The 144,179-nt window shown below is 35.0% G+C and overlaps 2 protein-coding genes and 2 long non-coding RNA genes across 5 annotated transcripts; all 4 read left to right on the top strand.

Annotated features, from left to right (window-relative positions):
* The first annotated feature begins 38,167 nt into the window (after nucleotides 1–38,167).
* LOC142233410 (MOXD1 homolog 2-like) lies at nucleotides 38,168–58,537 on the top strand. 2 transcript variants are annotated; one of them, XM_075304310.1, is made up of 11 exons: nucleotides 38,168–38,770; nucleotides 50,608–51,557; nucleotides 51,636–51,791; nucleotides 51,851–52,129; nucleotides 52,204–52,389; nucleotides 52,470–52,665; nucleotides 52,798–52,967; nucleotides 53,594–53,756; nucleotides 54,085–54,220; nucleotides 54,387–54,555; nucleotides 54,986–58,537. In XM_075304310.1, the coding sequence occupies exons 2-11, from the start codon at nucleotides 51,189–51,191 to the stop codon at nucleotides 55,283–55,285; spliced, it is 2,124 nt and encodes a 707-aa protein (XP_075160425.1). In that variant the 5' UTR covers nucleotides 38,168–38,770; nucleotides 50,608–51,188; the 3' UTR covers nucleotides 55,286–58,537. The 2 variants fall into 2 exon arrangements, with proteins under 2 accessions (XP_075160425.1, XP_075160424.1); XM_075304309.1 differs by having other exon boundaries at nucleotides 50,485–51,557.
* A 10,370-nt stretch (nucleotides 58,538–68,907) lies between these two features.
* On the top strand, nucleotides 68,908–69,409 carry LOC142236711 (uncharacterized). The gene is made up of 2 exons (XR_012722166.1): nucleotides 68,908–69,138; nucleotides 69,196–69,409. It is a non-coding gene; the product is annotated as an uncharacterized LOC142236711 (long non-coding RNA).
* Nucleotides 69,410–69,999: 590 nt separating this feature from the next.
* On the top strand, nucleotides 70,000–74,292 carry LOC142235445 (uncharacterized). Its single transcript, XM_075306700.1, has 4 exons — nucleotides 70,000–70,074; nucleotides 70,560–72,806; nucleotides 73,890–74,181; nucleotides 74,228–74,292. The coding sequence occupies exons 1-4, from the start codon at nucleotides 70,000–70,002 to the stop codon at nucleotides 74,290–74,292; spliced, it is 2,679 nt and encodes an 892-aa protein (XP_075162815.1).
* Nucleotides 74,293–74,879: 587 nt separating this feature from the next.
* On the top strand, nucleotides 74,880–75,755 carry LOC142236379 (uncharacterized). Its single transcript, XR_012722006.1, has 2 exons — nucleotides 74,880–75,088; nucleotides 75,381–75,755. It is a non-coding gene; the product is annotated as an uncharacterized LOC142236379 (long non-coding RNA).
* The last annotated feature ends 68,424 nt before the right edge of the window (nucleotides 75,756–144,179 follow it).

The following is a 144,179-nucleotide window of genomic DNA, read 5'->3' as shown; positions in this document are numbered from 1 at the left end:
AGTATTCCATATAAATCAAGAATTCCATATAAATTGGGATAATATGTTTATAAGAATCACATAAAAAGTTCTGGAGCCACCATACACAGGGTCGTGGGTTCAAACCCTGTTTTCACCAAACATCAAAAATTTTTCAGCGGTGGATTGTCGCACCTCTGTTGCTGGTGACATTTCTGAGTGTTTCTAAGCTTCTCTAAGTGGTTTCAATGCAATGTGGAACGCCGTTCGGACTCGGCTATAGAAAGGAGGTCCCTTGTCATTGAGCTTAACATAGAATCGGGCAGCACTCAGTGATGAGAGAGAAGTTCACCGCAATAGACTGAATAGTCTAAGAGAGTCTGAAATATCGGGCTGCCTAACCTATATAAAATGTTTCAAAAAGAAACTCGGACAATAATAGGAAGTTCTAGGCGATCAAATATAAAATCTGAATTAATAGGGACCAACATCACTTCATCACTGTGGTATCACAATGGATTGAATAGTCTAAGTGAGCCTGAAATATCGGGCTGCCACTATACCTAAACTAACCTGACGTTAGTACATCGAGTTGTGATAAAAATCATATTAATTTATAAATCTTTTTGACAGTGGTGCTTACAAGGTTCTAAATAAAATAAATACAGATCCGGATACAAATTTCACTATGGATACAAATTTCAATATGGATACAAATTTCAAAAGTTTGTCAGACTTTTCAAATAGATTTAGCACATATGTTAATAAGTCTGCATAAACGCAGATTATGCAAATGGCAAATCGTATATACGGCCGTAAGTTCGGCTAGGCCGAATCTTATGTACCCTCCACCATGGATTGCGTAGAAATTTCTACTAAAGAGGTCATCCACAATGGAATTACTTGGGTTGCGGCCGATGCCAAGGCATCCTAAAACTTCTTAACATCATCTTCTAAATTGTAAGTTAGTCCATGCGGGATATATATTAGAGGTGTGCACGTGAGTAATATTTTACTCACGCACACTCACGACGGAGAAATCTTATTCACGCAAACTCACGCACGATATTTTTTGGTAGGACTCACGCTCACGAAAAGAAAATTTGTATTCACGCACGAAAATCTTTCAAATGTCGTGAATCACGAAAAACCTCGTGACTCACGAATAATTTTATGAGTGATTTACCTTTAGAACCTGACTGAAAACACGAGTATGGTTAAAATCGGGTGCGTTATAAGAATCTTACCACCTAGGATGTCACTAAAATTATAAATGAATTCAACTCGTAAGGATTTTACTTTCGTGAGCGTTTTTCCGAAATTCGTTACTCACGCACACTCACGAAGATATTATTTTCGTGACTCACGCACGACATTTGTATGGTTAATCACGCTCACGCACACTCATGCCGTTGCCGTCAGCGTGGCTCACGCGTGAGTCACTGCAATTTCGTGTCACGTGCACACCTCTAATATATATTTGACAAAATAAAGGTCGATTAAATACATATAAAGGGTGATTCTTTTGAGGTTAGGATTTTCATGCATTAGTATTTGACAGATCACGTGGGATTTCAGACATGGTGTCAAAGAGAAAGATGCTCAGTATGCTTTGACATTTCATCATGAATAGACTTACTAACGAGCAACGCTTGCAAATCATTGAATTTTATTACCAAAATCAGTGTTCGGTTCGAAATGTGTTTCGCGCTTTACGTCCGATTTATGGTCTACATAATCGACTGGTTGAATGGCTACGTAAATAAGCAAAATTGCCGCATTTGGAGTGAAGAGCAACCAGAAGCCGTTCAAGAACTGCCCATGCATCCCGAAAAATGCACTGTTTGGTGTGGTTTGTACGCTGGTGGAATCATTGGACCGTATTTTTTCAAAGATGCTGTTGGACGCAACGTTACGGTGAATGGCGATCGCTATCGTTCGATGCTAACAAACTTTTTGTTGCCAAAAATGGAAGAACTGAACTTGGTTGACATGTGGTTTCAACAAGATGGCGCTACATGCCACACAGCTCGCGATTCTATGGCCATTTTGAGGGAAAACTTCGGAGAACAATTCATCTCAAGAAATGGACCGGTAAGTTGGCCACCAAGATCATGCGATTTGACGCCTTTAGACTATTTTTTGTGGGGCTACGTCAAGTCTAAAGTCTACAGAAATAAGCCAGCAACTATTCCAGCTTTGGAAGACAACATTTCCGAAGAAATTCGGGCTATTCCGGCCGAAATGCTCGAAAAAGTTGCCCAAAATTGGACTTTCCGAATGGACCACCTAAGACGCAGCCGCGGTCAACATTTAAATGAAATTATCTTCAAAAAGTAAATGTCATGGACCAATCTAACGTTTCAAATAAAGAACCGATGAGATTTTGCAAATTTTATGCGTTTTTTTTTAAAAAAAAGTTATCAAGCTCTTAACAAATCACCCTTTATATTCTCTTGACCTGACGAAAGACATAATTACGATCCGATATGAACTTTTGTGCGGCAATTATAGAGCCAGAATTGAAATATAGGGGTCGCTTTATATGTTCAATTATGAACTCGTGTTCATAAAATGGCTGATTTTTTACTGTTTGGTAGAATTCTTGATGTTTTGGAGGTCAAATCTGGGGATCGGTTTATATGGGGGCTATATATAATTATGAACCGATATGGACCAATTTTTGCATGGTTATTAGATACCATATACTAACACCATGTACACTAATAGAAAAAATTACGTTCCACAGTCGTGAACAGACGGTGACAAAATGAAACGGAAACGTTCACAAAAAATCAAAACGGAATATTCACAATCTCGTCCACGGGCGTTCACGATTTCATGAACGGCATTCGTTTTTCTTTGGTCATGAAAAGTCTTAAAATAATCGTTAGACGTTGTTATGGCAACTCTCTCGGTGGTGCTAAGGCGACTGTTAACGCGTATGGTTCAGAAAACACAGGTTCGAGTCACAGTAGCGGAAATCTTTTTTCTAATTCTGTTTATAAATTCGTAACCATAACGTTTTCAGATCGTGAACGCTGGTTGTTATTTTGACAACGCATGGTGTCATTTTATCGTTGTCAGATTGACACCGCCTGTTCTCGTTCGACCCCACATGTGTGTTGATTCACTTTCATGAACGAATCGTTTTGAAATGAGCACGCCGTGCATGATTTTTTTATGAGCGTACCAATTTTCAGCCAGATTGGATGAAATTTGCTTCTCTTAGAGGCTCCGCAAGCCAAATCTGGGGGTCCGTTTATATGGGCGCTATACGTAAAAGTGAACCGATATGGCCCATTTGCAATACCACCCGACCTACATCAATTACAACTACTTGTGCCAAGTTTCATGTCGATACCTTGTTTCGGACGGACGGACATGCTTAGATCGACTCAGAATTTCATCACGACCCAGAATATATATACTTTATGGGGTTTGAGAGCAATATTTCGATGTGTTACAAATGGAATGACAAAGTTAATATACAAAGTTAATATATATGGGTGTATGTGATTTTATATCAGACTTAAATGAAGATATGCCTATGAACTTTAGAAAACAGTTCATTACTATTCTGCAAAAGTATAGTAATGAAAAATCTGATTAAAAATCTAACTGACGGCGGAATTGTGTGTTTTCTAAACGAAACTGGTATATCCTTAAAGGTTGGTACTACACGCAAACAAAATTTCATTAAAATTGAGCAAACGAAAAATGTTCTTTGACATAACGAAATATGTTCATTGAGACAATGGAAATATTCATTAATAGTACGAAACCGTTCGTTGATTAACAGAAAATTAGGGAGTTCAAGTAACTGGTCATGTACTGGGTGAAGTACAAAATCAAGTATCGCTGTATTTTATGTGAACATAATCCACTGTGATTCATTGAGGATATTTACATTCACTCATTCATGGATCATTCTACAAGTCAAGTGGCTGTGTGGCGTCTTCTTGAGTGAGTGGTGAGTTAGTGAAGAGTAAATTGTTGACAACGATTTGTTGCATGCGCCCCACAGTTTCAAGTTACTCTGCAATATTTGATGGCATTCTTGTTGCTTGCATTCAGGGAAAAGCAGACGACCATCCATTCCTTCCCTTGTCCCTTTCAGATCCCAACAACGGTTTGTCTTTAGCTGGCATACACAACAACGTATCGTTCACTCGCCGTTTGTAACACCCATAAATTCTTGGTTGTAATGCGACACCGCTAAATGAATTTGAATTTACGATTGGACTCTAAACGAGCTCCCAGAAGTTTATATTAATTGTTATTTTTGTTTCGTTAATGTTTTATACGACGTATCCATATACAAACACACACGCTACAACCACTGCAAACTCCTTCGAACCCAACCGGTAGACGGACGGTAAGGCAATGCGAGATCCACTAGATCGTTTGTAAACAAACGAAGCTATTTGAGAATGACAAATGTCAACACATCGACTGAAATACGAACCAATTTAAATTTTACACCCTATCTGGGGAGATCATCATCTGATCAGATGCGAGAATCGGACAGCTCGTATTTTTCTAATATGTAATTTTGGAAAATATTTCTTAGCTGAAGGGCTGAGAGTGAGTAAGAAAACAAAAACAACAACATCAACTTACTTGGGACCAGTCTTTGTCTGGTTTATTAAAATCAAAAATAAATTAATACACATAATAATATGTATATGACCCGTGAAACAATGGGAAAATATTACCAATAAAATGAAATAAATCCAACGCGGCACAGTGGATCAGAATGAAATAAATAAAATTCTAGTTATTTTTATGGTATAATTAAATTAGCTGGTTGCGGTCCGTGTGACTTGCTCCAAATTTTTCATTTCATTTTGAACTGCCTCGCGAAAAAATAGAAATTAGAGTTTTCGTTATTTAGAAAGAACGTTTTATTTAAAGATCGAAATTAGATACACACGCACAGAAAAACCATGTTTAGACATGGTTGCAGCATCCATTTTATGCTTATCTAGAGCATGTAATTGCCGCGAAAACCATGTATTTTGTCTTTGTAAAAATAGTTTTCGAGCGGAGAAAAATGTATGGTGGCAATAAGCATTTGAATGGTTCTCAAATACCGCAAACATGTGCTATCATTTAAATGATAGAATTTGAGACCATTAAATGGTCGGGAAAATCATGTATCTGACCATTCAATTTTTTTTACTTTTTTACAGGGAAAAAAGTATTTTTATAGGTTAAGTATAGACATGTCTAGAACCATTACATGGCCATAAAGACCATTTACATTTTTTCGTGACCATTTAATTTTTTAACTTGTTTGCAGCGAAAAGAATTTTATAAAAACATTGAGCAGGTACACACGATTTTCATTTTGCGCGTTAGTCGTGTGTTGATTGTTTCTTGAAATGGACGGAGAATACGGATTTACTGTGTTTTGTGTTAATTTATTTATTCAGAAGTGGCACGTGGTTTTATGTGAACACATAAAAGGAAAGTGTAATTGAAAAAAATGTACCTGTTTTTGTTCTGCATTTTGCTATATGGTATAATTTATTTTTATTTGCAGTTACATGATGCCTGCATTTTTAAATTTGATGGGCACGAAGTAAATATGGAATGATTACTTATTGTTGAAATTGAACCAAAATAGAGTGTGTAAAAATATGTGATGGTTGCTTGCACGACATTATAAATACAAATAAACAATGAATTAGTTTATAAATAAATAAAAACAAACAAATAAAGTTAATTTTGTGTTTTCTTTTCTTAAGTGGCGTCCTTTTTTCGACGATGAAAAAAGTTTTTTCATAAAGATCAAAACATTTTAGGTTGTGACCATGTTCCTTTAAGTAGGAGAAAAACATTTTTAATGAATACCATAACATTTTAAATCGTGACCATTGTCTTTTCATTCAAACAAAATTCTTTTTATCAACATAATAACATTTTAGATGAGGACAATTACATTTTTCTTAGAACCATGTTCACTGAGCCAACATGGTTGCAGGTTAAAATGTTACATGGTCGCCGCAAAAATACCTCCTATCATATTATTTTGTTCTTCGAATATGAGTGTGACAATCATGTTTCTTCTCTGCGTGCAGTTTACGTTTTTTTTTCATATTGATGGTATTGTAAAAAACTTATTTTTTTATAATTATAAATTACAATTTACACACTGATGATACAGTCGGAGGCATTTCAAAGTTTGATTTTTCATATTCTCCCGAATCACGGATCTGTACCAAAGACAATACACTTTAGAAGATGGGAAATTGGCTCACGTCAGACCAAACGTTGCATTGACGGCGCTAGGTCCATACATGTTTGTAATTTTTTTTATTTGCATTTTTTTTTAAGAAAAACACAATTTTTTGAATTGAACAATGTTATATTTTGAGCAATAAATTAAAAATTATATTATTCCGTTTGTTCCAAGATATTTCCAACTCTTAATTTCTTTTTATTTGCATTTTAATGTGTCGAACCAAACACATAAACGACAAGTAGGGACCTAGCGCCGTCAATGGTTTGATGCATGGCTGAACAAGAAGGTTAAATCATGGGCCCATAGATTACAATTTTTTTATTTCGACAAAATTTTAAGACGTCAAAATCATCATGAACTCTTTTTGTTAATAGCTGGCGAAGAGCAATTTGATTGACTTCCATTCTTAACTTTGGTGGGTATTATAGTCTTATTTGTCTCATACCGGCGTATCTCGGATGAATTATCCACTTCACAATCACTCATAGGTGACTCAATTAAATTTGAACCTTCACTTTTCTCTGGATTTGAATTATTTTTTTAGGACAATTGAGAAAATAAATAATTGCCACTTTTACCAATGCCATACGATTCTTTTATCAGCTGATTTTGACTTTTTAAGATTGTAAACAACATATTGAATTTTTTGTTTTTGTAATCGTGAATCAACCTCTTTATTCAGCCATGGTTTGATGTTCTCAGCAGCCAATTTCCCATCTTCTAAAGTGCATTGTCTTTGATCTGTACGCTTAGTGATTCATGCCAAAGATTATTTAAGAGGAAGATGGGAGATTGGCTACTGAGCACATCAAACCATTTACCACATTAGTTTAATACTCGAACCAAACGCGTTAACGAGAAGTATTGACATAGCATTAAAATGCAAATAAAAAGAAATTAAGAGCACGAAATAAATTTCCATAAAGGGGAAAATGTAATTTTTTATGTTGTTGTATATTGTCTACCATTAATAACTTACACACCCTGAAAAAAAAGCATACTCGGTTCCAAAGATTTTGTCTTTACTTTAAAACATTTGGTATTGATTCCGAGCCAAAGAAGCGGAGAATACAAGTAAGGATACTTTTAAGACACAATTCTCTTTTAAATTTAGGTTTTGTGTACTTGCTTCTAGGAAGCAAATTTTAATTTTTCGTTTTCTCAGCTTTTTTTTCTTCATATGCTATCAAAGTCCTTTAAAAACGAGTTAACGGCAACTTTATTTTCCAAATTAGGACTCGACTTCCAGTAGAAATTATGCTATGTTTGAAGTAAAAAACTTCTTTAAAATAAAGTTTTGAAAAACATGTCCTATATTTGAACGATTTTTTGCTTTGTAGTCAAGATGCAAAAAGACAACAAATTTAAAGACAATTTCATTAAATTTAAAGAATTTTTCTGAATTATTAAAGTCAAGTTGACCTTAGCCTATAAATTTTTTCTTTCATGTTAAGATACCCATTTTTAAGTCAAATCACTTAATTATAAGGACAATACGACTTCATTGAAAAGTTTATCGACTTTTGGACAAGGAAAATAACTTTATTTTAGAGAAATGCGTCTTCTATGCTAAGCAAAATTTGTATTCGTATTTTAAAGACATGAAATCTTTGACCTCACGACAATATTTTTTTTCAGTGCAGAAAGAACGTCCGTAATGAAACTAATGCTAAATTTGACTTATTTTTATTGCCAAAAATATTTGTTTGTAGTAAAATTTTATTATTTTTTTTCAAAATATTTCACAGCCCAATGGAAATTTTCTTTTTTAACGTATGTCTCAAACGTTTTATGAACTAAACGCGGATATAAATGTTAATGACCGTAAATATAAATTCAATATGAACTAAAGCAGAAGAAAATGTTCGTACGATTCCATTATTTGGTGTCAATAATTTTTTCTTTACTTTTAGTTCATGTTTTCTTATTTTAACAACGTTTTGTGGAAATCTCAAAATGGGGAGAAAATTTTAAATTTTCGCAAGATTTACTTCATTCTTCCTAACAGTTTACCTTTTTTTAGAGCAATATTTTTTTTTTTAATTTACCAGTAGTTGGGATCGTCATTATACCCACCACCATAGGATGGGGGGTATATTAACTTTGTCATTCCGTTTGTAACACATCGAAATATTGCTCTAAGACCCCATAAAGTATATATATTCTGGGTCGTGGTGAAATTCTGAGTCGATCTGAGCATGTCCGTCCGTCTGTTGAAATCACGCTAACTTCCGAACGAAACAAGCTTTCGACTTGAAACTTGGCACAAGTAGTTGTTATTGATGTAGGTCGGATGGTATTGCAAATGGGCCATATCGGTCCACTTTTATGTATAGCCCCCATATAAACGGACCCCAAAATTTGGCTTGCGAGGCCTCTAAGAGAAGCAAATTTCATCCGATCCGGCTGAATTTTGGTACATGGTGTTAGTATATGGTCTCTAACAACCATGCAAAAATTGGTCCACATCGGTTCATAATTATATATAGACCCCATATAAACCGATCTCCAGATTTTGTTTGCGAAGCCTCAAAGAGAAGCAAATTGCATCCGATCCGGCTGAAATTTGTTACATGGTATTGGTATATGGTCTCTAACAACTGTGCAAAAATTGTTCCACATCGGTCCATAATTATATATAGCGCCCATATAAACCGATCCCCAGATTTGGGTTGCGGAGCCTCAAAGAGAAGCAAATTTCATCCGATCCGCCTGAAATTTGGTACATGATATTGTTATATGGTCTCTAATAACCATGCAAAAATTGGTCCACATCGGTTCATAATTATATATAGCCCCCATATAAGCCGATCCCCAGATTTGGCTTGCGAAGTCTCCAAGAGAAGCAAATTTCATCCAATCCGGTTGTAATTTTGAACATGGTGTTAGTATATGATCTTTAACAACCGTGCCAGAATTGGTCCACATCGGTTCATAATTATATATAGACCCCATATAAACCGATCTCCAGATTTTGTTTGCGAAGCCTCAAAGAGAAGCAAATTGCATCCGATCCGGCTGAAATTTGTTACATGGTATTGGTATATGGTCTCTAACAACCGTGCAAAAATTGGTTCAAATCGATCCATAGTTATATATAGCCCCCATATAAACCGATCCCCCGATTTGGCTTGCGAGGCCTTTAAGAGAAGCAAATTGCATCCGATCAGGCTGAAATTTGGTACATGGTGTTAGTATATGGTCTCTAACAACCATGCAAAAATTGGTCCACATCGGTCCATAATTATATATAGCCCCCATATAAACCGATCCTCCGATTTGGCTTGCGAGGCCTCTAAGAGAAGCAAATTTCGGTTGGAACATTCGGTTGGAATTTGGTACGTGATGTTGGTATATGGTATCCAACAACCATGCAGGAATTGGTTCATATCAGTCCATAATTATATATAGCTCCCATATAAACCGATCCCCAGATTTGACCTCCGGTGCCTTTTGGAGAAGCAAAATTCATCCGATCTGCTTGAAATTTGGTACGTGGTGGTAGTATTATATGATATTTAACAACCATGCCAAAAATGATCCATATCAGTCCATAATCGTGCATAGCCCCATATAAACCGATCCCGAGATTTGGTTTTGGAACCTCTTGGAGGAGCAAATTTAATCCGAGTGAGTTGAAATTTGGTACATTGTGCTAGTATATAGTCGTTAACAACCATGCCTAACTACACTGAAAAAACAGTGAACCCACCAGGAAGAAAACTTTCGGTTAATTTTAGAAAATTTTGAATATTTTTAGAAAATTTTAACTAACAGTATTACAAACGTTGGCATCACGACGATGTCATAAAAATAAGTAAATATTTTTCCACAAATTCAAGAAAATTTATTAGACATAACTAAGTTTTTTCACTTGTTAAAGAAAATTTTGTAGTTTGAAGGAAAAACTTGGAGTTCAAAATTGCAAGAATGTCTTTAGTGACATACGAAGTTCATGATGGACGCATTTTTGGTAAAATTTACAAATTTAAAGAAATTCTGAACTATTTTGTGGAAGACACGAATTTAATTCATCTCTATGCTTCATTTGAGTATATTTTTTTCCTCGGTTTTAGTCAATTTAACTTACGTGCACAAAAAATTATTAGAGTAAAGGACACTTTCTCCAAACATAATAATGCCATGAACTAAAATAAAGTTAAATTGGCTTTAGTGAAATAGAGAGTTCATTTTTTTTGAGTGTAGGTCCATATCGGTCTATAGTTATATATGGCCCTCAGATAAATCGATCCCCAATCACACAAAAATTGGTCCATATCAAGTTCATAATTGTATATAGCCCCCATATAAGCGACCCCCATATTTCAATTCTGGCTCTCTACGTACAAAAAGTCCATATCGATTCGTAATTATTTGTAGACTTAACTATACATAACTTTTTTGTCTAATATATACCATGTATGGACTAAATCACAATTTAGAAAACGATGTTAAGACGTTTTAAGATACCACAACCCAAGTAATTCGATTGTGGATGATAGTCTTTCGTAGAAGTTTCTACGCAATCCATGGTGGTGGCTACATAAGATTCGGCCTGGCCGAACTTGCGGCCTTATATACTTGTTTTTAATTAAAATGGTACACAGGAAACAATAAACTGTGCGAAAATTGAACTAAATTGTACTGCACATTTTGATATGTCCACAGAACGTTGTTTAAACCAGGAAAAATTAATGCCCTGGTGCACTTTTTAACTGCTATTTATGAAATTACACCCTCTCATAGAAGAAAAAAATTAAATAAAATTAAAAACAAAATCATTGGCGCCAAATCATTTTCACCATAAAGTAGTTCATTCTTACTATTTTTCTGAATCGTACGAAAAAGTTTTTCTGCTTTGAACTTACTGAGGGTAAAACTGTCTTAAGGGCCAAATTATGGTCATCTTAACTACCATTTAAGAAAAAATATCATTAAGTTTTATAAAATTGAACTAACTGGTATAAAAAAATTGTAATACGTGTAAGTAAAACTTTCGTTACTGGCACGAAAAACTGACTAAATCTTTGTAATTTCAAACTATGTCAGAGTACACCACATTAAGTAAAATTTTTAACTAATTTTAAAGAGTCGCATGAACTGAAAAGAGTTGAAAGTAATAATTATTACGAGATTTTCATAAAATTTTTGATATTTTAACTATCTGGGTAGAAGTGCGATTAACTAAATTTAAGTTCAAAAATTGTCATAAATTACCAGCTAATTTTGTTTCTGTGTAGGGTGTCCAATGCCGACCCCGGTTAATTGCATTCAATTACACAAACCGAAACCGGATAGTGAAAAAAATTGCATTTTCTGTTAATCCGAAAACCGGGGATTGACCATCGGTATTACAATGGAATTCGTCGTAGTTTTACTCAGAAAGCAGAAAATTTTGTAAAAAAGTATTTAAATGGAGAAACATGTGACTAACTACGTAAAATACATTTTCACTAAGTAGCACCAAAGAGAAAGCAATGTATAGACGTCTCAAATCCATTTAGAGCACTGCAGTTTGTCTGCATACCGTACACAGAAAAAAAAGTGTCTTGTAAATTTAAGGACCATTGTAACTTTCACATAGTTCAACAAATTTACTGCAATATAGTTCATTTTTCGTAACCACAACGAAAATTAACTTAGCTAAAAAAAAAATCAGTAAATGTTTTTTAGTTCACCAACTAAGAAATGGGAAGGATTTTTCCTTAAATAAATTTCCAACACAGTAGTTAATGCATCGTTGATTCTATTATAAAAATACATGGACAATATAAAAATCTTACTACGAAATGTGGACAATTTACTAAGAAAAAATTTTGTATGGAAAAAAAATTTTGTAGTAAAAATTAACTTAACGACATTACCGATTCGTATGATGGCTTCCTACAGATTATTTCCCTTTTTATTATAAGTTGGAGTGTTTTTCCTCACATTGAACATTTTAGATGAAGTAGAATAAAAAGTAGTTAATAGAATCCTTGACGGGTGTATAAATATAATTTTTTATAGATTCCTCATAGATTTGGTATATATTTTACCTTAACTTATAGATAGAATTCCAACTAATCAATAAACGTGCTACTGGAAAATGTGAGTGCATCATGTGAGGGAGTTTTTAGAGACATTTTGTGTATATCTCGTATGATTGTTTGTGTTTGTTATTGCGTCATTTATGCTGTTGTTGGTTGTTTTGATTCTAGAGACAATGGAATGTTCCTTGTGTGTTGTTTGTATCTTTTGTGGTGAGAGTTGTTTTCTTGCAATAGCGAGATCAGAAAGGGATCGTGTGTGTGTGTGTGGAGTTGTTTTTCTTTACGGTATGTATCCTTTATGACTATTTGTGTCTTTGAGTTTTATTGCTGCATTCAGTTCTGTTGATGCATTTATGAAGTGCACACGTGGATTTAATTTTGCAAAATTGTACGTGCGGTATTGGTGTTTATTAATGAAAATATATTTTAGAAACTGAGAAGTGAATGATGTGATGTTAGAGTAATCAAAAACGCTTTTTATTGATAAAAAACAAATAACAGATTAAGGAACTGTATATTTCTGTTAATAGTTTAAAATTAGTGCGGATTTTTAATTGATTTACATAAAAAATATACAACATGAGTGGTAATAGGATGATTTATATTTATTCTACATCTGGATCACAGGTTGGAGATGTAACAATTGTTTTTGAATCTATATTTTTTATGTTACAGCAATTCCTACAGGTGAGTACTAAGTTCGAGTTTAGCCGCTAAAATTAAAAAAAAAAAAAAATCACTAAGAAAAGTATAAAACTATACGTCTTCGATACAAATTTACATAAAACTTGATGGAGAATAGCCCAAACCAAGTTTTTTATAAAGATTATTTTTTTATAATGGATTATTAAAGAAAACTTATCATCAAAATTTCGATTTTAGCCGCTAAACTCGAAATTAATATCCACCTTAAATATTAAATGCTATACTGAAAAGTGGAAATTATGTCTAATTTTATAATATTTTTTATTTCAAATATATTCTGAGAATAATTTCAATAACGCCCCATTAGTCCATGGATGTGATTCTAATAATGTACCTACTGGATGGATTTTTCAATGTGGTAAGTTTTTCTATAAACGGTATTTTGTCCGTTTTTAATAAAACCAAAATTTCAATTTATTAAAAATATTTATTTTTATTTGCAGGTAGACAGGCCTTGTAATGGTAATTTTTTGGAGTATTCTTACTGTTTAATGCTAACTAAGCTGACATCTTTATTGGCTCTAGAACACGCTCACAAAAAATCGCTTCTGTAACATATACTCCCAAACATATTTTGCTTCAAGCAGATACATTTTTGGCTATTGCCCAAACATTTATATGTTTGATCTCTTCCAATATATAATATGTTTGAAAGCAAATTGGTCTAAACAATATATGTTTGGGTAGTCTAAGTTCCAAACATTTTGTATTTTTGCATCCAAATTCAATAATGTTGTCTTCCAAAAAACAATATGTTATTATGTGATATGTTATATTATATAATATGTTTCGAAGCATTTTGCACCCAAAAATATTATATGCTTAAAAAAAATTCTCCCAAACAATATTGTACTCAAAATTTTATTTATTTATTTATATATTTACAATCATAATGAATTATGAAAATAAACAGGTAATATAGGTGCTAACAACATAGGTTTTCGACCTGAATGCTCAAAATTTTGTTTCTGCCCAATTGTATATTCCCCCACATCTTTCTCACTTCCACGAGATTTTTTAGTTCTTAGCACCTTTTTCTGTAATACAAACATTGTAGAAGAAATTATTCAATTGTATAATTTTTTTTATTTTAATTTTACCTTTTGCCGGACGGGGATTCGAACAGCGGACCACACAGTTTGTAAGGATCAAAGAAGTAGCTGATCAATTGCCCAAGGAAAAATAAAATGTTAATTTTGTAATAACAAGCAACAACCACCAACTTAATTCAATATCGCTCCCTGTTAAATAGCGCTCCAAGCTACTAAACACATATATGTTTATAGGCTATTTCTAAATTAATATATGTTTGCATCCAAGCATATTATATTTACAAACATTTTATGTCCCAAACATAATATGTTCTAACATATTAACATATATGTCCCAAACATGTTATGCTAGTTTATGAACATTATATGCTTGCACTCAAAAATATTGTGTTTAAAAATTTGTGTTCCAAACATATAATGTTTATAGCCAAACATATGAAAAACAGTCAGCATTGCTCTAAACAGTTGTTTAGACCAATATGCTTTCAAACATATTATATATTGGAAGAGATCAAACATATAAATGTTTGGGCAATACCCAAAAATATATATGCTTGAAGCAAAATATGTTTGGGAGTATATGTTGCAGAAGCGATTTTTTGTGAGCGTGTACCGACAAGTAACTGCATCCAACGTACGAATAAAAATATTTCCTTTATTGTATATCATAAGCCATAGTTTTGTGTAATATAATAATAATTTTTTGAAATAAAATACTGGTGGTTATAGAAAATTGACTTGTTTTGTACGAAAATTTTCTTAGTTGTATACAGGCTTGTTGTACCTTTGATTCCTCAATTTCTCTACTTTTTTGAAAATTATACCGACAAACAGTTTATTTCAAACCAATTTCTTAATACAAGTTTCCCAAAAAATTGTTCATTTTTCCGGATAGCAGGAATATTTTGAATTAGTTTAACTATATTCTTCCCACAGCATAGTAATAATGAACAAAAATACGATGCAATACATGAACTAATTTATAAGAAAATCATGAACTTATCTAGATGAAAAAAATCTTTGGCGCCAAATCATGGTCATTCTTACTATGGACTAGTTCATTTTTCATAAAAAATAGTAAACTTTTTTTTCGGTGTAGATGGCATTTTACGTCTGCGAATGAGTGATTTTTTAATTTGTCTTTAATTTATTTTCTTTCCCTTTTACGTTTGATGAAAAACCAAATATTGTAAAAGCATATAAAATTCTGTACATCCACACATTTTTTTTAATGCAAATTGACTGATTTGTACGGTAATTCTCGTGTTTCAAACAGAAATTTAGTCACTTGACTACGCAATTGATTGCGATAACTGCGACTTCCACGCGCTCAAAAATTCGGTTTAGTAGTCTTACAACACTGCAAAAATATTGACCGAATATGAAGATTATGAAACCTAAATTTTTAGTCACACATTTTACACAATGTTAAGGACAACATTTTCTAAAATAGTGAAATAATAATTAAAAAGTTTATAATCTTTTCTTCAAAAATCCTTTTCATTAAATTTAGGATACAAATCTTGGAAATTTGCGACTTCCGTTGAAGTCGTATGTCTTTGAACTAAAACAAAAAGAATACGGCTTTAAATTTGAATCTTTAGATTTAAGAAACACTTAAAATATATACTCAAAAAAAGTGAACCCTATATTTCACTAAAGCTGATTTAATTCTCTTTTAGTTCATGGAATTATTACGTTTTAAGAAAGTTTCCATGCCATTAACAATTTCTTTGCGTACGTAAGTTAACTTAACTAAAGCAGAAGAAAACATTATACACAATTTAAGTATAAAGATGAACTAAATTCGTGTCTCCCACAAAATATTTCAGAATTCGTTAATATTTGTAAATTTTACCAATAATGCGTCCATCATGAATTTCGTATGGCACTAAAGACATTTTTGCAATTTTGAACTCCAATTTTTTTCCTTCAAACTAACATAATAAATCTTCTTAAATCTGTTTTTGCGAAATCGGCGCGACATCTGCGTTTATAATACAGTTTAGTTAAAATTTTCTACAATTAATCAAATTTTTCTACAATTAACTAACATTTTCTTTCCTGGTGGATTGACTCTTTTTTCAGTGTAGGCTAAGAGTCATTTTGGGGATTTTGCATGTTTTTTATTATTTTTAATTAAGCAATTTTTATTTAGTAGCCGAGAAAAATGTACCCAGCAAAAACTCCTATTACCAGGTACGAGTGCAAGTATGCCTGCCTATCAGTAGTAATAATTTTACACGGGCATGACATTGGAGGAAAGTGCACGCATCCATTTTATGCTTATCTAGAGTACGTAATTGTCGCGAAAACCATGTATTTTGTCTTTGTAAAAATAATTTTCGAGCGGAGAAAAATATATGTTGACAATAAGCATTTAAATGGTTCTCAAATGCCGCAAACATGTTCTATTATTTAAATGATAGAATTTGAGACCATTACATGGTCAGGAAAATCATGTACCCGACCACTCAATTTTTTTACTCTTTTGCAGGGAAAAAATTATGTTTATAGGTTACGTATGGACATGTCTAGAACCATTACATGGTCATAAAGACCATGTACGTTGCTTTCGTGACCATTTATTTTTTTTGCAGCGAAAAGAAAACATTGAGCAGGTACACGATTTTCATTTTGCGCGTCAGTCGTGTGTTGATTGTTTCTTGGAATGGACGGAGAATACGGAATTACTGTGTTTTGTTTTAATTTATTTATTCAGAAGTGGCACGTGGTTTTATGTGAACACAAAAAAGGAAAGTGTAATTTAAAAAAATGTACCTGTGTTTTGTTCTACATTTTGATATATCCCAGTCAGAAATTTACGATGGTTATAAATATTGAGCGTTGTAACAGCGTTGGAACCCAACGTTGAAACAACGCTTGCTAAACAAATTAATTGACGGTTTTTAAATAGTAAATTTTCCATAAAATTATCGTTGAAAATGCATGTTCCATCAAAGTCCAATGGTTTTTAATGAGTAATGGAGGTATTATTGTTGATAGGAATTGATTTATAATAGGATAATGTTCCTTTATCATATAAAGTGAATATGTACATTAACAGTGAAACCACTAGGAACAACAATTTGGGTAATTTTACAAATGAGTAGAAAGTTTTAACTAAACTAAACGCTGACATCACGCCAAAACCCAAATATAAGTACTTATTTATCGACTAATTGAAGAAATTTTGTTAGACATAATTACTTTTTTTTCACATGTTAAGGTGAGTATTAACTTCGAGTTTAGCCGCTTAAATCGCTAAAGTGAAAACTAAATGAGTAAGAAAAATTCACAAAATCATACATATTTGTTGCAAATTTTATTATAACTTGATGGGGAAAAGCCCAAAGCAAATTTTCACAAAGTTTGTATTCCTTAAAATGGATTATTAAAGAAAAGTAATCGTGAAAAAATGACGTTTTTATCGCCTAAACTCGAACTTAATACCCACCTTTAAAGAAAATTTCATTGTTTGAAGGAAAAAATTGGAGTTCAGTATTGCAAGAATGTTCTTTTGGTGCATTTGGGGTAAAATGTACAAATCTTTTGGCGCATTTGGGGTAAAATGTACATATCTTAAGAAATTCTGAAGTGTTTTGTGTGAAATACGCACATTTGTGTATAACTTTTTCCCTTTGTTAAGTTCATTTTATTGTCGTAGAGGATTCTCTTTTTAATGTACCTTAAAATTTTTCCAAGAGTGAATTTTGAACTATTACCTATAGGAAATAATAAAGACATATGACTAGCCCCTAAAATCACAAAATTTTCAAGACTACTTTTCTTTAATAATTCATTTTAAGGAATACAAACTTTATGAAAATTTGCTTTTTGTCAATCTTAATCTTAGTTATGTATTTTTCCTATTAACGGCCATTTTCATGTAGCTCCGTTAGGCTTTAACTGCCAAATAACAGAAAGTAAATTGCAAATATCTTCTCTCCAGTTAACTTTAAGTGAAAAATGTTCGTCAGTTGTGTTCCTAACTGGCTATGGAATATATATGCAAGATGATAATTTCGTCCATAATACGGTTCAAAAGTTGGTTAGTTAACGGAACACTAACGGAGCTTTATGAAAATGGGGTAATTGTTAATTGTTAAGTTTTCTGATGTTCCTTTGTAAAGTGTAAAACACTAATTTTGTTTTGTTTCAATAGCGGTTTTAAGGTACTGTAAAATTATAATTCTAACCCTCCTAAAGCATTCTAGAAACAATTGGAAAGACGTATGAAATTTTGTTTTTCAGTGCTTTTTAATGGTTGTAAAAACCATCGATACACCGTATAACGATGTTATCATTTTGGGGTTGTCAAAGCGTTCGTTAAACCATCGGAAAAGCGTATAAAATATTGTTTTCATGACGCTTTGAAAACGTTGTTAAATACAATCGATACACCGTGGAATGATGTTATCATTTTGGGGTTGTAACAACGCTTTTTCCCACCGTGTATCAACCGTTCACAACGCTTTTACAACGCTTTTCCGATGGTTTTTTTCTGACTGGGATGGTGTAATTTATTTTTATTTGCAGTTACATGATGTCTGCGTTGGTACAATTGATGAGCACGAAGTAAATATGGAATGATTACTTATTGTTGAATTTGAACCAAAATAGAGTGTTTAAAAATATATGATTTTTGCTTGCACGACATTATAAATACAAACAAGTAAGGAAAGTCTAAAGTCGGGCGGGGCCGACTATATTATACCCTGCACCACTTTGTAGATCTAAATATTCGATACCATATCACATCCGTCAAATGTGTTCACTCGATTTGGACAGAATTTGATAGACTTTTTCAAAATCTATAGACTCAAAATTTAAGTTGGCTAATGCACTAGGGTGGAACACACTGTGGAACAGGGTATTATAAGTTAGTGCATATGTTTGTAACACCCAGAAGGAGACGAGATAGACACATGGTGTCTTTGGCAAAAATGCTCAGGGTTGGTCCCTGAGTCGATATAACCATGTCCGTCTGTCCGTCCGTCCGTCTGTCTGTGAACACATTTTTGTGATCAAAGTCTAGGTCGCAATTAAAGTCCAATCGCCTTCAAATTTGGCACATGTTCCTAATTTGGGTCAATAGAACCCTATTGATTTTGGAAGAAATCGGTTCAGATTTAGATATAGCTCCAATATATTTCGCCCGATGTGCACTAATATGAACTCAGCAGCCAGAGTTTTATACCGATTTGCTGATTTGAAATTTTGTACAAACATAACACTTAGTTGTATAGTCAAGTGTGCAAAATTTGATTGAAATCGGTTCAGATTTAGATATATCTTTCGCCCGATATGGACTTATATGGCCCCAGAAGCCAAATTTTTTGCCGAATTTGGTTGAAATTTTGCACTAGGAGTACAATTAGTAGTATAGTCAAGTGTGCAAAATTTGATTGAAATTGGTTCAGATTTAGATATAGCTCCCATATATATCTTTCGCCCGATATGGACTAATATGGTCCTAAAAGCCAGAGTTCTGGTCCAATTTGGTTGAAATTTTGCACAGAGAGTAGATTCAGCATTGTAGCTATGCGTGCCAAATTTGGTTGAAATCGATTCAGATTAAATATAGCTCCCATATATATCTTTCGCCCGATATACACTTATATGGACCCAGAAGCCAGAGATTTATCCAGATTAGCTTGAAATTTTGCACAAGGAGTACAATTGGTAGTATAGTAATGTGTGCCGAATTTGATTGAAATCGGTTCAGATTTAGATATATATATATATATATATATATATATATATATATATATATATATATATATATATATATATATATATATATATATATATATATATATATATATATATATATATATATATATATATATATATATATATATATATATATATATATATATATACGTTTTTCTGATTTCGACAAAAATGGTCAAAATACCAACATTTTCCTTGTTAAATCGCCACTGCTTAGTCGAAAAGTTGTAAAAATGACTCTAATTTTCTAAAACTTCTAATACACATATATCCAGCGATAAATCATAAATAAACTTTTGCGAAGTTTCCTTAAAATTGCTTCAGATTTAAATGTTTCCCATATTTTTTTACTAAAATTGTGTTCCACCCTAGTGCATTAGCCAACTTAAATTTTGAGTCTATAGATTTTGTAAAAGTCTATCAAATTCTGTCCAAATCGAGTGATATTTAAATGCATGTATTTGGGACAAACCTTTATATATACCCCCCAACACATTTGACGGATGTGATATGGTATCGAAAATTTAGATCTTCAAAGTGGTGCAGGGTATAATATAGTCGGCTTCGCCCGACTTTAGACTTTCCTTACTTGTTTTTATTTGAAGTTACATGATGTCTGCGTTTGTATGTTACATTTGATGGGCACGGCGTAAATATTACGTATTGTTGAAATTAAACCAAAATAGAGTGTATAAAAATATGTGATGTCTGCTTGTACGACATTATAAATACAATATAAAAACAATGAACTAGTTTATAAATAAAAAAAAGTTTTTTCATAAAGATCATTATATTTTAGGTTGTGACCATGTTCTTTTTACACTATAACATTTTAAATTCAAACAAACTTCTTTTTTTATCAATATAATAACATTTTAGATGAGGACAATTATATACTTCTTAGAACTGAGCCAACATTGTTGCAAGTGAAAATGTTTCATGGTTGCCACAAAAAGAGCTCCTATCATATTATTTTGCTCTTCGAATATGATCATTATGTTTCTTCTCTGCGTGATTGAAATAACGAAACCTTTAAGACACAATTCTCCTTTTATTTTGAGTTTTGCATACTTGAAACCTTTGAAACATAAATTTCCAAATGCAGACACGACTTCAAGTAGAAATTATTATGTGCTGTGCCAAGTAAATTCAATTTCGAAATTCACAAAATAAGCACGAATTTCCTTGATAAATATTTTTATAGAAATTGTACAAGGCGTATTTTTTGCTGCATGTACATCAATTTGAGGTATAGGAAAAACAGAAATTCAACATTTATAACATAAATAAATCTAATCTTGATATATCTTCATTTTGGCTATCTTCAAACAGGACATGTACGTAATAAAAATCGTATAAAAAATGAAATTAACCCAAACTTCAGCAATATTGTCCAGCACAGGAAAAAATATCACCAAAATATTTCCAATTAAAAAGTTGATTGAAGTAGAAAACCTAATCAATGAGTAACTAACTGATACAATTAACTTTTAAAAATCTAATTAGAAAATAAAATCGTACGTGTTTTTTTGTTAAAATATTAAATAAAACCATGATTGAAAATTTTGTTCGGAAATATATAATTTCTAAATATTTTTGGTTCAAATAAAATATAAAATAAAATCGTACGTTTTTTTGTTAAAATATTAAATAAAACCATGATTGAAAATTTTGTTCGGAAATATATAATTTCTAAATATTTTTGGTAAAAAAAATAAAATAAAATTTGTTTCATGTTAAGATAAAATACTTATTACCCTCCATCATAGGATGGGGGTATATTAACTTTGTCATTCCGTTTGTAACACATCGAAATATTGCTCTAAGACCCCATAAAGTATATATATTCTGGGTCGTGGTGACATTCTGAGTCGATCTAAGCATGTCCGTCCGTCCGTCCGTCTGTTGAAATCACGCTAACTTCCGAACGAAACAAGCTATCGACTTGAAACTTGGCACAAGTAGTTGTTATCGATGTAGGTCAGACGGTATTGAAAATGGGCCATATCGGTCCACTTTTACGTATAGCCCCCATATAAAGGGACCCTCAGATTTGGCTTGTGGAGCCTCTAACAGAAGCATATTTCATCCGATCCAGCTGAAATTTGGTACATCGTGTTGGTATATGGTCTCTAACAACCATGCAAAAATTGGTCCACATCGGTCCATAATCATATATAGCCCCCATATAAACCGATCCCCAGGTTTGGCTTGCGGAGCCTAAAACAGAAGCAAATTTCATCCGATCCGGCTGAAATTTGGTACATGGTGTTGGTATATGGTCTCTAACAACCATGCAAAAATTTGTCCATATCGGTCCATAATTATATATAGCCGCCATATAAACCGATCCCCAGATTTGGATTCCGGAGCCTCTAAGAGAAGCAAATTTCATCCGATCCGGCTGAAATTTGGTACATGGTGTTGGTATATGGTCTCTAACAATCATGCAAAAATTGGTCCACATCGGTCCATAATTATATATAACCCCCATATAAAACGATCCCCAGATTTGGCTTGCGGAGCCTCAAAGAGAAGCAAATTTCATCCGATCCGGCTGAAATTTGGTACATGATGTTGGTATATGGTCTCTAACAACCATGCAAAAATTGGTCCACATCGGTTAATAATTATATATAGCCCCCATATAAACCGATCCCCAGATTTGGCTTGCGAAGTCTCCAAGAGAAGCAAATTTCATCCAAACCGGTTGTAATTTGGAACATGGTGTTAGTATATGATCTTTAACAACCGTGCCAGAATTGGTCCATATCGGTCCATAATTATATATAGCCCCCATATAAAACGTTCTCCAGATTTGACCTCCGGAGCCTCTTGGAGGAGCAAAATTCATCCGATCCGGTTCAAATTAGGAACGTGGTGTTAGTATATGGTCGCTAACAACCATACCAAAATTGGTCCAATCACACAAAAATTGGTCCATATCGGTTCATAATCATGGTTGCCACTAGAGCCAAAAATAATCTACCAAAAATTTATTTCTATAGAAAATTTTGTCAAAATTTTATTTCTATAGAAAATTTTGTCAAAATTTTATTTCTATAGAAAATTTTGTCAAAGTTTTATTTGTATAGAAAATTTTGTTCAAATTTTATTCGGTTCATAATCATGGTTGCCACTCGAGCCACAAATAATCTACCAAGATTTTATTTCTATAGAAAATTTTGTCAAAAGTTTATTTCTATAGAAAATTTTGTTAAAATTTTATTTCTGTAGAAAATTTTGTCAAAATTGTATGTCTACTTTGTCAAACTGAATTATATAAGTATTGGATCGATCTTTTTTGATTTAATATATACCACGTATGGACTTACATACAATTTAGAAGATGGTGTAAGGAGGTTTAAAGATACCTTGCCATCGGCAAGCGTTACCGCAACTTAAGTAATTCGATTGTGGATGGCAGTGTTTAGAAGAAGTTTCTACGCAATCCATGATGGAGGGTACATAAGCTTCGGCCTGGCCGAACTTACGGCCGTATATACTTGTTAATAAATAAATATGTGACTACCGGACTCAATAGATTTAATTGAGTGTTGTGGCAAAAACCAATTACATTGCATCATTGATCCAATTAAATAAATAATTGAAAGAATCAAAGAAATTGATTAATTTTTTAATCAAGCTTAATATTTAGTTCTAATTAATTTTGTGATTTATACTATCATTTTCGTGATTGAAGCAATTTCAATGAAAAAATTTATTTGATCATTTAAGTTCATGATTAATTCAGAAAAAAAATTCCTGTGCGCTTTTGAAGAATGTAGAATGAATGATTGGATTAGACATGACGTATCTATTGAGGGAATACTGAGAGGCAGACAGAGTCTCAAAGAGCAAACAGATATCGTCAGAAAATCATAGAATTTTTGTATAGTTGGCATGTGGTATTTCCATAATATGCATTGATGGCCGATTTATAGATTGTTTGTCATGATTACGGTCTACTCCAAATCTAAAGAATGTGCAAAAGTGATTAAGAAAATGATAACGCAACAACATGACCTTGAAAAAGTTTCAATGCTGTAAATCGAATTTTAAAACACAATGTCATTCCTTTCATGCCAGAGCTTAGTGCCTTAATCCTTATGTATTTCTTTTCAATGCAGACTTTACGTTAACAATAGCCAAACTCTGCGCCAATGAATATATTTGTTTTTTCTTGGCCACTTGCATTTTAGGAAATATCGCATAAATGGAAAAACAGAAGGTGTCAAAAGTATCATAAACTGCGACACAATTCAATGGAATATTCAGCATAAATAGAGCAAACTGTGAAAAGGTCTCAAAGGGCGTAGGATTATTACATGGATTATCCAGACAGCTCAACATGCCAAAAATGTCTCTTTTTAGCAACCCAAAAATGTAAAAATCTTTTTGTCCACATTTGTTTGTAGTTTCATTTAATTTTGTGTATTTAGATTGCATAGATATCCTTTCTTCCCCTGAATCAATCGGCTACCTGTGAAGAATCCATTTTCGCTTCTCCTTTGTTAGACAGACATTCTTTTGAAATACCCTGGGTGAGAAGGAACAAAGCAGAGAGGTTCGACAGTGTGAAATATAGAGATCAGGATGCAGATGTTCTTTTTTTAAGGCTTATTCTATATGAAGCCATTGTCCTTTGGCATTGTTTTCGATAGAGGAGGTTTGTTAAGATATCACTTAAATTTCATGTAATGCTGCCGATTGCATGTAATGCAATCCTTCCCTCTCCCCACCCCATGGTTACTGCGTTTGCCTAAATACACTACCTGGTAGGGTTTCGTAATGATGTAGTACTCAGCATGTTGTAGTTGGATTTGTTTCTTACATTGTCGGCTATCTTATGGGAGAATGTAATTGAATTTCATGCCATAAACTTTGCTTCTCAACATTTCCTAATTGATGCCATTGATTAGGAGTGCAGCATACCCATGCCACAACCCACAGCATTTATGCCTGCGATCGCTTAAATGATATTTGATAAACGATGCGTTATTTATTAATGATATTTACACCTGGGGAATAGTTTTGTTTCGATGAGAATTTCCCTTCGTTCTCCGAAGCTGTCTATGATTTAGGGGCTTCAATTTATTACAGTATTTTTTTTTTGTAAACCCCACGTTTTCTTTTGAATCTGTAACTGATATCGATGGGAGAATATTCAGTATTTAATTTGTTGTCGGATATTGAATATGCTCTGTGGGCATAGAATGCTTTCGGGAATAGTTAAATGAGTCTAAGGAGGATACATAATGAGATCTTAAATTATTATGATAGGAAGATGATATGTACAAGCCCAAATTCCACATAATTGTTTTGCTTTCTTTAGGAATGTTAGACCCCGCTTTCCTAGCATTTATAAATAAATCTTGAAATGGGTTCCGCGGTCTCGGATGCATAATTTATTAATTGGATTTTTGTATGTAATAAGACAGCTATATGCATTACAAATGATTTCCGAGCAACGCCTCAGATTTGGAGAAATCTATCACAAATACCAGAAACATTAATGATGAAGGCAATGTAACTTTTCAGTTCAGCTCTGCTTTGAATTTGAATGGTAGATGAAGATTACGCGAAATTTTAGTCAGTTGGATAATTTCATGGTGATACGAATCTCATTTACCAGTACATGACGTCATTAACGATCATCGAAAACCAAAAAATTTCGCAATCTTTCACAAATCAAATCAATCATCGTGTATCTTATTTGTGATACAGAAAAATATTTCATGATTGCAATCACGAAATTAAATTAAACTTTACTAAATTAGAATTTCCCACAATTAATTTTCAATTGAAATTGCTGCAATCCCACAAATGCAGTCAAAATGGGACTCTACAGCCATTTTAACTTTATTTTATTTCTTGGATATTATTCTGTTTTATGGTGTTTTCTTTTCTGAAAAGAAATGATATGCCTTCACTTCGTCTTTACAGAGTTTACATTTTAAAGTGCTATTGGCAACCTAACTAAATGCTATAGTTTTAACAAATTTACAGACGATTTCATTAATTTAGAGGACTTTTTCAAAAGTCAAATTGACCTTATTCAAGCAACATTTTCTTTCATGTAAAAATACCCATTTTTAAGTCGAATCACCTAGCTACAAGGACAAAACGAATTCATTGACAATTTTATCGACTTTTAGTAAAAGCGAAATAACTTTATATCTTCTATACTAAGCAAAACTCGTATTTTAAGGACATGAAATCTTCGGCCTCACGACAATATTTATTTGTATTCTGCGCTTCTTTGGCTCGGAATCTATACCAACATTTTTAAATTAAAGACAAAATCGTTAGAACGGGGCATGCTTTTTTTCAGTGTGGTGTTAGCATGTGGCCGCTAACAACCATACCAAAATTGGTCCATATCGGTCTATAGTTATATATATCAGATCCCCAATCACACAAAAATTGGTCCATATCGGTTAATATTCATGGTTGCCACTCGATCCAAAAATAATCAACCAAAATTTTATTTCTATAGAAAATTTTGTCAAAATTTTATTTCTATAGAAAATTTTGTCAAAATTTTATTTCTATAGAAAATTTTGTACAAATTTTATTTCTATAGAAAATTTTGTCAAAATTTTATATCTATAGAAAATTTTATTAAAATCTTATTTCTATAGAAAATTTTGTCAAACTGAATGATATACGTATTTAATCGTTTTTTTTTTAATTTAATATATACCACGTATAGACTTACCTACAATTTAGAAGACGGTGTTAGGTAATAGGAGGGTACAAAAGCTTCCGAACTTACGGCCGTATATACTTATTTTAATTAAATTGACTAAAAATCTGAATAAACAAGTATATACGGCCGTAAGTTCGGACAGGCAGGAGCTTATATACCCTCCACCATGGATTGCGTAGAAACTTCTACTGAAGTCTGTCATCCAAAATCGAATTACTTGGGTTGCGGTAACACTTGCCGATGGCAAGGTATCTTAAAACTTCCTAACACCGTAATATATACCACATAGTCCATACGTAGTATATATTAAACTAAAAAGGCCGATTAAATACGTATATAATTAAGTTTAATGTTTCTATAGAAATAAAATTTTGACAAAATGAAATGTTGACAACATTTTCTATAGAAGTAAAATTTGGAAAAAAAATTCTATAGAAATTAAATTTTGGAAAAAATTTTCTGTACAAATAAAATTTTGACAAAATATTCTATAGAAATAAAATTTTGACAAAATTTTCTACAGAAATAAAATTTTGACAAAATTTTCTACAGAAATAAAATTTTGACAAAATTTTCTATAGAAATAAAATTTTGACAAAATTTTCTATAGAAATAAAATTTTGACAAAATGTTCTATAGAAATAAAATTTTGACAAAATTTTCTATATAAATAAAATTTTGACAAATTTTTCTATAGAAATAACATTTTGACAATGTTTTCTATAAAAATAAAATTTTGGTAGATTTTTTTTGGCTCGAGTGGCAACCATGATTATGAACCGATATGGACCAATTTTGTTGTGATTGGGGATCGGATATATATAACTATGGACCGATATGGACCAATTATGGCATGGTTATAAGCGGCCTTATACTAACACCACATTGCAAATTTCAACCGGATCGGATGAATTTTGGTCCTCCAAGAGGCTCCGGAAATCAAATCTGTGGAACGGTTTATATGGGGGGCTATATATAATTATGGACCTATATGGATCAATTCTTGCGTGTTTGTTAGAGACCACATTCTAACACCATGTTCCAAATTTCAACCGGATCGTATCAATTTAGCTCCTCCAAGAGGCTCCGGAGGACAAATCTGGGGATCGATTTGTATGGGGGTATATATAATTATGGACCGATATGGACCAATTCTTGCATGGTTGTTAGAGACCATATACTAACACCACGTACCAATTTTCAACCGGATCGGATGAATTTTGCTCCTCTAAAAGGCTACGGAGGTTAAATCTGGTGATCGGCTTATATGGGGGCTATATATAATTATGGACCGATATGGACCACTTTTGGCATGGTTGTTAGAGACAATATACTAACACCCCGTACCAAATTTCAATCGGATCGGATGACTTTTGCTCCTCTAAAAGGCTCCGGAGCTCAAATCTGGGGATCGGTTTATATGGGGGCTATATATAATTATGGGCCGATGTGGACCAATTTTTGCATGGTCATTAGAGAACATATACCAACACCATGTACCAAATTTAAGTCGGATCGGATGAAATTTGGTTCTCTTAGAGGCTCCGCAAGCCAAATCGGGGGATCGGTTTATATGGTGGCTATATGTAATTATGGATTGATATGGACCAATTTTTGCATGGTTGTTAGAGACCATATAGTAACACCATTTACCAAATTTCAGCCGGATTAGAGCAATATTTCGATGTGTTACAAACGGAATGACAAAGTTAGTATACCCTCACCCTATGGTGGAGGGTATAAAAAATAATAAAAGAGCTTTATTTATTAAACTAAACATAAATTTAGGAACTTAAATCATAAGTTCAACCACAGCTTTATTTCATAAATATCAGACTTCAAGCATTCATTTATAATAAAGAAACTAACTAACAATTTAGAAGACAATGTTAAGAAATAAAACTATATATTGCCATCGGCAACTGCTACCACAACCCAAGTAATGTTATTGTGCACGAAAGCCTTTAGCGCAACTTTGTGTATTTAACATACTTGTTTATTTTTATATAAAAAAAAATGAAAATCATAAATAGGTTTTCAAATTCAACGTTGCAAACTCACAATACTTAAGTCGTTTCATTAATGCTGCGAATTCGATGATATCAAAAATGATGATATGTGCGAAGAATTTTAAATTCTCACTAATGTTCATAAAATTATTAACGAGTTTAATTAAACTCGAGAATAGACTTATTTCAATGGGAGATTCCAAGTCAAAATTACAATGAACAATTTTTGCACGTTTGTTGGATACCATATACTAACACCATGTACCAAATTTCAGCCAGATCGAATGAAATATGCTTCTCTTAGTGGCTACGTAAGCCATATATGGGGGGCTATATGTAAAAGTGAACCGATATGGACCATTTAGAAAACCATCCGACCTACATCACTAAAAACTACTTGTGCCAAGTTTCAAGTCGATAGCTTGTTTCGTTCGGAAGTTAGCGTGATTTCAACAGACGGACGGACGGACGGACATGCTTAGATCGACTCAGAATTTCACCACGACCCAGAATATATATACTTTATGGGGTCTTAGAGCAATATTTCGATATGTTATACCCTCCTCATATGGCGGAGGGTATAACAACAATTTTACAGTCAATTTCCATACTAATTAAATTTTTTCAAAATTGTAGCTAGTCATTCGCAGATGCAACAAAAGCTTGGATGGACAATATGGACAACGCAAACCTAGAATATTTTGAAGTTGCGAATGACAGATGTAAAATTAGTAGAGTTTTCAATAAATACGATATTATTAGGGGAGCCAATTAAATGAAATTAAAAAATATTCACAATTCCACCTTTTATTTAAAATTAGGTTTTTACATTAGGTTTACGATTTTCCGACATACGCATTAATATAGTCGTAAACGTCACAACGACAGACCAACTCTAATTGTGCCAATAAAAAACTGCCATTCGAATACAAGGCTTGATATTCTAAAGGGTATTGCATTCCTACCTCTGTTAGATCTGATAAACTAAATTCTATCATAGATATAATTTTTCGATATATTGCAAAAATTCTCGTGCGATTTCGAAAGGGTAAATTTGGGGCATCGTCCTACATTACATTTGTAACTCGAAATACCCAGATGTGTCATACACAGAAAAAAATATCACCAAAATATTTCTAATTAAAAAGTTAATTGAAGTTGAAAATTTTTTCAATTCATAAATTAATTGATACAATTAACTTTTTAATCATGATAGAAACATTAAGTTAATTAAGTCAATGATTGAAAATTTTAAAATTTGTAATTAAAAAATTAATTGATACAATTAACTTTTTAATCTAATTCGGAAGACTAATTAAAATTGTATTTCAAACAATCATTTGTTAATCCAAATAAAAACTCTAAGCCAATTCAGAAAGTAATTAAAAATAGTTACCTTTTTTAATTAATAAATTAATTGAGTTTTGCAATCAACATCAATTAAATTTTTAATTGAATCAATTAAAAAATCAATTGAAATTTGCTGAAAAAATCAATTAATTTTTTAATCAAGAATTTTTTCTATGCCCAATTAAAACTGTGATTGATTCTATCATTTTCGTGATTGAAGACATTTCAATTAAAAAATTAATTGGATCAATTAATTTGGTGATTGAATCAGAAAAATTTTTTTTTGTGTGTATTCAGTGCTTGATATAAACGAACTCAATTGCGGCTTTAGAATAAAAATATTTTTATCTACGGCAAAAACAATAATTTGGTAATAACTACATGCTTTTGGTAATCACAATTTGAACTTGTAGGAGAGATACACAAAAAAACTGTAACAAACGAACAAGGTTTGCTTTGCAACACGAACGTGTGTATCTCAGATCTTCGAAATTAATCCTAACTTTAACTGAGTTATATATACTAAGAATATAATCTCAAAACATTTGCGGCCATCAATCATCATCTGAAAATAACACTTAATTTTAATGGAAATAAGCATATGTGGTTTATTAATTAGTATTTTAAGATTTTGGAACATATTGCCTACGATTATAATAAGGTTTAATGCTAAATGTTAATTGATACCGTATCCATGCGCGCCTTCTTCGCATTTAGTGGATTAAATAGTCAGTGATATCCTTTGGGTTTTTTTGCCACTTCTGTCTCTGGTCTATATAGAGATTCCCAGACTTTTTTGTAACATTTTGCTTCCAATTTCCACTTAGTTGAAACACCCAAGCTTACAGAATTTCGGAAGAAGCCTATGACAACATTACATCGGACAGAATGGGTTTGTAATCCTCTCGCATGATACCGACGATTCCATAAATCCTCTCGCATAATACCGACGATTCCTTAAATCTTGAGCTAAGATTTCCACCTTAATGTTGAGTACTATGTTCAGTTTTCAACCTGAAAACCAGCTTGTTTTCACGGTTACTTTTTTTAATTAATTAATTTACGGTCATTTTCATGTAGCTCCGTTAGGCTTTAACTGCCAGTTAACAAAAAGTAAATTGCAAATATCTTCCCTCCGGTTAACTTTAATTGGAAAATTTTCACCAGTTAAGTTCCTAACTGGCCTGTGAAATATAAAGATGACAGCTTCGTCCATAATACGGTTTAAAAGTTGGTTAGTTAACGAAACACTAACGGAGCTTTATGAAAATGGGGGTTAGAAGTATATAATTATTTGCAATCATAAATATATTTGTACTTTTAATTTTGGGTTTTGGTGAAAAAACCGAACATAGTACTCACCTTAAATTTTAATTTGACGGAAAATATGCTACATTTCCACTATTGCTCAAATTAAATCAGTTTTTGCAAATTGAAGTCAAGTTGACCTACTTTTTTCGAAATAAATGTTTTTTTATACCCTCCATCATAGGATGGGGGTATATTAACTTTGTCATTCCGTTTGTAACACATCGAAATATTGCTCTAAGACCCCATAAAGTATATATATTCTGGGTCGTGGTGAAATTCTGAGTCGATCTAAGCATGTCCGTCCGTCCGTCCGTCCGTCCGTCCGTCCGTCCGTCCGTCCGTCTGTTGAAATCACGCTAACTTCCGAACGAAACAAGCTATCGACTTGAAACTTGGCACAAGTAGTTGTTATCGATGTAGGTCGGATGGTATTGAAAATGGGCCATATCGGTCCACTTTTACGTATAGCCCCCATATAAAGGGACCCTCAGATTTGGCTTGTGGAGCCTCTAACAGAAGCATATTTCATCCGATCCGGCTGAAATTTGGTATATGGTGTTGGAATATGGTCTCTAACAACCATGCAAAAATTGGTCCACATCGGACCGTAATTATATATAGCCCCCATATAAACCGATCCCCAGATTTGGCTTGCGGAGCCTAAAACAAAAGCAAATTTCTTCCTATCCGGCTGAAATTTTGTACATGGTGTTGGTTTATGGTCTCTAACAACCATGCAAAAATTGGTCCACATCGGTCCATAATTATATATAGCCCCCATATAAACCGATCCCCAGATTTGGCTTGCGGAGCCTAAACGAGAAGCAAATTTCATCCGATCCGGCTGAAATTTGGTACATAGTGTTGGTATATGGTCTCTAATAACCATGCAAAAATTGGTCCACATCGATCCATAATTATATATAGCCCCCATATAAACCGATCCCCAGATTTGGCTTGCGGAGCCTCAAAGAGAAGCAAATTTCATCCGATCCGGCTGAAATTTGGTACATGATGTTGGTATATGGTCTCTAACAACCATGCAAAAATTGGTCGATATCGGTCCTTAATTATATATAGCCCCCATATAAACCGATCCTCAGATTTGGCTTGTGGAGCCTCTAAGAGAAGCATATTTCATCCGATCCGGCTGAAATTTGGTACATGGTGTTGGTATATGGTCTCTAACAACCATGCAAAAATTGGTCCACATCGGTCCATAATTATATATAACCCCCATATAAACCGATCCCCAGATTTGGCTTGCGGAGCCTCAAAGAGAAGCAAATTTCATCCGATCCGGCTGAAATTTGGTACATGATGTTGGTATATGGTCTCTAACAACCATGCAAAAATTGGTCCATATCGGTTCATAATTATATATAGCCCCCATATAAACCGATCCCCAGATTTGGCTTGCGAAGTCTCCAAGAGAAGCAAATTTCATCCAAGCCGGTTGTAATTTGGAACATGGTGTTAGTATATGATCTTTAACAACCGTGCCAGAATTGGTCCATATCGGTCCATAATTATATATAGCCCCCATATAAAACGTTCTCCAGATTTGACCTCCGGAGCCTCTTGGAGGAGCAAAATTCATCCGATCCGGTTCAAATTAGGAACGTGGTGTTAGTATATGGTCGCTAACAACCATACCAAAATTGGTCCAATCATACAAAAATTGTACCATATCGGTTCATAATCATGGTTGCCACTAGAGCCAAAAATAATCTACCAAAATTTTATGTCTATAGTAAACTTTGTCAAAATGTTATTTCTATAGAAAATGTTGTCAACATTTTGTTTCTAGAGAAAATATTGTTAAAATTTTATTCGGTTCATAATAAAATTTTCATCATTTTCAAAATTTTATTTCTATTGAAAATTTTGTCAAGATTTTATTTCTATAGAAAATTTTGTTAAAATTTTATTTCTGTAGAAATTTTTGTCAAAATTTTCTTTCTATAGAATATTTTGTCAAAATTTTTATTTCTATAGAAAATTTTGTGAAAATTTTATTTCTATAGAAAATTTTGTTAAAATTTTATTTCTGTAGAAAATTTTGTCAAAATTTTATGTCTACTTTGTCAAACTGAATTATATACGTATTGGATCGATCTTTTTTGATTTAATATATACCACGTATGGACTTACATACAATTTAGAAGATGGTGTTAGGAGGTTTTAAGATACCTTGCCATCGGCAAGCGTTACCGCAACTTAAGTAATTCCATTGTGGATGCCAGTGTTTAGAAGAAGTTTCTACGCAATCCATGATGGAGGGTACATAAGCTTCGGCCTGGCCGAACTTACGGCCGTATATACTTGTTTTTTTTTCATTTTGTATACTCGTTGGCCGATTATTGAGCGAATTTGAGGTAATTTTTTGAGTTTAGGCCTAACAAAAATTATGTTCCGGAGATAAGAATTGTGTATATGCCTCTGCGTGCCCGATTATTTTTGATAATTATCACAAATTTATATTGGATGTCGTTTAATGGAAAAACCTCCTTTGGAAGCCGATTTACAAATAATGTACAAAAGGTATTTCATTAACAATGAATGTAAATTGTTTTTCACATGTACCCTGTGAGCCACTGTATAGCAGGGATGGAAAATACAATTTTGAAGAAAGTACCAAAAAGGTGTTGTTTTGAGCGAAAAAGTACTTTTCCCCAAAATTAAACAAAAATTTTCATTGGAAGATTATTGTCTTGTATAGGAAATAAAATTTTGTTTGTCAACTTTTCAATTTCAAATATTTTTGTTTAGTTTTATAGCCGCTTACAAAGACTACCGTAGTATTGTAATCACGGTTGCCATAGTTGGTAGCGTTCTTCCAAAAATATTAATTTTTTACTGTTTATAAGATTGGAAGATTGGAAGATTGATTCAAGGTACTTCATAAATTTTCTATAGATAAATAAAAATACATTTTTGACAAAATTTTCTATAGAAATAACATTTTGACAAAATTTCTTACAGAAATAAAATTTTGACAAAGTGTTCTATAGAAATAAAATATTGATAAAATTTTCTACAGAAATCAAATTTTGACAAAATTTCCTACAGAGATAAAATTTTGACATAATTTTCTATAGAAATAAAATTTTAACAAACTACTCTATAGAAATAAAATTTTGACAACATTTCCTACAGAAATAAAATTTGGCAAAATTTTCTATACAAATAAAATGTTGACAAAATTTTCTATAGAACTCAAATTTTGACAAAATATTCTATAGAAATAAAATTTTGACAAAATTTTTTATAGTTTATTTTATTATTATTTTGGCTTGAGGTCCTTTTAATAAAAAATCCTTTTTACGATTTTTGATTACTTGTTAACTTTATTCTCCAATATTTCGACTAACATCGTTAGTCTTCGACGGGGATCTACATAAATAACAAATATTAGTACACAATGTACGAGTAACACAAACAATTTATATTTACATTAAAGTATTTTTTTTTGGGAAAACAAAATCAAAAGTTAAAAAGGAGGACAAATCAAATTTACACACAAAGAAAATTTCATTAAAATTGAGCCAACGAAAATTTTTCATTGATACAACGACACATTTTCATTAAGAGAATGAAAATGTTCGTTAATAGTACGAAAGGTTTCGTTGATTAACAGAAAATTCGTTATAATAACGAAAAATTTCGTTATATCAATGAATTTGTTTCATTGGCTCAATTTTAATGACACATTTCATTAATATAACGAAACTTTTTCTACCAGTGTAGTATACCAAATAAAATGTAATGGAGACGGGTCCGACATATGCCAAAAGGTATATGTTGGTACTACAGGAACTAAATTAAAGACGAGAATTTCATCCCACAAATCTGACCACAAGGCTAGAGATAAGCCATTGGATCAAAAGACGGCACTCGCAACCCACTGTACACAAACTGGACACAGCCCGAATTTTGACGATGTAGATGTATTAGTGAAAGAGAGTAATCCGTTCCGACGATATACCTTAGAGATGCTTTATATCACCGACGTTCCCAGCGAGAAGAGATTAAACTTTAAAACAGACACAGATAAATGTTCTCAAATGTATAGATACATCATAAAAAAACACGGACGCAGACATATTTAGTTGGCAATCAAATTTTCTAAAAACAGACGTAATCACTCTCTACAATTTTTTGATTATTTCCTAAAAATACTTTAATGTAAATATAAATTGTTTGTGTTACTCGTACATTGTGTACTAATATTTGTTATTTATGTAGATCCCCGTCGAAGACTAACGATGTTAGTCGAAATATTGGAGAATAAAGTTAACAAGTAATCAAAAATCGTAAAAAGGATTTTTTATTAAAAGGACCTCAAGCCAAAATAATAATAAAATAAATTAGAACAACAGGTCAACAAAAACGAAGGATATTTTGTATAGTTATAAAATTGTTGTTGTTTTTTGATTTCAGCTTAAAACAAAATTTGACAAAATTTTCTATTGAAATTAAATTGGGCAATATCTTCTATAGAAAAATAAAACTTTGACAAAATTTTTTATAGATATAAAATTTTGACAACATTTTTTATAGAAATGAAATGTGTACAAAACTTTCTGAAGAAATAAATTTTTCCAAAATAACATTTTTTGGAGTTTTTGCTAAGATTTTCTCCAAATGTTGGTACATTATTTTTGACTCAAGTTTCAAGAGTGACTGTAATGGTTCCCATTATTTTAGTACGCGATCGATAACTTCTTATCTAGAAATTGTTCACGTGGAAGCGTAATATAGAATCACATGCTTTTTTCGACCAAAACATTATTGATATTGAATAACTGCATTAACTTGTTTGTTTCCCCACACCCAGAGAAGGAATATGATCACCTCAAACATGTTTTAAGAGCAAAATGTTATTTTTGGGTGGTGACCATGTAACATGGTTTTCACAACCATGTTATTTCCTCGGAAATCATGTATCTGATTTCGGCAAGCAGGTTATATTTGACGAGAAAATAACATTTTAGTGACAAACATGTTACATGGTCACCATACAAAAATAACATTTTGCTCTTGAAACATGTTTGAGGTGATCATATTTCTTCTCTGCGTGCAATTTTGTTCAAGATCATTAACAAATCCCAGCAAAAACTCTCATTACCCGGTAATCTTGTAGGTAAGCCTATTTAAAAAATAATAACAACTTATTAATTGGCATCGCTTTGGATTACACTTACATACGCATGTGCTAGAAGGAAAGTACTTCTCCCTAGGCATACTTTCGGCTATAAAATAAGTAGTGCATTTAAAGCATATAATCTCCTAATATGTAATGATTTATTCGTAGATACACCAAAGCTTGCAAAATAGCCACTTATTGTCCCAGGCAACCAAATCTCGAAAATATTGATTTCTATCGCCGATTACAATGGATCAAAATATGGCGAGTGATGCTGTAATAGGAGAACTACTTGAATAGAAACGAATATTGTATAAATAAACAAAAAAATTAATAAATAATCTAAATAAGATGCAAATTAATTTCACACTTAAAATAGAAATAAATGTAGGTTGTTTAAGGGAGTTGGATTCGTGAATTACGTTATAATATATCCAATAGCAAATTCACATAAGGTTCAAAATTTGAAATTTAGTTTAAGCGCCTTTTGGAAGTGTAATGTGAATGAGGTATAAGAAAGCATTTATTTAAAACATAATATGATAATGTCATTAAACACAATTATTATGAAATAATAATGATAAAAATTTCTTAACGGAAAATTTTTCAGAATTACCGTTACATTACATATTCTTTTTGATTTTTTATGTAAGTGCTCGATTATGGGAATAATTATACCTAATGGTACCATCATTTATTCTATTTTATTAATTCGTTAACCACAACTGCATAAAATTTGAGAATAACAATTCGAAAATTACCGAGAAGTACTTATTTTTTTCATTACAAGTTAGTCATTGTAACTCGCCGCAATGTAATGCAACGTGTAATGACAGCTTTACTCCTGGTAATGTCAATTGTATTGATATGTGGTTACCTAGTTTTTGCTGGGATAAGTTTGTTAAAGACTTTCTCAAAATATTTTGGCAAAACTATTGTAACATAAATCTGATATCGGTTTAAGCAGTATACACAAATGGTACAATCATTCGCGGGGGTACTACGGTACTGATCAGGGTGAAAAAGTATTGAAAAAGTACTATAGTACTGCATTTTCCATCCCTGCTGTATAGACATCTTGACGATTTCCCTTTTGGTTTATGCAGATATTTGGGAAACGCAGAATTATAAATTTTATGCATGTTGTGACTTTTATTCTAATAACTCGAATGACACAATATGCGGGGAAATGTGGAAACTGCATCCGCAATATTGCTGTCGTTTGCAACGTATACACACAGTCATACGACATATACACACATACAGCCAACTCGGAGCTGCAAACAAGTGTATAGATGAAAATTAAATTGCATCACAGCCAGGTTTCAATTCTATGCAATTCCTTTCAAAGAATGTAGTAAATATTCTTCCCCCAGTTAGATGTGTAAGGTGATGACAAAGAAAAGTCAGACAAAACAAAAAATACCACTCTCTAAATACTTTTCTCACAGCCCACCAACTACTGCCATTGCAATGTTTGCAGGAATATGTATGACTGCGGATAGGTACATATAACAGAGTGAGTAAATGAACAATGGATGGCCCCGAACATTACGATGTCTCCATCTTCGTTGATTGCCACATACTAGCAGCAGGGGCACCTTGCTGGTTTCAACTCTTGTGCGGCTGGTTAAAGTCATGTTGAATTAACATCGATGTGATGTGATGCGATGCGATTATAAATGCCGCCATAATGTTCCAATGCCGAAAGAGCTACAACCAAACTCTCTTAGAAGTCGATAGACTGAGAGAGAGAGAGCACGCCATACTGAGCATGATAGATTTCCTCCGGCAATAGGGAGAGAATGACAACAAAAGTCTTTGGTAATGGGAACGAGTGAAATGAAACAACACAATGAGTATGCTGCCTTTGTGAAGCATAGTTCAGTCGTTTCGTGGATTCCGTGTTGTGCAGTTGCTAACGGATAAAGACACGCGTACCGTGGACTATGCAACTAACGTTACGTTTTCTATTTCCTCCGAACAAAAAGTAACATAGCATTTACGTTAAACCTACCTAAATACTACAACTACTATATCACATACATAAATATATTTTGTTTTTATACACATCTCGAGAAGAGTCTCTCACGCTTACACCTCAATGAAAAGTGTATCTTAATATTTACTGTTGTTAAAAAAAAAAAAAAAAAAAAAAACCTAAACGAAATAATTGTTTGTTACGCGAAAATTGTTTTTATACAAGCAGGTTTCCTTCTTCAAAAAATAAAATTAATTAAAAACACGACATAGATAAGTCGATCAAAAAATATACATATATTTTTGATAGAAAAAATAAAGTTCGTGTCGAGTGCGAATTGTAGCTTTGCTAAAGTGAAATAACCTGGGAATTAAGTGCTCCTGCTCCCTTTGAATGAATAAAATCAAACGAAGAAAGCATTCGAAAGAGGCAAATTGAAAAGCCCTACATTGTGTGGATTACATTACGTTCTAAACGGATTACTTGCCATCATCAACAAACACATAAACAAATTTCCTTTTGGGGGTAAGTTTAGCTGTTGTTTTTATTGTTATTCTTGTACTTCAAACTGTCTGTGAGTGAGCGTGCTTGGGTGGGTGGGTGGGTGGTTGGATGGTTGGAGGTGAGGCATGCGATTGTGGTGAGTGCAGACAATCTCATCGGTTGTGTTGGTATTTCACTTTTAGGGATAAAGGTGAATATATATGGCTTACGGGGCTGAACGGCGATGAACATCAACATCATTGTTGTCCGCCTGCCTGCTTGCATCTATTCAACACTTAACCATTATAAATATTCACCGTTTAGCATTTACAACATTACACTTTGAGCTCTTACCCCCCAGCCCTCCTCTTGGGCCTACAAAAAAAAAAAACAAAAACAAAGCTTGTTTGCTGTTCGACCCCATACGCTGCTTTGTGCACATACCTCACCAAGTACTTTACCATTTGGTTCATTGCATTGGTATTGGTGTTACTGAGTATTACAGAGTTTGGCTGCTGTTGATAATCAACTCTTGCTTTGCCCATCTTCTCCACATAGCTGTTCTTTCTCACAGTGAACTTAGCTTCGAGTGAAGTCGCATCTTCAGGTTATAGTTACTTTTCCAAATTAAAAAGATTTAACCTACTTTCATCGTTACTCAAACCGTCCGTCCGTCATTCCGTCCCACCAAATCAGCTTCTCGTCGACAATCATTTAAATTTAAACGAACATTAAACTTTGTACCGAGAACAACAAGCTTAGTGTAACCAACTCCAAAGCACCAGCCATAGGACGAGGCCACAGTCGCAGCAAGCTCAATCACCATCAACCGCACCGGCATCAGAGTGCCAATATTTTGCTTCACTTCATCGCATCTATGAAACGTTACCATCACTGTGTACACTCAAAATAATAATAATTCTTCCAAAAGGAAGTCAAAGATACTTCCATAGACCCAACTAAGCTTTGTTGGGGACAAACATTGTAAAGGTTATCGAAACAACTTTCACATGAAAGTGACCTAAAAATTTCATTTAAAAGGAGTACATTATTTTTTTGTGTGTATCATAGGATGAGCAATAAACAAAATAAACTGCAAAAACATCTATCCATACTCTGGGTACTGTAATCATACAATACAAAGACGACTGGAAGTTCGAAGCCGACTGCTTAGTTGTTGATGGTGCTGGCTGGTTGTTTGCTTACCTTGTGCAATGAATCGAGTGTGCTAAGCTGTAGTACTTGGCCATAGTAGTGAAACAGTGGCTCACATTGTGGTTGGAACAGCAAGTGTACAACCATAGAATAAAATATTTATGATTGTATCATCATAGTAAATAATTATTAATATTTGGCTTTATGATTCTTGAAATCCTATTAGGGTCTAGTGGTTGAAAATGGATATTTTATATTGAATCGAATTTACATAGTGAGTGACTGATAATACAACAGTAATGTAGATACACTGGTAGAAAAAGTTTCGTTATATTAATGAAATGTGTCATTAAAATTGAGCCAATGAAACAAATTCATTGATATAACGAAATTTTTCGTTATTATAACGAATTTTCTGTTAATCAACGAAACCTTTCGTACTATTAACGAACATTTTCATTCTCTTAATGAAAATGTGTCGTTGTATCAATGAAAAATTTTCGTTGGCTCAATTTTAATGAAATTTTCTTTGTGTGTAGTAGTCGCATTTTCAAAATTGATCTAAACTGATTGTGATCTGTCTACCAAATATGTTCACAATAGCAATGGTTAGTATTCTTAGAAAGGGCCTAGGGAAATTTACTGAAAATGAGAAAAAGGACGTTTTATACAAATGAAGTTCACAATTTTACTAAAATCCAAGTTAGCACAAAATTATTCATATTTTTCCATAATGAGTTAATTTTACTTAAATTGTATCTGTCTTGAACTTCGTATAGCGCTAAAGACATTTAAAAAAATGTGCTTCAAAATATGGATTTTTTTAAACAACAGAGAAAATGTATTAGTTTTAATGAATTTGTACTTAGATTTTCTTTTTATTGTGTATTATTTTTTTGTAGCTTTCCTAATAATTAATTTTCGACGCAAATGATATCTGTGTCTTAAGGGCGGTACTATGTTCGCTTTTCGTGTTTAAATTTCCGCGATTACTTTACTAAAATATAGATAATTTAACTCAATTGATACGCATTGCTTTTTCATATAGATTTGATTAAGACGTAACAGGAACATATTTGTTTTCATTTATAATTTTGATTGTATTGGAAAAAGTAATGGCGAAAATAAAGTGATTTTCAACTCGAAAACCGATATTAGTACCGACCTTTATAAACAATATAGTGAGCACTTAATAAAACAATAATACTATAGCTGTCATTTCTAGTTTGACAGAGAATTACCTTCTATATTAAGGGTTATTTTTTAAGAGGTATAGGAAAATTTGTCAAAATTCCGAAAAAATACTTGAAATCTTTATTTGAATCGATAGTACTGTCCATATAATTTAATGTACTCTTTATAACATTTCGGCCGGTATGTCACGAATAAATTCATCAATGTTGTCTTCCAATGCGTCAATTGAAGCGGGATTTTCTGTATAGACATCAACTTTAATATTGCTCTGCATAAAAGCAGTTACATCGCACGATATAAGCGGCCAATTAACTGATCTCGGAACGTAAAATAAAATGTTCACCGAAATCGCTCTCATGTAAGTCAAGCTCTTGCCGTTTGGGGAAAAAATGTTGGATATCATCGTTACGTTACGATTCGCATAATCTTAGAATGATGCCCATAAACCGCACTTACCATAATACTTCTGTCTGATCTTTACTTCAAAATCGATTATTTACGTACCCATTGAGCTAAAACTTAGCAATGAAATTTCTTAACAGAGCACGCATATTGATCATTCAATCAATAATTTGCAAGCGATATTCATTTGTACGACTATTCATGGTTAAATTATAGGCCAAACTGAAGATGTTTGACAGTGAAAATGTGTTGGCAAAACGAAAATAACTAAAACATCAACCTTTATAATACGACTTAGAATTCAATCAATTGAAACAAAATGTCGTTTTGAGCCACTGTAAGCATTATTTTTTACGATGACTCCAATCAAGTCTTCTTTGTGCAAACTCTTCAGTCTGATGGGAAAATGAAAGTATCATCTAGAGATCGCTTGGCTGGTTCGTTTTGACATAACTATGCAACTACTACAGCTAAAACCAACCAACACTGGGTACACCAACATCGACAGCTTCAACCTCTCGGTGCTGATGATGTACTGTGTAATAAGCATGTCGTTAGTTCGCATAATAGCACGACAGTTCATCCTGAACAATGTCGTTTGATATTTAAAGAAGATGATAGAGAAGTGAACATAACAACCAACAACATCAGCAAGCAAGGGGTGCTGAAAAATGGAATATTAAAATTAACCCAACATTGCAATGCTGAGTAATACAGTGAGTGAATGTGGCTGTGAATGTGATTTAGGTATTGAGTATAGTACGTCGGGGTTTTTTTTTCATGCAGGCACAGCTGCATTCAATGATACGATGGCATTTAGGCTGGAGGCTCCAAGCAGCTCAACACCAGCTAACTAACGATCAATTGCAAGCCATGAATCACACAGGTCGCGGCGACGGTGGGTGATGGAAGATGGCTATAAGGTTCACATGTTCGGCCGACTTGCAGAGAATGGCTGGAAATAATTGCACAACGGAAAGTCATTGATGTGGTTACTTACAATGAGAACTTGCGCATCCACAGTGAAATAGCGACACGATGACACTTTGGATGACGATGACAGCAACATTGGCGATGGCTTTTAGTTTTGTGTTGTGTGACATTGCGCAAATTGTACATTAACCGCTTTGGACCGCGCGAACACGACAAAACAGCTTAAATTGACTTGAACATCATCTTCATGACTGCTGCTGAGCCAGCAAATGTACAGTGACTGTTGATTTTTCTCCATTTCTTCATCATGTTTGCCTTCAGCTTCTTCTGCTTAATTTGGATTATGCGTCAGTTTGTTTGTTGTTGTTGGGCTCATAGTTGTTGTCTTCATTGAACATAGCGTGGGCTGGACAAATATTTGCTTTCTTGATTGCTTTATAAAGCGTCGACACCAGCCAAAGCCAACAACAAGATACCAACAAAAGAGTTTACATGAGTATCAACAACAAACATATGTACCCATATTGCCAAGTCAGCCCAGCATTCAAAGTAGTCAATAGCCAACAACCTCTAGGCCATAGTTTTGAGAAAATGAATGACGGGATTATTTTCGATAACAACCGAATATGATGGGGTGCAGCAATTTAGAATCATTTTTTGAGCATTTAAGGATAATTGATTCTAGAATAATGTAATAGCGTTGATTACCGTCCTTGAACGTTACGTCTTACAACTCTCTGCCATCAATTGTTTGTTATCTTCATTCAGAGTCTTATCGGTCTGAGGGATACTTTTTTTATCATTGAACTAAAAATAAAAACGCAAATCACTCAGTTCATATAAGTGAGTCTATATTAATATTCAACGATTTGAAAAAAGAGGAACACATTATATTGGTATCCAGCATAATTGGCCTCAGGGAATAGAGGCAGGTTCACTTATGCGATTCAGTCCATTGTGATAGCTTCAGGCAATAAAGTCGAATTTATTTTGCTTCCCCACAAATGTCATCACATGTAATCTAAAGTTGGCACAACGCGTGGTACTTATTTCAATTTTAATGTTGGTGGTCTCTTTTTCGCTAATACAAAAAAAAAAATTCAAAAGAACATAATCATTCCCAAATATATTATAAAATTTGATAAAACGATTTGTCCATACACGGATATCACCATACTTATATTCGAATCATTTCCTAGAAGGGCATCTGCATGTAGGTACCTCCAATTCACAAACACCACACATATTTTTATGTTTGCTGTCAAAAGATGACTGAGTTAAGGGAATGAGTAGACAAAAAAAATCAACAAACCAAAATAGATGAAACCCACCGATATCTGTCAGAAGGTAGGTGAGTGTACAATCAATACTCGAAAGCAATGGTATTAAATCTTTGGAATTCTCATCAAATATCAAATGTATGAAGAGAAATAAAAACAAAATAAGACGAGCGTACATTTGAAAAAGCTTTTACATATTCGGAACTTCAAAGAATTTTAGATTGTTTCCTAGTGTTGACATTGGAAAACACTATAACAGCGATCACCACAGTGACCAAACAATTTTTACTCCATCAATTCATGTTCCTTAGTGAGTTTTAAGAGTGGATCTGTAATGAAATTAGCAATTACGAAATTTCTTGACATACTTAACGCCTAAGCATTTACTAAAAATATGCACCACAAACATGTTTCAAGAGCACCATCTTACTTTTTCACAGGACGCATATAGCTTTTTTGTCGCAAATGTATTATTTTCTCTTCTCTCATCAAACATAACATGCTTGCCGAAATCAGATACATAATTTTCGAGAACATAAGATGGTTGCGAAATACATGCTCTTGAAACACGTTTGGGGTGATCATATTCCTTCTCTGCTCGGGGAAATCAAAGCCAATATCCCAAGCTATAGAATTACTTACTTCGCTTTCTTACGAATCGAAATAGCAAGACCCCATATTCATATCTGATTCACATCGAATCAAACTACCTAGACAAAAATCAGTGTACATAGACTTCTTATAGTTTTCCCAAGATCTATCTGTCAAAAAAAAAAAAATAATAATATTTAGACTTTTTCAATTCTGCTTTCTTCGCAGCGCTACCTTTCTACAGCATCATAAGCCCTATCTATAGATGATTTCGAGAGAACTGAAATGTTTTGCATATTTTATTTCCCACGTAAATTGGAGCTTTGTAACTCTTTTAAGACTGAAGGGTTATGCAACCTTATTTTAAGATAAACCATAGTAAGGACAATCTTTTTATAGTAACGAAATTTTAATTAAACGAAATTAAATTCCTAAACTTTGATTCCAAATCAAAGAGCATATTTTTGATTTAAAGACACAATATAAATAAATATCTCTGTATAAAATATAAATAAAGCTTCAAATATAGGCTACGATTTAATTTGAGGGAGAGAAAATGTAATCTTTAAAGGACACAAAAAATTAAAAATTGTCGAGATCTAAGATGATATCAATAATACCAATTACGATTTATCAAAGACAAGTTGCCAGTTTAATAGGATTTCCTTATATTGAAAACACCCATTTCAACAAAATGTCTGCAACGTAAAGACTTATCTCCATAACAGAGAAATGCGTCTTCTAAGCTACGAAAAAATAGAATATTTATATTTGTGCTTCAAATGGTTTTTTGTTTTCAGTGCATATACATTGATTTTCGAATACACCACCCTTAAAAACCTTAATTTTCAATTCTCAAAAGTTGTTTACGATCCTTGTTGGCATTGTACTCCACATAGCATAGATCGAAGATAAAATCATAAAAATCTAATAGAATATATGCTTTGGGAAAGTTTGTGAACAGAGGAAAAAAACAGACTGCATAGAATTTATAAGGCAGCGGCGTTTGTTATATTACGGATACCCTATCGATGAAGTATCTTGTGATTTTGTAAAGAAATTGCATTGCAAGATCGTACGTGTGAATTTTGTTTTTAATAGAAAACACACAAGGCTTTTACTTAATTATTTTGCTTTTCTCGTTTGTGTGGGAGACTCCAGGCCAGATATTGTTTTCCGGACATCTTCAAACTTATGATCATTATTGGGAATTGTAAGGAGTGCCACCAAGGTGCAACAACTGCACAAGCTGTAATAATGGAGTTTGACATAGTCGTTCGTTTATTGAGTACAATTTACCATAGCGATTTGAATACATTCTATGCAGATAACTGTATGAACGTGGGGATAGATGTAGGTGATGTGTGGCTCTTAGGGAATGAATACAGTACCTCATCAATGCACCAAACTTCCGCCACGATGTTGTGGGTACGAACATTGCAGCAGTCATATAGTTTGTTCTCCAGGTTGCCTTAGAACTTTTTATGGTCATTGAGGAAGGAATATTAAGGCTGTAATCAAAGGGGCCCATGAATGACAACCATCATATTTTTCTGAAAATATTACATCGTCGCCACAATCAAGATTCAATCATGTCATTTAGCTTTTAGAATGTGAAAGTGACAACCCTGTTTATTCTTTGCATGTATGACTTATTTTTCTTTGTTTATCGTGAGGAAGGAGTTGAGTTGAACACTTCTCATTAAAACCATTTATGCCATACACTCAGGATTACCACGTGCTTGGGAGTAATGACCATAGGACGGTTTCGGCTACTATACATTAGTTTTTCATGAGTACTACGTCCTTGCGAAAGTAACCAAGAGTTCCATTTAATAGTAATATCTTACCAATTTTGAACTATGTTACCTCCAAAATTATTTAGTAATGATAATATATGCTGGGTGCTTATTCTCTGGGTTGCTTTTTGTTTCCAAAGGTTTCTTCTCCACATTAAGTCCAAATTGACGTTGCAGCATTGATAAATGAGTCCAAAAACATAGTTATTTCTCGTAAAAAAAAAAAACAAAGAAGAGAAAAATTTAAAAGCGCTCATGGTAACGATCCTAAGGGATCTCATATTGGGCCTGCATAGCTAAGGCCCACTTGATTTATTTGCCAGGTATGTGTGTGAATGTTTTGTTCTTGCCTTTGTTTGTTGCATCATCATCAAGTCTATTGCTTGAAAAATGGCTGTACAAGGAACATGCATAAACAAAATGCCACTACGACGATGATGGTTCATTGAGTGGCATTTTGATTTTACACGAGGGGATAAAATCTATTGCAGTCTTCTATGAGATTATGTTCATCTTGTTGTTATTGTTGATATGGCCGATGTCATTATGGTTGGGGTTACTGCTACTTTGGCGTTGTGTTGCAGTGTTTCATGGAACGGTTGCTGGGTTGCCAGATTTGCAAATATTCTACTGCTACACTGTAAAAAGTTATTGACCAATGTAACCTTAATATGTTAGCAACATTTTTTTAATTATATTTTTTAGAAAACTTTAAACCTGATCTTAAAGAAATTGTTCGTTGAACTTAAGTTGTTTGTCTTTAAATTTGCACAAGAAATAATCCTCAAAGAATACGAAAACGCTGAAAATAGTATAAAATTAATTGGAGATTGTTGTTCGTAGATTTTATATAGTATTGGGCAATTGGTAGCATACTCTAATTGCTTATATGGGTCCCATCCCAGTTTTGGCGATGGAACCCTATAAAACCATGGTGGAAGCATAGCCGTTTTATATCTATTTCGGCCGCACAACAAACAATTTTTTTCAGTTGTGACTTAAATATAGAATCGAGCAACACTCATTGATTACAGAGATGTAGATCACCTGTGGCATCTATCACATACCTAACACAACATATCGTTTGCTGTATTCATTGTGCAATGGCATTTGAACAAGTAATGACATGCCACAATGGACACTTTGACATGACTGCATAATTGATAAAAATGAAATATCCTCGTTGAATACTAATATGCATTCCACAGAGTCCTTTATGCAAAATAAAAAAATAATTGGCTACCTTTACTGCTAAGATTACATTTAAATTAAAAATCGAAATGCCTTGAGCCACTAAGGATCAGAGCGTAAAAATTATCCCCATTTCCATGGAGAAGAGTGAAACGATTAAATACATTTCTTCTTCACCGACCATCGCGAAAAGTCCTGTAGGCTATCTCAATTCAAGAGTTCCCTTAATCGTGTGTAATGAAGGGAAAGTCCACAAGAGTCAATTTTAAATGAACCCATTGGATATTGTCATCACGTACAGACCTTTTTCGTGTTACTGATTTCTAATAATGCCTGTACTTGTAGTAGTTGAACGGTTGGTTCACCTACAAACACAAGTAGGACAATCACTTTGTTGTATTAATCGAGTCAAATTCAGTTTCCTTCCTTCTGTTATATAATCCTACGTTTTGAATAAATTTCCTATTTGAAACAGAACAACATTCATTGAAGCACGTAACCTACTATCCAGCAAAGACTTAAAGGACTTGTGGCAGCAAAGCAAATGTGTATGAATGTTTATGAATGCCTACAAATCAATGCATGTGTGTGTGTGTCACTTATATAATGGAAGCTTATTTGGTACCTGAAGAAAATTTATGAAAAACGGCTTGGGGAAACAACAAAAGAAAGAATGAAAACGAAATGGAAAATCAAATCCAACATAACCACACTCTAGGGATTCAATACTGTTCTGGCCTGGTGTGGCAGTGCAAATAAATGAAGCAAACAGCCAATGTGTCCCCATGCCACCACCGTCATCACTACATTGTGTCAGACCCATTTCTATAGGGATTTACGACATTCTCACGGAGATTTCAACATTCAGCATCCGCCAATTGCACCACACCACGTCACATACAACCCTTCTCACCGACTTGGTCTAGTTAACACTCCGATAACACACGCACACACACGCACTCACAAACAAAGGAACAGTTAAAAAAATACCCAAAAGACCATACCTTTTAAGGATCGTAGGGGGGTTAACACGTCCTCATTCGTATTCACCCGTACAACAGTGGCGACGTTACCCTACTACAATCTTTGAATTCAAGCACACTCCTAAATATGTCGTACGTGTGTGTGTGTGTGTTTGTGTGTGAATGGAGTGGAGTGATATAACCTCTATCGAAATGTTAACATGTAGCCGAGACTACCAGTCAAAAACAGAAGCATCACCTAAATGTAGCAAAATCCAATGGAATTACGCTCATTTATAAAGCAAACAATTGACGATGTTCGACTAGTGTGTCAAAGAGCGAAAGCCAACGACAACAGCTTCTTTCAATGGTTGAGCCAGCTACAGATGCTCCAAGTTGGTGGTTTGACTACAAGTAACTACTTGACAACATACAATTCCTCGCATCCGACATCCGAACATAATGCGACAATTGGCATATGAAATTCATAATTGATTTTATTGCTCTATGTGGTACTTTCATTTAGAGAGATAAACCCATATCGGAGATACCAGTATGAATATCACTTGCCCCCTAACTCTCAAGTGGAACTATTTTCGGATATTAGTCATGGCATAGAGAAAAAACAGCCTCATATGAGCATGGGAATCAAGCAGAAATAAATGCGTATTTGAATAGCCATTGTTTGTGGTGTTAAAGCATCATTAGAGCTAATGACACTACAGCACTTAACGAACGTATCTCGCCATTGGCGAATGTTGTTGTGGGAAAGACTGAACTCCAGAGCAGTTGTCGAAATGAAGATGTGCCACTAGAAATTACACAATAATATTTCTTGGGATATTACTCTTAACGCAACACAAGAATACCCCACCCCCACACTCCATAAACATTTCAATTCAATTACGTGAAGAGCTTAGGGTATGTGATAAATTAGAGTGTACCTGTGAATGAATGGATGAATGAGCGTCTGCAATTTTATGTACACCTTTCACATTGTTTTCGTATGATGGGAAACAAAGGAAAATATTGTTAAACTCGGACCATCACATTCCGCTTGAAAAGGTTTATCGTGCAAGGGGATAAATGGCGGGTCCGTGTAATTTTAAAAATTACACTGCAGAAATGAACATGCGTAAATCAACTAGGCCATACTGTTTCTGTTTGGTGATAGCGACGATCGCAACCATAAAGGAAACAATTTCTCATAACAATGAGAGCAGGATGATTACTTTTTTGTCTTAACGAAACGAAGTAACGTGATTATTATTCTCGTACTCCTTCTAACATTTTCGATCCTAGTTGACTAATTATGGATTCCATCAATCAATCTTAGATGATTCATTTAAGAATATCATATGAATATTCATTCTGCTGATACACTGAACAAACTATAATTTAAAAGATTATGCAGCCTAAATCGTAAGACTCATAATCTTTGGTTTAAAAACATTTTTCATTAAATTTAGGATGCGAATCCTTGAAGTAGTGCGTCTTTAAAGTAAGGTAAATTTTTCTTAAGGAAGAAAAACATTTTTGATATAAATAAATAATCTCGAAATTAACTGAGATGTTCACTCTTTAGATTAACGATGAGCTTCAAATATAGACTAACATTTATATTGAACATTTTGAACCTTTGGTTTAAGTTTTTTAATTAAGCAATAATTTTGTACATTGAAGTATCTGTTGTAATTTGGATTGTTCGTGATTTTTTTATTGATATATCGCAAAAAGAGGATGGAAAATCAATAAGTGATAGACCTCAAGTGATTTTAATTTTATAGAGCTTACATTTAAAGCTAGATATCATCCTAGATGTTCTCTTTATTTAAAATAGGCGCAACATATCCAAAACAAATTCCTAGAATTCTTCAGCTTCAAACATTCGGATCAATATTTTGATAATTTTCATAGTCTCAATGAATTGGTATTAAAAAAAACTGTTTAATATTATCACCATACATACTTGTACTTATCTAGAAAATAATAATCTTTTACCATATTAGAAAATATGAATTTATCTATGAGTGTTATTTAAAGCAGTACCTGTTTATATCATTTACATTACATTTCAGAGAAGGATTTTTGATATTGCAATTCTAGTTAGTTCATTATATAATTCACTAATTTTCCTTATATTACTTTTTCCCTTTAGCACTTTACTCCAGATAGTTTTATAAGAGTATTATGGGAAAAATATTTACAGTACTACTTCTAATTATGTTAATGTTTAATCATTTGTATAGAAATATTGGAAATTAAGCGTACTTCGTTGATGCGCCATACAAATTAGCCTCCAACTCTGGCAAATGAAAAACACTAGCTAACAAGGATTCCTACTTCATCTTCGCTTGCACTTCCCATTACAGCACAGCCCGCATACATTAATCATAAGCATTGGCGAACTGGGTGTAAAAATAGAATAGCATGTCTAAAATAACAAGGAATTGAATAGAAGAACAACATCATCAGCAGCAACAGAACAAGAAGTAATCTTTACAAAAAAACGGAAGCAACTACGCTGCATCAAGGTGTACTTGCGTGTGTATTTAAAACTGTTCACAGTGGGCAGAAAGGACATGCTAACGGATGTCGTGCAGAGAAGACGAACGTTTATGTCTTAAAGGTCGTTGTTACAGGAACATAAACAACAACAACATTAAATGTAATTAGTGCCTCTCGTACTGACGCAATCACAAGACACACATTTACTCTAGGAACGGTGTCCGTGAAGTTTGAATAAGGCAACAACTATAATCACAAAAACAAAATCAAACTAATGAATATTATACTATCGAATTCGTATAGAATATAGCTTTAAAGGAATACCAAAATTGCTCGCAAATCTAAATGTGCGTTTTATCAACAGAAACGCTAAGAAACTGTAACACATTTTAAAGAGATCATAAAACAATCGAAGAAAAATTGCCCTCCGCATTTAGCATTCACAATGGTATCTTCCGTAGGAAGGAGGCGAGGCTTGACGTCGTCATCGTTAAGCCAACAATTGAGCTTTTGCTTTGCCATAGCTTTGACCTTCCTATTGGTCACTGGCACAAATAAAAGTATGGCACAGGCGGCCGTCTTGCCATCGCTTGCGTATAGCAGTTTGGAATATGAGACAGCCCTGAATTGGGATTATTCGGTTGATTTAAACGAGGATTTTCGCGTGTATTGGACAATCGCCAACCAGGATATTACCTTCGAAATACAAGTACGGACCTTAGGCTATGTAGGTTTCGGATTCTCTAAGGATGGCAACCAGATTGGTGCTGATATGGCAGTTGGCTGGGTAGATGGAGGCCATACATTCTTCCAGGTACGCTAAACCGCAAACAATAACATTACCTAGGAGGGAAATTAATGAATTTTGTATATATTTTATTATGAATATCAGGATCGATATGTAGACGAATTAGGTACAGCTGAACCAAAAATTGATCCATCTCAGGACTATAGCCTTATGAAGGGCTATGAAAATAATACCCATACGGTGTTGCGTTTTCGCAGGAAGTTAGACACTTGTGACAATCAAAATGACATTGCCATCACTGTAAGTAGTAGAAGTGAACGTTTCTGAAAACCAAATGTGATGATCCTTATTCTCTATAGAACAACACAATGCGCATAATGTTTATGTACCACGATGAGGATCCACCCAGAGATTCCTTAACACCGTCTCCACTGCCGAACCCTATGGAGTCTTGGAGACCATATAAATCAGTTTTGCTGTTACAGAAATCCACAGTGGATCTTCCTCGTTATGAACCGTCAGCCCGTATATTGGAGTTGCGTAATCAGGATGTAGAGCTACCGTACGGTGATGATTCTCAATTTTGGTGTACAATGTTCAAGTTGGATAAACTTGATCGCAAATATCACATTATAAAGGTAGTATTAACCTTGGTAGGAGTTGAGTGGACGGTCATTTAAACCCCTTCCGTTTTTTCCCTTCTCTATATTAGTATGAACCAATTTTCGATTCTTCGTGGAGTTATCATTACCTGCAACAAATGACACTGTATGAGTGTCAAGGCAATAGTGTTCAATTGGAGGAGATGTCACGTGGAAGTGGGCAGCTATGCGCAGGGGGTCACAGTTTGCAATTGGGCTGTAATGCCATAGTGGCCTCATGGACCAGGGGATCAGAGGTAAGCGTAAATAACTGGCATCATTTTGTGCATTGGCGAGTCGACAAGTCATTGTTGTATTTGAATTGTTTTCGCTTTAGGGCTTTGCATTTCCCGCTGAAGCCGGTTATCCATTGGAATCCAAACACAACAAATACTTTCTGATGGAAACGCATTACAGCAATTTAAATGCCGACTTCGAGCCATATCAAACTCATCGTATGACAGACAGTTCCGGGATGAAAATAGTATTCACACAGGACCTGCGACCACACGATGCGGGTGTGCTTTCAATTGGTAGGTAGATACACGCAATTCCGGGCAAAGTTCAGCATTATGAGAGCGTTGTTGCCTGTTTGTGTGCACATGGTCAATACAAATTGAGTCCTACTAATTACTCTGTATGCTGTTGTTTGCTTTGTCATGTAGGCATGGATCCCAATTGGCGTCACATCATTCCACCCGGACAACAGAGGGTAGTTTCACAGGGACACTGTATGGAAGATTGCACAGGCTCGGCATTTCCCCATCAAGGTATCAATATTTTCGCTGTCATGATGCGCACCCACCAAATTGGCCGAGAAGTAAAATTACGACAGGTAAGACCAAGTGGCACCATGCTCACAAAGAAACTATGCCAATCACCTCTGCGATGGACATCACTTTGGTTAAGGGCAAAGGTTCTACAGCATAATGATAAACGCTGGGCCTACATGGCCATATTAAGCTTCGCATTTTCATCCATTCGATGATGCCAAATCGATTAAGTCGTTCCTCGTATCAAACAGTCATTCAGCCTTAACAACAGTTGACACGATTTTGCTTACCGTGCAAATTCCCTCAAAATGACATCGTTACCACCAGTTACATTGAAATCGAATAGAAGGCTACAGTGCAGCTTTGTGGCTTTGCAACACACTTTGACCTCTAGGGAGAATTCCGAAAAGGTATTTATGGCAGAAGACCATAGCAACAACCATCAACCATTATTGGTATTCGTGGTCAAGTAAGTTCGCGTAGCTATTTGGTGATGGTGGCGATAATGATGATGATGTCGTGGTTTTCAAACCTGGCACTGGCTCATTGCTGTGAGCCAGTACTGGCTTTGGTGTGCTGCTTGATTGTTTGGACGTTTAATGTTCTTAAATCGATTTGGCGTTTAAATTATTAATTGGACCCAAGTCTAATGTGAGCACAATATTCCGTTTTTAATGGCATTTTTCAGATACGACAGAACGAAGAACTCTTTCCCATAGCTCACGATAGCAATGTCGACCCTAGCTATCAAGACTACAGACGACTGTCCCATCCTGTACGTTCCATGCCAGGCGATAGATTGGTGGCGGAGTGCATTTATGATAGTTCGTCACGAAAGGCAATTACACTTGGTAAGTTGAAACGCTGAGACAGCAGCAATACGTTCCTATCTCTCTCTCCCTCTATGGCATTTGTGTGTGGCATGTTGTTCATAGGGCATACATCTGTATTTATTAGTCAATACATGGGGAAAACTCATGCACACACACACATGTATTGCCACACACATGCCTGCTGGGGCATTGGAGCTAGACTTAGCTTTTGCCGGCTCATTCACAGGCTAACACAATTTGCCACAAGGTGTTGTTAAACGTGTTCGCCCAATTTAAGTAATTACGATCATTATCCTGACATCATTTTATTTTATTCTGTTTCTTTCCATTCGTTGGTGCTGCTCAGGAGGTCTAACCATGAAGGAGGAATCGTGTACAGTGCTAACACTTTACTATCCCCGCCAGAAGGGTCTAACAACCTGCCACTCACTTCCTAGCTTGCCCACCGTCCTGCATTCACTGGGCATCGAACAATTGGCAATGTGAGTATCCCTTTGCTGGGTCTATAATTTTTTCCAATTCCCCCATCATGTGAAAATTGTATGTGTAGTCAAAGACCCATGCATACCTTCACACTAATGGTCGTATACAGGCACTGCTAATTTCTATGTGTTTTGTTGGTTCTTTTTTTCCATTCTGATTTTTTAGGACATCCAACCCGGTAGTTATTGCATCGCCTCCTGAGTTGGCCGGCATGACTTTGGAAACTCGCTTATTGTCGTACGATTGGGAACATCAGTTTGACAAATTCCAAGAGGCAACTCTCCGCGGATCCTTTAAGCCAATCTGCAGTGGTGCCCACAATGAACATTTGTCGGTAAGTTTTCATCACAAATCACTCAGCCTGTGTTTCGAAATTCTTGGAAAATCAGCGCCAGAGTGTATCGAGACTTGTGTTTCCTCTCTAATGGTTTGGGACTCATTGGGTGCATTTGCCCATTACGGGCGTGTGTGTGTGGTGTTGTGAAAATCACTTGACATTTTTTAGTGTAATTAAACTTTGCCGCAACCTCTTTGAGGCGAGTATTTCCGGCAGCATCCATTTTTCCAAAATTGCTACTTTTGGTGGAATGTTAAATTGTTATCTCATTAATCGGCCTCCAGGCACTCGCTGTCAAGCAGCAACACACACATACATACTTGATAAGTTTTTTTGCTTCTCATTATCTTTTCTTCAACGAGGGATCTAAGGATGCCATTCTTTTAATATTCCACATCGTTCTGCTTTCGCTTTGGCTTCTTTTCAGATATCTGAGCACTTAATCGGCTACAACAAGAACATAAGCAAAACGTATCGAGAGCCACGACGTTGTAAGCCAAAGCGGCTATTTGTCACCGAGACGATTCCTCAACTAGAATTACCTGTTTTGCGAGACTTGGAGACAAATCACCTCAGTGAGGCATCGGTGCGCAGCAGCCGCAGCTCCTTCATTGAAACCCTGGCGCTGAGTGGTTCAGAATCATCGTCATGCAGGAAGCCTGTCACTTGGCTTAGCATACACTTAGCTTGCCTCATGTACTTTGCCATAGTGTGGCTTGCCAGATGAAATGACCGGTTCGCCGCCAATGACTTTAGTCATTAAACTTAAAATGTTCAGTTTGACTTCATGTTATGTACCTATATTTATATCTTTCATGTCGTCTTGTGTTCCATGCAGTTTTTTGTTTGTTTCGATTTGTTTTTTCTTTGTTTGTTATTTGTGCAAGTTCGATTGACGACAACCAACCAACCTGTGTTTCTTTGAACACCAACTTAATAAGCAATATTTTGACAATGACTGTTGAAAGCAATCCCCACATTTAAGATACATACATACTTACATACCATACATACGCATGAATATATGTAGTTGCATATACATATGATGTTATACACATACTCACCACACCACCACTCTCTGCCATAGCATCAAAACTGCGATATCTCACACATCTCCATATATCTCTATCGTTTTATGTGGTCGAAGAGAAAATTTAAATATTCTGTGATGATTAATTTAATGTTAAGTGGTATTGCTCTTCTCTTCTGTTATTACCAGTGAGAATGAGATATGGCTGGCAAAGATTGGGGGAAAAAATTCTCCGAAGGCTGGATATGATAAACAATTTCATATAGATAGATATGTATGAGATATGGTAAAGGGTGCTTGGTGAAAAAGAGAGAGTGGCCACAACCAGTGTTACCAGGTTTTGAGATCATCACATAATGCAATAGCAAATAACTTATTACGTAAATTTTATTGTTGTTCTTGTGTTTTGCTTTGCTACGCTTACCAAACGGGTAAGCGTAATTATTTTGTTTGTATATGTACCTCCAAATAAAAACTCATTCGTAACACATCAATAAGAAGCCAGACGGAAAGCGCTATAGCGACAAAGTATAGTCAACAATAACGCCTTAATTTCCTGAAATTTGCGCAAAGTAATTAAAACTTTCATTATGTCATATTTACGAGTATTTAGAGCAGATATTAATACAATCTTTACAAAATTCTAAAAGGCGTACAAAGAAAATTGTTTGACTAATACAAAATGCTACGTTGAAATATTAAAGACTCCAATTAAACTCTTTATTGGTGGTAAACTAAATTATTCAGTAAAATCCAAAGTAATAAACGATGAAATAATTTTTGTTTTGTTATAACTATTTATCATAACAGCAGTTACATGAATGGAAGAAATGATTTTTTTTTTAGAATTTTTAGTATTCTTTAGCAAGAAATGAGGCATACATCTGAGTAGAGTTATATCAAAATCATGCCTAATATATATGGGAGAAAATAATTTCAGTCCATTTTTATGAAATAGAAGTGTTATTTAGCACACAATATTTGTTTTTTGTATTTATTCCAGCTGAAAGAACATACCTTAGCCAATTTCTATACGGCAACTACTTAGACTGGTACCAAACAGTATTAACTAATTTAATAAAAAATGGCATCTAAAAAATGATCTTCATTCATTCATTTTATTATTGAGGTCAAAATGATGTCCTGTATACATTACATTAACAACAATAGACAGCATTGTTGCTTTCAAATTAACATTCTTAAACAAATTTTGTATACTCTGCTACATGTAACATGTTACACTAAATTGTAAAACAATTTACATCTAGCAAACAATTAATATTCTTCTTGAAATCTCTTCTTTTTTCACACAATATATCATTTCATAAACTTTAGAGTTTATACCCCAAACTACTTATGATGGTTATATAATAACTTTGATCTTTATTGAAATGTGCCTACAAAAATACTAGCCCCGTCTGTCCGTCCACACATTTATCAGAGCTTCACGAAGTAACTCCCTAATAAGCAAGGAGTAATAAAAATAATAATGCGCTGAAACAAATTTAAAGAACAATTCATTAATTTGTGGCCTTAGTCCACAATAAAAAAAGGGATTCCTACTGTAAAAAAAAAAAACACCAAAGAAACATTTTTATTGTTGCCTATACAATCACCCTATGCTTTGTTTCAATTTATTTTAGGGTTATTATTCAATTGGAGAGTTATTTCGTGGTGCTTGACTATAGTACCCTATATAATATAAAAGCTCGCAAGCTGTATTAATATCTGTTAATTTGAGATACTCCTTAAACAAAAACTAAAGTTGGAAACAGTCATTTGAAAAGCTTACTAAAATTTTGTTTCGGTAGAGTAATTATTAACGCTTTAAAAAAAATAGTTTTGATATATAAAAATATGCCACATGCGTTCCATAGAAGGATATATTAGAGATAATGAGAAATTATGAGAGAATTATGATCAAACTTGTTATGTTCTACGGCGAGAATATTATAACTATTCTTTTTTTTTAACGAAATTTTATCAAAATTGAGAATGAGGTATTCAAAACTATTAGGCTTACCTGTCTGATGATAACAGATTTTGTATTTGTTGCTATTGCATTACATTGAAACTTTAGACTTGGTAACACGGGTTAAAACTCCCAAAATAAAATTACAAGCAAAAATTGATAATCATTAATGATAATACAAGTTCCAGTCACATTGTAGAGTTGATTGGTACTACATTTGTGAATGTTGTGTGTAGTGATTATGCGAAAAGAATGAAAAAAAAAACAAAAACAAAACAGATAAATGAAAGAAAATACACAAAAATATTATTTATGTTGTAGAATTATATTGATGTTGTGCATGTCCATACGTGTTTTAAGCAATAAATGTGTTGTATTTTAGGATTTATCAAATGTAGTAGTTAGCTGTACGTAGTTGATCAAACAAAAGAAAACAAGCAATCATGACTTAGAGGAGCAGCAAACGAATAATCACCAACTCTCCTCATCAGAGGGTGAGGTGAGTTTGAATACAGACTTATTCACATTCGTACGTAGACAGACGGAAAGACAGATACACATAGAGATATGACACCATACGATTTGCTGTTTCATCGTCCATGACGGATGAGAGAATGATGATGGTCTACCAAAGCACTGAAGCTGTTAAAAATAAAAAAAGAAGATTTTGACGCCAGTTTGAGCTGTGATATTTTTAAGCAACACTTTTCTTTAAGTGCGATAAGTGTACAAAAAAAAAAGAAAAAAAACCAACGCAGATTAAAAACAAAAACCGAAAGCATTATACATAGAAACTAAATCAGATGAAAATAACTTAATTTCATATACTAATTATACTATACATACATACATACTTACATGCATACACCTAAATTGTAGTCTTCGATATTATGTAGTTTGTAAATTTATCTATACATACAAGAATTGAATAAATTATATGTGCGACATACATAAAACCTAGAAGAAAAAAATAACAACCATGCGAAAAATATAAGAAAACCATACAATTTTAGAAAAAAACAAAATTTCTTTCATTTATAATTAACGATTCTCTCACGTAAGTAATAATATCACCTTGTTGTATACATTTGAAAGAACATACTTAATCGGAGCGAAAATTTTTTTATCTGCACTGATGAGGATGTGACAACCCGAATCCGTCGTCATCTGATCGCTTTTGACGACATTTGTATTTTTCCATGAAATCAATTGGAGATAAACTAAAAAAAATCTGTTCACTGCATGTAAGAAAGATTAGTTCACTCGTACTTATCCGTACAAATCTTGATTATAAACACAACATACGTACCAGACACCATGTAGTAAAAAATATATCACAAAACTAAATGAACTGTTTACCGAATCGATATAAAAATAGAAAATATCAACATGTTAAAGTGTCGTCAATAATTGGATATTGATATTGTTGTGCCAATGGTCTTCCAATATGAACACACATGCAATGGTTGGATCGCCACTTGCCATCTACACAACATTCATGTCATTTGTTTGAGTAACCTTTCGGAATAATTTGGCGACCGGACATATCGTCCCAAATGATTTTTGGGCGTTATGACCTCCATTGGGGCGGTCACATCGCCCAATTTTAGTTTGGGCTTTAAGTCCTCCCTCATCGCGGTCATATGTCCCAAAAAATAGGCGGTCACAACGCCCAATATTTTATGGGGAAAATGAATGTCGGAATACAAATCAAAAACTGTCATAAATGAGTAGTAGTTTTGATCCCCAATTTTGGTTAACTAAATACGTACGGTATTTAACTCAAAATGCTGTAATTGGAAAGACAGTGCAGATCCCTTGGTCTATAAGAAAATGCTAAGACAATTAAGGAGAAAATGGTGCCAAACGCTCCACAAAACCCCCCAGAACTCATAGTACTATTTGGCAAATCGGAACATATGAGTGAATTCTGAATGTGCGAAAGTATGCCGAAAAAAATATTTTAGCAAACCACTATTTGGCATAGTCTCTTTGTGTTCCACCTCAGTAACTAAAATAATAAATAATATGGATGATGGAGATGCCATTATTTTATTGATGTCCCTTTTAAGGTCGTTCCATTTTATCTTATGGGTACAAGAAATTACTAATATTTACGAAGGTTACGACGACATGTCAGTATAACTGTATTAATTTTTTTACAACAAGTTAGTAAACCGAAAGATGCAAGAACTTGAGGACGAACTGAATGTGATGAATTTAAAAAAGAATTCGCGCGCGCGAATCCTTCTTTAAATTCATCACATTCAGTTCATCCTTACATTCTTGCAACTTTCGTTTTATTATCTTGTTCTAAACATTAAAATTGGAAAGAGATGATCGATGTGCTGCTGATGTGAACTTGACATTAATCGCAAGCGATTTTTTTCACATACCCATCAGCAGCACATCGATCATCTCATCTCGTTCTAATTTTCAGTTTAAAATAACATACATAATTTTCAATTCAGCATTTTTCTGGTTTGTTCAAAAGAAAAAAATAGCATTTTCCGAATTTTCATGTTTCAATATATAAATTCAAATGTCTTTGAGATTAAACCAACCTATTTCACGAGCGAAATAGGTCTTCGTAGTGTCACTTTAGCCGCTTTTCCATTTCTGTCGTACGCTGAGAAGAAAAATGGTCAACAATTCTGATCCAGCCAAAAACAATTAAAACAAACTATGAAGCCAAGATATGCTAGTTTTACCTCTTCTTCCAGATTACGAAATAAAAACAGGATTCGATATTTATCAATAAGAGGCATATCAATCTATTAAATATTTAAAAAAATATATTTTGTTATTTTAAAATATTCGCGCGCGCGAATCCTTCTTTAAATTCATCACATTCAGTTCGTCCTCAAGTTCTTGCATCTTTCATTTTATTGTCTTGTTCTAAACATTAAAATTGGAAAGAGATGAGGTGAGCGACGTGCTGCTAATGGGCGCGCGCGCGAATCCTTGTTTAAATTCATCACATTCAGTTCATCCTTACATTCTTGCAACTTTCGTTTTATTATCTTGTTCTAAACATTAAAATTGGAAAGAGATGATCGATGTGCTGCTGATGTGAACTTGACATTAATCGCAAGCGATTTTTTTCACATACCCATCAGCAGCACATCGATCATCTCATCTCATCTCGTTCTAATTTTCAGTTTAAAATAACATACATAATTTTCAATTCAGCATTTTTCTGGTTTGTTCAAAAGAAAAAAATAGCATTTTCCGAATTTTCATGTTTCAATATATAAATTCAAATGTCTTTGAGATTAAACCAACCTATTTCACGAGCGAAATAGGTCTTCGTAGTGTCACTTTAGCCGCTTTTCCATTTCTGTCGTACGCTGAGAAGAAAAATGGTCAACAATTCTGATCCAGCCAAAAACAATTAAAACAAACTATGAAGCCAAGATATGCTAGTTTTACCTCTTCTTCCAGATTACGAAATAAAAACAGGATTCGATATTTATCAATAAGAGGCATATCAATCTATTAAATATTTAAAAAAATATATTTTGTTATTTTAAAATATTCTTTATATTAAATTATATTCAAACGGCCATAACACCCACAGTTTCAGTCTTATGCTGTCGTTGATCGCAAGCAGACGTGTTTTTATACCCTCCACCATAGGACGGGGATATATTAACTTTGTCATTCCGTTTGTAACACATTGAAATATTGCTCTAAGACCCCATAAAGTATATATATTCTGTTGTTATTTATGTAGGTCAGATGGTATTGCAAATGGGCCATATCGGTCCACTTATACTTATAGCAGTATATTGTCTCTAACAACCATGCAAAAATTGGTCCACATCGGTCCATAATTATATATAGCCCCCATATAAACCGATCCCCCGATTTGGCTTGATGAGCCTCCAAGAGAAGCAAATTTCATCCGGTCCGGCTGAAATTTGGTACATAGTGTAAGTACATGGTCTCAAACAACTATGCAAAAATTGGTCCACATCGGTCCATAATTATATATAGCCCCCATATAAACCGGTCCCCCGATTTGGCTTGCGGAGCCTCTAAGAGAAGCAAATTTCATCCGATCCGATTGAAATTTGGTACATGGTGTTAGTATATGGTATCTAATGACCATGCAAAAATTGGTCCACATCGGTCCATAATTATATATAGCCCCCATATAAACCGATCACCAGATTTGACCTTCGGAGCCTCTTGGAAGACCAAAATTCATCTGATTCAGTTGAAATTTGGAACGTGGTGTTAATATATGGCCTCAAACACCCATGCAAAAATTGGTCGAAATCGGTCAATAATTATATATAGCCCCTATATAAACCAATCCCCAGATTTGACCTCCGGAGCCCTTTGGAAGAGCAAAATCCATCCGATTCGGTTGAAATTTGGTACGTGATGTTAGTATATGGTATCCATCAACCATGCAGGAATTGGTTCATATCAGTCCATAATTGTATATAGCCCCCATATAAACCGATCCCCAGATTTGACCTCCGGTGCCTTTTGGAGAAGCAAAATTCATCTGATTCAGTTGATATTTGGTACGTGGTAGTATATGATATTTAACAACCATGCCAAAAGTGGTCCATATCAGTCCATAATCATATATAGCCCCCATATAAAGCAAAATCCATCCGAGGAGGAGCAAATTTCATCGGAGTCAGTTGAAATTTGGTACATTGTGCTAGTATATGGCTGTTAACAACCATGCCAAACTAGGTCCATATCGGTCTATAGTTATATATAGCCCTCAGATAAATCGATCCCCAATCACACAAAAATTAGTCCATATCAATAATTGTATATAGCCCCCATATAAGCGACCCCCATATTTCAATTTTGGCTCTCTACGTTTCGTGCAAAAGTCCATATCGATTCGTAATTATTTGTAGACTTACCTATACATACCTTTTTTGTCTAATATATACCACGTATGGACTAACTCACAAGAAAAAGATGTTAAGAAGTTTTAAGATACCACAACCCAAGTAATTCGATTGTGGATGACAGTCTTTCGTAGAAGTTTCTACGCAATCCATGGTGGAGGGTACATAAGATTCGGCCTGGCCGAACTTACGGCCGTATATACTTGTTTGTTTTGTTTTCTATTTGTGCGTTGGTTACCCCTTCCACCAAGTTACAGTGCTAAAACATAAACAAACATTCAAACCAGTGCGTTATCAATCGAAACATTCTTCATAACTGAACTGAACAATAACAATTGTTGTTATACCCACCACCATAGAATGGTGACGGGGGTATAATAAGTTTGTCATTCCGTTTGTAACACATCGAAATATCGATTTCCGACTGTATAAAGTATATATATTCTAGATCAGGGAGAAATTCTAAGACGATATAAGCATGTCCGTCTGTCTGTCTGCTGTACTCACGCTACAGCCTTCAATAATGGCGTTATCGTTCTGAAATTTGGCACAGATTCGTCGTTTGTTTGCAGGCAGGTCAAGTTCGAAGATGGGCTATATCGGTCCAAGTTTTGATATAGTCCCCATATAAACCGACCTCCCTATTTGGGGTATTGGGCTTATAAAAACTGCAGTTTTTATCTAATTTGCGTGAAATTGGAAATCTAGAGGTATTTTAGGACCATTACAATGTGTACCGAAAATGGTGCCTATCGGTCTATGTTTTGGTATAGCCCCCATATGGACCGATTTCCCGATTTTGCTTCTTGGGCGTCTAGAAAGTGTATTTTCTATCCCATTTGCCTAAAATTGGAAATCTACAGGTATTTTGGTGAGGTGTGCCGAAAATGGGGTGTACGGGTCCATATTTTGATATAGCCCCCATATTGACCGATCTCCCGATTTTACTTCTTGGGCTTCTAGAATCCGTACTTTTTATCCAATTTGCCTGAATTTTGGAATCTAGAGGTACTCTAGGACCCTAAAGATGTGTGTCGAAAATGGTGATTACCGGTCCATGTTTTGATATAGCTCCCATATAGACCGATCTCCAGATTTACTTCTTGGGCTCCTAGAATCCGTAGTTTTTATCCAATTTGCCTGGAATTGAAAATCTAGAGGTATTCTAGGACCATAAAGAGGTGTGCCGAATATATTGAATATCGGTACAGTTTTTGATATAGCTCCCTTATAAACCGGCCCTCCGATTTGGGGTCTAGATTCTATAACTACAATTAAATGTGCTGAATACTGTGTGTATCCTTCCATGTTTTGGTATAGCCCCCATTACACCGAACTCCCGATTTAACTCCTAGGGTTTCTAAAAATTGTAGTTTTTATCCGATTACTCACAAATTGTAAATATACTGGCCCATAACAAAGTGTATACACGCTCACAAAAAATCGCTTCTGTAACATATACTCCCAAACATATTTTGCTTCAAGCATATATATTTTTGGGTATTGCCCAAACATTTATATGTTTGATCTCTTCCAATATATAATATGTTTGAAAGCATATTGGTCTAAACAATATATGTTTGGGTAGTCTAAGTTCCAAACATTTTGTATTTTTGCATCCAAATTCAATAATGTTGTCTTCCAAAAAACAATATGTTATTATGTGAACATATAATATGTTTGGAAGCATTTTGCACCCAAAAATATTATATGCTTAAAAAAAATTATCCCAAACAATATTGTGCTCAAAATTTTATTTATTTATTTATATATTTACAATCATAATGAATTATGAAAATAAACAGGTAATATAGGTGCTAACAACATAGGTTTTCGACCTGAATGCTCAAAATTTTGTTTCTGCCCAATTGTATATTCCCCCACATCTTTCTCACTTCCACGAGATTTTTTAGTTCTTAGCATCTTTTTCTGTAATACAAACATTGTAGAAGAAATTATTCAATTGTACACTGAAAAAACAGTGAACCCACCAGGAAGAAAAATTTCGGTTTATTTTAGAAAATTTTGAATATTTTTAGAAAATTTTAACTAAACAGTATAACAAACGCTGGCATCACGCCGATGTCATAAAAATAAGTAAATATTTTTCGATAAATTCCAGAAAATTTATTAGACATAATTAAGTTTTTTTCACTTGTTAAAGAAAATTGTGTAGTTTGAAGGAAAAAATTGGAGTTCAAAATTGCAAGAATGTCTTTAGTGACATACGAAGTTCACGATGAACGCATTTGTAGTAAAATTTACAAATTTAAAGAAATATTGAACTATTTGGTGGAAGACACGAATTTAGTTAATCTTTATCCTTCATTTGTGTATATTTTTTTCCTCGGTTTTAGTTAATTTAACTAACGTACACAAAAAATTATTAGAGTAGAGGAAACTTTCTCCAAACATAATAATTCCATGAACTAAACGAAAGTCAAATTGGCTTTAGTGAAATAGAGAGTTCACTTTTTTTTGAGTGTATGATTTTTTTATTTTAATTTTACCTTTTGCCGGACGGGGATTCGAACAGCAGACCACACAGTTTGTAAGGATCAAAGAAGTAGCTGATCAATTGCCCAAGGAAAAATAAAATGTTAATTTTGTAATAACAAGCAACAACCACCAACTTAATTCAATATCGCTCCCTGTTAAATAGCGCTCCAAGCTACTAAACACATATATGTTTATAGGCTATTTCTAAATTAATATATGTTTGCATCCAAGCATATTATATTTACAAACATTTTATGTCCCAAACATAATATGTTCTAACATATTAACATATATGTCCCAAACATGTTATGCTAGTTTATGAACATTATATGCTTGCTCTCAAAAATATTGTGTTTAAAAATGTGTGTTCCAAACATATAATGTTTATAGCCAAACATATGAAAAACAGTCTTTTTCATCCGTGTATGATTTAGTTTTATCGGTCCATTTGGTAAGGCCTCCATATAGGCCGATTTCACTTATAGAGGGTATAGAAGGCGCACTGATCATGAAAGTTTCCATATTTTACTTCTCGTAATCATTTAAATAATTGGGATGAAATTCTACAGATTTTAGATTTCATATCAAGGCGTTATTTCATCATTTTCTTGCACACTTACAAGAAATGTTTATGATTCCTCTAAAACTTAAACAAAAAATGGTTCTTATAAATTCAGAATCTAATCTGGTCTTCATAGGTAAAATCTTTACATTTATCTGTGGGAAGCGTACTGGTTTAACTGATCTGCTTGGGAAAATATCTGTCATCAAACCCTCCTGAAAGTTTCAAAGGAAACCAGTATATTTGATTCATGGTGGTGGGTATTTAAGATTCGGCCCGGCCGAACTTATTGCTGTATATACTTGGTGTCAATTTAAAATAATTCAATGCATTCATTGAAGAGGAAGAAATTTTTGGGGAGAGCCCCAAAAGAAAAATATAAGAGAGAATATGAGAATATGTTTAGCATCCCAGCAAAAAAAGCGTCGCCAAAAGTAATGAAAATGTCCTTTTTGGATCCGGAAGTGGAGCAAAACTGACGCAAAAGCGATGAATTTAACATGGGCTTGTCATAGGACGGAAGTCCTCCATTTCAACAGCCGGTGCACTGAATTTGCATCACTTCTTTAGTTGTGTTTTGGGTGTAAATTAAAAAATTCTGTGATATTTTGTCAAATAAATAAATTTTATAAATTTTTATAATTTTTAATGGATTCTAACGCTTATCTGAAACGTTTGGCCTCAAATATTTTCAAAAATTCACAATTGTTTCAGATTGGATTTAGCATTTTTTTCGATAAAATTTAAACAATTTGTACCATTTTATGAATTCTTAAAATGTTTTGAACCAATTTGAAACAAAAGAAGTAAGTAAAGTCTAAAGTCGGGCGGAGCCGACTATATTATACCCTTCACCACTATGTAGACAAACATTTGTGTTACCATCTCAACTACTTAAAATTTGCTGGGAGCTATATAAAACTTTGCATTTCCAGATACAAATACTTTTAATGGAAACAATTTTTGGTATTTCTACAAAAACTCTAGAATTAAAATTTAAATCGGCTAACGCCCTGGGATGAAACACAATGTTAGTAAAAAATATGGGTAATATGAAGCGAGAGAAATTTTAATGCAATTGTACAAAATATATTTATGATTTTTCAGGCGATACATATGTATTCGAGATATAGGACAATTAGAGTAATATTTACAATTTTTGCTACTCAGCAGTGGCGAGTTTACAAGGACATTGGTTAGATCTCGCCAAGATATGAGGTTGTGATATATTATTTGGTCTAGTCGGGCGACTTGGAGCCTTATTTAAAACTCATCCGTTCTGTGGAAATTTTGGCATTGCAGTGTGTAGGATATGGCTAAGATATGGGGAAATCATCACAGAATTTTGTGTAAAGTGTGAGAATTTTGGCCATATTTGTATTCTCTGAGGAAACTATCCAGTCAATTGGAGGAAAATCCCATTGAAAATGGGTCTAAAATATAAAACAGTCTACCATATTTCCCCAACTCTGGTGTACGTATATATGGGAGCTATATACAATCTAAACCAATTTTGACTAAATTTGACATGCATAGTTAGAATAATAATTCTGCTATCTATGCGAAATTTCACGTAAATGGGAGTATAACTTTGGCCCACCTGGTCATATGTGTGCAAATCGGACGGGAGATATATGGGAGCCATATCTAAATCTGAACCGATTTCAATCAAATTTGGCACAATTACCGATACTACTAAACTTACTCCTTGTGCGAAATTTGAAGCAAATCACGGCAAAATCCTGGATTTTGAGGCCATATAAGTTCAAATCGGACGAAATATATATATCTAAATCTGAATCGATTTTGACCCTATTTGGCACATACAATAGTATCGTTAAAAGTACCGCTTGTGCAAAATTTGAAATAAGTCAGGGCAAAACTCTGGCTTTTGAGACCATATAAGTCCAAATCGGGCGTAAGATATCTATGTGAGCTCTATCTAAATCTGAACCGATTTTAACAAAATTTGACACACTTAACGATACTATTAAACGTGCCCCTTGTGCAAAATTTGAAGCAAATCACGGCAAAACTCTGGCTTTTGTGGCCATATAAGTTCAAATCGGACGAAAGATATATATGGGAGCTATATCTAAATTTGAACCGATTTCAATCAAATTTACCAAGAATTGGTAGAATGCCAATTCTACCCTCTGTGCAAAATTTCACGAAGATCGGTAGTAAACTTTGGCCTCTGTGGTCATATAAGTCTAAATCGGACGAAAGATATATATGGGAGCTATATCTAAATCTGAACCGATTTGGCTGATATTTTGCAAGATTTTCGAGATTCATAAAATATTTGGATGTACGGTATTTCAAGAAAATCGGTTGATAAACACGCTAACTATGACCACATCGGGGATAAATATATATGGCAGCTATATCTAAATCTGAACCGATTTTTTCCAAAACCAATAGCGATTGTCTCTGTCCCAAGAAACGGCCCTATGCCAAATTTGAGGACGATCGGACTTAAATTGCGAGCTGTACTTTGTGCACAAAATTACATATACAGACAGACGGACGGACGGACAGACAGACAGACAGACGGACATCGCTAAATCGACTCAGAATTTAATTCTAAGCCGATCGGTATACTAAAAGATGGGTCTAGGACCACTATTTCTTGGCGTTACATACAAATTCACAAACTTATTATACCCTGTACCACAGTAGTGGTGAAGGGTATAAAAAGTTAAAATTACCCATTAAAAATATGAAAAAAGCATGTTATAAAAAATTGAATTAAAAGAACTTCCTGTGTAGTTAAAAAAAGAACATCATTGGAAGTACATCTTCTGGAAGTGCTTTTAAAGTTGTGCCTTTGGAAGAACTTCCAAATTTTTTTGCTGGGATACTACAAACGATTGATGACGAAGACACTTTTAGTGAATCCGAAGAGGAAGAAGTGAGGGAATACAAAGTTATTGTGCCCCCCATAGTAGTTGAATCAGTGCACACATTTCATACAGTGTACCAGCTGATGGGAACAGCTTATATTTTCAAAAGAATGTCAGTGGGCACTAAAATTGTGTTCGCATCCTTAACCCTTTATGAACAAGCTAAAAAGAAACATATTGGGAATTCTATCACCTTTTTTATACATGAATATAAGGACACCAAAATATTCAAATTAGTCCTCTACGGCCTTCCCAAAACACCAACAAATAAGATACAAGAAGAACTAAAAAACACGTACAATGTCGACGTTATAAATATAAAGGAAATTGAAACATCGCGTTCATCACTTGATGATGCATTATACATGTTAGAGTTCGACAGAACCAAATACTCAAAATCGCAGATTGTAAAAATTAGACGTTTATGCAGTATTGTTGTCTACTGGAAAAAACGATAGAGCGAGATATGTTCCAAACGGAATGGCAAACTTCCCTGCCAGCATTTCAAAGTTCCATTTCAACCTCATCGTTACCACAGACTCGTAAATGTCACTTCAACCATCATGAAAAGGTACATCAAAAAGTACATGCAAGTAATTTGCCATCCCTACTGTTAAAAAAGCCATTTTTTGTGAAACGCCAAGCGCAACCAGATTGTTATATTTTAATTAAATAAAAACGAAAATAAAGTTCTGAAAACATAGATTATACGCTTAAAATTGTGAAAGGTATATTGGTGAACAATTTGGTGATTTTCCAAATGGAATAAAGTGATTGTTTTTCAGATATTTTACAGACACGCTGCCTCCATGGAATAAAAACACTGGTTGATAGACGCAGCAACATGTAACTCGCTACTTGTAACTCAACATCATCATTAATGCCAAAAATTATGTTAAATGTAATGTGATAGTGGTATAAATGTTATATTTTTAAGAATTTGTAAATGTTTAATCAAATTAATAAATATCTAAACAAACGTGTTTTACTCGACCACAATGATTCTTTTACAACTATCTTAAAATGCACTTTTTCTGATTGTTTGGAGGGTCCCTTATTGGCGTCGTTCTAAATTGATCTATAAAGGCACCTAATAATTGCACTCATGCGAAACATTTTTGTAGTAACTTGGCGTGGTACAACTTCTCAATAGTGACGGCGCTTTTCCGACGAGTTTTTGATGTCGTATATGATTGTTTTCGACGTAGTGGGGATTCTCAAAAGAGTCCCCAAATTCAAAAAATGTTGGCAGGGTTATTATACCCCCGTCACCATTCTATGGTGGTGGGTATAAAAATGGTGTTCGGTCGGAGCAGGGATTGAACCCACGACCCTTTGCATGCAAGGCAGACATGCTAACCACTGCTCCACGTGGCCAACAAATGTATGTTTCTGTTAAATAATGTTATGTTTACATGGGCTCGTGGGCGCTGCAAACTATGCTTATAATGATAATTGTCTACTGATGACTATAACAGCTACGTAGCCCAGTGGATAGTGTGTTGGCATACATACTGTATGGTCCTCGGTTCGATTCTCCGTCCAGGCGAAAGGTAAAATTAAAAAAAGAATATAAAATTGAATAGTTGATGTGTTTCCTGGACTTTACGACAGTGTGGATCACAGAATACTATGCGAAAACCTCAAGTACTATTTTGGTTTCGGTGAGTCATCTCTTACACCCATAGAAAAATTATTACCATACGGGCTCAAATCGATACCGTACGTTATTGATAGTTAGCCAACCCCGGATGGTACAATATCAATACCGAATGGTACAGCCGGTACGCAAAGCATGAAAGTACCATTTGGTATTATGAAAGTACCTTTATGGTATTGAAAATAATACGTAAGCGGTATTTTTATTTATACCATAACGGTATTGATGTAACATATAAACAGTGCGGTATTACCAAATAATAACTAAAGGGTATTGGGTTTAATAATTGGGTTTAATGTAAATAGAAATGCCAAAGACGAAATGTTTAATATGATTCGCATTATTGGGAGCCAGAAATCTGGTTTAAAAATGATTCATATAAATGCACAAAGCCTAAATAATAAGTTCGATGAATTTAAATATATTTTTATATCGTCTGGCGTTGATTTAATTTGTATTTCAGAAACATGGTTTCATTCTAATTTACAGGATGGCATATACAATCTTCCTGGGTATAAATTATTTCGTGCTGATAGAGAAACATTTGCGGGTGGCTCATGCATATATGTTAGAAATGGTTTAAAATGTCGTGTGATAAAAAAATCAGCAGTAGGTGATGCCATGGAATATATATTTTTAGAGATGTATATGAGTGGAAAACATAAGGTTCTCATTGGCAATGTGTATCGTCCAAATAATCGTATTCCTATTACCGAAGTGGTATCTGTTGTAAATGACATATCTGTACCATTCAGTGATATTATAATTTCTGGCGATTTTAATTGCAACCTATTTAATGATAACACATTATCTGAAGCATTTCAAGTGCTAGGTTTGTTTCCCACAAACACTCATGTCCCAACACATTATAATAATTCCTCAAATAGTCTGCTGGATGTAATTTTTGTTAATCAAATGTCGAAAATCAAGTTATATGATCAGTTGTCAGCACCAATGTTCTCCAGACATGATTTGCTTTACATTATATATGACTGCGATTTTACTATACAACCACAGACGATTTCTTTTCGCGATTTCAGGAATATAGATTATGACGTTCTTAAGGATTTTATTTGTAACGTATCTTGGGATACATTATACGATACTCCGGAAGTAGATGATCAGGTGGAATTTTTTGAGACGAAATTAAATGAAATTTTCGATATGTGTGCACCTTTGAAAACTAAAATTGTTACAAACAATGAGAAACCTTGGTTCAGCAATCACATAAGGAACATAATGCGAAAACGGGATGCATACTATAGTCGATGGAGACGATATAAAATTCCACAATTATACGAATCTTTTAGGTTTTGGCGTTGTGTAGTTGCCAAGGAAATTAGAATAGCAAAATCTCGTTTCTATAAGGAGAAATTTTCGAAGGCGATTAATTGTAGGGCCAAGTGGAAGGAAATACGAAAAATTGGAATTGGTTTGAAGGATAATAGCAATCCACAAGATGATATTGATCTGGACTCCTTAAATATGAAGTTTATAGGTGGAGATGTCATGAGTAACTCTCGAAACGTTTATCGAGATTATTGCTGTGTCAGGAAGGAAAATTACTTTTCATTCCGGTGTGTAAGTGAAGAAGAAGTATTGTCCGCTGTTTTATCTATAAAATCCAATTCCGAGGGAGATGATGGAATTAATCCGAAATTGTTTAAGATAGTGTTACCAGTATTACTACCTTACGTTACATACTTATACAATACAGCCTTAATGAAATCTGTTTTTCCTAGTGCATGGAAAAAGGCAAAAATTTTACCTGTACCTAAGACTGACAACGATTTTAGGCCGATCGCGATATTACCTTACTTATCAAAGGTGCTTGAGAGGCTCATGTATCAACAAATGACTAAATATATTGAAGATAATGGACTGATATTTGATAGACAGTCGGGATTTATGAAAAATAGAAGTTGTGTGACCGCTCTTATAGATGTCACGGACGACCTGAGAGCTAATATGGACGAACGGGAGCATTCCTTCCTCATTTTACTTGACCACAGTAAAGCTTTTGATACTGTTGATCATTCGATATTACTAACAAAACTTGACAGGATTTTTAATTTCTCAAGCTCTGCTTGTAGGTTATTATATTCGTATGTAGATAACCGGTCGCAGAGGGTACATTCACATGGTAAAGTATCAGAAACCTTGGTGTTGAAAAGAGGAGTTCCTCAAGGTTCGATTTTGGGACCGCTTTTGTTTTGTCTTTATATAAATGATCTCCCGGATATTCTAGATAACTCCAAGATGCACATTTACGCAGATGATGTGCAACTGTATCGCTCTTCTCATGTTAGTGAAATTAATGAGTGTGTTAGGAAAATAAATAGTGATTTAGTCAAGATTAACAACTGGGCTGAAGTAAATAAGCTATGTATAAATCCGCGTAAATCGAAGTGCATTTATATAAGAAAATCAGATGTGGATGATAACATTCAGGGTTTATATATTGATAACACATTGATCGATTATACCTCATCTACTATGAATCTTGGAATTTGTTTCAATGAAAAATTAACTTGGTCTAACCATATAGCTAAAGTCTCCGGCAAAGTTCACGCCATGCTGCGAAATCTATGGGCAGTACAACAACCAACACCTCTTGATATACGAATGTTGCTAGCTAAGACATACCTTATACCTACACTCTTATATGGATCTGAAATCTTCCATAATTGCGATATTATCGACTTGCAACGTCTCAAAATTACATTTAATAATATTGCAAGATATATTTTCAATTTAAGACGAAGAGACAGAATATCAAACTGTTCTTATCAAATTTTCAATATGGGTTTCGAAAATTACTTAAATTATAAGAGCTTGGTTTTCATGCATAAAATAGTTTATAACAAAGAACCTAAATATTTATTCAAAAGGATAACGTTCGCTCGCTCAAACCGAGGTAAAAAAATTATACAGAAACGGTTTAAAAGCTCTAAGTCAGAAAAATTCTTTTTTATACCAACAATTCGTCTTTGGAACAAACTCCCACCAGACTTACAGTTAATAAGCAATATCCTGCATTTTAAAAGGCAACTTTGCAATCATTTAAAATAAATGGAATATCTATATTAAAAACCTCTATAAAAATACATTAAGTTTAAACTTTTCCATATGAAACTAAAAAACAACATATTATACAAATTTAAATATTTTTTTCTTTTATCTATTATAGTACATAATTTATAAATGTAAAACAATATTATATACTACAAGCAAAATTGTGTTGAACCACTGACACTAACATTATAAGAATTTAATTTCTTAAGGTGTTAGACTTTACAAATAAATAAATAAATAAATAAAATAAAATAATACCAACCCGGATTTTATTATGATAATACATATTTAGTTTAATAAAACACACGTAAAACGTGTTTGTTTCATTTAATACATAATGTACATACGAACACCTAGTCATTTCTCCATGCAAAGTTTTTCTCCCAATTCAGCTCCATGTCGTTCTTTAGGCACTGCATCCCTCAAGTCGTCTGTTGTGGTATTTGGATGGTTTTTGTATGCCAATTGCGCATCTAAAGAAATGTTAAAAAATATTATACTGACCTTTACTTTGCTATATTCACAGAATTAATTTTTTTCGGTAGTGTTCTTATCCCAAAATATTGTTATTACAAGCCACATGAAACAAATAAACTACAAAGGCGACAATTCTAATTGGTCGTATACCATAGTAATACCGGATATAAATGGTTTGATATATAGTGGTATCAAAATTAAAAGGTAACGTGAACCAATTTATTAATACCAAACGTTAATGGCCACATACCGCCTTTTTTCCACCAGTGTAGTCTTATGATGAGTTACCTCTCTGATCGAGCTCAGAAGGTTGTAGTAAGTGGTCTGGAATACCGTCTTAAAGCAGTCTCTATGGGAGTTCCGCAAGGTTCGGTGCTGGGCCCACTTCTGTTTAGTATCTTTATTAATGACGTATTCTCCGTATGTAAGTATTCGAGGACACATGCCTACGCGGATGATATACTATTGTACATAACTAAGGAGGCATTGGCAATAGAAAATACCGTCAGGATGTTGAATGAGGATCTGCAGTTAGTGTGGGATTGGGCGAACTCAAATGGTTTGTCTCTCAGTCCAAACAAATGTTCGGTTTTACCTATAAGTAGATACCATATTGATACGGATAATTTCCCGATACTCAAACTTGGTTGCTCAAATCTGCAATATGTGAAGAAGGCGAAGTACTTGGGGTTTTACATTAATTCATCTTTGACGTGTAAGGATCATATAAATAGTGGGAGCCACCGTGGTGCAATGGTTAGCATGCCCGCCTTGCATACACAAGGTCGTGGGTTTGATTCCTGCTTCGACCGAACACCAAAAAGTTTTTCAGCGGTGGATTATCCCACCTCAGTAATGCTGGTGACATTTCTGAAGGTTTCAAAGCTTCTCTAAGTGGTTTCATTGCAATGTGGAACGTCGTTCGGACTCGGCTATAAAAAGGAGGTCCATTGTCATTGAGCTTAACATGGAATCGGGCAGCACTCAGTGATAAGAGAGAAGTTCACCAATGTGGTATCACAATGGACTGAATAGTCTAAGTGAGCCAGATACATCGGCTAACCTAACCTAACCTAACCATCATATAAATAGTGTCATATGTAAGGTATACTGTTCACTTCGCAACTTGCGTGTTTCATCTAAACATACACCGACAGAGCTCAGACATAAACTAGTCATTCAGTTGATTCTTCCTTTGATAATTTATTCTGCGAAGTATATAGTAAGCTTGACACTGGTTCAATGCATAAGTTACTGGGGGGTTACTCTGTATTGCGATGCGTAAGAAAAATTGTCGCGAATCGAGTAATTGGTACTCAGTAATTCGTTTTCGTATCTACCTTGCGCATCTAGTTTTCGCAAATCTGGCATCACCGCACTCTATAATGCGAAAGCGTATGTCAAACTCGTTCGTTGATCGCAAAAATCGTGCGCAAACAAAATAGCAATCGCAAAGTAACAAATATGTAAGTAAGCACAATTAAATTTTTATATTTGTATCTAAATTGTTTATTGTTTTAAGGTAGGTACTATGTTCGGTTTTCGAGTTGAAAATCACTTTATTTTCGCGATTACTTTTCCTGAAATAATCAAAATTATAAATGAAAACAGACATATTCCTGTAAGGTCTTGCCGAAATCTAGAGGAACAAGAAACTGCACACCAATTGACTTAATCTATCTGCTTTATTTTGAACTGATTTAATAAAGTAACCGCGAAAATTTCAACGCGAAAAGCGAACATAGTACTTACCTTTAGGGAAAAACCAAAAAAGTTACAGACACAGCAACGTCAGTTCCAAACTTTGGTAGACTTTATGGTCTCTTCCGCAGTTACCTCAAATTGTTTGTGCTTGGGACAAAGTATTCGTTCAATCACCTCGCAAACTTCTTTTAAGCAGCGCGACATAGATTGCTCTGATAGTCCTAAAAGATGGTCTTGGCCGATTTGGTGTAGATAACCACCTTGTCCAAGCAATTTCAAAGCAGCGGCCACTTTTATTGGAGTTGGAATGGCTGTGGATTTATTTGGAACGACGAGGTCGTCTTTAATAGCGTTTAATACATACATAAACGCATCTTTATTAAGACGAAATCTATAAAAATGAAATATTCGAAAACGTTTGTCACATAATTTGAGTTTCCATTTTCTTACCCGTGGTCACTTAGGGAGAGTATATTTGACCGATCTCGCAAAATTCTTCTTGTAATTCGTTCATGTTAATTTTCTTCAAACCATAACGCTATCGAATCCATAATTATTACTTTTTTGTTATAAACGATTAGCAAGTTTTAAAAGAACACGCACCGAACGGAAGATTGTTTAAAATGTTTTTATTTACAATTTTTTGACATTTCTTTTTATCATTTTCGTTATTGTTTACATTGTGCAGCCAGCGTTGTCATATTTTCGCTTTATTTTGCTAAAGCGTTACCATATTTTCAGTTTACTTTGCGAAAGCGTTTGCGCAAGTGATACAGAGTACCGAATTGTACTCTTAACGCATTTAACTATCGCATCGCATTTGCTTTCGTATCGCAATACAGAGTAACCCCCCTGGTATCGTATAATAATGCGACTAGATATGCATATGGTCTGAGCTTTGGTTTTCTTGTACTCTCAGAAACCTGGTTAGCTATATGAGAAAATAGTTTTCGTTTACTCAACGAAATGTGGGACTATTATAATACCAAGATTCAAGTTTACCATCACCAGCAGATTTTTTTCTCGTTACTCAATCAAATTGTGGAATTCATTACCGCAACGCTTAAAAAATTTAACAAAAAAAAAACAGTTTTAAGTTTGAAGTATTTCAATATTTTTTAAATTACTCTTACTTGCATGATATTTCTTAAACTACATAGGTTAGGTTAGGTTTTTAGTTTAGGATTTGATAATAATGACATACTAATTCATGCAACTCAATTACAATTAATGACTTTCTTTATGATGTATACATTGAACTAAAAAAGAAATACCTTCTTATTGTTCTAATGTTATAATAAATAAATAAATTAAATAAGTAATAATAAACTATTTTGTGAGAAATACGAATTTCTTCAACAGAAAAAGGTGCCACGAACTAAAAAATTTCGTAGAACTGAAAATTATTTGAGGGAATGAGCACAATCTTCTTGGGGAGAAAATTATTCCAAGCATATAATATTTTTTGGCTCAAAATGCTTCCAAACATATAATATGTTCACTAAAATAAACATATTAATGTTTCGGCAGTATCCAATAATATATGTGCTTCCTGCAAAATATGTTTGGAACATATGTTAGAGAAGCGATATTTTTTGAGGGTGCAAGTAATTCCATTGTGCATGGAAGTCTTTAGCGCAAATTTGTGTATTTACTTTTTAATTTTATATAAAAACAATGGAAAATCGTAAATAGGTTTTCAAATTCTGGGGTGGGGGGCTAAAATGTTTCTAGTAGGGTCTAAGCCCCCTCCCCAGAGGCCTTCCTACGCTTATGCATTTTAGCATCAGTTTCACAACAGACTTTTTTCTGTGTAGTGTTCATAGTAATATCTTCCTAAAATGTCCTACATACACCATTATTCTGCTGCTCCTGTCGGCGTAGATGTACTCTCAACGCTAGATTTCCGTTTCGATCGAGCACCAACAAAGTTTTTCAGTGCTAGTTTGTCCCTCTCACTAATGATATTGACATTCATAGTTTCTCTTCAGCTATAAGAAGGAGGTTTCTTGTCATTGAGCTAAATATAGAATCGTGTAGCACTCATTAATAAGAGTAAAATTCACCACCTGTCCAATAGAGGTGTGCACGTGACACGAAATTGTCGTGACTCACGAAAATTTTCGTGACTCACGCGTGAGTCGTGAGTCACGCTCATGGCAACGGCGTGAGTGTGCGTGAGCGTGATTAACAAATCAAAATGTCGTGCGTGAGCGTGAGTCACGAAAATATTATCTTCGTGAGTGTGCGTGAGTAAAGATTTACGCTCACGAAAATAATCCTGCTCACCAACATAAAACGCTTAAGAGTTAAATTCATTTACAATTTTAGTGACACCTGGGATGTTAAGAGTGTAATAACGCTCTCGATTTTAATAATGCTCATGTTTTCAGACGCGTCGCTAAGGTAAATTACTCAAAAAATTGTTCGTGAGTCACGACATTTTTCGTGAGTCACGGTATTTTTCGTGAGTCACGACATTTTCGTGCGTGAGTGTGCGTGAACACAAATTTTCTTTTCGTGAGTGTGCGTGAGCGTGAGTCCTACCAAACAATATCGTGCGTGAGTGTGCGTGAGTAAGATTTTTCCGTCGTGAGTGTGCGTGAGCGTGAGTAAAATATTACTCACGTGCACACCTATACTGTCCAACTGGCGATCCTACGAAAATTTGGTGCATATTGCTCCTAACGGACTTATCACCAGTGCTCCAGTTTGTCGCAGTTTCTCAATTTTCATATAATTTCTAAATATCTTGGGAATGAATTATTTCATTCTTCCAATAAAACAGTTTAAATTTTTTCGGTTCAAAAATGACTTACATATTTAGAAAAATTTTTGGTTTCATAAACAAAGGGTACTTGACGTGGTACCAACATTTTCTTATTTAATCGCCAAAAGGGTGGTAAGGTCCCTGTGGAGTGTTTGGTCTTTGATTGTCATTTCGGTACTGTACTAATTAGTACAGATATTCATAAACTATCATGTTTAAGATCAAATAAAATAAAATATGAAATAGAAAAAACTTCAACAAGGCCCTTTATCATCCATCGCAGGGTTTATATATAAAGCCAAAGTGAACTAAATCCTATTTGTGACTTCTCAGGTAAAGACATGGGACACTATGACGGAATTTTATAATCTTATTTCATTATATTGAGCTCTCTGAAGAAGTATCCCGATGGTAATACTACAGAATGCTAGGCTTTATGAGTTTCGTGGGGAAGATGGAATGCGTATAGACTATCCAGGTTTATTTATTGGCTTAAACACCACTAACCTCGGCCTACTAACTGTACACACAAGCCGGGATACCGAGGAGGCGGCATTTTTATAAGTACGGTTGCAGAATATATACATAGTTTTCTTGGCAAGTGTTTTTATTTTGCCTGGATGAAGTTGTTCGATTAATGACCATAGCTCAAATTCTACTACCTCCAGAAAGAGAGAGAGACCATTTGTCGCCCTTCGTTATGGTTATTCGTTTTAATTACATCCCTCCTCCAATTCAACGTGAGCAATAAACGCGGCCTATTTAAATTTTGCAATGGATATTTTGTAACCGTCATTCCCATACCCAAATACCTAAGGACCACTTTTTCAATGTCGCAGATGGCTATACATTGACCCGCTTGTGCAGCTCTAGCCATTCGTCTTAAATGAGGCGATCCCACAGCCTCCATTAGTCTCGTTTCGTCGCATTCAAATGTACGACAAACTTTCATAGTCAAAATTTATTGAACGGACGAGGTGTTAATGGAAAACATATTTAAATGCTATACAAAATGGTTGGGAAAATGCATGCAGAATATTCACGGCGGCAGTGGGTAAGCATCACGTGGATGAGACACGTGTCGCTTGCCATACGCCAGCATTTGTCGTGCAGTATTTGTTTAATGATGTGGGCGTATGCTGTTGATTATGTTTGTGTATAGCTGACGCTGTAGAGGATTTTACTGCAAAGTATTTGAGGGTAATGCGTGCTTATTGGAAATAGGCGTGAAACTAAATTAAACTAATTTGTGTTTGCTTTGTATTCTAGATGAACTACCGTTGGACGATGGTACTGAGTGAATCGGTAGTTGTCATCCGGTCCTGAAACATAAATCCCTAATGATGACCGTTTTAAATCGTGGAGAGATAGGAACATATAAATCGCATGCATATCGATATGAATATTCGAAAAGAAATGTGGTAAGTTGTCATAGCATTCCTCTGCCATTTGTAACGCATTGAATTATGGATATTAGACCCCCAAATAAAGAGAGCTTCATTATTAATATCATTATTTTCCTTTACCCCGTAGTGTTAACATTAGGAAAGTTTGCCTTGAGAAGCTTTCTTTACAATTTTCCTTTGAGATTGTTCACCTAAATGGACGACGTACACCCAAACACATTTTGCTTCAAGCATATATATTTTCAGGATTTATCCAAACAAAATATTGTTTGTATTGTTCAAGCATATTATGCTTCACCTTAGGCATACACTGGTAGAAAAGGTTAAGGTTAAAGTGGCAGCCCGATTAAGATTCAGGCTCACTTAGACTATTCAGTCCATTGTGATATACACTGGTAGAAAAAAATTTTAATGAAATTTTCATTGTGTGTATATATTTTTAAGGCTCCACTTGATTACTTCCATTGTTTTGCTTGCAGCATACTCTCTCGGTCTCTCTTTCTAAACACATAGGCAATTTCTAAATATATATGTTTGCATCCACACATATTATATTTGAACGAATGTTATGTCCCAAACATAACATTCGAACATATTAACATATATGTCGCAAAAATGTTTTGATAGTTTATGAACATTATATGATTGTACTTAAAATAAATGTGCTAAAAATTTGAGTTATAAACATATAATTTTTACTTTTTCGTCCATGTAGAAAGGTTCAGAGGTTCTCTAGTGGTTTTCCTACCACCTGCCTTGGAGGTAGTTCGCGTGGTTCGGACAGCAGGGGGTCCCACGTCTGCGGATTCTTTTGCAATCTCTCCTTTGTCTTATTCGCTTCGGTCGGATTGTAGGAGATCATCGTCTAAGAGCACTTATCTTTCTTTCTGTTAGGAGCTTATTCGCATGGGTCGCATGTAGAGAGAGATTTCTAATGATAATTAGTTGAATTAATTTACAAACAAACTGCCACTATTGGTAGAACTATAAACAGACTTGAGAGCACATCTGTGCCTAAGAGGAGCAGCACTGGATGGTGTATGTATGGCGCGTTTTGATGATGATGAAACCTTGGAACACTATTTTTGTCGCCAAAAATGTAGTGAAAATGTTTTGTTTTGGAAGTGGTGCAATATTGGCGCAGAAGCGATGAATTTAACATGGGCTTGTCATAGGACGGATGTCAACTAGTTCAATAGCTGTTGCAATGAATTTGCATCACTTCTTAAGGTGTGATTCGAATTCAGAGTTTTTGATGTGTATTAAAAAATTTTGTAATATTTTGCCAAATAAATAATTTATACAATTTTTTATGATTTTTAATGCTTGTCTGAAACTGTTGACCTCAAATATTTTCAAAAATTTGCAAATTTTCTATACTGGATTTAGCATTTTTTTCGACAAAATTTTTATAATTTGTACCATTTTATTAATTCATAATCTGTTTTTAACCCATTCCTGACTAAAAAGATAAAAAATTACTCATTGAAAATATAAAAAAAGCGTGTTATAAAAAATTGAATTAAAAGAAATTCCTGTGTAGTTAAAATATAGAACATCTTTGGGAGGACATTTTCGGAAGTGCTTTTAAAGTTGTGCCTTTGGAACAACTTCCAAATATTTTTGATGGGTAGTTATTGAATAGCTGAAGTGAGAACTGTTGCAAAGGCGCCATCCTATGGACTATTATAATCATTTAAAAAAGGGTTTAGAAGGCTGCATCATTTGTTACTCATTCAATTATCTACGAAGAAATGGAAAATAAATATTCTCCTAACTTTTTCATTTTCTCTCGCTCTATCGTTTCTAAACATATATATGTTGATACGAAATTTGCAAATTAATATATGTTTGCATCCAGAGATATTATATTGAATAACATCTGATGTTCGAAACATAATATGTTCTAACATATTAAAATATGTGTTCACAACATGTTATACTTGTTTATGAACATTTTATGCTTGCACTTAAAAATAATGTGCTAGAAATTTGAGTTCCAAACATAACATATAACACAAAGGAACTAAATTGAACTTTTTCTCTGCTGATTTGAAATTTATAGCACATTTTTATATAGGCGTTATGAGTTTGCTACCGCAACTATAAAAATAAAATAATCTGTTTTTATACCCACCACCATAGAATGGTGACGGGGGTATAATAAGTTTGTCATTCCGTTTGTAACACATCGAAATATCGATTTCCGACTGTATAAAGTATATATATTCTAGATCAGGGAGAAATTCTAAGACGATATAAGCATGCCCGTCTGTCTGTCTGTTGTAATCACGCTACACCCTTAAAGAATGGCGCTATCGTTCTGAAATTTGGCTCTGATTCGTCTTTTGTTTGCAGGCAGATCAAGTTCGAAGATGGGCTATATCGGTCCAAGTTTTGATATAGTCCCCATATAGACAGATCTCCCGAATTTACTTCTTGGGCTTCTAGAATCCGTAGTTTTTATCCAATTTGCCTGAAATTGGAAATCTAGAGGTATTCTAGGACTATAAAGAGGTGTGCCGAATATATTGTGTATCGGTACAGTTTTTGATATAACCCCCTTATAAACCGGCCCTCCGATTTGGGGTGTAGATTCTAGAACTACAATTAAATGTGCTGAATACTGTGTGTATCCTTTCATGTTTTAGTATAGCCCACATTATACCGAACTCCCGATTTAACTCCTACACTGTTAGAAAAATATGTTTTTCACATGTTCCGATATAAACAAAATGTGTTTCGGGCACAATTTTTAAACATAATATATTTAAGTGCAAACATGTAATGTTCCTAAACTAACACTAAATGTTTGGGACACATATGTTAGTATGTTAGAATATATTATGTTTGGGGCATGAATGTTTCATAAAAATAATATGTGTGAATGTAAATTTACAAATTTCGAGTAAATATATATATGTTGTGATATTTCATTCAGAGAGCGACAGAGAGAGAGTATAGAGAAAGAAACAGAGATTGAAACCGGGAGGGTTGACGAAAGAAATCAACATAACACAGCGAGAGAATCAAAAGAAAGCAAAATTCTGTGAAACCGCTTGTATGTTGTTTCGGAAAACTGTTTTATGATAAGGCCAAAAATTTGATATGCTTAAGTCTAAATATTATTTAATTTGCATAAAGGGTGATACGGTCAAAATTTGGTCAATATAAACTTGACGTATTTCTTTCAATTTTGCATTTAAAAAACCTTAACACCCCTCATTTTGAATGTGTGTGTGTAGAATGTTGGAATTCACTCTTCAGTTGTCAAAATGCCGTCCAAGCAAGAAGAGCAGCGTATCAAAATTTTGCTCGCGCATCGCGAAAATCCAAGCTACTCGCACGCAAAGCTGGCAAAATTGCTAAAAGTTGCCAAATCAACCGTTACAAATGTAATTAAAGTGTTTGGGGAACGTTTGTCGACACCCAGGAAGTCTGGATCGGGGGGAAATCGAAAACCGGAAGCCGCTGAGACGACAAAGAGAGTTGCCGGTAGTTTCAAGCGAAACCCTAACCTCTCTCTCCGAGATGCCGCAAATAAGCAACCGTGCATCGAGCCAAAAAATGAGCCGGACTATCGACTTACAAGAAGGTAGTGACTCCAAATCGCGATGATAAACAAAATACGACGGCCAAAGCGCGATCCCGGAGGCTGTACACGACGATGCTGACGAAGTTTGACTGCGTGGTAATGGACGACGAAACCTACGTCAAAGCCGACTACAAGCAGCTTCCGGGACAGGAGTTTTATACAGCAAAAGGAAGGGGAAATGTAGCAGATATTTTCAAGCACATAAAACTGTCAAAGTTCGCAAAGAAATATGTGGTTTGGCAAGCCATCTGTACCTGTGGCTTGAAAAGCAGCATTTTCATAGCTTCCGGGACTGTCAACCAAGAAATTTACGTGAAAGAGTGTTTGAATAAACGTCTGCTGCCTTTCCTGAAGAAACACGGTTGTTCCGTACTGTTTTGGCCGGATTTGGCATCTTGCCATTACGGTAAAAAGGCCATGGAGTGGTACGCCGCCAACAACGTGCAGGTGGTTCCCAAGGACAAAAACCCTCCCAACACGCCAGAGCTCCGCTCAATTGAGAAATACTGGGCTATTGTCAAGCGGAACCTAAAGAAGACCAAAAAAAAACTGCTAAGGACGAGCACAAGTTCAAGGCAAACTGGCTTTCTGCGGCGAAGAAGGTGGACAAGGTGGCTGTACAAAATCTGATGGCAGGTGTCAAGCGTGAGGCCCGGCAATTCGGATTTGGAAAAGCGAAAGCCTAACTGAATATTTTTCCTGAATTTTATACTAATTGAACTTGAAAAAGAAATTTAATTTGATTTTTTAAATAAACGATTTCACCGATTTACACGCGTTTTCCCTTGACCAAATTTTGACCGTATCACCCTTTATTAGAATCAAAGACCATTAATAAAGAAGACGTGAATTGGGCTTTGATAGTGTTAGTAATAGAAAACGGAGATTAATAAATTTCTGTGTCGGTTGCACTGTGACGGTTGCACTAAATTATTTATAAAATGTTTCACGAAGTGTTTTTGTTCGTTTAAGAGTTTAAAAAATTGCTAAAATAAGCGAATTAAGTTTTGTTACGAATGCAAAATGAAAAGAGAAACCGAAAAAAAGTTGCAATGTCTCATGGAACATGTATGATATTAATCTCTGTTTCTTCAAGAAAAAGAGGAAGAACAAGCTTATCTCACGTCTTCTTTATTAATGGTCTTTGATTAGAATGAGTATTCGGAGTAAAGAGAATAGACATTCGGAACCAAGAGAATAGAAATTTGAAAAAAAAAAACAACATGTGTTTTCGCCTTGAGAACAGCATTTTGTGTATGTGTGGACATGTATTTTGTTTATCATTTTTTTTCTTGGTTCGTTAAAAGAAATCGGAACGTACGAGGAGTAAGTCAAAATATTCAGGCAAAGGAAATTAAAACACGTATATACGGCCGTAAGTTCGGCCAGGCCGAAGCTTATGTACCCTCCATCATGGATTGGAATTACTTAAGTTACGGTAACGCTTGCCGATGGCAAGGTATCTTAAAACCTCCTAACACCATCTTCTAAACTGTATGTAAGTTCATACGTGGTATATATTAAATCAAAAAAGATCGATCCAATACGTATGTAATTCAGTTTGACAAAGTAGACATAAAATTTTGACAAAATTTTCTACAGAAATAAAATTTAACAAAATTTTCTATAGAAATAATATTTTCAAAAATTTTCTATAGAAATAAAAAATTTGACAAAATTTTCTATAGAAAGAAAATTTTAACAAAAATGTCTACAGAAATAAAATTTTAACAAAATTTTCTATAGAAATAAACTTTTGACAAAATTTTCTATAGAAATAAAATCTTGGTAGATTATTTTTGGCTCGAGTGGCAACCATGATTATGAACCGAATAACATTTGAACAAAATTTTCTATAGAAATAAAATTTTGACAAAATTTTCTATAGAAATAAAATTTTGACAAAATTTTCTATAGAAATAAAATTTTGGTAGATTATTTTTGGCTCTAGTGGCAACCATGATTATGAACCGATATGGACCAATTTTTGTGTGATTGGACCAATTTTGCTATGGTTGTTAGCGACCATATACTAACACCACGTGCCTAATTTGAACCGGATCGGATGAATTTTGCTCCTCCAAGAGGCTCCGGAGGTCAAATCTGGAGAATGTTTTGTATGGGGGCTATATATAATTATGGACCGATATGGACCAATTCTGGCACGGTTGTTAAAGATCATATACTAACACCATGTTCCAAATTACAACCGGATTGGATGAAATTTGCTTCTCTTTGAGGCTCCGCAACCTAAATCTGGGGATCGGTTTATATGAGCGCATATATAATTATGGACCGATGTGGACCAATTTTTGCACGGTTGTTAGAGACCATATACCAATACCATGTACTAAATTTCAGCCGGATCGGATGAAATTTGCTTCTCTTTGAGGCTAAGCAAGCCAAATCTGGGGATCGGTTTATATGGGGGCTATATATAATTATGGACCGATGTGGACCAATTTTTGCATGGTTGTTAGAGACCATATACCAACATCATGTACCAAATTTCAGCCGGATCGGATGAAATTTGCTTCTCTTTGAGGCTAAGCAAGCCAAATCTGGGGCTCGGTTTATATGGGGGCTATATATAATTATGGACCGATGTGGACCAATTTTTGCATGATTGTTAGAGACCATATACCAACACCATGTACCAAATTTCAGCCGGATCGGATGAAATTTGCTTCTCTTTTAGGCTCCGCAAGACAAATCTGGAGATCGGTTTATATGGGGGCCATATATAATTATGGACCGATGTGGACCAATTTTTGCACGGTTGTTAGATACCATATACCAACATCATATACCAAATTTCAGCCGGATCTGATTAAATATGCTTCTGTTAGAGGCTCCACAAGCCAAATCTGAGGGTCCCTTTATATGAGGGCTATACGTAAAAGTGGACCGATATGGCCCATTTTCAATACCATCCGACCTACATCGATAACAACTACTTGTGCCAAGTTTCAAGTCGATAGCTTGTTTCGTTCGGAAGTTAGCGTGATTTCAACAGACGGACGGACATGCTCAGATCGACTCAGAATTTCACCACGACCCAGAATATATATACTTTATGGGGTCTTAGAGCAATATTTCGATGTGTTACACTGAAAAAACAGTGAACCCTCCAGGAAGAAAACATTTAGTTATTTTTAGAAATTTTTTAATATTTTTAGAAAATTTTAACTAAACAGTATTACAAACGCTGACATCACGCCGATTTCACAAAAAAAAGTAAATATTTTTCGAAAAATTCAAGAAAATTTATTAGACATAATTAATTTTTTTCATTTGTTAAAGAAAATATTGTAGTTTGAAAGAAAAACATGGAGTTCAAAATTGCAAGAATGTCTTTAGTGATATACGAAGTTCATGATGGGCACATTTGTAATAAAATTTACAAATGTAAAGGAATAATGAACTATTTTGTGAGAAGTACGAATTTACTAAAACTTTTTACTTCATTTGTGTATAATTTTTTCCCGTTTTTTAGTTCATTTAACTAACGTACGCAAAAAATTATTAGAGTAAAGAAAACTTTCTCCATATATAATAATTCCATGAACTAAAATAAAGTTAAATTGGCTTTAGTGAAATAGAGAGTTCACTTTTTTTTTAGTGTACAAACGGAATGACAAAGTTAATATACCCCCATCCTATGATGGAGGGTATAAAAAGGTGGAAAATATACAAAAATTACAAAGAGATCTTCATAAAAATAACGAAATGGCACTATACTCCTTTCAGAGTTGGGACAGTAAAATGAAAAAAGGAAGAAATAGTGCAAAATTAAATAGTAAAATGTATAAAACAAGTTTAGTTCCTCTTTATTAATAAGTAGTCCAAGAGGAGTTGACGGACACATTCAAATATAAAAGTGGGCATTGAAAAAGTTTATTTTCTTTAAAATGAATTATTAAAGAAAAGTAAAAGCCAAAACATGGTCATTTTAGAGCGATAATGCCAACTTAATACCTGCCTTAAAGGTGAAAAGGAAATTAAGTACAAAACACGATAAGTTTTAAATTCATTTAAAATGGTGTTAAATTCTAGTAAAAAACTGTTCACGCCTAAATAAATGTATGTGTATACATAAAATTATTTACGTATGTTTATACTCGACTCCACGCTTTTTTTTTGTTAGGGTTTTATTCCTTCCAAAATTTCAAACTTTTATACCAAAAACAGTTTTTTGTTATAAAATTGTTATTTTGGCTATAAAAAAATAATATTTTATCCAAAATCTCAGTCCATTTCATTTATATCAAGCACTGTTTCTGACGTAATAATAAATGAATGATTTTTCAAGTCATCTTTAATAACCCAAATTTCGAAGTTTCACTGTAAAAATTTAATATAGTATAAATATAAATGTGTAAATTAAAAAAAAAATTGGTTTTCGGTCGGAGCAGGGATTGAACTCACCAACCTTTGCATGCAAGGCAGACATGCTAACCACTGCTCCACGCGGCCAACAAATTTATGTTTCTGTTAAAAAATGTTATGTTTGTATGGGCTCGTGGGCGCTGCAAACTATGCTATATAAATGTAACTTATAACGATAATTTTCTACTGGTAACTATAACAGCTACGTAGCCCAGTGGATAGTGTGTTGGCTTACAAACTGTATGGTCCTCGGTTCGATTCTGCGTCCAGGCGAAAGGTAAAATTAAAAAAAAAAAATTGAATAATTTCTTCAACATTATTACAGAAAAAGGTGCCAAGAACTAAAAAATTTCGTGGAAGTGGAAATTATGTGAGGGAATGAGCACAATCTTCTTTGGGGCAAATTCTTCCAAGCATATAATATTTTTGGGCTCAAAATGCTTCCAAACATATAATATGTTCACATAAAACAAACATATTAATGTTTTCGCCAGTATCCAATAATATATGTGCTTCCTGCAAAATATGTTTGGAACATATGTTAGAGAAGCGATTTTTTTTGGAGGGTGTAGGGTTTCTAAAAATTGTAGTTTTTATCCGATTATCTATAAATTGAAAATATACTGGCATTTTAGACATATAACAAAGTGTATATGATTTAGTTTTATCGGTCCATTTGGTAAGGCCTCCATATAGACCGATTTCACTTATAGAGGGTAAAGAAGGCGCACTGATCATGAAAATAGCTTGAAACTGAATGCAAAATTTCCAGATTTTACTTTTCGTAATCATTTAAATAATTGGGATAAAATTCTACAGATTTTAGATTTCAGATCAAGGCGTTATTTCATCATTTTCTTGCACACTTACAAGAGATGTTTATGATTCCTCTAAAACTCAAACAAAAAAAGGGTCTTATAAATTCAGAATCTGATCTGGTCTTCATAGGCAAAATCTTTACATTTGTCTGTGGGAAGCGTACTGGTTGAAGTGATCTGCTTGGGAAAATATCTGTCATCAAACCCTCCTGAAAGTTTCAAAGGAAACCAGTATATTTGATTCATGGTGGAGGGTATTTAAGATTGGGCCCGGCCGAACTTACTGCTGTATATACTTGTTATTACTTAACTTTTTTAATTCTTAGAATCATAAAAAAATAACTTATTACATACAAACACAATGTGTAAGTAAGAAAATGTTATTTTTGTATGGAAATCGCGATTTATATCAATTCAGTAAATCATGAATAGAATCAAAAATTGTGCACCGATTGTAATGAATTAAAGCTTATTGGACAAAATTCACGTTTGTCAACTATTTTGAATATTTAAAAATGCTTTGAATTATTGTAAATGAACATTGAATTATAAACTGAATTATTGTTAATGAATTTCCTTAAAATCATAATTAAATTAATATTTTGATTGCTGAATATCAAATTGCTGAATTAAAAGCTAATGTGAATTATCGCATATTAAAATTTAGTACATTAAGTTAGCTGGTTTTAAGTTTCTTTTCTATCGTTCACTGCTAATTTTCCTGCCGCATCATAAAGCACTTTCCGGTTGGGTTTCGTTTGGATTTGAATTTATTATTTCCCACACCCTCAAAAAAATCGCTTCTTTAACATATGTTCCAAACATATTTTGCAGGAAGCACATATATTATTGGATACTGCCGAAACATTAATATATTTGTTTTATGTGAATATATTACATGTTTGGAAGCATTTTGAGCCCAAAAGTATTATATGCTTGGAACAATTTTTTCCAAAGACGATTGTGCTCATTCCCTAACATACTCGTAATTTTCACTTCCACGAAATTTTTTAGTTCTTGGCACCTTTTTCTGTAATACAAATAATGTTGAAGAAATTATTCACTTTTATATTTTTTTTTTAATTTTACCAGTAGATAATTATCGTTATAAGTTACATCTGTATAGCATACTTTGCAGCGCCCACGAGCCCATGCAAACATAACATTACCCAGCAAAAAAAGCTTCGTCCAAAAAGTTATGAAAATGTTCTTTTTGGATCCGGAAGTGGTGCAAAATTGACGCAGAAGCGATGACTTTAACATGGGCTTGTCATACACACAAAAAAAATTTTTTCTGATTCAATCACCAAATTAATTGATCCAATTAATTTTTTAATTGAAATGTCTTCAATCACGAAAATGATAGTATCAATCACAGTTTTAATTGGGCATAGAAAAAATTCTTGATTAAAAAATTAATTGATTTTTTCAGCAAATTTCAATTAATTTTTTAATTGATTCAATTAAAAATTTAATTGATGTTGATTGTAAAACTCAACTAATTTATTAATTAAAAAAGGTAACTATTTTTAATTACTTTCTGAATTGGCTTAGAGTTTTTATTTGGATTAACAATTGATTGTTTGAAATACATTTTTAATTAGTCTTCCGAATTAGATTAAAAAGTTTGTATCAATTAATTTTTTAATAACAAATTTTAAAATTTTCAATCATTGACTTAATTAACTTAATGTTTCTATCATGATTAAAAAGTTAATTGTATCAATTAATTTATTAATTGAAAAAATTTTCAACTTCAATTAACTTTTTAATTGGAAATATTTTGGTGATATTTTTTTCTGTGTAGGACGGAAGTCCTCCATTTCAACAGCCGTTGCACTGAATTTGCATCACTTCTTTAGGTGTGATCCGAATTTAATGTTTTGGATGTAAATTAAAAAATTCTGTCATATTTTGTCAAATAAATAATTTTTATAATTTTTAATGGATTCTAATGCTTGTCGGAAACGTTTGACCTCAAATATTTTAAAAAATTTTCAATTTTTTCAGATAGGATTTAGCATTTTTTTCGACAAAATTTAAATGATTTGTACCATTTTATGAATTCTTACTCTGTTTTTACCCTATTTGAAACAAAAAAGTTAAAATTACCCATTAAAAGTATTAAAAAACCAAGTCATAAAAAATTGAATTAAAAGAACTTCCTGGGTAGTTAAAATAAAGAACATCGTTGGGAGTGCATCTTCTGGAAGTGCTTTTAAATTTGTGCCTTTGGAAGAACTTCCACATTTTTTTGCTGGATATTTAATAGAAACATACATTTGTTTGCCACGTGGAGCAGTGGTTAGCATGTATGATTTGCAAAGGGTCGTGGGTTCAACCCCTGCTCCGACCGAACACTTTGTTTTTATACCCTCCACCATAGGATGGGGGGTATATTAACTTTGTCATTTCGTTTGTAACACATCGAAATATTGCTCTAAGACCCCATAAAGTATATATATTCTGGGTCGTGGTGAAATTCTGAGTCGATCTGAGCATGTCCGTCCGTCCGTCCGTCCGTCTGTTGAAATCACGCTAACTTCCGAACGAAACAAGTAATCGACTTGAAACTTGGCACAAGTAGTTGTTATTGATGTAGGTCGGATGGTATTGCAAATGGGCCATATCGGTCCACTTTTACGTATAGCCCCCATATAAACGGACCCCTAAATTTGGCTTGCAGACTCTCTAAGAGAAGCAAATTTCATCCAATCCGGCTAAAATTTGGTACATGGTGTTAGTATATGGTCTCTAACAACCATGCAAAAATTGGTCTACATCAGTCAATAATTATATATAGCCCCCATATAAACCGACCCCCGATTTGGCTTGCGGAGCCTCTAAGAGAAGCAAATTTTATCCGATCCGGCTGAAATTTGGTACATGGTGTTAGTATATGGTTTTTAACACCCATGCAAACATCGGTCGAAATCGGTCCATAATTATGTATAGCCACCATATAAACCGATCCCCAGATTTGACCTCCGGAGCCTCTTGGAAGAGCAAAATTCATCGGATTCGGTTGAAATTTGGTGCGTGATGTTAGTATATGGTATTCAACAACCATGCATGAATTGGTTCATATCCGTCCATAATTATATATAGCACCCATATAAACCGATCCCGAGATTTGGTTTTGGAGCTTCTTGGGGGAGTAAATCAAAAAATATTATAATATCGATAATTTTGATCAAAATTACACATAAACCAATTTAAAATACACTCAAAAATTAACACATTTTGGTAAAATTACACGCCAAAAAAAAAAGTTTGCTAAATTTGATTAAAATTCACTTAAAAATATCAACGTTTGATAAAAGTACACTCTACAAAAATTAATTACAAAAAAAATCTAAATTCAATGAAAAACTAAGATTAAAAAAAAACTATACTCAAAAAAGTCTGATTAATATACAGTAATATTGAGTAAATACACTTAAAAAATTTGTTTTTATACCCTCCACCATAGGATGGGGGTATATTAACTTTGTCATTCCGTTTGTAACACAGCGAAATATTGCTCTAAGACCCCATAAAGTATATATATTCTGGGTCGTGGTGAAATTCTGAGTCGATCTGAGCATGTCCGTCCGTCCGTCTGTTGAAATCACGCTAACTTCCGAACGAAACAAGCTATCGACTTGAAACTTGGCACAAGTAGTTGTTATTGATGTAGGTCGGATGGTATTGCAAATGGGTCATATCGGTCCACTTTTACGTATAGCCCCCATATAAACGGACGCCCAAATTTGGCTTGCGAGGCCTCTATGGGAAGCCAATTTCATTCGATTCGGCTAAAATTCGGTACATGGTGTTAGTATATTGTCTCTAACAACCATGCAAAAAATGGTCCACATCGGTCCATAATTATATGTAGCCCCCATATAAACCGATCCCCTGATTTGGCTTGCGAGGCCTCTAAGAGAAGCAAATTTCATCCGATCCGGTTGAAATTTGGTACATGGTGTTAGTATATGGTCTCTAACAACCATGCAAAAATTGGTCCATATCGGTCGATAATTATATATAGCCCCCATATAAATCGATCCCCCGATTTGGCTTGCGAGGCCTCTAAGAGAAGCAAATTTCATGCGATCCGGCTGAAATTTGGTACATGGTGTTAGTATACGGTCTCTAACAACCATGCAAAAATTGGTGCACTTCGGTCCATAATTATATATATTCAGTTGAAATTTGTTACCTGGTGTTAATATATGGGCTCAAACTCCCATGCAAAAATTGGTCGAAATCGGTCCATAATTATATATAGCCCCATATAAACCGATCCCCAGATTTGACCTCCAGAGCCCCAGGGAAGAGCAAAATTCTTCCCATTCGGTTGAAATTTGGTACGTGATGTTAGTATATGGTATCCAACAACCATGCAGGAATTGGTTCCTATCAGCCCATAATTATATATAGCTCCCATAAACCGATCTCCAGATTTGACCTCCGGTGCCTTTTGGAGAAACAAAATTCATCCGATCTGCTTGAAATTTGGTACGTGGTGATCGTATATGATATTTAACAACCATGCCAAAAGTGGTCCATATCAGTCCATAATCATATATAGCCCCATATAAACCGATCCCGAGATTTGGTTTTGGAGCCTCTTGGAGGAGCAAATTTCATCCGAGTGAGTTGAAATTTGGTACATTGTGGAGGTTAACAACCATGCCAAACTAGGTCCATATCGGTCTATAGTTATATATATCCCTCAGATAAATCGATTTCCAATCACACAAAAATTGGGCCATATCAAGTTCATAATTGTATATAGCCCCCATATAACTGAACCCCATATTTCAATTCTGACTCTCTACGTACCGTGCAAAAAGTCCATATCGATTCGTAATTATTTGTAGACTTAACTATACATAAGTTTTTTGTCTAATATATACCACGTATGGACTAACTCACAATTTAGAAAACGATGTTAAGAAGTTTTAAGATACCACAACCCAAATATTTCGATTGTGGATGACAGTCTTTCGTAGAAGTTTCTACGCAATCCATGGTGGAGGGTACATAAGATTCGGCCTGGCCGAACTTACGGCCGTATATACTTGGTTTTTCTTAAAACACACTAAAAGCAAATTGCGCTAAATTTTGATAAGACATCTCCTTCTCTAATTTTATCAAAGTACACTGAAAAAAAACTAATTTTGATCAGAAAGCAAAATTCTCCAATTTTCATCAAAATATAATGGAATTTTATTAAATCTCTAATTTCGATCAAAATACACTCAACAAAATATTCTCGAATTTTGATCTGAACGCATGAAAACGATCTACAATTTCGATCAGATCGCTCGTATAAAATGTAAGAATTGCTTATAATTATTATTTTTGGTTTGCACACTCACAAACACAAAAAGCAAAATTTCATTAAAAAATTTACATTATTTGTCAAAATACACGTAAAATCAAAATTGGGTACGAAAGGATTAAAACAGACTCAATACACATAAAGAAATTTTCTTCGGTATCATCATAATACACTGCAAGGAAAATTCAATTTCAATCTATCACACTATCACGATTTAATTAAGTACATTACGGAAAATTATTCAAAATTAAGACACTCTTTTATCAAACAAAATTCTCAGATCAACTCATACGACTGCGAATACAATCAAATTAATATTATATCAACATATATAAACGAATCATCATAACACCATGTAAATTATTGAAATCATTGATAATTTTATGAATATCCCAGCAAAAAAAATTGGAAGTTCTTCTAAAGGCGCAACTTTAAAAGCACTTCTAAAAATGTCCTCACAAAGAAGTTCTTTATTTTAGGTTAAAGTGGCAGCCCGATTAAGATTCAGGCTCACTTAGACTATTCAGTCCATTGTGATACCACATTAACTAAAAGTACCTATTACATATGGGCACTTCTAGTTTTAACCGCTGAACCTTCTCGATTATTTTTCTTCGCTGAACCAACCAGATTGTTCCAAAAACATTAGCAGACTGCTTAAGTTAACGTTTTCCAGATCCGCCAGTAATCTGAAGGTATATGCTCCAAAAATTTACACAAAATGCAGGACACTCACACAAGAGGTGTTTAATTGATTCTTTTTCCTCCGCATCATGACAGCTCATACAATAGTCATTATACTTCGCGCCAATAGTTTTTGCAAAATCGCCTATCAGGCAGCGACCCGTTATAGCAGATATCAGGAGTGATATCTGACGTCTCGAGAAAATTAGCATATCTAGTGTGCGGTTTAAGTTGAAATGGGGCCATATGTGCTTGGTGTCGTTACAACCCTTGCAATACTCCCATCGAACATTTGCCATCATAACAGCCTTCTCACGCAGTATGAGCTTGCAGGTAGCTAGGGGCATACCAACAAATTCTAGTTCCCCTGGAATATATAAGGTAGTCCCTAGCCTTTCCAACTCATCCGCTTCGCAGTTCCCCGGTATGTTCCTATCGCCAGGCACCCATATTAGGTGAACATTGTACTGCTCAGCCATCTCATTGAGAGATATGCGGAAGTCGATGGTCGTTTTCTAGTTGAGGAACACAGAGTCCAAGGATTTTATTGCAGGTTGACTGTCTGAGTATATATTAATGCCCACATTTTTTGGAACATTACTTCTCAGCCAATTCGCCACCTCTCTTATTGCTAATATTTCAGGCTGAAAACAGTACAGTGATTAGGTAATCTTTTCGCTATTCGAATTTCCAGATCTTTAGAATATACTCAGAACCCCACTTGTCCATTCAATTTGGAGCCATCAGTATAGAAATCTATATATCTTTTATTCCCCGGGGTCTGTGTACACCACGCCTCACTGTTGGGAATTAGAGTTTCAAACTTTTTGTCGAAAAGTGGACTCGCCAAAGTGTAATCCACTACGTTAGGCACATCTGGCACTACTTTGAGGACCGAACTGTGACCGTACATTTTTTCCGACCACAGCGATAGCTTGCGCAACCGCACAGCCGTTGTTGCAGCTGACTGTTTGGCCAAAATGTCTAAAGGCAATAGATGCAGCATAACATTAAGGGAATGTGTTCCTGTCTTGCTGAATGCGACTGAGATACACAAACGCGCCATACGCTGAACTTTGTCTAAACTTGTTGGCTGGAGAAGTGCCGGCCACCAGACTACAACACCATATAGCATTATAGGTCTAACTACTGCCGTGTATAGCCAATGCACAATTTTTGATTTTAGTCCCCACTTTTTTCCTATTGCCTTTTTGCACGAGTACAAAGCTACAGTTGCCTTCCTCGCCCTTTCTTCAATATTAAGCTTAAAGTTCAGCTTCCTGTCCAAAATAACGCCAAGGTATTTTGCACAATCACCAAAGGGAATTTCAATACCCCCTAAGGAAATAGGCCTAACCGTGGGAGTTTTGCGATCTTTGCAGTACATGACTAATTCTGTCTTTGCAGGATTTACCCCAAGACCATTGTCTTTCGCCCATTGTTCAGTCATCCGGAGGGCCCTCTGAATAATATCTCTGATTGTGGATGGGAATTTACCCTTGACTGCCAGATCCACATCATCTGCGTATGCCACCACCTTTATCCTTTCTTTTGCTAGAGTAACCAGAAGGTTATTTATAGCAAAATTCCAAAGAAGAAGTGATAGAACTCCTCCTTGGGGAGTGCCTCTGTTCCTTTGTATGTTTGCTTGTCCTATTGTGGCTGAAATACGTCTCTTCATTAGCAGTTCGTCTAACAGCCTGAGTATACATGGAACAACATTCAGAGTTGTCAGTCCATTTAATATCGAACTCGGATGGACATTATTGAACGCCCCTTCGATGTCTAGAAACTCCACGATTGTGTATTCTTTGACAGATAGTGAGCTTTCAATAAAGCTGACTAGTTCATGTAGTGCGGTCTCAGTAGACCTGACCTTCGAGTATGCATGCTGTCGTGTCGAGAACAAACTTGAATCGATGCTAGTTCTAAGATAAATATCTATCATACTCTCCAGAGTCTTAAGTAAGAATGAGGATAAGCTGATTGGTAGGAAATCATTCGCCCTCGAGTGAGAGGCTTTTCCCGCTTTAGGTATGAAAACGACTTTTGTTTCCCTCCACTATCCTGGGATATATGATAAGTTGATACATTCTTTATATATCGCCGACAACCAGGGGATAATTTTGTCAGTTACTTCTTGTAACTCCGCCGGAGTAATTCCATCATGTTTGAATGGTCCAAAGCTATTTAGCGCCCATCTTATTCTAGTTTCCGATACAATTTCCTCGACAGGAAACGACCGTTGAGCAACTGTGGCACCGCCAGTACATGGTTCAACTGTCTGATTTCCAGAAAAATGTGTGTCCAATAGTACCTCCAGCGTCTCCTCACTGGACGTTGTCCAATTGCCCTCCGATGTTTTAATGAAACCTGGAGCGGAGTTGGTGGATGCTAGAACCTTCCGTAGTCTGGAAGCCTCGGACGTATTCTCAATACTGCTGCAGTAATCATTCCAAGAGTTATGCTGAGCCTTTCTCAGTTCTCGCTTGTATCCCCTCAGATTCTTCTTGTAAGCGTCCCAGTCCTCAGAGGCTCTGGTGGACTTTGCCTTGTTAAAGAGCTTCCTGCAGGATTTCCTCATATTACTTAATTCCGTAGACCACCATGGTGGTCGATTTTTCCCCCTTGGCTTCCCTCTAGGGCATGCAGCTTTCAGTGAGATGTTGAAGGCCACTGCGTGTTCGATATCTTGCACATTTCTCATATTTGTCTCTGTTATTTCCGGTATCATCATATTGAACGATTCCCTATACCTATTCCAGTCAGCTTTCCTAATATTTGGCGGAAATATGGTCTTGGTGATATGAACATCAAATTTGAAACTGATGTAGCGATGATCTGAGAAGCTGTGTTCACTTAAAACCTGCCACTCAGATATCATTTCATTCAGTTCTTGCGAGGCCAAGGTGATGTCCAAAACCTCTTGCCTGTTTTTAGTGCCAAAGGTTGGGGCATCTCCCTTGTTGCAAACTACCAGATTAGTACGAAAAATAAACTATATTAGCGACTCTCCCCTTGCATTAGTATCACTACTTCCCCATATACTATGATGTGCATTCGCATCGCATCCCATAATGAGTTTCGTCTTTGTTTTCAGTGACTCCTCCACTAAGGTCTTAACGGCACATGGAGGCATCTCCCTGTCATGTCCCATGTAGACCGAAGATACCCAATATTTGCATTTGGCTATTTCTAAACTGGCAACGTCAGTGTCTGTATTGCACATTGAAGGAAGCAGAAAAAAGTTGAGCTCGTTTTTAGCAATTATACAGGCTCGATTTACATAGTTACCAGTATACTGCAATAGTTTGAACCCCGGAGTACTTAATTCACATATTTTGTTTCTACAAACATATGGTTCTTGAATAAGAACTATATCTATATCCCCTTTTATCAGGAGAACTTTTAAGGCAGCACATGCAGCCTTACAATGATGAAGATTTATCTGGAGGATCCGTAGGACCATCGAGATTTTCAACAACCGTCACATCAGCCGCTTCAATCGAGTCATCAAGAATGTCCTCTTCAGAGATCTCGGTGACTATCGCAATAAGCATAGGTTCAACTTTGGTGAGTTCTGAGGTAGTAGAAACCTCCGCTCGCATACGGTGTCTATCCATGTCTTCAACTTTGGTATCTCCCTCGACTTCGCAAGAGGGTCCGCTTACTTCTGATTCAGACAGAGGCTTGTCCATTTCTGAATCCTTTAGCTGATCGTTTTTATATACCTTCATTTGGATATAATGAAAGCCATAACATTCACGGCCCTGGGACTTTGCTAGATGTGGCAAAGACTGAGTGTTCAATATAAACACTGCATGCCGTCTTGGTCCATCCACTTCATCCAAACAGCCAAACGGCCAACCTTCCAATCAGCTGTTGGAAGATATGGATTGTATCGTTTCATTCTATTTAAAATAGATTCAGGGTCAGAAGGGTTTGCAGGTATCCACGCATGTGCTCTAGGTCTAGCCGGTATGTCTTTCTTCTCGACTAACTCTAGAGCAGCTCCTTCCCAAACTTCACCAACTAGTACAAGAGCAGCTTTAAAACATTCTATAGACCTCTTGTCCTCAAATGCGACTAGCTTAAATCGTCCTTGATACCAACCAGCCTCTTGGCCTCGAGGATCTGGACCGGGAAACTTTTCCAGCACCTGTGAGTAGACGACAGACAGAGCATTCTCAATTTCCCCCCATTTTTGCTTTGGAACCATACCGACCAATGCTCCTTTATTAATGATAGCCATCACAAGGCTGTCTTTAGTAACTGAGGCAAACGATCTTTGATACCTTTTGGAGGATGGCAGCTCATCAAGTGATCTTTCCCTTTTTCCAGCCTCAAGAATTCCTTGAGCCCATTTTAAGGAATCGTTTTGTTTAGCCGACAGCGTGCTTGGGTCGAATGATCCAAACTTCTATAGGATAAACAAAGCATTTCTGCGTTCCTTGAATCTCTTTCGTGAGGGATTACCTCCTTTTGATGTCGTTACCTTAGAAAAAGTACGACTTGTCAAAGTGTCGACACTTGTCGACCCGTCTACAGGTCGACTAATTGGGCCTAACTCTTGGTCATTGCCCAAATTTATGACTTCAGTCGATAATCGTCCACTGGGCCCTGAAGTTAGCAGCCCAGTGGATGACTTTGAATTTCGCTGCATGGTGGCTTAATATCCCACCACACTTCTTAGTAGGTACCTATTACGATGAGTTTATCCGCTATTAAAAAACACGTCCGTTCCGTTCGACGGTTGAATAACCGTCGAACAGGAAGTTCTTTTGAGTCAATTTTTTTATAACTCACCTTTTTCATATTTGTAGCGGAAATTTTTAAATTTTTTGTTTCAAATAGGTTAAAAATATATTAAGAATTAATAAAATGGTAAAAATTATTTAAATTTTGCCGAAAAAAATGCCAAATCCATTCTAGAAAAATTGCGAATTTTTTAAAATATTTGATGTTAAACGTTCCACACAAGCGTAAGAATGCATTAAAACTCATAAAAAATTTAAAAAATTAGGTATTTGTCAAAATATCACAAAATTTCTTAATTCACATCCAAAACACTGAATTCGCATCACACCTTAAGAAGTGATGCAAATTCAGTGCAACGGCTGTTAAAATGGTGGACATCCGTCCTATGATAAGCCCATGTTAAATTCATCGCTTCTGCGCCAATTTTGCACCACTTCCGGATCCAAAAAGAACATTTTCACTACTTTTTTGGCGATGCTTTTTTTGCTGGGATTTGCAACAAATCAAGCGGCTCATAAGGAAAATTGTGAGAAATAAAATCGCAATTTCCACTCCAAGAATATATTATAATTGTTGAAATTGTTAAACATGTACAAGAAATCAAGCGGCTCATATGGAAAATTGTGATTCATAACATCGCAATTTCCGTTCATTGAATATATCAACGGAACCACTCATTACAACATTAAAACCGGAGAACGGCTGCGATCTACCTCAACCGACCAGTGTATTTAGTAAACACCAATATCCAATGCAACCGCCGACTGTCGGTGTTTGTTAGTATTAGTGTTGGTCTCTCGAAAACACTGTATAGAAATCAGAGATGGTCTGTGTCATACTTTTTTAGGTTTGCGACTGTCGCAAAGTTTTAAACGTCGTAAACGTCACATACGCGTCGTAAATGTAGAATAAGTAACAAAAGTCGCAAACTGAAAATACTTTAGTCGCGTCAGCTAGGCAGCGAATTCGATGATATCCAAGACGATGGTATGTGCGAAGAAGTTTCAATTTTTAGAAATGTTCACAATTTTCGATTTTAGTCCCCACATTTTCCCTATTGCCTTTTGCACGAGTACAGGGTAACCGTGGATTTTCTCGTCCTTTCTTAGCTTTAAGTTCAGTCTCCTGTCCAATATAACCCCAAGGTTTTTTGAAAACTCACCAACTGGAATTTCGATACCACCTAAGAAAATAGGCTTGACCATGGGAAAACATTCACAAATTTCTGCAGAAACTCACAGCGAATGCTGTCAAACTAAATTAAAAAATGTTCAGGATTTCTTCTATTCAAATTTTGGTTTACTATAGTAGGTTTACGACTTTTGCGACATATGTATTATACCGTCGCAAATGTATGTCGAAAAAGCCACAGTTTGTGACAGGCCAACCCTGATAGAAATAAATGTTTGACAAATTTTCTATAGAAATAAAGTATTGACAAAATTTTCTGTAGAAATAAAATTTTGGCAAAATGTTCTACAGAACTGAAATGTTGACAAAATTTTCTATAGAAATAGCTTTAAAAAAAAAAATTTTATATAAAGGGTGATACGGTCAATATAAACTTGACGTATTTCTTTCAATTTTGCATTTAAAAAACCTGAACACCCCTCATTTTGAAGGTGTGTGCGTGTAGAATGTTGCTCCTATTTTGATTTTGGAATTCACTCTTCAGTTGTTAAAATGCCGTCCAAGCAAGAAGAGTAGCGTATCAAAATTTTGCTCGCGCATCGCGAAAATCCGAGCTACTCGCACGCAAAGCTGGCAAAATCGCTAAAAGTTGCCAAATCAACCGTTACAAATGTAATTAAAGTGTTTGGGGAACGTTTGTCGACAGCCAGGAAGTCTGGATCGGGGGGAAATCGAAAACCGGAAGCCGCTGAGATGACAAAGAGAGTTGCCGGTAGTTTCAAGCGAAACCCTAACCTATCTCTCCGAGATCCTGCAAATAAGCTGGGTGTATCGTCTACAACCGTGTATCGAGCCAAGAAACGAGCCGGACTATCGACTTACAAGAAGGTAGTGACTCCAAATCGCGATGATAAACAAAATACGACGGCCAAAGCGCGATCCCGGAGGCTGTACACGACGATGCTGACGAAGTTTGACTGCGTGGTAATGGACGACGAAACCTACGTCAAAGCCGACTACAAGCAGCTTCCGGGACAGGAGTTTTATACGGCAAAAGGTAGCAGATATTTTCAAGCACATAAAACTGTCAAAGTTCGCAAAGAAATATCTGGTTTGGCAAGCCATCTGTACCTGTGGCTTGAAAGCAGCATTTTCATAGCTTCCGGGACTGTCAACCAAGAAATTTAAATGAAAGAGTGTTTGAATAAACGTCTGCTGCCTTTCCTGAAGAAACACGGTTGTTCCATACTGTTTTGGCCGGATTTTGCATCTTGTCATTACGGTAAAAAGGCCATGGAGTGGTACGCCGCCAACATCGTGCAGGTGGTTCCCAAGGACAAGAACCCTCCCAACACGCCAGAGCTCCGCCCAATTGAGAAATACTGGGCTATTGTCAAACGGAACCTAAAGAAGACCAAAAAAACTGCTAAGGACGAGCAGCAGTTCAAGGCAAACTGGCTTTCTGCGGCGAGGAAGGTGGACAAGGTGGCTGTACAAAATCTGATGGCAGGTGTCAAGCGTGAGGCCCGGTAATTCGGATTTGGAAAAGCGAAAGCCTAACTGAATATTTCTCCTGAATTTTATACTAATTGAACTTGAAAAATAAATTTAATTTGATTTTTTAAATAAACGATTTCACCGATTGACACGCGTTTTCCCTTGACCAAATTTTGACCGTATCGCCCTTTAGATACAAAATTATGCAACAATTCTTTATAGGAAGAACATTTTGTAAAAATTTTATATAGAAATAAACTTTTGCGATAACTATCTATAGAAATAAAATGTTGGCTAAATTTTCTATAGAAATAAGATTTTGGCTAAATTTTCTATAGAATTGTAATTTTGACAAAATTTCCTAAAGAAACTAAATTTTGACAAAATTTTCTAATGAACTAAAATTTTAATAAAGTTTTCTACAGATATAAAATTTTGACAAAATTTTCTATAGAGATAAAATTTTGACAAACGTTTCTATAGAAATAAAATGTTGACAAAATTTTCTATAGAAATTAAATTTTGCTAAAATTTTCTGTATATTTTTCCAAAGTGAAATTACATCTCAAAGCCGAATTGGCTGATGAAACATATATATTATCGCTCTGTAACAATAATATATCTTGCTCTCTGAATATTATTATTAAACTTTTATTGATATATATGATTTTTTTCGAAGAAAAATTCAAGAAAGTCATTTTCTTTTGGATGAGTTCATTACATTTCTTCGTGACATTTGCGTTTCTCGCTTACAATTATTTGGTCTGTGGCTTTACTAAAAATTTGAGGAATTTTTGAACTTTTATCGAGGATATATAATTTTTTCGAAAGAAAATCTTGAAAGTCATATGTTTTCAGTGAGTTCAATATATTTCTCGTTGAAAATTACGTTTCTCATTCTGTGAAGTTTACAATTGTTTTGCCTGTTGTGCTTCAAATTTTAGTCGATTTTTTGAACTATTATTGCGGACTTATTATTTTTTTTCGATTCGAAAGATTTTAGAAACTCATAGTTCAGTGAATGTGTTCAATACATTTCACCTGCTTAGAAACAATCTTAATGGAATTTAATGCTATCTCGTCTCATGAATGAAAGATGAAAATCTTGTCTCGTTAACGTTTTTAAGACAAAGATTTTTGGTCTTGTGGAAAAATGGCTTCTCTTGGAAATTTTAAGACAGAAATTTTACCGATTAAATTTGAATAATTCTCTTTAATAGTATCGCTTCCAAGTCGAATTTATCAATCGCATCACATTACATAAAGAACCCAACACTTTGGAATTTGTAGAAACACAATTAAAATTGTCTGAATTTTATTTTCAGGAACTAAAATCAATTAAAATTGATTGATTACTTTTTTCTCGCACATTTATCTTTTCAATTGATCTCTTGAATAATAAACTACTATATTTTCGCAACATCTGCAAATCCCGCTTATTAGTTTATTAGTTCTGGAAATAAATTTTCGCATCAAACACAACTAAAACGGTTGGAGGTCACACACAAAACTTCATATTTACAATTGCAAAGAAAACATTTATTTTTTCTCGCTATACTTCTGCAATTCCAATACAGTACATTGATAAATTCAAGAAAACTTTTTCTCGTTTGCAATCGATAAATTTCTGATACATTTTTCACAACAATGAATCCTACAAAAAATCCTAACGATCATTCAGCAGGTCCTTCTGGATCCAATGCTTCGTCCATTGCTAAAGCTGCGGTTTCTGCGTCTCCTGCATACGATAGATTTCTTTTTGATTGCGAGTATTTGATACTTTTCTGTACGCAATTCGAGCAATGTGATATTAGAGACCAAACGGACTCTGTATTGGAAGTTAAATTGGAAGACTTGGAAAAGAGATGGCAACAACTTCAGACTTCATATCAAAGTATAATGCTATCTCCGAGTTCTGCCGATCCGAAGGATATTAAGGCTAATGCTAAAATAAATTTCAATGCCAGTTCTGAGGCATATTACACCGCAAGTTCTCAAATTTTAGATATTCTCCGAATATCTGGAGGCCATTCGCGTCAAAATGGCAGACATAGCCTAGTTCCCCAATATATTCCTCAGAATCAGAATTCTATTCCCGCCTCTTCTCATAACTCGAACGACAGTTATATAAAGGTTCCTCCGTGTGACACCGAGGTGTTTAAAGGTGGTTACGAGGAGTGGCCCTCGTTCCGTGATATGTTCACGGCAGTTTATGTAAATCATTCCAAAATTAACCCCGCTCAAAAACTTTATCATTTACGCAATAAGACCAAGGGCCCAGCTGGGGTTATAGTCAAGCGTTACACTTTGTGCGATGAAAATTTTAATATGGCGTGGAACGCACTTAAAGCTCGTTACGAGAATAAACGTGTTTTAGTTGATAATCAATTAAAAATTCTTTTCAATATACATGTGGCAAATGTGGAAAACAGCGAATCAATTCAAAAAATTCAGTCCAAGGTCAATGATTATTTATGTACACTTCGATCTATTAACGTCGATGTTGATGGATGGGATCAAATTCTCATTTATGTAATTTCCACAAAATTACCAGATGAAACTCTCTCTTTATGGGAACAATCCCTCAGATCACATCGAGACCTGTCTACGTGGAATCAACTGGACGAATTTTTGATAAATAGATTCGAAGTTGTAGAACACATCTCGAGCATAAAGTGCACAAAGCTGCAAAATAATGCTACATCTCAAAGTTCAAATAAATATGATCAGCGCAATCCCATCTCATCTTAGGGCTCTGGCAACATACAAACATATCTCTCTCAAGAAAGACTCACAGCTACTTGTTCACTCTGTGAAACTAACCATTCCTTACGAATGTGTCCCAAAATTTCGTCAACTTACTGCACAACAGCGTGTAGACTATGTCTATAAAAATAAAATTTGCAGTAACTGCTTGTCAAGCTCCCACATCAAACCTAATTGTAAAAGTACAAACACTTGTATAATTAGCCATAAACCCCACCACAGTTTGATGCATATACGAACTAATACAACGAAAATACAAGTGAAAATTCAAATACTCAAGAAAATAGAACTGAAAGCCAGAATCATAAAAAGCCCATTAAAAATACACACCATTTATCCTCACAGAAGGAACAACCATCTACATCAAAGCAAAATGATTCTTCTCATATCCAAGCCAACTTTTCATCGAATAATGGCATGACTTTATTCCGAACTGCATTAGTGCAGATTGAACATAATGGAGAATTGTTCACGATTAGAGCTCTTATAGAACCAGGTTCTCAACGAACATTTATTTCAAAACGAATTCAAACCCGTTTGCTACTTCCGACTACTGAATCAAATTTTGAAATATCTGGAATTGGAGGTCAGCGTCAAACGTCTGACAAACAATGTGAATTGTCCATAGTTTCTAAGAAACATGAAATACGATTCTCAGTTTCTGCCATTGTTTTGCCGAAAGTGACAAAACGACGTCCTGCCGTTTCTTTTGAAATACCAAATAATTCAGAATTGGAAAATTTAGAGTTGGCCGAACGTTTCATTAATATTGAAGGAATCACGAAAAACTTTTGTGGGGAAACTTCAGCCTATAATACGATATTTGGCTGGGTTCTCAGTGGTCCAATGCGGACGGAAACGATACATTCATTCTCCGGAAATATTCATGAATTCGAAGAATCTTCTATTAATGATATGCTAAGAAAATTTTGGGAACAAGAAGAAGTTCCTACATCCCATCTCGTCTCAGCTGCTGATGCGTTCTGTGAAGAATATTACAGAAAGACTAGAACTCGATTACCCAATGGTCGTTACATGGTACAACTTCCCTTTAAGGAAGAATTTTCTGATTCACTGTACTTGGGTCCTTCTAGATTTATGGCTTTGGCTCAGTAGGCTCAAAGATTCTGAACTAAGAACACAGTACCAACGAATATATAGCGCTTGATGACGCAGAAGAAACGTCTTCTCGCGAAATTTCTTTTAATGATAAATTTAATTAATTTTACTTGCCACATCACGCTGTTGTACGACCGGAAAATACGTCCACAAAGGTTCGAATCGTTTTTAATGCGTCCCGAAAAACGAAATCAGGCCATTCTCTTAACGACGTGTTACACACCGGTCCCACATTACAATCGGACCTCACTTCTGTTATGTTGACGACATTTTATCGGACGGGTTTTCTGTTCAGGAAGCGTTGAAGGCTCAGAACGATCTTAATGATATTTTAAGGAATGCCGGGTTTCCTCTGAAGAAGATCATAAAACCCAGTTGTTCATTAAACCCAGTTTTTTAATCCTTACTTATTTTTTTTCTGGTCCGTAATTTTTTAACTTTAACGTAATTATAAACTTATTGTACTAATGATTTTATCTTCAATCTGTCTTACCATAGCTGAATAAATAAATAAATACCTAATGATCCACAATTACTCGTTCATATCCCGTCTCAAGATTTATACGATTCCGAATTTTTACGTTTCCACGAATCAAGTTCTACGAAAACCTTGGGTATAAAGTGGAACGCGTTGTCCGATTCGTTTACTTACTCAATAAACCCAATACAATCTGAACAGACTATGACGAAACGAATGGTTTTATCGTCAATCGCCCAATTATTTGATCCCGCGGGTTGGATAGCACCGGTTATTATTCGACCGAAAATATTAATACAACAGTTGTGGCTAGAAGGAATTGGATGGGATGACAATCTTGGTCCAGAGTCACAATCGACTTGGAATAGGCTCGTATTTGATTTCCCTCATATTAATCCACTGGTTTTCAGTTCCGTCTCAAGCGGCATATTGTGCCTGTGTTTATTTGCGATGCCAAACTGAGTTGTGTTTTCTAATTTACTTGTCGCGAAGAGTAAAGTCGCCCCTCTCAAACCTGTATTTTTGCCAAGATTGGAACTTAATGGTGCATTTCTGTTAGCTAAACTTGTCAATTATGTTACTTCAACCTTCGATTTCAAAATAAACTCCATTACTCTATGGACTGATTCTTCAATTGTCCTTGGCTGGCTTTCGAAACCACCACCTGGGAGACGTACATTGCAAATAGAACCTCACAAATTCACGAGTTAGTTCCTGGTAGCAATTGGCGACATGTCCCAACTCATGATAATCCAGCAGATCTCGGTACTAGAGGATGGCGACCTCAAGATTTGACACCCAATTATTTATGGTTAAATGGTCCAAAATGGTTAACTCAACCACACTCAACGTGGCCTAAAAGAAATCCAGTGGTTGCACCAGAATTGGGAAAGCGTGTAAATGTGCAAACATATCATGGGACAACTGAGGATACTGATATTTTCCTAAGATTTTCATCTCATAATCGCGCATTGCGTGTTATATCCTACATGTTTCGTTTTTATTACAATTGCATGAGTCCACGGAGATCGACAATAAAAATTTCGAATCCATTTCTTACACATAAAGAAGTTACATTTGTTAAATCCAGTTGAATTATATTATCGCAAAATAAATTTTACCCTGATGAATATTCTAATCTTCTTGAATCGAAGCCAATTAATGATAAAAGCCAATTAAAATGTTTGAATCCATTTCTTTCTCATTCGTCGGGAGGAGGGGGCTACCCAACAGGGTGGTTTCCGATAATGGAAGGAATTTCATTGGTGCAAGTCGAAAATTACTAAAAGAATTTTCTACTTTTGTTAAATCCACCGCCAGTGACATATCCCAAAAATACTCAACACACGGCTTTGAGTGGCAATTTATCCCACCGCATGCCCCGCATATGGGAATCGGCAGTAAAAAATTTTAAACATCATTTTAAACGAATAGCTGGTGCCCATAAATTCACATTCGAACAACTTGCCACCATTCTCGCTTGGATTAAAGGAATCCTAAATTCACGTCCCATATCTGCCGTTTCCGAAGATCCATCAGATTTAACAGCTCAATTCGCTATTAGATGGAAAGAGGATTATCTAAAATCTTTGCACAAATGATATAAGTGGAAAAATTCAGATCCGAATTTAAAGGTTGGCGATTTGGTTGTCGTAATGGACGGTTTGTTGCCACCTAGCGACTGGCGCTTGGGTAGAATCGTAAATACTCATCATGGATCCGACATTAATATTCAATTTGCTGATATCAAAGTTGCTTCTGGAATTATCACTCGTACCATCGTGAAATTATGTTACTTACCGCTCTTAAACCAAACCTCTCCTGAATAACCTCTTAAATCTTACCCAATTGCCCATTTCCTTCCCAATTGCCCAATTTTTATAATGATGCCTGTGGCGGATAGGAGGGTGACGGTTCGCACTTACAATTACTGTATGTACTGTTTGGCCGGGGCATGGACAAACTTCACGTTTGTCAACTATTTTGAATATTTAAAAATGCTTTGAATTATTGTAAATGAACTTTGAATTATAAACTGAATTATTGTTAAAGAATTTCCTTAAAATCATAATTAAATTAATATTTTGAATTATCAAATTGCTGAATTAAAAACTACTGTGAATTATCGCATATTAAAATTTAGTACATTAAGTTAGCTGGTTTTAAGTTTATTTTCTATCGTTCACTGCTAATTTTCCTGCCGCATCATAAAGCACTTTCCGGTTGGGTTTCGTTTGGATTTTAATTTATTATTTCCCATTAATTTGAGAAATAATAAATTGGCCTATACAAAAGATACCGTCCACTTCTCATACTCTTGAGGGATTCCATCATTGCTTCACTTATCTCCACTATCGTTGGTATCCCCACACACCTGTGCACTTATTTTATCCGAAATATATTTTTTTAGGAATTTTTAAAGAACAAACTGTTAATCATATCGGCGAAGAGTTGATTCTGAATTCGTTGCTGACAAAGAGTTCCTAAAATAAAAGAGGGGTACGATGGAAAGACGAACCTGGAGCGCACATCAAGCCCAATACTGGCTTAGGTGCATGCCAGCCGCCATGAGACAGGGCTACCTTAATCCACTTTTTAACGTATCCTACCCAGCAAAAAAATTTACATTTGGAAGCACTAAAATTATGGTGTCCATACACTACTTTATTATACACAATTTTCAGTGCGAAATTCAGCCCTTTTTGTGCACATAGTAGGATAGAATGTCTTTGCAAACATGATAAAAATATGTAAATAATGGTGATGATTAAATTAGCGCACTTCGGTAACATAGATACACTTCGGTAAACTTCGATGCACTTCGGTAAAGAAGAGTTGTTTGTGTTTTTATCACGACTTCTTACGAACAATGTAGAAAATTAGGATTTCATGATCTTCACATCGATATCTTCTGAAAGCATTGCAATTCATACATAGCTGAAGTGCATCAAAGTGGGGCATTTCTTTATTAATTCACCAATGAATTCCTTGCTAGGGTAAGTGTTGCTTGACTTTGTTTATTTTGCTAAGCTGCTAATTAATATATTAATTATAAGCATAAAAGCATTCAATCATTTCTTAAACTCAATTCTTTTATCAGTTCGAAGTGTTTTTAATTGAAAAAGAAAAAAGACTGTTTTTCATATGTTTGGATCTCAAAATTTTTAACATAATATTTTTAGGTGCAAGCATATAATGTTCATAAACTAGCATAATGTGTTTGGGACGTATATGTTGATATGTTAGAACACATTTTGTTTGGGACATAAAATGTTTGTAAATATAATATGCTTAGATTCAAACATATATTAACTTAGAGGTAGCCTATAACCATATATGTGGTTAGAAGAGACCTAGAAAGTATGCTTCAAGTAAAAGAATGGAGGTAACCCATTGGCGCCTTAAAAATATATCCACCCAAAGAAAATTTCATTAAAATTTTTTCTACCAGTGATGCCCTAAGGTGAAACATAATAGGTTTGAACAATACAAACAATATTTTGTTTGGACCAATACTGAAAACATATATGCTTGAAGCAAAATGTGTTTGGGGTATATGTTACAGATGCGATTTTTTTTTTGAGGGTGTAGATACTTGGATGATGCACATATCCAACATGAAGATGTATAGAGACATGCAAGTTTAATTTTAACAATTAAAGTGTAGGTTGCTGATTACTTAAATAAATGTTTTTATTTTCAAACAAAAACCTTTTGTTTTAGGACATTTTGTTTCAAGTAAACAAATGTTTGGAAGACGGAAGAAAATTTTTGGTTTCTTAAACATATTTATGCGTATGATGTAACATAATATATTTTGTTTGAATAAAATCTGAAAATAAAGGGTGATTTGTTAAGAGCTTGATAACTTTTTTTTAAAAAAAAAACGCATCAAATTTGCAAAATCTCATCGGTTCTTTATTTGAAACGTTAGATTGGTCCATGACATTTACTTTTTGAAGATAATTTCATTTAAATGTTGACCGCGGCTGCGTCTTAGGTGGTCCATTCGGAAAGTCCAATTTTGGGCAACTTTTTCGAGCATTTCGGCCGGAATAGCCCGAATTTCTTCGGAAATGTTGTCTTCCAAAGCTGGAATAGTTGCTGGCTTATTTCTGTAGACTTTAGACTTGACGTAGCCCCACAAAAAATAGTCTAAAGGCGTCAAATCGCATGATCTTGGTGGCCAACTTACCGGTCCATTTCTTGAGATGAATTGTTCTCCGAAGTTTTCCCTCAAAATGGCCATAGAATCGCGAGCTGTGTGGCATGTAGCGCCATCTTGTTGAAACCACATGTCAACCAAGTTCAGTTCTTCCATTTTTGGCAACAAAAAGTTTGTTAGCATCGAACGATAGCGATCGCCATTCACCGTAACGTTGCGTCCAACAGCATCTTTGAAAAAATACGGTCCAATGATTCCACCAGCGTACAAACCACACCAAACAGTGCATTTTTCGGGATGCATGGGCAGTTCTTGAACGGCTTCTGGTTGCTCTTCACTCCAAATGCGGCAATTTTGCTTATTTACGTAGCCATTCAACCAGAAATGAGCCTCATCGCTGAACAAAATTTGTCGATAAAAAAGCGGATTTTCTGCCAACTTTTCTAGGGCCCATTCACTGAAAATTCGACGTTGTGGCTCGTTAGTAAGTCTATTCATGATGAAATGTCAAAGCATACTGAGCATCTTTCTCTTTGACACCATGTCTGAAATCCCACGTGATCTGTCAAATACTAATGCATGAAAATCCTAACCTCAAAAGAATCACCCTTTATAAATGATTTAAGCAGAACGTATTTGGTTACAGAAGTGATGTTTTTATACCCTTCACCACTACTGTGGTACATGGTATAATAAGTTTGGGCATTTGTATGTAACGCCAAGAAGGAGTAATCATAGACCAACCTTTTAGTATACGGATCGGCTTAGAATTAAATTCTGAGTCGATTTAGCGATGTCCGTCTGTCTGTCTGTCTGTTGATTTTTGTGTGCAAAGTACAGCTCGCAGTTTTAGTCCGATTGTCCTAAAATTTGGTATAGGGTCGTGATTCGGCTCAAAGACGATCCCTATTGATTTTGGAAAAAATCGGTTCAGATTTAGATATAACTGCCATATATATTTTTCACCGATCTGGTCATAATTGGCGTGTATATCAACCGATCTTCCTCAAATTCCGTACATCCGAATATTTTATGAGTCTCGAAAAACTTGCAAAATATCAGCAAAATCGGTTCAGATTTAGATATAGCTCCCATATATAGCTTTCGCCCGATTTACACTCATTTGCCCACAGAGGCCACTTTTTTGCTCCGATTTAGTTGAAATTTTGCGCAGGGAGTATAATTAGCATTGTAGCCATGCGTGTCAAATTTGCTTTAAATCGGTTCAGATTTGGATATATCTCCCATATAAAGCTTTCGCCCGATTTACACTCATATGACCACAGAGGCCAATGTTTAACTCCGATTTAGTTGAAATTTTGCACAGGGAGTAGAATTAGCATTATAGCTATGCGTGCAAATTTGGTTGAAATCGGTTCAGATTTAGATATAGCTCCCATATATATGTTTTTCTGATTTCGACAAAAATGGTCAAAATACCAACATTTTCCTTGTAAAATCGCCACTGCTTAGTCGAAAAGTTGTAAAAATGACTCTAATTTTCCTAAACTTCTAATACATATATATCGAGCGATAAATCATAAATAAACTTTTTCGAAGTTTCCTTAAAATTGCTTCAGATTTAAACGTTTCCCATATTTATACCCTTCACCACTACTGTGGTACAGGGTATAATAAGTTTGTGCATTTGTATGTAACGCCAAGAAGGAAAAGTCTGAGACCCATCGTTTAGTATACCGATCGTCTTAGAATTAAATTCTGAGTCGATTTAGCGATGTCCGTCTGTCTGTCTGTCTGTCTGTCCGTCTGTCTGTCTGTCTGTTGATGTATTTTTGTGTGCAAAGTACAGCTCGCAGTTTTAGTCCGATTGTCCTAAAATTTGGTATAGGGTCCTGTTTCGGCTCAAAGACGAAACCGAAAAATCGGTTCAGATTTAGATATAGCTGCCATATATATTTTTCACCGATCTGGTCATAATTGGCGTGTATATCAATCGATCTTCCTCAAATTCCGTACATCCGAATATTTGATGAGTCTCGAAAAACTTGCGAAATATCAGCCAAATCGGTTCAGATTTAGATATAGCTTTCGCCCGATTTACACTCATATGACCACAGAGACCAATTTTTTCCTCCGATTTAGTTGAAATTTTGCACAGGGAGTAGAATTAGCATTGTAGTTATGCGTGCCAAATTTGGTTGAAATCGGTTCAGATTTAGATATAGCTCCCATATATAGTTTTCGCCGGATTTACACTCATATGACCACAGAGGCCAATTTTTAACTCCAATTAATTGAAATTTTGCACAGGGAGTAGAATTAGCATTGTTGCTATGCATTAGGCTTAACTTGTAAATCTCACAGAGATTTACAAGTTAAGCCTATTGTAGAAGAAATATCATTTGCTGCGCAGAGTCACGCTAATAAATTGCGATGTCATGTAAACGCCGAATTGAACACCATATTCCAAAACTATCTACCAATAAGAAGGTTACAGAGGACAACCCCAATGGATTTGGTCATCTAAAATTCGTTCAAGAACCCAACTAGAGAGAAAGTCTTGAGTTTCTTCTCAAAATTGTATTCTTTGCTATATATTTTAGCAAAAAGATAATGAGCTAATAATTGTAAATTACTAGATGAGTATGACTCAGTTGTAATGTAAATAAAAATAAAAAAAAAAAAAAAAAAAAATTGTTGCTATGCGTGCCAAATTTGGTTGAAATCGGTTCAGATTTAGATATAGCTCCCATATATAGCTTTCGCCCGATTTACACTCATATGACCACAGAGGCCAATTTTTAACTCCGATTTTGTTGAAATTTTGCACAGGGAGTAGAATTAGCATTGTTGCTATGCGTGCCAAATTTGGTTGGAATCGGTTCTGATTTAGATATAACTCCCATATATATGTTTTTCTGTTTTCGACAAAAATGGTCAAAATACCAACATTTTCCTTGTAAAATCGCCACTTCTTAGTCGAAAAGGTGTAAAAATGACTCTAATTTTCCTAAACTTCTAATACATATATATTGAGTGATAAATCATAAATAAACTTTGCGAAGTTTCCTTAAAATTGCTTCAGATTTAAATGTTTCCCATATTTTTTTTACTAACATTGTGTTCCATCCTAGTGCATTAGCAGACTTAAATTTTGAGTCTATAAATTTTGTAGAAGTCTATCAAATTCTGTCCAGATCGAGTGATACGTAAATGTATGTATTTGGGACAAACCTTTATATATAGCCCCCAAAAACATTTGACGGATGTGATATGGTATCGAAAATTTAGATCTACAGAGTGGTGCAGGGTATAATATAGTCGGCCCCGCCCGACTTTAGACTTTCCTTACTTGTTTTTTACTAACATTGTGTTCCACCCTAGTGCATTAGCCGACTTAAATTTTGAGTCTATAGATTTTGTTGAAGTCTATCAAATTCTTCCACATCGAGTGATATTTAAATGTATGTATTTGGGACAAACCTTTATATATATATATATATATATATATATATATATATATATATATATATATATATATATATATATATATATATATATATATATATATATATATATATATATATATATATATTGTAGCAGATATATTTTGCATATCTTTCAATAGTATCTATTTCTACATTTTGTAATTGCACATTTACCTTAAAGTATCTTTTAATCTTTTAACTAAAAGTATCTTTTGAATTTGAATCTTTTAACGTAACGTAACGCATCTTAAACATTATCCTTTCTTGCATTTAACTTTTCTTATGTTGACAACACATAGAATGAACAAATCAGATGTGAAAGCTTTTGCTTGTGTGTAGTTGTTCAATGTTCATGTTACTGATCGAAAGCTCTTTTCTCAAAGGTATAAAAGGAGCACTTCACATCAGTTTGTTCATTCTCTTTTAATTTTCAAAACAGCCTAAGTTATTTTCGCCAATAAAGGATTCCTGTAATTTTGAATTTAATAAACGAAAATTCTGCTGTGTTTTCATTTTGGAAGGCAAATAGGAAACAACGGCTGGCGCCCACAAAACAACGATATTTGAGAATTATCTCGCTACAAATTGGCGCCCAACGTGGGGCCCGAATAACACCCGGATAGTCGAGCACATTAATTTATGCAACATTTTTTTTTTGTTGTGAATTAAATTTCACTAGTTTTGTTTGGAGAATCCTTGGATTTTTTTTTTCTTTCTGCACGTTAGTAGCACTCCGGCGTTAACGTGGCTGATCCTGTAGAAAGTGACGAGAATCAAGAGATTGAAGTTGAAGAATTACGTAGAAGTAAAAGGATTGCAGCAAAAACCATGCTATCTCTAACGACTGAACAATTTGAGAAGTTGCTAAGCGCTGCGAATAAATCTAGTGAACGGTGTGGATCGTTCAGTGGCTGCTCTTCCAGATACAATGGGGAACGTAATTCAGTGAAAGTGGAGGAATTTATTTCCGCGATATCGACATATAAAAGTGTGGAGAATATAGCTGATGCAAATGCGGTAAATGGAATGCCAATGCTTTTAGAAGGGGATGCTGCCGAATGGTGGAGTGGAGTTAAATCGAATGCAAAAACTTTTGCTGATGTAATTAGAATGTTGCGAGATGCTTTTGCACCACCAAAACCAGCCTGGCGCATCTACGCCGAAATAAATGAAGCAAAGCAACAGAAAAACGAACCGACTGACAGCTTTATTCGTAAAAAGAGGACACTTTTTGCTCAATTGCCAAAGCCACCACAGGAAGCCGATCAAATTGATATGGTGTTTGGGATGTTACATTCTCAAATCAGGGAGCGTGTATACCGTCACAAAGTCAAAACATTTGAAGAGCTCTTGGCCGATGCAAGAGAAGCGGAACAAGTTTTGAGTGAACGTAACGAGGTGAACACCCAGGCTAGCAACGGTGGTCCCCAAGTCATTACAAAACGATGCACTTTCTGCCGTAAAAAGGGGCATACGGTCGAAAATTGTTATAAAAAGCAGGATGCTGTTTCAAAGGTAACAGCGGATGTGGAAGAAGCGCTCGTGAGACCAAAATTGGCTTGCTATGGATGTAATGCTCCAGGTTATGTGCGCTCAAATTGCCCGAACTGTAGCAAGAAACCTCGGAAAAGCGTCCCAATGAGTGTCAGTTTTAACTCCCTTGGTATGTGTGTGGGACGAGATATCCCAGTGGCAAATGTGGAAATTTTCGGTGTCCCCGGCCAGGCCTTTTTCGACACAGGTGCTAAAACGAGTGTGGCTAGTTCCAACCTTAAACGTATAATGCAGTTTAAAGGGTGCAAGTTCGAGACTGTGGATTGTCGTACCACTCTCGCGGATGGAACCACAGATATTCGAAAATTTTCTACCACAACATGTAAAATTGTCATAGGAGGTAGATGTCTAGATATCAATTTTCTAATTTTCCCAGATGATAAAAATAATAGAACGTTGCTTGGTACGGATTTTATGGAGCAAGCACAAATTGTTTTAAATATGGGACAACAAAATTGGCACTTCGAGGGATGTCCTACTCAAGTTTTTGATTTCGTCGAAGAATGGCCGTTGGAGTTGAATTTGATCGAAACAATAAAAGTGGCAGAGACACATCTCAAGCGTAAGACGACTGAAGTTGCAGCCCAACATGTTGAGCCAAAATTTGTAACCCCTAAGCGATCATGCAAATCCTATGTCTCCGATTTCGAAACTTATGGCCCGGATTACCATAGTGGTTCTGATTACTCGCCCCATGCAATACAAGCAATTTTTAAAGATGCAATTCCGCAGGACATGGTAACACCAGAACGTGCAAAGGATAATGACCTCTTCCCCAGATTTTCACAAAAAGATAATGATGGTAATGAAGACGCAGTTTCCATGCCTTTAAACCTTTTTGAACACAAAATCCTTAAAGAGTCGGATGCCACAAATTTAAAGGAAAAAGAAAAGATACAAATCGATTCGCTCTTAGCCAAATATATAAACGTTTTCGAGCCTTTTGGTAACCCTACCCCTTATGCCGTTCATAAAATTAATACTGGCGAGCATCAACCAATATTTTCACCACCATATCGATTATCATCTGCCAAGTGCCGTGACCTTAAAAATGAAATTGAAATCATGCTAGAAAACGATATCATAGAAGAATGTGATTCAGCTTGGGCTTCGCCTGTGGTCATGGTGCCCAAAAAAGATGGTTCGGTCCGTGTATGTGTTGACTATAGAAAACTCAACGCTATCACTACGCCCGATAGATATCCGTTGCCCAGAATGGATGATTTATTGCATGAAGCGAAAAGTACAAAGTATATGACAACCCTAGATTTGCAGAGTGGGTATTATCAGGTGGAAGTTGCGGTGGAAGACAGGGACAAAACATGCCTTATAACACCATTTGGTACATTTCGTTTCAAACGAATGCCTTTTGGGTTAAGAAATGCACCCGCAACGTTCCAAAGACTAATAAACCGATTTAAAGTGGGGATTCCTGATGTATGTATTTTGGCCTATTTGGACGACATTATCATATGTTCTGAATCATTTCAACGACATTTGAATGATCTTGAGTTAGTCATGAATCGTCTTATCACTTTCCAGTTACGACTCAATAATAAGAAATGCAAGTTTTGCTGTTCGCAAGTGAAATTCCTTGGCCACATCCTAAAACCAGAGGGCGTAGCTGTTGACCCGTCAAAGGTTCAGGCAATAGTGGAACGGAAAGAACCTAGAAATGTGAAGGAGTTGATATCCTTTATTCAAACGTGTTCCTGGTATCGCCGATTCATTAACCACTATGCAGAAATTGCTAGGCCACTAACAAATTTAACAAAGAAATCTGCTGCTTGGAAATGGGGAAAGTTGGAACAAGATGCATTTGAGGAACTGAAGCGGGCTCTAACAACCCCACCCATATTGAAGCAGGCAGTGGACGGGGTCGCTTTTGCAATTCAAGCTGACGCAAGTGCTTATGCTCTTGGGGCAGTTTTACTCCAGGGGGAGGGACCGGAACAACTTCCAATCGAATATAGTAGTCGTCTATTAAGTAAATCTGAACGCAACTACTCCACAACCGAAAGGGAAGCTCTGGCCATAGTATGGGCATGTAACAAATTCCGTGGCTACATTGAAGGTGGGTCAGTGAAGCTATTAACAGATCACCAGCCACTAAAATGGTTACTAAACATTAAGTCACCAACTGCTAGACTTGCGCGATGGGGATTACAAATCCAGCACTATGATTTTGTTGTAGAATATCTACCGGGGAAAAACAACGCTACAGCAGATATGCTTTCCAGGCCACCATGCCCGGAGGAGAAACACGATAATCCGGACAATTGTATCTGCTCGTTTTTCATCGATATTCCGAACAGCAGTACATCACAGATTCGCGAGGAGCAGTTAAAGGATGATTACTTGAAAAACATAATCACCTCCATTGAAAATCAAGATGAAAATTCCTTTAGGTGGATAAATAGGAATTATATCCTTAATAATGGAATACTCTACTGTTATGCTGACGATGATACTGATGATGCTCAACTCGTTATACCAGTCCATGAACGGTCTGATATACTAAAAGCTTATCATGATGACAGCACCGCTGGGCATTATGGAACTGAGAAGACAATAGCGCGTATAGCTAGCAGATATTTCTGGCCCGGGATGCGTAGTGATATTGCTAAACATGTAAAGAATTGCATCGATTGCCAGCGGTATAAAGCAACTAATCTGAAACCGGCAGGATTGCTCCAAACAACAAGCAGTAATCAACGTTTCGAAGTTGTGGCTATCGATTTGTTTGGACCATTGCCACAAACTGATGGAGGTTACAAATGGATATTTATTGCCGAAGATGTAGCAAGTCGGTGGGTAGAACTATTTAAACTTGTTGATGCTACGGCCGAAGCCTGCGCGAAAATACTGATTGAGGAAATATTTCTCCGTTACGGCATGCCCCGTCGTATAAAATCTGATAACGGTGTGCAATTCGTGTCTGCAGTGATGCAGAAAGTCACGTATTGTCTAGGCATACAACAGATTTTCACTCCTGTCTACCATCCGGAAGCTAATCCTGTAGAGCGAAAGAATAGGGATCTAAAATGTCAGTTGGCAATAATCGTCCAAGAACGTCACGACACCTGGCACACCTGTTTACCCGCAATTCGATTCGCCATGAATTCGTCAAAATGCCAAAGCACAGGATATAGCGCATCATTCCTATCATTTGGAAGAGAGATGCGAACTTTAGACGATGTTAAACACGATGTGAGAGCAATTATCGAGTCCGAAAACTTCGTTCCAGAGATCTCAACTTATCTACGTACGTTAGTAAATGTTCTGAGAGATGCTAAAGAAGCTGAAGTTAAAGCTCAGGATAGAAATAAAACCTATGTGGACCAGAATCGACGTTCTCAAACTTTTAATATAGGATCGCAAGTATTGGTTACAACGCATGTTCTTAGCAACGCATCTAAAGGTGTCACATCTAAATTTTGTCCCAAGCGTGATGGCCCATATGTGATTACACGGAAAATAGGTTCATGTATGTATGAAGTGGCTTCACTTGAGAATCCTAATACACCTTTAGGTACATATCATACTTCCGCTTTGACATCTTACCGAGGTAGTAATTCATCTGATGCACCAGCACCCGTCATACCCATGAGGAAAAGAGGAAGGCCTAAGAAGACTCACTGACGCATTTTGTTGACGTACTGCTCGGGAGAGGTCCCGCACGTCAAAGGGGGAGTCTGTAGCAGATATATTTTGCATATCTTTCAATAGTATCTATTTCTACATTTTGTAATTGCACATTTACCTTAAAGTATCTTTTAATCTTTTAACTAAAAGTATCTTTTGAATTTGAATCTTTTAACGTAACGTAACGCATCTTAAACATTATCCTTTCTTGCATTTAACTTTTCTTATGTTGACAACACATAGAATGAACAAATCAGATGTGAAAGCTTTTGCTTGTGTGTAGTTGTTCAATGTTCATGTTACTGATCGAAAGCTCTTTTCTCAAAGGTATAAAAGGAGCACTTCACATCAGTTTGTTCATTCTCTTTTAATTTTCAAAACAGCCTAAGTTATTTTCGCCAATAAAGGATTCCTGTAATTTTGAATTTAATAAACGAAAATTCTGCTGTGTTTTCATTTTGGAAGGCAAATAGGAAACAACGGCTGGCGCCCACAAAACAACGATATTTGAGAATTATCTCGCTACAATATATATATATATATATATATATATATATATATATATATATATATATATATATATATATATATATATATAATGCATTGAAAAAAAAAATTGCGGAAATTTTCTGCATTTTTTTTATTTCCAGAGGCTACAGAAAGCAAACGGCTCAATAAATTTCACGTTTTGAATTTTTTATTATTTGCTTGAGAATTGAGCTCAAAGATTGCGCTTTTAGATATTTCTTATATGTACTAATAAATTATTTAAAATTTTGTTTGTACGTATACCTTTAAAATTTTCGAAAATTGCCAAAATCCTGACTTCAACCGCGTTGAGCAACTTTTTGGCAAAAGTTTTTCAAAATCTTTTTTCACAGTTTTTATTATATTATTGAGAGATTCTAAAACTCTAAGTGCTCATTAAAAAATTTGTGTTTTGAAAAATCTCATACATTTCCTGGACAGGTCTAATGTAAACATATATAAATTTACAAATTTCGAGTAAACATATATATGTTGTGATACTTTATTCAGAGAGCGACAGAGAGAGAGAGAGAGAGAGAGTTAGTATAGAGAAAGAAATAGAGATGGAAACCGGGAGGGTTGAATAAAAAGATATCAACATAACACAATGAGAGCAATTTCTGTGAAACCGCTTGTATGTTGTTTCGGAAAACTGTTTCATGATAAGGCCAAAAATGTAATATGCTTAAGTCTAAATATTATTTAATTTGAATATTAGAATGAGTATTCGGAATAAAGAGAATAGACATTCGGAACCAAGAGAATAGACATTTGAAAAAAAAAACAACATATTTGTATTACAGAAAAAGATGCGAAGAACTCAAAAACTTCGTGGAAGTGACAATTATGTGAGGATATGAGCACAATCTTCTTTGGGGAATTCTTCCAAGCATATACTATTTATGGACTCAAAATGCTTCCAAACATTTAATAAGCTCACATAAAACAAACATATTAATGTTTCGGCAGTATCCAATAATATATGTGCTTCCTGCAAAATATGTTTGGAACATATGCTAGAGAAGCGATTTTTTTAGGGTGTATGTACACGTTTATAATTGATTTTAGTTTTGCATATGCTTCCAATTCTATTAACTCCCAACAACCCTTCGACTTAACCTAAACACATTCCAACAAATACGATATTACCTTCGATTCGATATCCCCCATTGGATCCATTCTTCATACTCAGTTGATGCGACCAATTTACTTGTGGCAATGAATCAGACCACCAATATCAGAAGGCTGACAAATCTTAGCCATAACACAATTAAAAACCTGGCTAACTCAATGACATGACAGAATATGTTCCACTGATTTTTATCATATCTGCCCACTCGAAGTTCTTATCTCTGTAGTGAGAGCCTAGCCAGAATCTTCTTAAATCTTTGCAGTGTTAAGAGACACAATTGATTTCAGGCATATCTTCTTAGAACAGAGCTCTTTCGACAGACGGCCACAGACGGAAGATACATATGTGTGGGGGATAAGTAATCCGATTAAATCCAGGTAGCGAGTACCCATCAGCGCTGTGTGTGGCTTCATCATAATTTATGTGGCTTTGAATGAGAATCTCTACGTATTTGTATGCCCACACCGGTCAATGAGAGAGATATATTGGTCGACCATACCAATACACAGTTTCATTTTCTACTCTACCTTCATTGAATCTGAAGAGTTACTCAAGAATTGTGAGCCATTGTATTCGAGTAGATCATTAAGGGGGAAAGTCAAAAGGATTCACCGTGTAGACTTCTATGGGTTTCCTTGGCACACAAGAAGTATTCGGTTATGAATATGCGTGTGGCTCTGTGTTTCTGTGAGTGTGTGTGTTTTGTCCCTTTGAGTTGCTGGATTTAATTAATTCACCAGAATTCCAAACGTTGATGACCTTAGCCAAGTTGTGGTGCCATAAATTGTGGTTTAGCATCAGCTCAACCAAAATTAAAAAAAACTTGGTTTTGGATTTAAAAGTGAAACCATTGTTATCACAAAGAGTTTTAAGTTACATTAATGTCATCGTCCCAAAGGGGTCCTCATGGTGCAGTCAGTGTTTATTTTAATCTCTACTTGGAAGCTTCGTTCGCTTAATGTGTTATGGCCTTTTATCTTGTCTTCAAAATTTTGAAGATTGGCTTCATTGCCGTTGGTATCATTTATTGCAGAGACATGTATGGCTTCCCTCATTACATATCATACTTTCCATATATTCAGATGCAAGCAATTTATATTAGAGGTTCTGGATTTATTGGCAAACATTTTTCAGTTGTATTTAATTCTTAAATATACACCCAGAAAAAATTAACAACTGTGGACTACGCTACACTGATAGAAAAAGTTTCGTTATATTAACGAAATGTTTCATTAAAAGTGAGCCAATGAAACAAATTCATTAATACAATGAAAATTTTCATTATTGTTACACTGTTAGAAAAATATGTTTTTCATATGTTTCGATATAAACAAAATGTGTTTCGGGCACAATTTTTAAACACAATATATTTAAGTGCAAACATGTAATGTTCTCAAACTAACACTAAATGTTTGGAACACATATGTTAATATGTTAGAATATATTATGTTTGGGGCATGCATGTTTCATAAAAATTATATGTGTAAATGTAAACATATAAAAATTTACAAATTTCGAGTAAACATATATATGTTGTGATATTTTATTCAGAGAGCGACAGAGAGAGAGAGAGAGAGTATAGAGAAAGAAATAGAGATAAAAACCGGGAGGGTTGACGAAAGATATCAAATTAACACAGCGAGAGAATCGAAAGAGAGCAATTTCTGTGAAACCGCTTATATATATTGTTTCGGAAACTGCTTTATGATAAGGCCAAAAATTTTATACGCTTAAGTCTAAATATTATTTAATTTAAGTCTAAATATTATTTAATTTGTGTATATTATAAAATTATTTATGTATGTTTATACTCGCCCCACGTTCTTCCTTTGTTAGAGTTTTTGAATTCCTTCCAAAATATCAAACTTTTATACCAAAACCATTTTTTTATTAAAAAATTGTTATTTTTGCAATAAAAAAATAATATTTTATCCAAAAGTCCATTTCGTTTATATCGAGCACTGTTTCTGACTGTAAATCTTTAATAACCCACATTTCGAAATTTCATTATAAAAATTTAATATAGTATAAATATAAATGTGTAAATTAAAAAAAAAACAATTGGTGTTTGGTCGGAGCAGGGATTGAACCCACGACCCTTTGCATGTACGGCAGACATGCTAACCACTGCTCCACGTTGCCAACACATGTATGTTTCTGTTAAATAATGTTATGTTTGCATGGGCTCGTGGGCGCTGCAAACTATGCTATATAAATATAACTTATAACGATAATTGTCTTCTGGTGACTATACCAGCTACGTAGCTCAGTGGTAGTGTGTTGGCTTACAAACTGTATGGTCCTCGGTTCGATTCTCCGTCCAGGCGAAAGGTAAAATTTAAAAAAAATATAAAATTGAATAATTTCTTCAACATTATTTGTATTACAGAAAAAGGTGCCAAGAACTAAAAAATTTCGTGGAAGTGAAAATTATGTTAGGGAATGAGCACAATCTTCTTTGGGGGAAAATTCTTCCAAGCATATAATATTTTTGGCTCAAAATGCTTCCAAAAATAGAATATGTTCACATAAAACAAACATATTAATGTTTCGGCAGTATCCAATAATATATGTGCTTCCTGCAAAATATGTTTGGAACATATGTTAGAGAGGCGAGTTTTTTGAGGGTGTACGAATTTTCTGCTAATCAACGTAACGTTTCGTACTATTAACGATTTATTTCATTGTGTTAATGAAAAATTGTCATTATATCAATGAAAAATTTTCGTTAGCTCAATTTTAATTGCCAAAACTATTTGTCTACTAAAGTCATTATTGTTACAAATGTCTTCTACGAATAAATGATCCGTTAACCATACAATCATAGGGCGAAGTGAAGGAAGAGACCAAAAAGAGCGGTAGAGCTCGACCAAAGCCGGTATTTTTGTCCGAAGCCGATTATTTTCCTGAAAATTTTAATTAAAGAAATTTGGAGTGTTTTATAGGCCTGTTCTGATTTTCACATATTGTCGCGTAATTGAAACTATTTGAAATCGTGCGTTTTAGATTTGTGTGTTCACACATTCGCAACATTTCAAATAAAATTTTTGTTCACAGTACGGCAACACAAATCAACCGATGGCTTTATTTTGCACACAAAATAATTTTCGGGGTTACCAGACGCTTCATTAAAGGGTGATACGGTCAAAATTTTGTCAAGGGAAAGCGCGCGTAAATCGGTGAAATCTTTTATTTAAAAAATCAAATTAAATTTCTTTTTCAAGTTCAATTAATATAAAATTCAGGAAAAATATTCGGTTATGCTTTCGCTTTTCCAAATCCGAATTGCCGGGCCTCACGCTTGACACCTGCCATCAGATTTTTTACAGCCACCTTGTCCACCTTCTTCGCCGCAGAAAGCCAGTTTACCTTGAACTGCTGCTCGTCCTTAGCAGTTTTTTTGGTCTTCTTTAGGTTCCGCTTGACAATAGCCCAGTATTTCTCAATTGGGCGGAGCTCTGGCGTGTTGGGAGGGTTCTTGTCCTTGGGAACCACCTGCACGTTGTTGGCGGCGTACCACTCCATGGCCTTTTTACCGTAATGGCAAGATGCCAAATCCGGCCAAAACAGTACGGAACAACCGTGTTTCTTCAGGAAAGGCAGCAGACTTTTATTCAAACACTCTTTTATTTAAATTTCTTGGCTGACAGTCCCGCAAGCTATGAAAATGCTGCTTTTCAAGCCACAGGTACAGATGGCTTGCCAAACCAGATATTTCTTTGCGAACTTTGACAGTTTTATGTGCTTGAAAATATCTGCTACCTTTCCCCTTCCTTTTGCCGTATAAAACTCCTGTCCCGGAAGCTGCTTGTAGTCGGCTTTGACGTAGGTTTCGTCGTCCATTACCACACAGTCAAACTTCGTCAGCATCGTCGTGTACAGCCTCCGGGATCGCGCTTTGGCCGTCGTATTTTGTTTATCATCGCGATTTGGAGTTGATAGTCCGGCTCGTTTTTTGGCTCGATGCACGGTTGTAGACGATACACCCAGCTTATTAGCGGCATCTCGGAGAGAGAGGATAGGGTTTCGCTTGAAACTACCGGCAACTCTCTTTGTCGTCTCAGCGGCTTCCGGTTTGATTTCCCCCCGATCCAGACTTCCTGGCTGTCGACAAACGTTCCCCAAACACTTTAATTACATTTGTAACGGTTGATTTGGCAACTTTTAGCGATTTTGCCAGCTTTGCGTGCGAGTAGCTCGGATTTTCGCGATGCGCGAGCAAAATTTTGATACGCTGCTCTTCTTGCTTGGACGACATTTTGACAACTGAAGAGTGAATTCCAAAATTATTCAATCAACATTCTACACACACACACCTTCAAAATGAGGGGTGTTCAGGTTTTTTAAATGCAAAATTGAAAGAAATACGTCAAGTTTATATTGACCAAATTTTGACCGTATCACCCTTTACTTTAGTGGGTAGAATCAATCTTGACATACAGAGTATTAGAAAATTATTGATTTTACCAAGAAATAAACTTCGGATGTGGGCTTGATTGGAACAAATCCACTCTTAAGCGTATTGTCTATTATATCACTTTTCGTTTTGGACATACAGTGACGCACATAAGTATTGGCACACCAAACCATTTTGTTTAAAAACCATGTTTTTAAAGTTATATGCAGCTATTCTAAATTAAAAAAATATATATTTTAATTTGGATTGTAACTGCATTAAGAATCTAGATCATTTTTTATTTTAGAAAAAAAAAAAATTTGTTCTTTCAATATTTAAATTATAAAAAATTAAAACAAGGCACATTTTGTGAGGAACAAAAGTATTGGCACAGGTAGTTCTAAATTAGATTTTTGGTGCATTGAATACTTTTTGAACAATCCTTGTTGCTTGATAACAGCATCAAGCAGTCTAGACAATGAATGGACTAGTTTTTTGTTTAATTTGTAACTATATCCCCCCATTCTTCCATCAAAACTGTGTCAAATTTCATCGAAATAGGTTAATAATAGTGGCCTAAATACTTCGAACAACAAATACGTGATCAGACGGACGGACACCAAGGACTAAACCAATTCAGGAGGTGGTTCTGACTCGATCGGTATATATTTTATGGAGCATAAAATCAATATTTCTGGTAGACACATTTTTCGCAGATACTCTGACCACTATGTGGTATAGGGTGCTGTGCCAATACTTATGTGTGGCACTGCATTTTGTCGTAATGGCACGAAAAAAGCCGTAAAATATTGAATTCGCAAGCTCAGACATGAGCGATTTCAATTCGGCAAAGTTTTGCGTATTCTGATAGCCGGACCACACCAAAAAAAGGATTTTTTGCGAATGCATTTGCCAAATTAGGCCTGTTAGTTCAATGTATATGATATATGTTAGAACGTAGGGCGATTGGGTATCACATATTCTTAAATATAATGGACCTGGGTGCAAAAATGTGTTAATTACGCAATTTCGTATAAACAACATACATATGTCTAGAAACGTCAGTTAGAGCGAGAGAAATTAGAGGAAAAAGATAAAGATTGCGACGGAAAAAGACATCAACATAACACGGTGAGGGAAACAAATGAGAGCAAATGGTGGTCTGTTTGGGAGACAAATTGTTTTTTATTTGTGACTAAATATGCTTGCATTCATTTTTTGGTATGCGTCTGGCACAAACATTATTAAATTTACAATTTTAACCGTGAATTCTTAAAAACGAAGAGAGAGCAACAAAGAGAATAGATGTATACTAGAGGTCTGCATCGAATAACTTTTCACTACATGTATGCAATTCGCTGTCGAATATAGTACATACTCTGTCTTTCTCTCAGAGCGCAAGTAGTGAAGTGAAGAGAACACTTGCTTGTCAAATACCACCAAGTACTTATCCGAAACAATATGTGTTCCGAAGAAAAGGAACAATAAAAATGTAAGTACTTGAGAAAAAGTACAACATGGATTCTCTTCACTTCACGTGGTACCACAAGTATTTCTCAGTTATGTGCGAAGCAAAACTTTCCATTATTATTAATCATAGGTATGTATGTATATCACATATTTCATATATTTATGTATGTCACACACTTACCTTAACGTTTGCCGTTCTTTATAACAAACCAAAACATATATTATGGAGAGTAACTGTTTTTGTGTATTTCTGAAACTGCACGTGGTACATGGAGTACTCTATGAAGTTTTGTTCTCGCAACATACTCGACGTGATCACTCTGAGTAGACTTCAATAAGAGAGAAAGAGGAATATGTGTTTGTTGGTAGTGAAGACATCAGAGTAGCAACAAGAAGTTACTCGTGGCTTTTGGTGTTCATTAAAATGTGTACCAATAGTTTTGCGACTCTCTCAAATAGATGTACTCATGTAGCAAGTACACGTGTACTCTGCATTTACAAATGGAATGGTGCAGACCTCTAATGTATACCAGAAAATGAACATTTGTGTTGAGAGCCGAGTTTGTAAGAGTACGTGTTTTTTATCTACATCGGCTTCATTTTTCTTCTTCTTGTAGCATCAAAACAAATCGAATCTATGAGTAAGTCGACTTTTGGACAAGGAAAATAACTTTATTTTAGAGAAATGCATCTTCTATGCTAAGCACAATTTATATTCGTATTTTAAAGACATGATATATATATATATATATATATATATATATATATATATATATATATATATATATATATATATATATATATATATATATATATATATATATATATATATATATATATATATATATATATATATATATATATATCATGTCTTTAAAATACGAATATAAATTGTGCTTAGCATAGAAGATGCATTTCTCTAAAATAAAGTTATTTTCCTTGTCCAAAAGTCGACTTACTCATAGATTCGATTTGTTTTGATGCTACAAGAAGAAGAAAAATGAAGCCGATGTAGATAAAAAACACGTACTCTTACAAACTCGGCTCTCAACACAAATGTTCATTTTCTGGTATACATTAGAGATACCAAGAGTACTCCAGAAGTCATCTTTATTGTGGGGGTATATATATATATATATATATATATATATATATATATATATATATATATATATATATATATATATATATATATATATATATATATATATATATATATATATATATATATATATATATATATATATATATATATATATATATATATATATATATATATATATATATATATATATATATATATATATATATATATATATATATATATATATATGTATATATAAATATATATATAAACTTTTTTGTTTATGAATATAAGTAAATACTTCAAAAGCAAAAGTTTCATATTTTGTTAAGATCTTTATAATGGTTATCAGTAATGGGCATCATAGGGGTATACGAAGCGAAATAAAAAAATTAAAAATCAAATATGACGTCGGAGTCAAAAATGGCCAATGCACGAAATATAGCCCCTGATCAACCACGAACAACGATATGCGTTTGTTTTCGATCGGACTTCAAATGACGACACAGCACAATAAATTGTATTTAGGGGGGTTCGTAGGGTGCACTGAAAAAAAGTTTTGGTGTTCTGAAATTGTCTTCGAATATGCTACAAAACTGGGGGGTGACCGCATCAACTTTTTTTCGTGACCCTATCTAATGTTCACTTAAAACGGCCTAATTCCGTACATTCTAAGACTTATCTAAAAGGACTGTATCGGAAGTGGAAAAAAACGATAGGAGATCCCGGGATGCGTTTTAAAAGAAATGTCTTTGGAACAACTTCAATTTTTTTTTTGCTGGGTCGTTCTATGTTGATGCCGAATTCGTTATTGCATTGCGAAGTGTGAATTCTTTCAGCGATTTCATTATAGCATTGGGCACGCTTTAAAGCCTTTAATAAGTTCTCCTCACAGAGAGAAAGAGATAGTTCCATAATTTTTGGTGCATTACCTCCTTCGCCAGCCTTCCGGTGCTGCAAACACAAACTTGCATGAATTATTTGCTATATAATTGCATTATTTTTGTTCTCATTTCTTGATGGAAATGCAAGCGAAAGGTCATTTGCAAGTGCTCAGGGATATGAATAACATTCACACATTCTTTCATTATACATACTGCACTTGTAATCATCATGAATATGTGAGGACATTAAGTACACTTCACTGCAAGTGCATAATAGGTGCATAACAGGTGCATCAACTGACTGATCAATTCCCTTCCTTTCAGCTGGCAGCCACTAATAAAAGTGGCCGCATTGCTCGGGCCTGGCTCATGATATTCTTTATTCGGCTATGTCAAGGACTAGGTGAGAGCTCTGGCATTCAATAGACGAGTGTGACTAACGGGCTGTATGCCTTTGGGACGGTTTTCCCGTCTGTCAGTCATCGCAATTCCTCCAACCTTTCAGGCAGATAGACACCAGCAAAATCCTTAATATTCGTTGGATTCAATGGTGTTGTGCACACAATGTGGTTGGATGCTGTCAAAGAAGGAAGAAATAAGGACCCTGCCGAGGGACAAGAAACGAGAAAATTCATAATGACGCTCGTTTATGGTGTGGTTTATCGCATTAACTGGAAGTTAGTGCTTGCCTATGTGAATGGGCACACATGCTGCAAGCGTAGTGTGCACAGCGAGAAATGTATTCGCAATGTTCTTTAACTAAGGGTGGTTCGAGTTTGTTCTAACACTGTGAGTGGAACAACCACAAGTTGGCATTCCTATGGATTCTATGTACATACTCGTACTTTATATATCTCGCCCGATTTTCTTGCCAAATCAAATATATCAAAAAGAGTTAGCGCTTTGGATAGACAAGGAGAAGTTGGCTTGGAGTGTTGTATAATATTTATTTTTTTAATAAATAGATTTTGGTCCTTTGCTATGACATTCTGTATTATTTGGTTTATGATTTTCTTATATGTAGGAATTGAAATCGTAAAAGGAGTATAAAATCGTCAGGCAGCAACTTATTAAAATTGATAGGTATCAATATTTTATATAACCGGTATTCGTCTTTATAAATAAATAACAAGTATATACGGCCGTAAGTTCGGCCAGGCCGAAGCTTATGTACCCTCCATCATGGATTGCGTAGAAACTTCATCTAAACACTGCCATCCACAATCGAATTACTTAAGTTGCGGTAACGCTTGCCGATGGCAAGGTATCTTAAAACCTCCTAACATCATCTTCTAAATTGTATGTAAGTCCATACGTGGTATATATTAAATCAAAAAAGATCGATCCAATAGGTATATAATTCGGTTTGACAAAGTAGACATAAAATTTTGACAAAATTTTCTACAGAAATAAAATTTTAACAAAATTTTCTATAGAAAGAAAATTTTGACAAAAATTTCTATAGAAATAAAATTTTAACAAAATTTTCTATAGAAATAAACTTTTGACAAAATTTTCTATAGAAATAAAATCTTGGTATATTATTTTTGGCTTGAGTGGCAACCATGATTATGAACCGAATAAAATTTGAACAAAATTTTCTATAGAAATAAAATTTTGACAAAATTTTCTATAGAAATAAAATTTTGGTAGATTATTTTTGGCTCAGTGGCAAACATGATTATGAACCGATATGGACCAATTTTTGTGTGATTGGACCAATTTTGGTATGGTTGTTCGCGACCATATTCTAACACTACGTGCTTAATTTGAATCGGATCAGATGAATTTTGCTCCTCCAAGAGGCTCCGGAGGTCAAATCTGGAGAATGTTTTATATGGGGGCTATATATAATTATGGGCCGATATGGACCAATTCTGACACGGTTGTTAAAGATCATATACTAACACCATGTTCCAAATTACAACCGGATTGGATGAAATTTGCTTCTCTTGGAGACTTCGCAAGCCAAATATGGGGATCGGTTTATATGGGGGCTATATATAATTATGAACCGATATGGACCAATTTTTGCATGGTTGTTAGAGACCATATACCAACGTCATGTACCAAATTTCAGCCGGATCGGATGAAATTTTCTTCTCTTTGAGGCTCCGCAAGCCAAATCTGGGGATCGGTTTATATGGGGGCTATATATAATTATGGACCGATGTGAACTAATTTTTGCATGGTTGTTAGAGACCATATACCAACACCATGTACCAAATTTCAGCCGGATCGGATGAAATTTGCTTCTCTTTTAGGCTCCACAAGCCAAATCTGGGGATCGGTTTATATGGGGGCTATATATAATTATGGATCGATGTGGACCAATTTTTGCACGATTGTTCGATACCATATACCAACACCATGTACCAAATTTCAGCCGGATCGGATGAAACATGCTTCTCTTAGAGGCTCCACAAGCCAAATCTGGGGATCGGTTTATATGGGGGCTATATATAATTATGGACCGATGTGGACCAATTTTTGCATGGTTGTTAGAGACCGTATACCAACACCATGTACCAAATTTCAGCCGGATCGGATGAAATATGCTTCTGTTAGAGGCTCCACAAGCCAAATCTGAGGGTCCCTTTATATGGGGGCTATACGTAAAAGTGGACCGATATGGCCCATTTTCAATACCATCCGACCTACATCGATAACAACTACTTGTGCCATGTTTCAAGTTGATAGCTTGTTTCGTTCGGAAGTTAGCGTGATTTCAACAGACGGACGGACGGAGGGACGGACGGACGGACATGCTTAGATCGACTCAGAATTTCTCCACGACCCAGAATATATATACTTTATGGGGTCTTAGAGCAATATTTCGATGTGTTACAAACGGAATGACAAAGTTAATATACCCCCATCCTATGATGGAGGATATAAAAATGTGTTGAAAAACGTAAGTAAGCAGTTCTAATTTAAAAACAAGTATATACGGCCGTAAGTTCGGCCAGGCCGAATCTTATCCACCATGGATCGCGTAGAAATTTCTTCTAAAGATTGTGATTAAGGTAATACTCACCGATGGCCAGGTATCTTAAAAATCCTTGACACCGTCTTCTAAATTGTAAGTTAGTCCATACGTGACATATATTAGGCAAAACAAGTATATACAGTAGTAAGTTCGGTCGGGCCGAATCTTAAATACCCACCACCATGAATGAAATATTATAGTTTCCTTTCAAATTTAAGGGGGGTTTGATGACAGATGTTCTCCCAAGCGGAGCAATGTACAGTGTACTGGTTGAACACTTTCTGAAGATAAATGCAAAGTTTTTACCTAAGAAGACTATATCAGATTCTAGATTTATAAGAACCATTTTTGTTGGAGTTTTAGAGGAATCATAACCATATCTTGTAAGTGTGTAAGAAAATGATGAAATAACGCCTTGATTTGAAATCTTAAATCTGTAGATTCTTACCCAAATTATTTAAATGATTAAGAGAAGTAAAATCTGAAAATTTTACATTCAGTTTTAAGCAATTTTCCTGATCAGTGCGCCTTATATACCCTCAAGAAGTGAAATCGGCCTATATGGATGCCTTACCAAATTGACCGATAAAAGTTAAATCCTATATCTCATACCAAAATATGAACCGATACTCACCGTTTTCGGCACACCAAGAAATACTTCCTAAAATACTTCTAGATTTTAAATTTCAAGCAAAGTGGATAAAAACTACGGTTTCTAGAATCCCAAAACAATAAAATAATTTCTTGCACACTTATTTATAGACCCAATAACCTTTAAATATTCAATTTCAGGCAAATTGAACAACAACTACGCTTTCTACAAGCCTAAAAAGTAAAATCGGGAGATCGGTCGATATGGGGGCTATAATTAAATATTGACCGATGCTCACCATTTTCGGCACACCTCTTTATGGTCCTAAAATACCTTTGGATTTCCAATTTGAGGCAAATTGGGTTAAAACTACGGTTTCTATAAGCTCAAGAAATAAAATCGGGAGATCGGCCTAAATGGGGGCTATACCAAAACATGGGCCGGTACTCACCATTGTTGGCACACCCTTTGTGATCGTCAAATACCTCTAGATTTCCAATGTCAGACAAATTGGAAAAAAACTACGGATTCTATAAGTCCAAGAAGTAAAATCAGGAGATCGGTCTATATGGGGACTATACCACAACATGGACCGATACTCACCATTTTTGGCACACCTCTTTAAGGTCTTAAAACACCTCTAGATTCCCAATTTCAGACAAATTGGATAAAAACTACGGTTTCTATAAGCCCAATAAATAAAATCGGCAAAAATGTAAAATTTCAGCACGATTGCTTCATTATTGAAGACTGCAGCGGGATTACAACAGACAGACAGACGGACATGACTATAGGTTAGGTTAGGTGGCAGCCCGATGTATCAGGCTCACTTAGACTATTCAGTCCATTGTGATACCACATTGGTGAACTTCTCTCTTATCACTGAGTGCTGCCCGATTCCATGTTAAACGCAATGACAAGGGACCTCCTCTTTATAGCCGAGTCCGAACGGCGTTCCATCTTGCAGTGAAACCACTTAGAGAAGCTTTGAAACCCTCAGAAATGTCACCAGCATTACTGAGGTGGGATAATCCACCGCTGGAAAACTTTTTGGTGTTGCACCACATGGCTATATCGTAGAATTTCTCCCTGGTCGGAAATCGATATCGATGTGCTTCGAAATACGTATATGACATCGTGACGTATTTCGTCACGATGTCATAGACTGATTTTAGAAATTCCCGAAATTCGTCCTGGAGTGAACGACGACCTCTATTGAATTCATCATAAACACTGATCCTTGATGGAGGTTTATCTCCAAAGTTCATTGATGCACTGTTGTTCAGTTAATCCACGTTCAAATTTACAAAACAATCGCACGAACATTTTCACGATTTAATTCCATTTTTTTACAATTAGTTTTTAAGTTGCATGAATGGACAGAATGGTTAGATACAGTATCCCACAAAGACCTTAGAAATACATGTATGTGAAACAATTTCCCATTTTTTGCTACGAAGCGAATCGGTAAACCTAGCAAAAGATTTTGACAGTATTTTTAATTTAACACATAATTATTTTTATTTGCATCAGCTTATATGCTAATATTTTATTTTAAACAAATTTGATAAGATTTAGATTACTGGTAATGCTACTTGTTCCTGATTTAATTTCTGAGGCCAGAAATACGAAAATGGTTTACTTCTGCCTTATGCCAAAAACTCATTGGCAATGCTCCAAATTTATACAAATTCTGGAATCTCTCTTGGAGGTAAAAAAAATCTTTTTTTTGCTATACCATATCTTGTTTTAATTCATACACCCTAAAAAATCGCATCTGTACCATATACTTACAAACATATTCAGCTTCAAACATATGTATTTTGAGAACTTGCTCAAACAAACAATTGTTTGTACCAAAGATTATCTGATTTCCCATGGGTATGATGTTACGAATCTAAAAAGAAAAGAAAATGAAGAATTTTCAATTTGGTTAATAGGCCTGTTTCTGCACTCTTTTCATTCAACATTTATGCCAAAAGAAATTACTTCAAGTAAATTGTGTTTATTTTTATTTTGTTGTGTCTTTATTGGTACCGTATCTTTACAAATTGCATTGCCATACAAGACATAATGACTAATATGGTTTATTTATAATTATATGATGATAAAAATGGCAATTTTAACGGCTAAACTGGAACTTAATACCCACCTTAAGTCATTAAATCATTAAGAGATGTCTATTATGCTCCCTGGTGTTCTTTCTGCGTTGTTTTCTACAGTTTTTCTGAGAAAATAGGAATTTTTACTTTACAGTTTTAATTTTGGAAACACGCCCGTAGTAGCGGCCAATTCAAAATGTTTCCCTCTTTTAACTTCTTTATTTGTCAATTGTTGTTTTTTTATCTCTTTTTGTCCGTGTTTTTGTCTAAACAAAAAATTTAACAGTCACAAATTATTACACATTATTGGTCCCCCGAACACAGCTATTTAGACACATGATTGTTACGAATACAATTTTAAAGAGGAATTGGAGAAAATGTTGCAAAGAAACCTTCCAACAAGTAAAATAGATAACGAACGTGTGTGAACCTAAAGTCGTGCACTTTTATCTATTCAAGAACAAGAGGTAATTTGGACATCTTGTTATAATTACAAAGTCTTTGATTCTCTCTCTCTCTGACGTTTCTAATCTTATATATGTATGTTTATACGAAATTACTAAATTAATATATGTTTGAATTCAGAGATTATATTTAAGAAAATGTATTGTCCCAATCATAATATGACATATTAACATATATGTCCCAAACACGATATACTAGCTTATGAACATTGTGTACTTGCTCTTAAAAATAATGTGGAAAAAATATGAGTTCCAAACATAGAATCGATGCCTGATTCACTTTCGCCATCGTCGAGGATATTCTATTCAAATCGACTATTTACCGTGTATGCAGTATTGCGAATGCTCGCATCCCATCTTCGTTGCTATTTATGTCGTTTTTCCCTTCCATATCAAGTACGTAAACATATTAACATAAATACTGTATGAGTGACGGCGAATGTTCAGGATATTCATATGCGATGGAATTTATGAGGAAAATATGATGGGACTTCCACAAAGAAGCATGGTAAATACGCTATTCCATTAAATTTCGAGGTAGAATTTTTATTTAGACTACTGTTTTGAAGTTGCCTACATAAAATGGACCACAAAGTACTTGCCTATGATTTAAATTAAAAAAAAGGCAAAGCAAAGCTGTACTGATGGCTTCTCCTTTTGACCCTATCAGGCTATTTTAGCTTTGAATGCAAAAAAGTATAGTAACTCATAGAAGTTACTAATTCAAAAAATTTCCTTACTTTTTTTTTAATTAGGATCATCTACAATTTAATGTCCTTCTACTACTATACAAATTGGATCCTCATATACCTTTCATATACTAAGGCAAGTATGCTGTGTTAATAAATATTTCACCTATTGAAATTAAACGAAAGTGAAATCAGAATTTCGAATGAATAACAAGTAAATACGAGTATTACCGAAAAGTGAACAGGGTCGATTAGATCGCATACAAAAATTCTCCTAAGAACAATAGCTCAATTAACAATACAAACTACGAAAATTCTAAATTGTTATACTCCGACTAATCGACTTCCACTTATTTATTCCTAATCCAGTCAAGTCGACTAATTTTTATTTAATGGTAATCAACTTTCGATAGTGAAGTACAGGGTCAGGGTTGGCCTGTCGACGGTATAATACGTATGCAACAAAGGTCGTAAACCTCATGTAGAAAACCTTTGTTCAACCAACGAGATTGTTCCAAAAACACTAACAGACTGCTTAAGTTAACGTTTTCCAGGTCCGCCAGTAATCTCAAGATATTTGCCCCTTTTTGGAACATTACTTCTCAGCCAATTCGCCACCTCTCTTATTGCTAATATTTCAGCCTGAATGACACGAAGTTCCAGATCTTTAGAATATACTCCGACACCCACTTATCCATCCAATTTGGACCCATTAGTGTAGAAATCTATATCTCTTTCTCTTGGAATTAGAGTTTCAAACTTTTTGTCGAAAAGTTGTTTCGTCAGAGTGTAATCCACTACCTTAGGCACATCTGGCATTATTTTGAGGACCGAACTGTGACCGTACATTGTTTCCGACCACAGCGATAGCTCGTGCAACCACACAGCCGTTGTTGCAGCTGACTGTTTTGCCAAAATGTCTAAAGGCAATAGATACAGCATGACATTAAGGGAATCTGTTCCTGTCTTACTGAGATACACAAGCACGCCATACGCTGAAGTTTATCTAAACCTGTCGGATGGCGAAGTGTCGGTCACCAGACTACAACACCATATAGGATTATAGGCCTTTTTGCACGAGTACAACATTATCGTGGCTTTTCTCGCTCTTTCTTCACTATTAAGATTAAAGTTCAACTTCCTGTCCAGAATAACGCCAAGGTGTTTTGCACACTCACCAAAGGGAATTTCAATACCCCCTAAGGAAATAGGCCTAACCGTGGGAGTTTTGCGATCTTTGCAGTACATGACTAATTCTGTCTTTGCAGGATTTACCCCAAGACCATTATCTTTCGCCCATTTCTCAGTCATCCGGAGACCCTCTGATTGTGGATAGGAATTTTCCCCTGACTGCCAGAGCCATATCATATGCGTATGCCACCACTTTTCTCCTTTCTTTTTCTAGGGTAAACAGAAGGTTATTTATAGCAACATTCCGAAGAGGTGATAGAACTCCTCCTTGGGGAGTGCCTCTGTTCACATACCTTTGTATGTTTGCTTGCCCTAGTGTGGCTGAAATACGTCTCTTCATTAGGAGTTCGTCTAACAGCTTAAGTATACCTGGATCAACATTCAGAATTGCCAGTATATTTAATATCGAGATCGGAGGGACGTTATTGAATGCCCCCTCGATGTCTAGAAACGCCAAAATTGTGTATTCATTGACAAATAGTGAGCTTTCAATAAAGCTGACTAGTTCATGCAAAGCGGTCTTAGTAGACCTGCCCTTCGAGTATGCATGCTGTCGTTTCGAGAGCAAACTTGAATCGACGCTAGTTCTAAGATAAATGCCTATCATCCTCTCCAGAGTCTTAAGTAGGAATGAGGATAAGCTGATTGGCCGGAAATCCTTCGCACTCGAGTGAGAGGCCTTTCCCCCTTTAGGTATGAAAACGACTTTTGTTTTCCTCCACTTTTCTGGAATATATGATAAGTTTATACATCCTTTATATATCACCGTCAACCAGGGGATAATTCTTTCAGCCACTGCTTGTAACTCCGCCGGAGTAATTCCATCAGGTCCGGGGGATTTGAATGGCCCAAAGCTATTTAACGCCCATTTTATTCTAGATTCCGATACAATCTCCTCTTTAGGAAATGACCGCTGAGCCACTGTGGCACCGCCAGAAAATGGTTCAACCGTCTGATTTCCAGGAAAATGTGTGTCCAATAGTACCTCCAGCGTCTCCCTACTGGACGTTGTAGTGGATGCTAGTACCGTTCGTAGTCTTGAAGCATCGGACGTATTCTCAATACTGTTGGAGTACTCATTCCAAGAGTTATGCTGAGCCTTTCTTAGTTCTCGCTTCTATCCTCTCAGATTCTTCGTGTAAGCGTCCCAATCCTCTGGAGCCTCTTGCCTGTTTTTGGTGATGAAGGTTGGTGTATCTCCCTTATTACAAACTACCGGTTAGTACGCATTAGTATCATTACTTCCCCAAATACTATGTTGTGCATTTGCATCGCATTCCATAATGAGTTTTGTCTTTGTTTTCAGTGACTCCTCAACTAAGGTGTTAACGGCACATGGAGGCATGTCCCATGTAGACCGAAGATACCCAGAATTTGCATTTGGATATATCTAGACTGGCTACGAAAGTGTCTGCATTGCGCAATGAAGGAAGCAGAAACAAGTTTAGTTCGTTTTTAGCAATTATACATGCTCGATTTATATCGTTACCGGTATTATGCAAAAGTTTGAAACCCGGAGTGCTTAATTCACAGATCTTGTTCTTATGTATGGTTCTTGAATAAGCCATAGATATAGGCTCCTTTCATCAGGAGAACTTTTAAGGCAGCACACGCGGCCTTACAATGGTGAAGATTTATCTGGAGGAACCGTAGAACCATTCAAATTTTCAACCACCGTCACATCAGCCGCTTCAATTGGGTCATAAAGGGCTTCCTCTTCACAGATCTCGGTGACTCTCGCAACAACCCGATGTTCATCAATGTCTGCAGTTTTTATGTCTCCTTCGGCTTCGCAAGATTTTTCTACGATCCATTTGGTACTTTTTCATCACATTTACTCTATATAGAGTTATTGTGCACTAAATATGAACGTTTTTCAAATATAAACTCACTTCTTAAGATTATAAATTGAAGAAATAAAGATGTAAACAAGTATATATGGCCGTACGTTCGGACAGGACGAATCTTATGTACCCTCCACCATGGATTGCGTAGAAACTTGTACTAAAGACTGTCATCCACAATCGAATTACCTGCATTGCGGTAACACTTGCCGATGGCAAGGTATTTTAAAACTTCTTAACGCCGTCTTCTAAATTGTAACTTAGTCCATATGGGATATATATTAAACAACAAAAAAAAAAAGACCGATAAAGTACGTATATAATTCAGTTTGACAAAATGTTCTATATAAATAAAATTTGGACAAAATTTTCTATAGAAAAAAAGAAAAAAAACTTCATTCAACCGTCGAACGGAACGAACGTGTTTTTTAATAGCGGATTAACTCATCGTAATAAGAACATACTGCGACTTTCAAGTGTGGTGGGATATTAAGCCACCATGAAGCGAAATTCAAAGTCATCCATTGGGTCGACAGGTGGCGACACTTTGACAAGTCGAACCTTTTCTAAAGTAACGACATCAAAAGGAGGTAATCCCTCGCAAAAGAGATTCAAGGAACGCAGAAATGCTTTTTGTCGGCTAAACAAAGCGATTCCTTAAAATGGGCTCAATGAATTCTTGAAGCTGGAAAAAGGGAACGATCACCGGATGAGCTGCCATCCTCCAAAAGGGATCAAAGATCGTTGGCCTCAGTTGCTAAAGACAGCCTTGTGATGGCTATCATTAATAAAGGAGCATTGGACGGTATGGTTCCGAAGCAAAAATGGGGGGAAATTGAGAATGCTTTGTCTGGTGTCTACTCCCAGGTGCTGGAAAAGTTTCCCGGCCCAGATCCTCGACACCAAGAGGCTGGTTAGTATCAAGGACGATTTAAGCTAGTCGCATTTGAATGTTTTAAAGCTGCTTTGTTGTTGTTGTTGCTTTGATATTAATTGGTAAAGTTTGGGAAGGAGCTGCTCTAGAGTTAGTCGAGAAGAAAGACATACCGGCTAGACCAAGAGCACATACGTGGATACCTGCAAACCCTGCTGCCCCGGAATCTATTTTTAATAGACTGAAACAATGCAATCCAGATCTTCCAACAGCTGATTGAAAGGTTGGCCGTTTGGATGAAGTGGATGGACCAAGACGGCATGCAGTGTTTATATTGAACACTCAGTCTTTCCCACATCTAGCAAAGTCCCAGGGCCGTGTATGTTATGGCTTTCATTAAATCCAAATGCAGGTGTATAAAAACGATCAGCTAATGGATTCGGAAATGGACAAGCCTCTGTCTGAATCAGTAATAAGCGGATCCTCTTGCGAAGTCGAGGGAGCTACCAAAGATGCAGACATGGATAGACACCGTATGCGAGAGGAGGTTTCTACTGCCTCAAAACTCACCAAACATGAACCTATGGTTATTGCGAGAGTCACTGAGATCTCTGAAGAGGACATTCTTGATAACTTGATGATGGAGGCCGGCACCTCACCAGCCGACAAGTTTAGACAAAGTTCAGCGTATGGCGTGCTTGTGTATCTCAGGCGCATTCAACAAAACAGGGACAAATTCCCTTAATGTCATGCTGCATCTATTGCCTTTAGACATTTTGACCAAACAGTCAGCTGCAACAACGGCTGTGCGGTTGCGCGAGCTATCGCTGTGGTCGGAAAAAATTTACGGTCACAGTTCGGTTCTCAAAATAATGACAGATGGGCCTAACGTATTGGATTATACTTTGGCGAGACCACTTTTCGACAAAAAGTTTGAGACTCTAATCCCCAACAGTGAGGCGTGGTGCACACAGGCCCTGGGGAATAAACGGTATATAGATTTCTACACTGATGGCTCCAAATTGGATGGACAAGTGGGTTTCGGAGTATATTTTAAAGATCTGGAACTTCGAATAGCGAAAAGATTACCTAATCACTGTAGTGTTTTTCAGGCTGAAATGTTAGCAATAAGAGAGGTGGCGAGAAGTAACATTCCACAAAATGTTGGCATTAATATATACTCAAACCGTCAACCTGCAATCCTTGAACTCTGTGTTCCTTAACTCGAAAACGGCCCTCGACTGCCGCAAATCTCTCAATGAGATGATTGAGCAGCACAATATTCACCTAATGTGGGTGCCTGGCCACATACCGGGGAACTGCGAAGCGGATGGCGAGGCTAGGGACTACCTTACATATTCCAGGGGAACTAGAATTTGTTGGTATGCCCCTAGCTACCTGCAAGCTCATACTGCGTGAGACAGCTGTTATGATGGCAAATGTTCGATAGGAGAATTGTAAGGGTTGTAACGACACTAAGCAAACATGGCCCCATTTAAACATAAACCACAAACTAGATATGCTAGTGTTCTCGAGACGTCAGATATCACTCCTGTTATCTGCTATAACGGGTCGCTGCCTGATAGGCGATTTTGCAAAAACTGTTGGCGCGAAGTATAATGACTATTGTATGAGCTGTCATGATGCGGAGGAAAATGAATCAATTAAACACATCTTATGTGAGTGTCATATAGCTTTAGATTACTGGCGGACCCGGAAAACGTTAACTTTATCAGTCTGTTAATGTTTTTGGAACAATCTGGTTGGTGCAACAGAAGGAAAAAATCGAGAAAGTTCAGCGGTTAAAGTACCATTTGTAATAGGTACTTTTAGTTAATGTGGTATCACAATGGACTGAATAGTCTATGTGAGCCTGAATCTTAATCGGGCTGCCACTTTAACCTAACCTAACCTAACCTACTCCACAGGCTGGTGATCTAAACACTATTATGGTAACAGCATGTTTGTTGTTTGTTTCGAAGAAAAGCAGATATTTTCATTTGTATGATACATTTTATGTACCTATTTATTTCGTTAGTTGTATTTCTTATTTCAAATGAAATGTAAATTTAATTTAAAAAACAATATGGTTGTTTATTAAGTGTCGTAGAAAATATTTCTGATAATCCATTTATCAATTTAATGTAGTCTATTCACCATATAAGTCAAATTTGTGATAAGGACGGAAATTGTCTAGTGGACTTATTTCGTCCACTCATTAATATACATTTCTCCTCCCTACCACAAAATTGACTTATATTGATGAATATGGTACATCAAATTTATGAACGGTTTACATCATTTTAATGAATCGATTACATCAAATGGATGAATCGATTACATCATATTGATGAATGGATTACGTCATATATAGGAAAAGCATTCATCGCTATGACGATCGCGTTTGTAGCGACGACGAAGGAGAATCGTACTTTTGAAAAATTTCATCATCGCATGGATGAAAGAGAATGATCGCAAATACGAAAAACATAATCGCATAGATGAAATGTTTTCATCGCCTGGACGTAATATAGTGATCAATGGGATGTCAAAGTGTTCATCACAGTGATGAATTACAATTCATCGCCATGGCGAAAAATTCATCACCGGGATGAAATGTTACGTTAGCTCATTTTTGACGAAAAATTCGTCACCGGGACGTAAAAAATCGTTCTCATGACGTACATTTTCCTTTCAGTGTAGGATTTGCTTAAGGAGCAGAGAGGACCCACAAAGATATGCAACCAGCCAGTCAAAAGCAACCCAAAATAAAATAACAAAAGAAGAACTTGTTGCTCTCAAGAGTTAATTCCCTGACGATCAGAGCATATAATGTTAGATCTGGGACCGGCTTTCTGGTACTTGTTTCAACACGCAAAAAATATTTCTTTCCTCCCAAACGAAATGTTAGAGAAACTAAGATGGTTTCTAATTTGCTTTTCGCTGTAAGGAAGTTTATTTGGAAGAGAAGTATATACTTTTTGTGATAAACGTTTATTCTCTTCCAGGATGTAAAAACAATTTCATAAAGACTAACTCAAAAAAACAATATTTTCTGGCTAATTGCATTTTCCCTCACATCTTTCTCACTTACGCAAGGTTTTTTTTTAGTTCTTATTTTCTTTAAATTTGTTGTCTTTTGGCATCTTGACTACAACGCAAAAATACGTTCAAAAATAGGACATGTTTTTCAAAACTTTATTTTAAAGACTTTTTTCCTTGAAACATTGCATAATTTCTATTTGTAGGCGACTCTGAATTTGAAATTTTATGCTGTTTTTAAACGACTTTGATATATTCTTACTTCAATTCTCCGCTTCTTTGGCTCGGAATCAATACCAAAATCGTTAGTTGAAAAAAAAATTTTGGAAGAGGGCATGCTTTTTTTCAGTGTACAAGCAATGTAGAAGAAATTATTCGATTTTATAATTTTTTTTAATTTTACCTTTCGCCTGGACGGAGAATCGAACCTATCCACGGGGCTACGTAGCTGTTATTGTCATCAATAGACAATTATCGTTATAAGTTATATGTATATAGCATAGTTTGCGGCGCCCACGACCCGATTAAACAAATTTTATTTAAGAGACACATTTTAGTTTGGCACCGTGGAACAGTGGCTGGTATGTCCGCCTTGCATACCAATGGTCCTGGGTTCGATCCCTGCTTCGACCGAACACCAAAAAGTGTTTTTGTTTTTTTAACATATATTCCAGATACGAGTATGTTCGGAAGATTCCGAAAAGGTGTTCAACGTTACATGCTACTATATCAAATATTTACTATGAAACTGTGTCTGAAAAGAACAGTGATTAATATAAACGAAATGGACTGTGTTGTTGGTTCAAAAATATTTTTTATTGAAAAAATTATAATTTTGTAACATACGATTTTTTGGTGATAACAGTTTAAAATTTCAACGAAATTCAAAAAACTCTATAAAAGAAAAACGTTTTCGGTACACGTTTTCCAAACATTTTTCTTTGCGTGAAGAATTTATCAGACCATATATTGCGGAATTGCGTCCTACGCCGAAAAAATATGACCTTAATATGAAAGATTATGAAACCTAAATTATAGGTTACGCCATTTACACAATATTAAGGACAAATTTCTTTAAAATATTGAAATTTTAATTTAATGAATATTTATAATCTTTGCTTTAAAAACTCTTTCCAATAAATATTGGAAACTTGCCTCCACTAAATTCGTAAGTATTTCAATTAATGCATAATTTTCTTAGAGCAAAGAAACCCATTTTTTTACTTAAAGAAATCGTCCTTAAATTAACTGAAATATTGAATTGAATTTAAGGTGAAAACGCTTCAAACATAGGTTAAGACTAATTTTGAGGATTTTTTATAATTGGTACAAGTTTTTTTTAAATAAGAAATCAGTTTTTACTTTGAAGTATCTGTTGTAATTTGTATTTTTCAAAATCTTTGGATCAAACCTTTTTGTAAATGTATGTTAGGCTATCTATTAACAATGATATGTATTTTACATACCATTGTCACGGTAAATAAAAAAAACAAATGGGTATTTAGCTATTTTGACATCTATTGGTTTCGAAACGCATTTATTAGTGTAGTGTATAATTTTCCAAAAAGTTCTGGTTTCCTCTAATCAATTCTAAAAAATTTTAGTTCGAGTGCATGTACACCATCCAAAACTTTTAACAGCCTTAACACAATGTGCTTAACTACTACGTATAACATTCCGTGCGTAAACTGCCAAAAGTAAATAATGTTTGGAAATGGGTTCATTTTAAGAAACGAACACAACTCTGACTTCACGTTGAGAAGGATAATTCGGAAGTTTTTAATCTAATTTTAGTATAACTTCATTCAAATAATTTTATTTGATTGAATCTTAGTACACTCGAAAAAAAGTTTACTTGGATCCAAAGATTTTGACCTTCCCTTAAGAATTTTGGTATTGATTCCGAGCCAAAGTTTTAAAATAAAGAAATTTTTCAGCGACCTATCTGGCTTTAAATCTAGGACCAATAAAATTTTAATTAGGATACAGATCTCATTTATCAAAATTGCATTCTCT

The sequence above is a fragment of the Haematobia irritans genome, chromosome 4 (assembly GCF_050003625.1).
Source record: "Haematobia irritans isolate KBUSLIRL chromosome 4, ASM5000362v1, whole genome shotgun sequence".
Classification (NCBI taxonomy): Eukaryota; Metazoa; Arthropoda; class Insecta; order Diptera; family Muscidae; genus Haematobia; species Haematobia irritans.
The sequence above is the reverse complement of the archived record's forward strand: the minus strand, read 5'-3'. Positions and strand labels throughout refer to the sequence as shown.

Coding starts and splice junctions, on each gene's coding strand:
- LOC142233410 (XM_075304310.1), top strand. CDS start 51,189: ATGGTATCTTCCGTAGGAAGGAGGCGAGGCTTGACGTCGTCATCGTTA. Junction 52,666..52,797: donor TGCGGGTGTGCTTTCAATTG/GTAGGTAGATAC, acceptor TTTGTCATGTAG/GCATGGATCCCAATTGGCGT. Junction 54,556..54,985: donor CCCACAATGAACATTTGTCG/GTAAGTTTTCAT, acceptor GCTTCTTTTCAG/ATATCTGAGCACTTAATCGG.
- LOC142235445 (XM_075306700.1), top strand. CDS start 70,000: ATGTGTTTCCTGGACTTTACGACAGTGTGGATCACAGAATACTATGCG. Junction 72,807..73,889: donor AAATTACATTTAATAATATT/GCAAGATATATT, acceptor TTTTTCCACCAG/TGTAGTCTTATGATGAGTTA. Junction 74,182..74,227: donor GGATTGGGCGAACTCAAATG/GTTTGTCTCTCA, acceptor ACCTATAAGTAG/ATACCATATTGATACGGATA.